The 120,163-nt window shown below is 51.1% G+C and overlaps 2 protein-coding genes and 1 non-coding gene across 7 annotated transcripts; all 3 read left to right on the forward strand.

The window, feature by feature from the left end:
- The first annotated feature begins 21,595 nt into the window (after nt 1-21,595).
- On the forward strand, nt 21,596-21,668 carry TRNAM-CAU (transfer RNA methionine (anticodon CAU)). The gene has a single exon. It is a non-coding gene; the product is annotated as a tRNA-Met (tRNA).
- Nucleotides 21,669-21,945: 277 nt separating this feature from the next.
- On the forward strand, nt 21,946-53,487 carry FBXO31 (F-box protein 31). 2 transcript variants are annotated; one of them, XM_073659727.1, is made up of 10 exons: nt 21,946-22,341; nt 35,850-35,921; nt 36,278-36,364; nt 44,406-44,482; nt 45,008-45,175; nt 45,795-45,869; nt 45,950-46,059; nt 49,156-49,309; nt 49,485-49,837; nt 52,686-53,487. In XM_073659727.1, the coding sequence occupies exons 1-10, from the start codon at nt 22,026-22,028 to the stop codon at nt 52,906-52,908; spliced, it is 1,635 nt and encodes a 544-aa protein (XP_073515828.1). In that variant the 5' UTR covers nt 21,946-22,025; the 3' UTR covers nt 52,909-53,487. The 2 variants fall into 2 exon arrangements, with proteins under 2 accessions (XP_073515828.1, XP_073515829.1); XM_073659728.1 differs by lacking the exon at nt 36,278-36,364 and having other exon boundaries at nt 21,948-22,341.
- Nucleotides 53,488-69,625: 16,138 nt separating this feature from the next.
- Nucleotides 69,626-94,426, forward strand: KIAA0513 (KIAA0513 ortholog). 4 transcript variants are annotated; one of them, XM_073659731.1, is made up of 13 exons: nt 69,626-69,780; nt 83,966-84,449; nt 85,970-86,069; nt 86,297-86,370; nt 86,449-86,519; nt 86,629-86,842; nt 87,279-87,319; nt 87,441-87,516; nt 87,856-87,933; nt 88,497-88,526; nt 91,460-91,540; nt 92,038-92,096; nt 92,512-94,423. In XM_073659731.1, the coding sequence occupies exons 2-13, from the start codon at nt 84,109-84,111 to the stop codon at nt 92,559-92,561; spliced, it is 1,215 nt and encodes a 404-aa protein (XP_073515832.1). In that variant the 5' UTR covers nt 69,626-69,780; nt 83,966-84,108; the 3' UTR covers nt 92,562-94,423. The 4 variants fall into 4 exon arrangements, with proteins under 4 accessions (XP_073515832.1, XP_073515834.1, XP_073515831.1 ...); XM_073659729.1 differs by having other exon boundaries at nt 69,627-69,780; nt 92,002-92,096; nt 92,512-94,419; XM_073659733.1 differs by lacking the exon at nt 88,497-88,526 and having other exon boundaries at nt 92,512-94,426.
- The last annotated feature ends 25,737 nt before the right edge of the window (nt 94,427-120,163 follow it).

Below are 120,163 nucleotides of genomic sequence, written 5' to 3' on the forward strand. Positions count from 1 at the left end.
ACACGGCTCAGCAGACAGTATCACACAGGATAGGATTAGATACAAGGCTCAGCAGACAGTATCATACACGAGAGGATTAGATACACGGCTCAGCAGACAGTATCACACAGGATAGGATTAGATACATGGCTCAGCAGACAGTATCACACAGGATAGGATTAGATACACGGCTCAGCAGACAGTATCACACAGGATAGGATTAGATACACGGCTCAGCAGACAGTATCACACAGGATAGGATTAGATACACGGCTCAGCAGACAGTATCACACAGAAGAGGATTAGATACACGGCTCAGCAGACAGTATCACACGGGATAGGATTAGATACACGGCTCAGCAGACAGTATCATACACGAGAGGATTAGATACACGGCTCAGCAGACAGTATCACACAGGATAGGATTAGATACACGGCTCAGCAGACAGTATCACACAGGATAAGATTAGATACACGGCTCAGCAGACAGTATCACACAGGATAAGATTAGATACATGGCTCAGCAGACAGTATCACACAGGAGAGGATTAGATACACGGCTCAGTAGACAGTATCACACAGGATAGGATTAGATACACGGCTCAGCAGACAGTATCACACAGGAGAGGATTAGATACACGGCTCAGCAGACAGTATCATACACGAGAGGATTAGATACATGGCTCAGCAGACAGTATCACACAGGATAAGATTAGATACTCGGCTCAGCAGACAGTATCACACAGGATAAGATTAGATACATGGCTCAGCAGACAGTATCACACAGGAGAGGATTAGATACACGGGTCAGCAGACAGTATCACACAGGAAAGGATTAGATACACAGCTCAGCAGATAGTATCGCACAGGATAGGATTAGATACACATCTCAGCAGACAGTATCTCACAGGATAGGATTAGATACACGGCTCAGCAGACAGTATCACACAGGAGAGGATTAGATACACGGCTCAGCAGACAGTATCACACAGGATAAGATTAGATACATGGCTCAGCAGACAGTATCACACAGGATAAGATTAGATACACGGCTCAGCAGACAGTATCATACAGGATAGGATTAGATACACGGCTCAGCAGACAGTATCACACAGGATAGGATTAGATACACGGCTCAGCAGACAGTATCACACAGGATAGGATTAGATACACGGCTCAGCAGACAGTATCACACAGGATAGGATTAGATACACGGCTCAGCAGACAGTATCATACACGAGAGGATTAGATACACGGCTCAGCAGACAGTATCACACAGGATAGGATTAGATACACGGCTCAGCAGACAGTATCACACAGGATAGGATTAGATACACGGCTCAGCAGACAGTATCACACAGGATAGGATTAGATACACGGCTCAGCAGACAGTATCACACAGGAGAGGATTAGATACACGGCTCAGTAGACAGTATCACACAGGATAGGATTAGATACACGGCTCAGCAGACAGTATCACACAGGAGAGGATTAGATACACGGCTCAGCAGACAGTATCACACAGGAGAGGATTAGATACACGGCTCAGTAGACAGTATCACACAGGATAGGATTAGATACACGGCTCAGCAGACAGTATCACACAGGAGAGGATTAGATACACGGCTCAGCAGACAGTATCACACAGGAGAGGATTAGATACACGGCTCAGCAGACTGTATCACACAGGATAGGATTAGATACACGGCTCAGCAGACAGTATCACACAGGATAGGATTAGATACACGGCTCAGCAGACAGTATCACACAGGATAGGATTAGATACACGGCTCAGCAGACAGTATCACACAGGATAGGATTAGATACACGGCTCAGCAGACAGTATCACACAGGAGAGGATTAGATACACGGCTCAGTAGACAGTATCACACAGGATAGGATTAGATACACGGCTCAGCAGACAGTATCACACAGGAGAGGATTAGATACACGGCTCAGCAGACAGTATCACACAGGAGAGGATTAGATACACGGCTCAGTAGACAGTATCACACAGGATAGGATTAGATACACGGCTCAGCAGACAGTATCACACAGGAGAGGATTAGATACACGGCTCAGCAGACAGTATCACACAGGAGAGGATTAGATACACGGCTCAGCAGACAGTATCACACAGGATAGGATTAGATACTGTCTGCTGAGCCGTGTATCTAATCTTATCCTGTGTGATACTGTCTGCTGAGCCGTGTATCTAATCCTCTCGTGTATGATACTGTCTGCTGAGCCGTGTATCTAATCCTATCCTGTGTGATACTGTCTGCTGAGCCGTGTATCTAATCCTCTTCTGTGTGATACTGTCTGCTGAGCCGTGTATCACACAGAAGAGGATTAGATACACGGCTCAGCAGACAGTATCACACAGGATAGGATTAGATACACGGCTCAGCAGACAGTATCATACACGAGAGGATTAGATACACGGCTCAGCAGACAGTATCACACAGGATAAGATTAGATACACGGCTCAGCAGACAGTATCACACAGGATAAGATTAGATACATGGCTCAGCAGACAGTATCACACAGGAGAGGATTAGATACACGGCTCAGCAGACAGTATCACACAGGATAGGATTAGATACACGGCTCAGTAGACAGTATCACACAGGATAGGATTAGATACACGGCTCAGCAGACAGTATCACACAGGATAAGATTAGATACACGGCTCAGCAGACAGTATCACACAGGATAAGATTAGATACACGGCTCAGCAGACAGTATCATACACGAGAGGATTAGATACACGGCTCAGCAGACAGTATCACACAGGATAGGATTAGATACACGGCTCAGCAGACAGTATCACACAGGAGAGGATTAGATACACGGCTCAGCAGACAGTATCACACTGGATAGGATTAGATACACGGCTCAGTAGACAGTATCACACAGGATAGGATTAGATACACGGCTCAGCAGACAGTATCACACAGGATAGGATTAGATACACGGCTCAGCAGACAGTATCACACAGGATAGGATTAGATACACGGCTCAGCAGACAGTATCACACAGGATAAGATTAGATACACGGCTCAGCAGACAGTATCACACAGGAAAGGATTAGATACACAGCTCAGCAGATAGTATCGCACAGGATAGGATTAGATACACATCTCAGCAGACAGTACCACACAGGATAGGATTAGATACACGGCTCAGCAGACAGTATCACACAGGATAGGATTAGATACACGGCTCAGCAGACAGTATCACACAGGATAGGATTAGATACACGGCTCAGCAGACAGTATCACACAGAAGAGGATTAGATACACGGCTCAGCAGACAGTATCACACAGGATAGGATTAGATACACGGCTCAGTAGACAGTATCACACAGGATAGGATTAGATACACGGCTCAGCAGACAGTATCACACAGGAGAGGATTAGACACACGGCTCAGCAGACAGTATCACACAGGAGAGGATTAGATACACGGCTCAGTAGACAGTATCACACAGGAGAGGATTAGATACACGGCTCAGCAGACAGTATCACACAGGATAAGATTAGATACACGGCTCAGCAGACAGTATCACACAGGATAGGATTAGATACACGGCTCAGCAGACAGTATCACACAGGAGAGGATTAGATACACGGCTCAGCAGACAGTATCACACAGCATAGGATTAGATACACGGCTCAGCAGACAGTATCACACGGGATAAGATTAGATACACGGCTCAGAAGAGTATCACACAGGAGAGGATTAGATACACGGCTCAGCAGACAGTATCACACAGGAGAGGATTAGATACACGGCTCAGCAGACAGTATCACACAGGAGAGGATTAGATACACGGCTCAGCAGACAGTATCACACAGGATAAGATTAGATACACGGCTCAGCGGTCAGTATCACACAGGAGAGGATTAGATACACGGCTCAGCAGACAGTATCACACAGCATAGGATTAGATACACGGCTCAGCAGACAGTATCACACAGGATAGGATTAGATACACGGCTCAGCAGACAGTATCACACAGGATAGGATTAGATATACGGCTCAGAAGAGTATCACACAGGAGAGGATTAGATACACATCTCAGCAGACAGTATCACACAGGAGAGGATTAGATACACAGCTCAGCAGACGGTATCACACAGGATAGGATTAGATACACGGCTCAGCAAACAGTATCACACAGGATAGGATTAGATACACAGCTCAGCAGACAGTATCACACAGGAAAGGATTAGATACACGGCTCAGCAGACAGTATCACACAGGAAAGGATTAGATACACAGCTCAGCAGACAGTATCGCACCGGATAGGATTAGATACACATCTCAGCAGACAGTATCTCACAGGATAGGATTAGATACACGGCTCAGCAGACAGTATCACACAGGAGAGGATTAGATACACGGCTCAGCAGACAGTATCACACAGGATAAGATTAGATACACGGCTCAGCAGACAGTATCACACAGGATAAGATTAGATACACGGCTCAGCAGACAGTATCACACAGGATAGGATTAGATACACGGCTCAGCAGACAGTATCACACAGGATAGGATTAGATACACGGCTCAGCAGACAGTATCACACAGGATAGGATTAGATACACGGCTCAGCAGACAGTATCACACAGGATAGGATTAGATACACGGCTCAGCAGACAGTATCACACAGGAGAGGATTAGATACACGGCTCAGCAGACAGTATCACACAGGAGAGGATTAGATACACGGCTCAGCAGACAGTATCACACAGGATAGGATTAGATACACGGCTCAGCAGACAGTATCACACAGGAGAGGATTAGATACACGGCTCAGCAGACAGTATCACACAGGATAGGATTAGATACACGGCTCAGCAGACAGTATCACACAGGAGAGGATTAGATACACGGCTCAGCAGACAGTATCACACAGGAGAGGATTAGATACACGGCTCAGCAGACAGTATCACACAGGATAGGATTAGATACACGGCTCAGCAGACAGTATCACACAGGATAGGATTAGATACACGGCTCAGCAGACAGTATCACACAGGATAGGATTAGATACACGGCTCAGCAGACAGTATCACACAGGAGAGGATTAGATACATGGCTCAGCAGACAGTATCACACAGGATAAGATTAGATACACGGCTCAGCAGACAGTATCACACAGGATAAGATTAGATACACAGCTCAGCAGACAGTATCACACAGGAGAGGATTAGATACACGGCTCAGCAGACAGTATCACACAGGAGAGGATTAGATACACAGCTCAGCAGATAGTATCGCACAGGATAGGATTAGATACATGGCTCAGCAGACAGTATCACACAGGAGAGGATTAGATACACGTCTCAGCAGACAGTATCACACAGGATAAGATTAGATACACGGCTCAGCAGACAGTATCATACAGGATAGGATTAGATACACGGCTCAGCAGACAGTATCACACAGGATAGGATTAGATACACGGCTCAGCAGACAGTATCACACAGGATAGGATTAGATACACGGCTCAGCAGACAGTATCACACAGGATAGGATTAGATACACGGCTCAGCAGACAGTATCATACACGAGAGGATTAGATACACGGCTCAGCAGACAGTATCACACAGGATAGGATTAGATACACGGCTCAGCAGACAGTATCACACAGGATAGGATTAGATACACGGCTCAGCAGACAGTATCACACAGGATAGGATTAGATACACGGCTCAGCAGACAGTATCACACAGGATAGGATTAGATACACGGCTCAGCAGACAGTATCACACAGAAGAGGATTAGATACACGGCTCAGCAGACAGTATCACACAGGATAGGATTAGATACACGGCTCAGCAGTCAGTATCACACAGGAGAGGATTAGATACACGGCTCAGCAGACAGTATCATACACGAGAGGATTAGATACACGGCTCAGCAGACAGTATCACACAGGATAGGATTAGATACACAGCTCAGCAGACAGTATCACACAGGATAAGATTAGATACACGGCTCAGCAGACAGTATCACACAGGATAAGATTAGATACACGGCTCAGCAGACAGTATCACACAGGAGAGGATTAGATACACGGCTCAGCAGACAGTATCACACAGGAGAGGATTAGATACACGGCTCAGCAGACAGTATCACACAGGAGAGGATTAGATACACGGCTCAGCAGACAGTATCACACAGGATAAGATTAGATACACGGCTCAGCAGACAGTATCATACACGAGAGGATTAGATACACGGCTCAGCAGACAGTATCACACAGGATAAGATTAGATACACGGCTCAGCAGACAGTATCACACAGGATAAGATTAGATACACGGCTCAGCAGACAGTATCACACAGGATAAGATTAGATACACGGCTCAGCAGACAGTATCACACAGGAGAGGATTAGATACACGGCTCAGCAGACAGTATCACACAGGATAGGATTAGATACACGGCTCAGCAGACAGTATCACACAGGATAGGATTAGATACACGGCTCAGCAGACAGTATCACACAGGATAGGATTAGATACACGGCTCAGCAGACAGTATCACACAGGATAAGATTAGATACACGGCTCAGCAGACAGTATCACACAGGAGAGGATTAGACACACGGCTCAGCAGACAGTATCACACAGGAGAGGATTAGATACACGGCTCAGTAGACAGTATCACACAGGAGAGGATTAGATACACGGCTCAGCAGACAGTATCACACAGGATAAGATTAGATACACGGCTCAGCAGTCAGTATCACACAAGAGAGGATTAGATACACGGCTCAGCAGACAGTATCACACAGCATAGGATTAGATACACGGCTCAGCAGACAGTATCACACAGGATAAGATTAGATACACGGCTCAGAAGAGTATCACACAGGAGAGGATTAGATACACGGCTCAGCAGACAGTATCACACAGGAGAGGATTAGATACACGGCTCAGCAGACAGTATCACACAGGATAAGATTAGATACACGGCTCAGCAGACAGTATCACACAGGATAAGATTAGATACACGGCTCAGCAGTCAGTATCACACAGGAGAGGATTAGATACACGGCTCAGCAGACAGTATCACACAGCATAGGATTAGATACACGGCTCAGCAGACAGTATCACACAGGATAAGATTAGATACACGGCTCAGAAGAGTATCACACAGGAGAGGATTAGATACACGGCTCAGCAGACAGTATCACACAGGAGAGGATTAGATACACGGCTCAGCAGACAGTATCACACAGGATAAGATTAGATACACGGCTCAGCAGACAGTATCACACAGGATAAGATTAGATACACGGCTCAGCAGTCAGTATCACACAGGAGAGGATTAGATACACGGCTCAGCAGACAGTATCACACAGGATAGGATTAGATACACGGCTCAGAAGAGTATCACACAGGAGAGGATTAGATACACATCTCAGCAGACAGTATCACACAGGAGAGGATTAGATACACAGCTCAGCAGACGGTATCACACAGGATAGGATTAGATACACGGCTCAGCAGACAGTATCACACAGGAAAGGATTAGATACACGGCTCAGCAGACAGTATCACACAGGAAAGGATTAGATACACAGCTCAGCAGATAGTATCGCACAGGATAGGATTAGATACACATCTCAGCAGACAGTATCTCACAGGATAGGATTAGATACACGGCTCAGCAGACAGTATCACACAGGATAGGATTAGATACACGGCTCAGCAGACAGTATCACACAGGATAAGATTAGATACACGGCTCAGCAGACAGTATCACACAGGATAGGATTAGATACACGGCTCAGCAGACAGTATCACACAGGATAGGATTAGATACACGGCTCAGCAGACAGTATCACACAGGAGAGGATTAGATACACGGCTCAGCAGACAGTATCACACAGGATAGGATTAGATACACGGCTCAGCAGACAGTATCACACAGGAGAGGATTAGATACACGGCTCAGCAGACAGTATCACACAGGAGAGGATTAGATACACGGCTCAGCAGACAGTATCACACAGGAGAGGATTAGATACACGGCTCAGCAGACAGTATCACACAGGAGAGGATTAGATACACGGCTCAGCAGACAGTATCACACAGGAGAGGATTAGATACATGGCTCAGCAGACAGTATCACACAGGATAAGATTAGATACACGGCTCAGCAGACAGTATCACACAGGATAAGATTAGATACATGGCTCAGCAGACAGTATCACACAGGAGAGGATTAGATACACGGCTCAGCAGACAGTATCACACAGGAAAGGATTAGATACACAGCTCAGCAGACAGTATCACACAGGATAAGATTAGATACACGGCTCAGCAGACAGTATCACACAGGATAAGATTAGATACATGGCTCAGCAGACAGTATCACACAGGAGAGGATTAGATACACGGCTCAGCAGACAGTATCACACAGGATAAGATTAGATACATGGCTCAGCAGACAGTATCACACAGAAGAGGATTAGATACACGGCTCAGCAGACAGTATCACACAGGATAAGATTAGATACACGGCTCAGCAGACAGTATCACACAGGATAAGATTAGATACATGGCTCAGCAGACAGTATCACACAGAAGAGGATTAGATACACAGCTCAGCAGACAGTATCACACAGGATAGGATTAGATACACGGCTCAGCAGACAGTATCACACAGGATAGGATTAGATACACGGCTCAGCAGACAGTATCACACAGGATAGGATTAGATACACGGCTCAGCAGACAGTATCACACAGGATAGGATTAGATACACGGCTCAGCAGACAGTATCATACACGAGAGGATTAGATACACGGCTCAGCAGACAGTATCACACAGGATAGGATTAGATACATGGGTCAGCAGACAGTATCACACAGGATAGGATTAGATACACGGCTCAGCAGACAGTATCACACAGGATAGGATTAGATACACGGCTCAGCAGACAGTATCACACAGGATAGGATTAGATACACGGCTCAGCAGACAGTATCACACAGAAGAGGATTAGATACACGGCTCAGCAGACAGTATCACACGGGATAGGATTAGATACACGGCTCAGCAGACAGTATCATACACGAGAGGATTAGATACACGGCTCAGCAGACAGTATCACACAGGATAGGATTAGATACACGGCTCAGCAGACAGTATCACACAGGATAAGATTAGATACACGGCTCAGCAGACAGTATCACACAGGATAAGATTAGATACATGGCTCAGCAGACAGTATCACACAGGAGAGGATTAGATACACGGCTCAGCAGACAGTATCACACAGGATAGGATTAGATACACGGCTCAGTAGACAGTATCACACAGGATAGGATTAGATACACGGCTCAGCAGACAGTATCACACAGGATAGGATTAGATACACGGCTCAGCAGACAGTATCATACACGAGAGGATTAGATACACGGCTCAGCAGTCAGTATCACACAGGATAGGATTAGATACACGGCTCAGCAGACAGTATCACACAGGATAAGATTAGATACACGGCTCAGCAGACAGTATCACACAGGATAAGATTAGATACACGGCTCAGCAGACAGTATCACACAGGAGAGGATTAGATACACGGCTCAGCAGACAGTATCACACAGGATAGGATTAGATACACGGCTCAGCAGACAGTATCACACAGGATAGGATTAGATACACGGCTCAGCAGATAGTATCACACAGGAGAGGATTAGATACACGGCTCAGCAGACAGTATCACACAGGAGAGGATTAGATACACGGCTCAGCAGACAGTATCACACAGGATAGGATTAGATACACGGCTCAGCAGACAGTATCACACAGGATAGGATTAGATACACGGCTCAGCAGACAGTATCACACAGGATAGGATTAGATACACGGCTCAGCAGACAGTATCACACAGGATAAGATTAGATACACGGCTCAGCAGACAGTATCACACAGGATAAGATTAGATACACGGCTCAGCAGACAGTATCACACAGGATAGGATTAGATACACGGCTCAGCAGACAGTATCACACAGGATAAGATTAGATACACGGCTCAGCAGACAGTATCACACAGGATAGGATTAGATACACGGCTCAGCAGACAGTATCACACAGGATAGGATTAGATACACGGCTCAGCAGACAGTATCACACAGGATAGGATTAGATACACGGCTCAGCAGACAGTATCACACAGGATAGGATTAGATACACGGCTCAGCAGACAGTATCACACAGGAGAGGATTAGATACACGGCTCAGCAGACAGTATCACACAGGATAGGATTAGATACACGGCTCAGCAGACAGTATCACACAGGATAGGATTAGATACACGGCTCAGCAGACAGTATCACACAGAAGAGGATTAGATACACGGCTCAGCAGACAGTATCACACAGGATAGGATTAGATACACGGCTCAGCAGACAGTATCACACAGGATAGGATTAGATACACGGTTCAGCAGACAGTATCACACAGGATAGGATTAGATACACGGCTGAGCAGACAGTATCACACAGGATAGGATTAGATACACGGCTCAGTAGACAGTATCACACAGGATAGGATTAGATACACGGTTCAGCAGACAGTATCACACAGGATAGGATTAGATACACGGCTGAGCAGACAGTATCACACAGGATAGGATTAGATACACGGCTGAGCAGACAGTATCACACAGGATAGGATTAGATACACGGCTCAGTAGACAGTATCACACAGGATAGGATTAGATACACGGCTCAGCAGACAGTATCACACAGGATAGGATTAGATACACGGCTCAGTAGACCGTATCACACAGGATAGGATTAGATACACGGCTCAGCAGACAGTATCACACAGGAGAGGATTAGATACACGGCTCAGCAGACAGTATCACACAGGATAAGATTAGATACACGGCTCAGCAGACAGTATCACACAGGATAAGATTAGATACACGGCTCAGCAGACAGTGTCACACAGGATAGGATTAGATACACGGCTCAGCAGACAGTATCACACAGGAGAGGATTAGATACACGGCTCAGCAGACAGTATCACACAGGAGAGGATTAGATACACGGCTCAGCAGACAGTATCACACAGGAGAGGATTAGATACACGGCTCAGCAGACAGTATCACACAGGATAGGATTAGATACACGGCTCAGCAGACAGTATCACACAGGAGAGGATTAGATACACGGCTCAGTAGACAGTATCACACAGGAGAGGATTAGATACACGGCTCAGTAGACAGTATCACACAGGATAGGATTAGATACACGGCTCAGCAGACAGTATCACACAGGATAGGATTAGATACACGGCTCAGCAGACAGTATCACACAGGATAAGATTAGATACACAGCCCAGCAGACAGTATCACACAGGATAGGATTAGATACACGGCTCAGTAGACAGTATCACACAGGATAGGATTAGATACACGGCTCAGCAGACAGTATCACACAGGATAGGATTAGATACACGGCTCAGCAGACAGTATCACACAGGATAGGATTAGATACACGGCTCAGCAGACAGTATCACACAGGATAAGATTAGATACACGGCTCAGCAGACAGTATCACACAGGATAAGATTAGATACACGGCTCAGCAGACAGTATCACACAGGATAGGATTAGATACACGGCTCAGCAGACAGTATCACACAGGATAAGATTAGATACACGGCTCAGCAGACAGTATCACACAGGAAAGGATTAGATACACAGCTCAGCAGACAGTACCACACAGGATAGGATTAGATACACGGCTCAGCAGACAGTATCACACAGGATAGGATTAGATACACGGCTCAGCAGACAGTATCACACAGGATAGGATTAGATACACGGCTCAGCAGCCAGTATCACACAGGAGAGGATTAGATACACGGCTCAGCAGACAGTATCACACAGGATAGGATTAGATACACGGCTCAGCAGACAGTATCACACAGGATAGGATTAGATACACGGCTCAGCAGACCGTATCACACAGAAGAGGATTAGATACACGGCTCAGCAGACAGTATCACACAGGATAGGATTAGATACATGGCTGAGCAGACAGTATCACACAGGATAGGATTAGATACACGGCTCAGTAGACAGTATCACACAGGATAGGATTAGATACACGGTTCAGCAGACAGTATCACACAGGATAGGATTAGATACACGGCTGAGCAGACAGTATCAGACAGGATAGGATTAGATACACGGCTGAGCAGACAGTATCACACAGGATAGGATTAGATACACGGCTCAGTAGACAGTATCACACAGGATAGGATTAGATACACGGCTCAGTAGACAGTATCACACAGGATAGGATTAGATACACGGCTCAGCAGACAGTATCACACAGGAGAGGATTAGATACACGGCTCAGCAGACAGTATCACACAGGATAAGATTAGATACACGGCTCAGCAGACAGTATCACACAGGATAAGATTAGATACACGGCTCAGCAGACAGTATCACACAGGAGAGGATTAGATACACGGCTCAGTAGACAGTATCACACAGGAGAGGATTAGATACACGGCTCAGCAGACAGTATCACACAGGATAAGATTAGATACACAGCCCAGCAGACAGTATCACACAGGATAGGATTAGATACACGGCTCAGTAGACAGTATCACACAGGATAGGATTAGATACACGGCTCAGTAGACAGTATCACACAGGATAGGATTAGATACACGGCTCAGCAGACAGTATCACACAGGAGAGGATTAGATACACGGCTCAGCAGACAGTATCACACAGGATAAGATTAGATACACAGCCCAGCAGACAGTATCACACAGGATAGGATTAGATACACGGCTCAGTAGACAGTATCACACAGGATAGGATTAGATACACGGCTCAGCAGACAGTATCACACAGGATAGGATTAGATACACGGCTCAGTAGACAGTATCACACAGGATAGGATTAGATACACGGCTCAGTAGACAGTATCACACAGGAGAGGATTAGATACACGGCTCAGCAGACAGTATCACACAGGATAAGATTAGATACACAGCCCAGCAGACAGTATCACACAGGATAGGATTAGATACACGGCTCAGTAGACAGTATCACACAGGATAGGATTAGATACACGGCTCAGCAGACAGTATCACACAGAAGAGGATTAGATACACGGCTCAGCAGACAGTATCACACAGGATAGGATTAGATACACGGCTCAGTAGACAGTATCACACAGGATAGGATTAGATACACGGCTCAGCAGACAGTATCACACAGGAGAGGATTAGACACACGGCTCAGCAGACAGTATCACACAGGAGAGGATTAGATACACGGCTCAGTAGACAGTATCACACAGGAGAGGATTAGATACACGGCTCAGCAGACATTATCACACAGGAGAGGATTAGATACACGGCTCAGCAGACAGTATCACACAGGAGAGGATTAGATACACAGCTCAGCAGACAGTATCACACAGGAGAGGATTAGATACACGGCTCAGCAGACATTATCACACAGGAGAGGATTAGATACACGGCTCAGCAGACATTATCACACAGGAGAGGATTAGATACACGGCTCAGCAGACAGTATCACACAGGATAGGATTACATACACGGCTCAGCAGACATTATCACACAGGAGAGGATTAGATACACGGCTCAGCAGACAGTATCACACAGGAGAGGATTAGACACACGGCTCAGCAGACAGTATCACACAGGAGAGGATTAGATACACGGCTCAGCAGACAGTATCACACAGGAGAGGATTAGATACACGGCTCAGCAGACAGTATCACACAGAAGAGGATTAGATACACGGCTCAGCAGACAGTATCACACAGGATAGGATTAGATACACGGCTCAGCAGACAGTATCACACAGGATAAGATTAGATACACGGCTCAGCAGACAGTATCACACAGGATAGGATTAGATACACGGCTCAGCAGACAGTGTCACACAGTTTAGGATTAGATACACGGCTCAGCAGACAGTATCACACAGGAGAGGATTAGATACACGGCTCAGCAGACAGTATCACACAGGATAAGATTAGATACACGGCTCAGCAGACAGTATCACACAGGATAGGATTAGATACACGGCTCAGCAGACAGTATCACACAGGATAGGATTAGATACACGGCTCAGCAGACAGTGTCACACAGGATAAGATTAGATACACGGCTCAGCAGACAGTATCACACAGGATAAGATTAGATACACGGCTCAGTAGACAGTATCACACAGGAGAGGATTAGATACACGGCTCAGCAGACAGTATCACACAGGAGAGGATTAGATACACGGCTCAGCAGACAGTATCACACAGGATAAGATTAGATACACGGCTCAGCAGACAGTATCACACAGGATAAGATTAGATACACGGCTCAGCAGACAGTATCACACAGGAGAGGATTAGATACACGGCTCAGCAGACAGTGTCACACAGGATAGGATTAGATACACGGCTCAGCAGACAGTGTCACACAGGATAGGATTAGATACACGGCTCAGCAGACAGTATCACACAGGAGAGGATTAGATACACGGCTCAGCAGACAGTATCACACAGGAGAGGAATAGATACACGGCTCAGCAGACAGTATCACACAGGATAGGATTAGATACACGGCTCAGCAGACAGTATCACACAGGAGAGGATTAGATACACGGCTCAGCAGACAGTATCACACAGGATAGGATTAGATACATGGCTCAGCAGAGAGTATCACACAGGATAAGATTAGATACACGGCTCAGCACTGCCCCCATAATACAGTGACAGCCACATGCGGGGTCTCACATCCCGTCTCCACCTCTGATGCTTATGGTTGCGCTACACATCACATAGACACCGCCATACAGGTGGAGATGCTGATATTGGCAGGATGAGACACCGAACGCCTCAGTGACAGACACTACTAGGTGGATGACAGCTGCCACACACAAGATGGAGGTCTGAGCGCTCTCCACACAGAGATTACAGTGTGATCGTCCCCATGAGGCGGAGCGCTGCAGCCAATCAGCATTGTCCTTCCTGAATCCATAATGAGGACATCACAACACAGACCCACAGCGCGACCACGGACCCCTCCTCGAGGCCGGACCCCTCCGAAAACACTTCCAAGAAAATGGGGAATTGTTCTCGGAATCAAGAAAAAAATAAAAATAATTACAAAGTAACACAACAACACAATGAATATCACAATGTAACATACAGTAACACACTGCTCCATGTTATCATACAACAAGAGAATGTAACAATGTGACACAACGTGACAGCAGGACAGACTACAATCCATCATGACACAGCAGGAGAGAAAGGAAACACTGGCATGTGACATAACAATAACACAGGACACAATGTAACAATGTGACGACATCCTGCAGAACATAGAAGTTATATAACACAAAACAACGGTGAACACGAGAACAACACAGCAAACATAACACAGCGCGACAACATAACGGCACAATGTAACAATGTGATAACACAATACCAGATGATAGGTAACACACGACAGCATCATTCACCACAGACGGTGAGGATCGAGTGCTCTCACCTACATTACACCACTCTCCAAATTATGACATAAAAGTCATTTTCCTCTGATTTTCCTGGATGCAGAGGAGTCGTATAATGTCCAATCATCGCTCGTTACAGGATAAATCACATTACATCTCCTAATGAGAACAAAACTAAAAAAAAACTCAAAATGCAGCAAATTCTTCTGCAGAACAAGAGTCCGAACATCTTAATTGGTGATTTGTGGGATCTGCGGCATTAAGACGTCACATTCACTGAGATCAGAAGCTTTTCCATCAGAAGCCTCCTCACAGGCCGAGGTCCAGGTAACATCGGAGCTTCTGGGATTTCTCCTCCATTGATCTTGGGAGTTTTTGGAAAGTTTCTGCTTGAATTTCTTTGCCGGATGTCAGAATCGCCCCCAGAGCTGCTGATCTGATGTGATCGGCCTCCACCCTCATAGATCGTCTGCTGAGGACACTCCGAAGGGTCTCAGTAGGGCTGAGGTCAGGGGAGGGTGGTGGCCGCACCAGGAGTTTCTCTCCTTTAGGCTGGGTGCCCACGTAGCATTTTTCAAGCGTATATGCTGCGGAATTTCCGCAGCGTAAACGCTTGAAAAACGCATGTATATCCGCACCCCATGGTCCCCAATGGGATACCGCAAGTTCTATGCACATGCTGCGGATTTTTCCGCAGCGTTTATGCCGCGTTCAAAAATCCGCAGCATGTCATTTAATTTTGCGTTTCCGCAAGCGGAATTGCCTTTGTCCAATGCATAAAAAACGCAAGGTAATTCCGCATGTGGAAAACGCGTGATAAACGCACGAAAAATGCGCGATAAACGCGTGCGGAATTCCGCATGCGTTTTTCCAGGAGAGGACTTGCATTTATGCAGCAGAAATTTTCTGCTTCATAAATGCAACGTGGGCACATAGCCTTATGCCTATAGAAGCCAATGACTCGGAGGTTTCTTTGCAGCAGGAGATGGGACATTGTCAGCAGGAAGAGGATTTTGCTACGGACGGCGCAGTTCTACTTTTTGTACCATGGAAGAAAGTGAGAAACTCTATATATTCTGTCTAGGTCTTTTTTACACCTTCAGGGACCCTACAGGGGCGACCAGCTCTCCCCATAATTCCCACCCAAAACCTGACTCCACCACCTCCTTGCAAACGTTGCAGCCTTGTTGGGACACTGCGACCGTCCACACTTAAGGTTTTGTGAAATTTGTAATGTTTTTATAGCTTGTCCGAGGCATTGCACTGTGTGACGCTTTTCGGCAGCAGAGATCCTTTTTCGTTCCCATATTGCTTGAATCCTGTGACTGCTTAATAATAGGCCACGGCCCCACTATCAGTATTTGGTCAGTATTTTTTCTCACGAGTGGGAGCCAAAACCAGGAGTGGGTGATAAATGCAGAATTGGTGACTTGTTTCTATTATACCTTCTCTCTGATTGTTCCTCACGCCTGAGAAAAAATACTGACCGAATACTGACCAAATACTGAGAGTGGAGCCGTGGCCTTAAGGCGTTTCCCTTTAATTGAGAACCTGGGAAACTAATTATCACGAGGTCTGAGATTGATGTCAGTGATCCAAAGACCCCGAGACACAAGGGAGATTATTGGAAAAACACAAACTTACATCTTTATGGCACTTACATCCAATTTACAGAATAATTTGGAATGTGGGGTATAATGGTTTACAATACAATACAATGGTGTACAATATGCAACACTCCACATTTGGAAACTTCCGCGCCCGGCGAACTCATCATTGTGTTATTTGTGGCTGTGACAGAATATAACCAGGAAATTAAATGCAAATATAATCATTTTACATTTTAATTTCTTAGATTTGTCACAATATTTGCACGACTGTCAGATCCACAATGTCACAGTCACTCATCTCATCCTTGCGCAGAACGACCGCATCTCCATTGTGACAATGATGGTCCTGACATCAGCGCGTCACACAGTGATCACCGGGGGGCACTTGTTGTGGGGTCTGTGATGCGAGGATTAGTCCCCATCGCTCCCCTGTGACACGATGGCTGGGCACTGATGGTCTATCTGCTGAAGCCCCCCATGGCTGACGTGTTGCTCCTTCGATGTAGTCCGGCCGGCAGCTGAGCATTCTATGACATCGGCTCTGTAGCCAAATATTGTAACAATGCAGAATATAGTACCAGCGCTCGTAGGTGAAAGTTCCCTAAAGGGACTAAAAACTAAAACAGTAAAAAAGTTTTAAAAAAACATAAGAAAAACTTTACATCAAGCCCCTCTCCTCCTCCTCCTCCACCCCCGATTTAAAAATAAAACCTATAAACCTGTCTGGTGTCGCCGCTTCCAAACTAAAAAATATAAAACGCTGAACAGAAGAAAAACAAAACTCCAGAATTGCAGCTTGTTGGAAACTTTTCACCCCGTCAGCTCGACCTCGCCGGGCTCCAGGGGCAGAAAGGTAAAAACGTGACGGGTCTCACAAACTGGCGACACAAGATACATTTTTTTCAAGATTCTGAATTTTTCTGACCACTAAAATCTAAAAAAACAACAAAAAAAACAAGTTTATTATCACCGTAATCACCGACCCCCAGAATCACGTCACCGCGGCATTTTAGCTATTGTGGAATTGCAGGATTTTATCAATGTTCCAGAGCGCAAAGAATCTCAGAAAAGGAGGAGAAAACGCAAAAAATAGAAATACGGTCATCAAATAGTTAAGAGAGTGCAGGCTCCAAGCGTCTCCTCCGGAAACTGCCACCTCCTGTGCTCTGCAGCCTCATTTGCTCTGCAGCCTTCCCTGAACCCTGCAGCCTCCTCTTCCTTCTCTGCTCCACAGCCTCCTCTGCCCCCTGCACTCTGCAGTCTTCCCTGAACCTTGCAGCCTCCTCTTCCTCCTCTGCTCCACAGCCTCCTCTTCCTCCTCTGCTCCACAGCCTTCTCTGCCCCCTGCACTCCGCAGCCTTCCCTGAACCCTGCAGCCTCCTCTACCCACTGCGCTCCACAGCCTCCTTTGCTCTGCAACCTCCTCTGATCCCTGTGTTCTGCAGCCTCCTCTTCCTCCTTTGCTCCGCAGCCTCCTCTGCCCTCTACGATCCGCACCCTCCTGTAATCTGCAGCCTCCTCTGCCCCCATGCAGCCTCCTGTGCTCTGCACCTTTCCCTGAACCCTACACCCTCCTGTGCTCTGCAGCCTCCTTTGCTCTGCAACCTCCTCTGATCCCTGTGTTCTGCAGCCTCCTCTTCCTCCTTTGCTCCGCAGCCTCCTCTGCCCTCTACGATCCACACCCTCCTGTAATCTGCAGCTTCCTCTGCCCCCTGCAGCCTCCTGTGCTCTGCACCTTTCCCTGAACCCTACACCCTCCTGTGCTCTGCAGCCTCCTTTTACCTCCTCTGCTCCGCAGCCTCCTGTGTTCCATAGCCTTCACCGAACCCTGCAGCATCCTCTTCCTCCTGCACTCCATAGACTCCTCTGCAGCCTCCTCTGCCCCCTGCGCTCAGCAGCCTTCTCTGGACCCTGCAGCCTCCTTTGCCCCCTGCGCTCAGCAGCCTTCTCTGAACCCTGCAGCCTCCTCTTCCTCCTCTGCACTGCAGCCTTCACTGAACCCTGCAGCCTCCTCTACCCACTGCGCTCCGCAGCCTCCTTTGCTCTGCAACCTCCTCTTCCTCCTTTGCTCCACAGCCTCCTGTACTCTGCAGCCTCCTCTGCCACCTGCACTCCGCAGCCTCCTGTGCTCTGCACCTTTCCCTGAACCCTACACCCTTCTGTGCTCTGCAACCTCCTTCTTCCTCCTGTGCTCCGCAGCCTCCTGCGCTCCACAGCCTTCACCGAACCCTGCAGCCTCCTCTTCCTCCTGCACTCCATAGACTCCTCTGCAGCCTCCTCTGCTCCCGGGCTCCGCAGTCTCCTGCGCTCCATAGCCTTCTCTGAACTCTGCAGACTCCTCTGCTCCACAGCGTTCTGTGCTCTGCAGCCTCTTCACTCTGCAGCCTCCTCTTCCTCCTCAGCTCTGCAGCCTCCTCAGCTCTGCAGCCTCCTCTTCCTACTGTGCTCTGCAGCCTCCTCTTCCTTCTGTGCTCTGCAGCCTCCTCAGCTCTGCAGCCTCCTCTTCCTCCTGTGCTCCACAGTCTTCTCTGAACTCTGCAGCCTCCTCTTCCTCCTGTGCTCCACAGCCTTCTCTGAACTCTGCAGCCTCCTCTTCCTCCTGCGCTCCACAGCCTTCACTGTACTCTGCAGCCTCCTCTTCCTCCTCTGCTCCACAGCCTCCTCTACCCCCTGCGTTCTGCAGACTCCTCTGCTCCACAGCGTTCTGTGCTCTGCAGCCTCCTCTTCCTCCTGTGCTCTGCAGCCTCCTCTTCCTCCTGTGCTCTGCAGCCTCCTCTTCCTCCTCAGCTCTGCAGCCTCCTCTTCCTCCTGTGCTCTGCAGCCTCCTCTTCCTTCTGTGCTCTGTAGCCTACTCAGTTCTACAGCCTCCTCTTCACTCTGCAGCCTCCTCAGCTCTGCAGCCTCCTCTTCCTCCTGTGCTCTGCAGCCTCCTCAGCTCTGCAGCCTCCTCTTCACTCTGCAGCCTCCTCTTCCTCCTGTGCTCTGCAGCCTCCTCAGCTCTGCAGCCTCCTCTTCCTCCTGTGCTCTGCAGCCTCCTCTTCACTCTGCAGCCTCCTCTTCCTCCTGTGCTCTGCAGCCTCCTCAGCTCTGCAGCCTCCTCTTCCTTCTGTGCTCTGCAGCCTCCTCAGCTCTACAGCCTCCTCTTCCTCCTGTGCTCTGCAGCCTCCTCAGCTCTGCAGCCTCCTCTTCCTCCTCAGCTCTGCAGCCTCCTCTTCCTCCTGTGCTCTGCAGCCTCCTCTTCCTCCTGTGCTCTGTAGCCTACTCAGTTCTACAGCCTCCTCTTCCTCCTGTGCTCTGCAGCCTCCTCAGCTCTGCAGCCTCCTCTTCCTTCTGTGCTCTGCAGCCTCCTCAGCTCTGCAGCCTCCTCTTCACTCTGCAGCCTCCTCTTCCTCCTGTGCTCTGCAGCCTCCTCTTCCTCCTGTGCTCTACAGCCTCCTCAGCTCTGCAGCCTCCTCTTCCTCCTGTGCTCTGCAGCCTCCTCTTCACTCTGCAGCCTCCTCTTCCTCCTGTGCTCTGCAGCCTCCTCAGCTCTGCAGCCTCCTCTTCCTTCTGTGCTCTGCAGCCTCCTCAGCTCTACAGCCTCCTCTTCCTCCTGTGCTCTGCAGCCTCCTGAGCTCTGCAGCCTCCTCTTCCTCCTCAGCTCTGCAGCCTCCTCTTCCTCCTGTGCTCTGCAGCCTCCTCTTCCTTCTGTGCTCTGTAGCCTACTCAGTTCTACAGCCTCCTCTTCCTCCTGTGCTCTGCAGCCTCCTCAGCTCTGCAGCCTCCTCTTCCTTCTGTGCTCTGCAGCCTCCTCAGCTCTGCAGCCTCCTCAGCTCTGCAGCCTCCTCTTCCTCCTGTGCTCTGCAGCCTCCTCTTCACTCTGCAGCCTCCTCTTCCTCCTGTGCTCTGCAGCCTCCTCAGCTCTGCAGCCTCCTCTTCCTTCTGTGCTCTGCAGCCTCCTCAGCTCTGCAGCCTCCTCTTCACTCTGCAGCCTCCTCTTCCTCCTGTGCTCTGCAGCCTCCTCTTCACTCTGCAGCCTCCTCTCCCTCCTGTGCTCTGCAGCCTCCTCAGCTCTGCAGCCTCCTCTTCCTCCTGTGCTCTGCAGCCTCCTCAGCTCTGCAGCCTCCTCTTCCTCCTGTGCTCTGCAGCCTCCTCAGCTCTGCAGCCTCCTCTTCACTCTGCAGCCTCCTCAGCTCTGCAGCCTCCTCTTCCTCCTGTGCTCTGCAGCCTCCTCTTCACTCTGCAGCCTCCTCTTCCTCCTGTGCTCTGCAGCCTCCTCAGCTCTGCAGCCTCCTCTGCTCTGTAGCCTCCTCTTCCTTCTGTGCTCTGCAGCCTCCTCTTCTCTGCAGCCTCCTCTTCCTCCTGTGCTCTGCAGCCTCCTCAGCTCTGCAGCCTCCTCTTCCTCCTGTGCTCTGCAGCCTCCTCAGCTCTGCAGCCTCCTCTTCCTCCTGTGGTCGGCAGACTCCTGTCCACACTCAGCGCCTCGTTAGCGCAGTAGGTAGCGCGTCAGTCTCATAATCTGAAGGTCGTGAGTTCGATCCTCACACGGGGCACGAATATTTTATTGTATTTTTCCATCTTTTGCTTTGTTCCCGCTTCTCCTCTCCGGTCTCTGCGGCCGCCGCTCCGGTTGTTACTAACTGTTCTCGGGCAAGAGGGATGGAAGCGGCCGCAATGACAGTGGGTGTGTCCTGTTTTATGTGTAGGCGTGTCTCTACAAAATGTGGGTGTGCCCCGACATGGAGGGGGCGTGTTACTGCATAGAGAGGGCGAATCCCCCTTGTGAAGTGGGCGTGTCTAGACCTGGAGTAGGCGTTCCCCTGCGGGAGGGGGCGTGTGTCGGTCTGTAGTGGGCGTGTCTTGGCCTGGAGGGGGCGGTCCCGGCTGTCTGTGCCGCTGTGCTCCCAGGGATGGCGGTGTGTGCCCGCTTCTGCGGGGTCGTACACTCCGGGGGATGCCGGCAGAGGCAGCAGCCGGGAGGAGGAGGAGGCGGCAGCAGCGAGACGGAAACGGAGCCGGAGGACGGGGAGGCGGCGGAGGTGCTGCGGGTGGAGGTGCAGCCGGCGCCCCGGGGACCCCGCACTCTGCTGCAGCTGCCGCCGGAGATCCTGGTGGAGATCTTCTCCTGCCTGCCCGGCACCGAGCTGCCGCCGCTCGCCCTCGTCTGCCGCAAGTTCCGCCAGATCCTCAGCACCGACACCATCTGGAGGAGACGCTGCAAGCAGGGTGAGGCCCGGACACCGGGAGGGGCGGGGCAACCGGGAGAGGGCGGGGCCACGGGAGGGGCGGCACTACGAGGAAGGGGGAGGGACTACAGGAGGTTATTACCCCGGGTATCAGTGCGCGGGGGAGAAAATTATCCGTTTACCTTTTTAAGCCATGAAATGTTTCCTTAAATCGTCCTGTTTGTGATCTATAGATCGTCAGATCCAAATCCCTAAATCCAGTGATCCAGTCTCTGAGGTTGAGGCATTTGGGACCTCACATCTCTGTTTAATCTGCACTTAAAGGGGCAGTGTCAGCACAGAATGACTGTTCAGACTAAGTCCTGCCGCTCTTTGCTTCACGGTGGCCAATCATGTAAGTGCACCTTCTCATCTGCTTGTTTGATTTGATTGACAGCTCTGGCTTCATACAGCCGAAGAGGGCAGAGGTAGGTGGGAAGGTGTATTTAAATGATTGGCGGCACCTTTGTGCACCAAGCGCCTATACTTGATTTGTAGTCATTCTGTGCTGACACTGTCCCTTTAACATGTGTAAATTCAGCTGATAACGCTGCAGGAGAGAGAGGGGCCCCTGCACTTGTACCTGGCTGAACCATGTGACAGAGCACAGGTTATAATCCATAACCATCACTGTGTACATATATTACTGATCCTGAGTTACATCCTGTATTATACTCCAGAGCTGCACTCACTATTCTGCTGGTGCAGTCACTGTGTACATACATTACATTACTGATCCTGAGTTACATCCTGTATTATACTCCAGAGCTGCACTCACTATTCTGCTGGTGCAGTCACTGTGTACATACATTACATTACTGATCCTGAGTTACCTCCTGTATTATACTCCAGAGCTGCACTCACTATTCTGCTGGTGCAGTCACTGTGTACATACATTACATTACTGATCCTGAGTTACCTCCTGTATTATACTCCAGAGCTGCACTCACTGTTCTGCTGGTGCAGTCACTGTGTACATACATTACATTACTGATCCTGAGTTACATCCTGTATTATACTCCAGAGCTGCACTCACTATTCTGCTGGTGCAGTCACTGTGTACATACATTACATCCTGTATTATACTCCAGAGCTGCACTCACTATTCTGCTGGTGCAGTCACTGTGTACATACATTACATTACTGATCCTGAGTTACCTCCTGTATTATACTCCAGAGCTGCACTCACTATTCTGTTGGTGCAGTCACTGTGTACATACATTACATTACTGATCCTGAGTTACCTCCTGTATTATACCCCAGAGCTGCACTCACTATTCTGCGGGTGCAGTCACTATGTACAAACATTACATTACTGATCCTGAGTTACATCCTGTATTATACTCTAGAGCTGCACTCACTATTCTGCTGGTGCAGTCACTGTGTACATACATTACATTACTGATCCTGAGTTACATCCTGTATTATACTCCAGAGCTGCACTCACTATTCTGCTGGAGCAGTCACTGTGTACATACATTACATTACTGATCCTGAGTTACATCCTGTATTATACTCCAGAGCTGCACTCACTATTCTGCTGGTGCAGTCACTGTGTACATACATTACATTACTGATCCTGAGTTACATCGTGTATTATACCCCAGAGCTGCACTCACTATTCTGCTGGTGCAGTCACTGTGTACATACATTACATTACTGATCCTGAGTTACATCCTGTATTATACTCCAGAGCTGCACTCACTATTCTGCTGGTGCAGTCACTGTGTACATACATTACATTACTGATCCTGAGTTACATCGTGTATTATACCCCAGAGCTGCACTCACTATTCTGCTGGTGCAGTCACTGTGTACATACATTACATTACTGATCCTGAGTTACATCCTGTATTATACTGCAGAGCTGCACTCACTGTTCTGCTGGTGCAGTCACTGTGTACATACATTACATTACTGATCCTGAGTTACATCGTGTATTATACCCCAGAGCTGCACTCACTATTCTGCTGGTGCAGTCACTGTGTACATACATTACATTACTGATCCTGAGTTACATCCTGTATTATACTCCAGAGCTGCACTCACTATTCTGCTGGTGCAGTCACTGTGTACATATTACATTACTTATCCTGAGTTACATCCTGTATTATACTCCAGAGCTGCACTCACTATTCTGCTGGTGCAGTCACTGTGTACATACATTACTGATCCTGAGTTACATCCTGTATTATACTCCAGAGCTGCGCTCACTATTCTGCTGGTGCAGTCACTGTGTACATACATTACATTACTGATCCTGAGTTACATCCTGTATTATACTCCAGAGCTGCACTCGCTATTCTGCTGGAGAAGTCACTGTGTACATACATTACATTACTGATCCTGAGTTACCTCCTGTATTATACTGCAGAGCTGCACTCACTATTCTGCTGGTGCAGTCACTGTGTACATACATTACATTACTGATCCTGAGTTACCTCCTGTATTATACTCCAGAGCTGCACTCACTATTCTGCTGGTGCAGTTACTGTGTACATACATTACATTACTGATCCTGAGTTACATCCTGTATTATACTCCAGAGCTGCACTCACTATTCTGCTGGTGCAGTCACTGTGTACATACATTACATTACTGATCCTGAGTTACCTCCTGTATTATACTCCAGAGCTGCACTCACTATTCTGCTGGTGCAGTCACTGTGTACATACATTACATTACTGATCCTGAGTTACATCCTGTATTATACTCCAGAGCTGCACTCACTATTCTGCTGGTGCAGTCACTGTGTACATACATTACATTACTGATCCTGAGTTACATCCTGTATTATACTCCAGAGCTGCACTCACTATTCTGCTGGTGCAGTCACAGTGTACATACATTACATTACTGATCCTGACTTACATCCTGTATTATACTCCAGAGCTGCACTCACTATTCTGCTGGTGCAGTCACTGTGTACATACATTACATTACTGATCCTGAGTTACATCCTGTATTATACTCCAGAGCTGCACTCACTATTCTGCTGGTGCAGTCACTGTGTACATACATTACATTACTGATCCTGAGTTACATCCTGTATTATACTCCAGAGCTGCACTCACTATTCTGCTGGTGGAGTCACTGTGTACATACATTACATTACTGATCCTGAGTTACCTCCTGTTTTATACCCCAGAGCTGCACTCACTATTCTGCTGGTGCAGTCACTGTGTACATACATTACATTACTGATCCTGAGTTACATCGTGTATTATACCCCAGAGCTGCACTCACTATTCTGCTGGTGCAGTCACTGTGTACATACATTACATTACTGATCCTGAGTTACATCCTGTATTATACTCCAGAGCTGCACTCACTATTCTGCTGGTGCAGTCACTGTGTACATACATTACATTACTGATCCTGAGTTACATCATGTATTATACCCCAGAGCTGCACTCACTATTCTGCTGGTGCAGTCACTGTGTACATACATTACATTACTGATCCTGAGTTACATCCTGTATTATACTCCAGAGCTGCACTCACTATTCTGCTGGTGCAGTCACTGTGTACATATTACATTACTTATCCTGAGTTACATCCTGTATTATACTCCAGAGCTGCACTCACTATTCTGCTGGTGCAGTCACTGTGTACATACATTACTGATCCTGAGTTACATCCTGTATTATACTCCAGAGCTGCGCTCACTATTCTGCTGGTGCAGTCACTGTGTACATACATTACATTACTGATCCTGAGTTACATCCTGTATTATACTCCAGAGCTGCACTCGCTATTCTGCTGGAGAAGTCACTGTGTACATACATTACATTACTGATCCTGAGTTACCTCCTGTATTATACTGCAGAGCTGCACTCACTATTCTGCTGGTGCAGTCACTGTGTACATACATTACATTACTGATCCTGAGTTACCTCCTGTATTATACTCCAGAGCTGCACTCACTATTCTGCTGGTGCAGTTACTGTGTACATACATTACATTACTGATCCTGAGTTACATCCTGTATTATACTCCAGAGCTGCACTCACTATTCTGCTGGTGCAGTCACTGTGTACATACATTACATTACTGATCCTGAGTTACATCCTGTATTATACTCCAGAGCTGCACTTACTATTCTGCTGGTGCAGTCACAGTGTACATACATTACATTACTGATCCTGAGTTACATCCTGTATTATACTCCAGAGCTGCACTCACTATTCTGCTGGTGCAGTCACTGTGTACATACATTACATTACTGATCCTGAGTTACATCCTGTATTATACTCCAGAGCTGCACTCACTATTCTGCTGGTGCAGTCACTGTGTACATACATTACATTACTGATCCTGAGTTACATCCTGTATTATACTCCAGAGCTGCACTCACTATTCTGCTGGTGGAGTCACTGTGTACATACATTACATTACTGATCCTGAGTTACCTCCTGTTTTATACCCCAGAGCTGCACTCACTATTCTGCTGGTGCAGTCACTGTGTACATACATTACATTACTGATCCTGAGTTACATCCTGTATTATACTCCAGAGCTGCACTCACTATTCTGCTGGTGCAGTCACTGTGTACATACATTACATTACTGATCCTGAGTTACATCGTGTATTATACCCCAGAGCTGCACTCACTATTCTGCTGGTGCAGTCACTGTGTACATACATTACATTACTGATCCTGAGTTACATCCTGTATTATACTCCAGAGCTGCACTCACTATTCTGCTGGTGCAGTCACTGTGTACATATTACATTACTTATCCTGAGTTACATCCTGTATTATACTCCAGAGCTGCACTCACTATTCTGCTGGTGCAGTCACTGTGTACATACATTACTGATCCTGAGTTACATCCTGTATTATACTCCAGAGCTGCGCTCACTATTCTGCTGGTGCAGTCACTGTGTACATACATTACATTACTGATCCTGAGTTACATCCTGTATTATACTCCAGAGCTGCACTCGCTATTCTGCTGGAGAAGTCACTGTGTACATACATTACATTACTGATCCTGAGTTACCTCCTGTATTATACTGCAGAGCTGCACTCACTATTCTGCTGGTGCAGTCACTGTGTACATACATTACATTACTGATCCTGAGTTACCTCCTGTATTATACTCCAGAGCTGCACTCACTATTCTGCTGGTGCAGTTACTGTGTACATACATTACATTACTGATCCTGAGTTACCTCCTGTATTATACTCCAGAGCTGCACTCACTATTCTGCTGGTGCAGTCACTGTGTACATACATTACATTACTGATCCTGAGTTACATCCTGTATTATACTCCAGAGCTGCACTCACTATTCTGCTGGTGCAGTCACTGTGTACATACATTACATTACTGATCCTGAGTTACATCCTGTATTATACTCCAGAGCTGCACTCACTATTCTGCTGGTGCAGTCACAGTGTACATACATTACATTACTGATCCTGAGTTACATCCTGTATTATACTCCAGAGCTGCACTCACTATTCTGCTGGTGCAGTCACTGTGTACATACATTACATTACTGATCCTGAGTTACATCCTGTATTATACTCCAGAGCTGCACTCACTATTCTGCTGGTGCAGTCACTGTGTACATACATTACATTACTGATCCTGAGTTACATCCTGTATTATACTCCAGAGCTGCACTCACTATTCTGCTGGTGGAGTCACTGTGTACATACATTACATTACTGATCCTGAGTTACCTCCTGTTTTATACCCCAGAGCTGCACTCACTATTCTGCTGGTGCAGTCACTGTGTGCATACATAACATTACTGATCCTGAGTTACATCCTGTATTATACTCCAGAGCTGCACTCACTATTCTGCTGGTGCAGTCACTGTGTACATACATTACATTACTGATCCTGAGTTACCTCCTGTATTATACTCCAGAGCGGAGCTGCACTCACTATTCTGCTGGTGCAGTCACTGTGTACATACATTACATTACTGATCCGGAGTTACATCCTGTATTATACTCCAGAGCTGCACTCACTATTCTGATGGTGGAGTCACTGTGTACATACATTACTGATCCTGAGTTACATCCTGTATTATACTCCAGAGCTGCGCTCACTATTCTGCTGGTGCAGTCACTGTGTACATACATTACATTACTGATCCTGAGTTACATCCTGTATTATACTCCAGAGCTGCACTCGCTATTCTGCTGGAGAAGTCACTGTGTACATACATTACATTACTGATCCTGAGTTACCTCCTGTATTATACTGCAGAGCTGCACTCACTATTCTGCTGGTGCAGTCACTGTGTACATACATTACATTACTGATCCTGAGTTACCTCCTGTATTATACTCCAGAGCTGCACTCACTATTCTGCTGGTGCAGTTACTGTGTACATACATTACATTACTGATCCTGAGTTACCTCCTGTATTATACTCCAGAGCTGCACTCACTATTCTGCTGGTGCAGTCACTGTGTACATACATTACATTACTGATCCTGAGTTACATCCTGTATTATACTCCAGAGCTGCACTCACTATTCTGCTGGTGCAGTCACTGTGTACATACATTACATTACTGATCCTGAGTTACATCCTGTATTATACTCCAGAGCTGCACTCACTATTCTGCTGGTGCAGTCACAGTGTACATACATTACATTACTGATCCTGAGTTACATCCTGTATTATACTCCAGAGCTGCACTCACTATTCTGCTGGTGCAGTCACTGTGTACATACATTACTGATCCTGAGTTACATCCTGTATTATACTCCAGAGCTGCACTCACTATTCTGCTGGTGCAGTCACTGTGTACATACATTACATTACTGATCCTGAGTTACATCCTGTATTATACTCCAGAGCTGCACTCACTATTCTGCTGGTGGAGTCACTGTGTACATACATTACATTACTGATCCTGAGTTACCTCCTGTTTTATACCCCAGAGCTGCACTCACTATTCTGCTGGTGCAGTCACTGTGTGCATACATAACATTACTGATCCTGAGTTACATCCTGTATTATACTCCAGAGCTGCACTCACTATTCTGCTGGTGCAGTCACTGTGTACATACATTACATTACTGATCCTGAGTTACCTCCTGTATTATACTCCAGAGCGGAGCTGCACTCACTATTCTGCTGGTGCAGTCACTGTGTACATACATTACATTACTGATCCGGAGTTACATCCTGTATTATACTCCAGAGCTGCACTCACTATTCTGATGGTGGAGTCACTGTGTACATACATTACATCCTGTATTATACTCCAGAGCTGCACTCACTATTCTGCTGGTGCAGTCACTGTGTACATACATTACATTACTGATCCTGAGTTACCTCCTGTATTATACTCCAGAGCTGCACTCACTATTCTGTTGGTGCAGTCACTGTGTACATACATTACATTACTGATCCTGAGTTACCTCCTGTATTATACCCCAGAGCTGCATTCACTATTCTGCGGGTGCAGTCACTATGTACAAACATTACATTACTGATCCTGAGTTACATCCTGTATTATACTCTAGAGCTGCACTCACTATTCTGCTGGTGCAGTCACTGTGTACATACATTACATTACTGATCCTGAGTTACATCCTGTATTATACTCCAGAGCTGCACTCACTATTCTGCTGGAGCAGTCACTGTGTACATACATTACATTACTGATCCTGAGTTACATCCTGTATTATACTCCAGAGCTGCACTCACTATTCTGCTGGTGCAGTCACTGTGTACATACATTACATTACTGATCCTGAGTTACATCGTGTATTATACCCCAGAGCTGCACTCACTATTCTGCTGGTGCAGTCACTGTGTACATACATTACATTACTGATCCTGAGTTACATCCTGTATTATACTCCAGAGCTGCACTCACTATTCTGCTGGTGCAGTCACTGTGTACATACATTACATTACTGATCCTGAGTTACATCGTGTATTATACCCCAGAGCTGCACTCACTATTCTGCTGGTGCAGTCACTGTGTACATACATTACATTACTGATCCTGAGTTACATCCTGTATTATACTCCAGAGCTGCACTCACTGTTCTGCTGGTGCAGTCACTGTGTACATACATTACATTACTGATCCTGAGTTACATCGTGTATTATACCCCAGAGCTGCACTCACTATTCTGCTGGTGCAGTCACTGTGTACATACATTACATTACTGATCCTGAGTTACATCCTGTATTATACTCCAGAGCTGCACTCACTATTCTGCTGGTGCAGTCACTGTGTACATATTACATTACTTATCCTGAGTTACATCCTGTATTATACTCCAGAGCTGCACTCACTATTCTGCTGGTGCAGTCACTGTGTACATACATTACTGATCCTGAGTTACATCCTGTATTATACTCCAGAGCTGCGCTCACTATTCTGCTGGTGCAGTCACTGTGTACATACATTACATTACTGATCCTGAGTTACATCCTGTATTATACTCCAGAGCTGCACTCGCTATTCTGCTGGAGAAGTCACTGTGTACATACATTACATTACTGATCCTGAGTTACCTCCTGTATTATACTGCAGAGCTGCACTCACTATTCTGCTGGTGCAGTCACTGTGTACATACATTACATTACTGATCCTGAGTTACCTCCTGTATTATACTCCAGAGCTGCACTCACTATTCTGCTGGTGCAGTTACTGTGTACATACATTACATTACTGATCCTGAGTTACCTCCTGTATTATACTCCAGAGCTGCACTCACTATTCTGCTGGTGCAGTCACTGTGTACATACATTACATTACTGATCCTGAGTTACATCCTGTATTATACTCCAGAGCTGCACTCACTATTCTGCTGGTGCAGTCACTGTGTACATACATTACATTACTGATCCTGAGTTACATCCTGTATTATACTCCAGAGCTGCACTCACTATTCTGCTGGTGCAGTCACAGTGTACATACATTACATTACTGATCCTGAGTTACATCCTGTATTATACTCCAGAGCTGCACTCACTATTCTGCTGGTGCAGTCACTGTGTACATACATTACATTACTGATCCTGAGTTACATCCTGTATTATACTCCAGAGCTGCACTCACTATTCTGCTGGTGCAGTCACTGTGTACATACATTACATTACTGATCCTGAGTTACATCCTGTATTATACTCCAGAGCTGCACTCACTATTCTGCTGGTGGAGTCACTGTGTACATACATTACATTACTGATCCTGAGTTACCTCCTGTTTTATACCCCAGAGCTGCACTCACTATTCTGCTGGTGCAGTCACTGTGTACATACATTACATTACTGATCCTGAGTTACATCGTGTATTATACCCCAGAGCTGCACTCACTATTCTGCTGGTGCAGTCACTGTGTACATACATTACATTACTGATCCTGAGTTACATCCTGTATTATACTCCAGAGCTGCACTCACTATTCTGCTGGTGCAGTCACTGTGTACATACATTACATTACTGATCCTGAGTTACATCATGTATTATACCCCAGAGCTGCACTCACTATTCTGCTGGTGCAGTCACTGTGTACATACATTACATTACTGATCCTGAGTTACATCCTGTATTATACTCCAGAGCTGCACTCACTATTCTGCTGGTGCAGTCACTGTGTACATATTACATTACTTATCCTGAGTTACATCCTGTATTATACTCCAGAGCTGCACTCACTATTCTGCTGGTGCAGTCACTGTGTACATACATTACTGATCCTGAGTTACATCCTGTATTATACTCCAGAGCTGCGCTCACTATTCTGCTGGTGCAGTCACTGTGTACATACATTACATTACTGATCCTGAGTTACATCCTGTATTATACTCCAGAGCTGCACTCGCTATTCTGCTGGAGAAGTCACTGTGTACATACATTACATTACTGATCCTGAGTTACCTCCTGTATTATACTGCAGAGCTGCACTCACTATTCTGCTGGTGCAGTCACTGTGTACATACATTACATTACTGATCCTGAGTTACCTCCTGTATTATACTCCAGAGCTGCACTCACTATTCTGCTGGTGCAGTTACTGTGTACATACATTACATTACTGATCCTGAGTTACATCCTGTATTATACTCCAGAGCTGCACTCACTATTCTGCTGGTGCAGTCACTGTGTACATACATTACATTACTGATCCTGAGTTACATCCTGTATTATACTCCAGAGCTGCACTTACTATTCTGCTGGTGCAGTCACAGTGTACATACATTACATTACTGATCCTGAGTTACATCCTGTATTATACTCCAGAGCTGCACTCACTATTCTGCTGGTGCAGTCACTGTGTACATACATTACATTACTGATCCTGAGTTACATCCTGTATTATACTCCAGAGCTGCACTCACTATTCTGCTGGTGCAGTCACTGTGTACATACATTACATTACTGATCCTGAGTTACATCCTGTATTATACTCCAGAGCTGCACTCACTATTCTGCTGGTGGAGTCACTGTGTACATACATTACATTACTGATCCTGAGTTACCTCCTGTTTTATACCCCAGAGCTGCACTCACTATTCTGCTGGTGCAGTCACTGTGTACATACATTACATTACTGATCCTGAGTTACATCGTGTATTATACCCCAGAGCTGCACTCACTATTCTGCTGGTGCAGTCACTGTGTACATACATTACATTACTGATCCTGAGTTACATCCTGTATTATACTCCAGAGCTGCACTCACTATTCTGCTGGTGCAGTCACTGTGTACATACATTACATTACTGATCCTGAGTTACATCGTGTATTATACCCCAGAGCTGCACTCACTATTCTGCTGGTGCAGTCACTGTGTACATACATTACATTACTGATCCTGAGTTACATCCTGTATTATACTCCAGAGCTGCACTCACTATTCTGCTGGTGCAGTCACTGTGTACATATTACATTACTTATCCTGAGTTACGTCCTGTATTATACTCCAGAGCTGCACTCACTATTCTGCTGGTGCAGTCACTGTGTACATACATTACATTACTGATCCTGAGTTACCTCCTGTATTATACTCCAGAGCTGCACTCACTATTCTGCTGGTGCAGTCACTGTGTACATACATTACATTACTGATCCTGAGTTACATCCTGTATTATACTCCAGAGCTGCACTCGCTATTCTGCTGGAGAAGTCACTGTGTACATACATTACATTACTGATCCTGAGTTACCTCCTGTATTATACTGCAGAGCTGCACTCACTATTCTGCTGGTGCAGTCACTGTGTACATACATTACATTACTGATCCTGAGTTACCTCCTGTATTATACTCCAGAGCTGCACTCACTATTCTGCTGGTGCAGTTACTGTGTACATACATTACATTACTGATCCTGAGTTACCTCCTGTACTATACTCCAGAGCTGCACTCACTATTCTGCTGGTGCAGTCACTGTGTACATACATTACATTACTGATCCTGAGTTACATCCTGTATTATACTCCAGAGCTGCACTCACTATTCTGCTGGTGCAGTCACTGTGTACATACATTACATTACTGATCCTGAGTTACATCCTGTATTATACTCCAGAGCTGCACTCACTATTCTGCTGGTGCAGTCACAGTGTACATACATTACATTACTGATCCTGAGTTACATCCTGTATTATACTCCAGAGCTGCACTCACTATTCTGCTGGTGCAGTCACTGTGTACATACATTACATTACTGATCCTGAGTTACATCCTGTATTATACTCCAGAGCTGCACTCACTATTCTGCTGGTGCAGTCACTGTGTACATACATTACATTACTGATCCTGAGTTACATCCTGTATTATACTCCAGAGCTGCACTCACTATTCTGCTGGTGGAGTCACTGTGTACATACATTACATTACTGATCCTGAGTTACCTCCTGTTTTATACCCCAGAGCTGCACTCACTATTCTGCTGGTGCAGTCACTGTGTGCATACATAACATTACTGATCCTGAGTTACATCCTGTATTATACTCCAGAGCTGCACTCACTATTCTGCTGGTGCAGTCACTGTGTACATACATTACATTACTGATCCTGAGTTACCTCCTGTATTATACTCCAGAGCGGAGCTGCACTCACTATTCTGCTGGTGCAGTCACTGTGTACATACATTACATTACTGATCCGGAGTTACATCCTGTATTATACTCCAGAGCTGCACTCACTATTCTGATGGTGGAGTCACTGTGTACATACATTACATCCTGTATTATACTCCAGAGCTGCACTCACTATTCTGCTGGTGCAGTCACTGTGTACATACATTACATTACTGATCCTGAGTTACCTCCTGTATTATACTCCAGAGCTGCACTCACTATTCTGTTGGTGCAGTCACTGTGTACATACATTACATTACTGATCCTGAGTTACATCGTGTATTATACTCCAGAGCTGCACTCACTATTCTGTTGGTGCAGTCACTGTGTACATACATTACATTACTGATCCTGAGTTACCTCCTGTATTATACTCCAGAGCTGCACTCACTATTCTGCTGGTGCAGTCACTCTGTACATACATTACATTACTGATCCTGAGTTACATCGTGTATTATACCCCAGAGCTGCACTCACTATTCTGCTGGTGCAGTCACTGTGTACATACATTACATTACTGATCCTGAGTTACCTCCTGTATTATACCCCAGAGCTGCACTCACTATTCTGCTGGTGCAGTCACTGTGTACATACATTACATTACTGATCCTGAGTTACCTCCTGTATTATACCCCAGAGCTGCACTCACTATTCTGCTGGTGCAGTCACTCTGTACATACATTACATTACTGATCCTGAGTTACATCCTGTATTATACTCCAGAGCTGCACTCACTATTCTGCTGGTGCAGTCACTGTGTACATACATTACTGATCCGGAGCAGCGCTCTCTCTGCACACAAGATTACCTTTCCCCCGGCTCCTGGTGTGAGGGTCAGAGTCACTTTCTGGCTGATGCCAGCTGCGGCGCCTCTGTGAAGTCCTTGGTGCACGTGTCTCTTTCATAACTGCCGTTCTCCTAAGTCCCCGTGAATAATTACTGGGGATTAGTGCTGGATCTCGGGGGACGGCGCGTTTCGCTGCCAGCTCTGTGGCAGTTTTGACTGATCCTTCTATGGATATTACATCTGTATAATCCGCAGGCTAGAAATACTCTGTGCTGCGGCTGCTGGTGTTGATGTCCCCATTTTGATCATCGCCCCATATAACTGCGCCCAGATACATTGGGGGTCGTCATTGTGTATCTCTTACACCGTCTCACGTTCGGGCTTCATTCACTTGCAGCCAGCAGAGATCTTTATGGTAGAAGACATTTCCGATCTCTCGGTTGGCTGCTGGTCCTCGCGTTGTCTTGTGCCCTTCGTCTGCCGTACGTTGAGTCTTTTCCTCCAGTCACCTCCAGAGCTGCATTCATACTTCTACCTCCCGGAGAGCTGTGCAGAGGACTTGGTGATGGTGACTGCCGCTTTGGATGTGAATAGAGACGCCTCTCCATCGCTTGTTACTGATCTTCTGTTTTCTCTCCGCAGAATACGGCGTCCATGAGAATTTACGGAAACTGGAAGTCACCGGCGTCTCCTGCCAAGAAGTTTACGTGAAACGTGAGTGACCGCCCGCTGTGCAAACACGTAGGAAGGGCGACATCCTGCACACACCCGCTGAGCCCTCCGGTGACCCCGCAGGCAACAATCATTGATCTCTTCCTACCCCAGAGTTTTATAAGACTGGGGAGGGCTGGGAATAAAGAATGGGGACTGTGGGATTTCTTTTCGGATGGACTGCCCCTTTAAAGCCTTAGTGATACATTGTAGCAAGTTTCACAGTTTTTCAGTATTTGTGTCAGCGACTTCATGCAGTCCTCCTCCTCTTTCCTCCTGTAGTGAGGGACGCGCTCCGTGCCCGGGGTGTGTAGACTTTGACCTCTCGCCCCCTAACCTGCTGTGTCTTACTGTGTCAGGTATTAATCCGAGGGTGAAATCCGGGCGTTTTATGAGAATCCTCCCCGACTATGAGCACATGAACTACCAGGATGTGTATACCCGCCGTAGGTATCTGCATGGAGGTGCGATGTCTGTGTGACCCCTTCTCTGCCCCCACCAGCCGCTTCACGTCTGCAGTGTGGTGTGACCCCCAGCGACTAAGGCTGCCCCACCGCACATGGGCTGCATGCCGGGGGCTTCTCGGAGGGTCCTGCCATGATGCATGACAACCTGACCTCTAGGGGTCCTCCACCGCTCCCACCATCAGAATCTGGGACTTCCACAGTGCAGAGTAGAGTCCATGGCAGGCGACATCGAGGTGGAGGGCCCCTTTAGCTTATCTCGGGGACAGTCTGCTGTTTGCTTTTTTGCCTTTATATATCACGGTAACTTCTGAAACTTTATAATAGATTTTGATTCTTCACAACCTCTGCTTGCTGTCAGCTGTATTGTCCAGACCGGATATAATTGTAACAGACCTTCAGCTGTGAGCAGGACGAGGGCCAGAGGGATATTGCATGGTGGGAACACAATTTAAATTTTCTTTTTATTACTGACAGAAAGCAGAGATCTTTAGTGTTCACATCTGGTTTCTGGATCCCCACCAGACCCTTGTGCAGCCCCCTCACTCTCAGGCCCGGTGGAGGTATCTGTGTTAGGACCCCGCGACTCGTGAAGCGATCTGCTGTCACTCTATATGTAGGACTGCCCCTTTAATAAAGTTTCCTTCGTATTTCCTGGATTCTAGAGATAAATTGTAACAATCGCATTGTTCGCTGTCAGAGCCGACAATCAGTCTGCGATAGATGGGGGCCGGATATCGTCACCCCCCGTCACCTCTCTGCCTGTCTGTATATACCACCGTCCACACACTGTATCCAGCCGGTGATTGGCCCACGCGAGGCGCTGAATGCCTCCTTATATTAGGGATCAGCTCTGACAGGAGCAGATTATTATATCTCCGCTCTTATTATCCATCGGACGTCGCACTGGAGCTTTAAGTTTCTGCATTGCGGTAATTTGTGTCACTCGGCGGAAAAGCTTTATAGCATCATCCATTTTTTATTATTTGGAGACGATGACATCAGAGACCTGGACGTGATAATGTACGGACGGCGGCTCGAGATAAAGGGACAGCAACAAAAGTCTCTGGTATAAGCCGCGTATAACCTCCAGACATTACACCATATGTGACTGATATCAGCCTCTCTTATAACGCTCCAGTACTGATATAACCTCCAGACATTACACCATATGTGACTGATATCAGCCTCTTATAACGCTCCAGTACTGATATAACCTCCGAACATTACACCATATGTGACTGATATCAGCCTCTCTTATAATGCTCCAATACTGATATAACCTCCAGACATTACATCATATGTGACTGATATCAGCCTCTTATAACGCTCCAGTACTGATATAACCTCCGAACATTACACCATATGTGACTGATATCAGCCTCTTACAACGCTCCAGTACTGACATAACCTCCAGACATTACACCATATGTGACTGATATCAGCCTCTTATAACGCTCCAGTACTGATATAACCTCCTGACATTACACCATATGTGACTGATATCAGCCCCTCTTATAATGCTCCAGTACTGATATAACCTCCAGACATTACACCATATGTGACTGATATCAACCCCTCTTATAATGCTCCAGTACTGATATAACCTCCAGACATTACACCATATGTGACTGATATCAACCCCTCTTATAATGCTCCAGTACTGATATAACCTCCAGACATTACACCATATGTGTCTGATATCAGCCCCTCTTATAACGCTCCAGTACTGATATAATCTCCAGACATTACACCATATGTGACTGATATCAGCTCCTCTTATAACGCTCCAGTACTGATATAACCTCCTGACATTACACCATATGTGACTGATATCAGCCCCTTATAATGCTCCAGTACTGATATAACCTCCAGACATTACACCATATGTGACTGATATCAACCCCTCTTATAATGCTCCAGTACTGATATAACCTCCAGACATTACACCATATGTGACTGATATCAGCCTCTTACAACGCTCCAGTACTGACATAACCTCCAGACATTACACCATATGTGACTGATATCAGCCTCTTATAACGCTCCAGTACTGATATAACCTCCAGACATTACACCATATGTGACTGATATCAGCCCCTCTTATAATGCTCCAGTACTGATATAACCTCCAGACATTACACCATATGTGACTGATATCAGCCTCTTATAACGCTCCAGTACTGATATAACCTCCAGACATTACACCATATGTGATTGATATCAGCTCCTCTTATAACGCTCCAGTAGTGATATAACCTCCAGACATTACACCATATGTGATTGATAATAGCTCCTCTTATAACGCTCCAGTAGTGATATAACCTCCAGACATTATATCATATGTGACTGATATCAGCCCCTCTTATAACTCTCCAGTACTGATATAACCTCCAGACATTACGTCATATGTGACTGATATCAGCCTCTTATAACGCTCCAGTACTGATATAACCTCCAGACATTACACCATATGTGACTGATATCAGCCCCTCTTATAACGCTCCAGTACTGATATAACCTCCAGACATTACACCATATGTGACTGATATCAGCCTCTTATAACGCTCCAGTACTGATATAACCTCCAGACATTACACCATATGTGACTGATATCAGCCCCTCTTATAACGCTCCAATACTGATATAACCTCCAGACATTACACCATATGTGACTGATATCAGCCCCTCTTATAACGCTCCTGTACTGATATAACCTCCAGACATTACACCATATGTGACTGATATCAGCCCCTCTTATAACGCTCCAGTACTGATATAACCTCCAGATAGTACACCATATGTGACTGATATCAGCCTCTTATAACGCTCCAGTACTGATATAACCTCCAGACATTACATCATATGTGACTGATATCAGCCCCTCTTATAGTTCTCCAGTACTGATATAACCTCCAGATATTACACCATATGTGACTGATATCAGCCTCTTATAACGCTCCAGTACTGATATAACCTCCAGACATTACATCATATGTGACTGATATCAGCCCCTCTTATAACGCTCCAGTACTGATATAACCTCCAGACATTACACCATATGTGACTGATATCAGCTCCTCTTATAACGCTCCAGTACTGATATAACCTCCAGACATTACACCATATGTGACTGATATCAGCCTCTTATAACGCTCCAGTACTGATATAACCTCCAGACATTACATCATATGTGACTGATATCAGCCTCTTATAACGCTCCAGTACTGATATAACCTCCAGACATTACATCATATGTGACTGATATCAGCCCCTCTTATAGTTCTCCAGTACTGATATAACCTCCAGATATTACACCATATGTGACTGATATCAGCCTCTTATAACGCTCCAGTACTGATATAACCTCCAGACATTACATCATATGTGACTGATATCAGCCCCTCTTATAACGCTCCAGTACTGATATAACCTCCAGACATTACATCATATGTGACTGATATCAGCCCCTCTTATAACGCTCCAATACTGATATAACCTCCAGACATTACACCATATGTGACTGATATCAGCCCCTCTTATAACGCTCCAGTACTGATATAACCTCCAGATATTACACCATATGTGACTGATATCAGCCTCTTATAACGCTCCAGTACTGATATAACCTCCAGACATTACATCATATGTGACTGATATCAGCCCCTCTTATAGTTCTCCAGTACTGATATAACCTCCAGATATTACACCATATGTGACTGATATCAGCCTCTTATAACGCTCCAGTACTGATATAACCTCCAGACATTACATCATATGTGACTGATATCAGCCCCTCTTATAACGCTCCAGTACTGATATAACCTCCAGACATTACACCATATGTGACTGATATCAGCTCCTCTTATAACGCTCCAGTACTGATATAACCTCCAGACATTACACCATATGTGACTGATATCAGCTCCTCTTATAACGCTCCAGTACTGATATAACCTCCAGACATTACACCATATGTGACTGATATCAGCCTCTTATAACGCTCCAGTACTGATATAACCTCCAGACATTACATCATATGTGACTGATATCAGCCTCTTATAACGCTCCAGTACTGATATAACCTCCAGACATTACATCATATGTGACTGATATCAGCCTCTTATAACGCTCCAGTACTGATATAACCTCCAGACATTACATCATATGTGACTGATATCAGCCTCTCTTATAACGCTCCAGTACTGACATAACCTCCAGACATTACACCATATGTGACTGATATCAGCCTCTTATAACGCTCCAGTACTGATATAACCCCCAGACATTACACCATATGTGACTGATATCAGCCTCTTATAACGCTCCAGTACTGATATAACCTCCAGACATTACATCATATGTGACTGATATCAGCCTCTTATAACGCTCCAGTACTGATATAACCTCCAGACATTACACCATATGTGACTGATATCAGCCTCTTATAACGCTCCAGTACTGATATAACCTCCAGACATTACACCATATGTGACTGATATCAGCCTCTTATAACGCTCCAGTACTGATATAACCTCCAGACATTACACCATATGTGACTGATATCAGCTCCTCTTATAACGCTCCAGTACTGATATAACCCCCAGACATTACACCATGTGACTGATATCAGCCCCTCTTATAACGCTCCAGTACTGATATAACCTCCAGACATTACATCATATGTGACTGATATCAGCCTCTTATAACGCTCCAGTACTGATATAACCTCCAGACATTACATCATATGTGACTGATATCAGCCCCTCTTATAACGCTCCAGTACTGACATAACCTCTAGACATTACACCATATGTGACTGATATCAGCCTCTTATAACGCTCCAGTACTGATATAACCTCCAGACATTACACCATATGTGACTGATATCAGCCCCTCTTATAACGCTCCAGTACTGACATAACCTCCAGACATTACACCATATGTGACTGATATCAGCCTCTTATAACGCTCCAGTACTGATATAACCTCCAGACATTACACCATATGTGACTGATATCAGCCCCTCTTATAATGCTCCAGTACTGATATAACCTCCAGACATTACACCATATGTGACTGATATCAGCCTCTTATAACGCTCCAGTACTGATATAACCTCCAGATATTACATCATATGTGACTGATATCAGCTCCTCTTATAACGCTCCAGTACTGATATAACCTCCAGACATTACATCATATGTGACTGATATCAGCCCCTCTTATAACGCTCCAGTACTGACATAACCTTCAGACATTACACCATATGTGACTGATATCAGCCTCTTATAACGCTCCAGTACTGATATAACCTCCAGACATTACACCATATGTGACTGATATCAGCCTCTTATAACGCTCCAGTACTGATATAACCTCCAGACATTACACCATATGTGACTGATATCAGCTCCTCTTATAACGCTCCAGTACTGATATAACCCCCAGACATTACACCATGTGACTGATATCAGCCCCTCTTATAACGCTCCAGTACTGATATAACCTCCAGACATTACATCATATGTGACTGATATCAGCCTCTTATAACGCTCCAGTACTGATATAACCTCCAGACATTACACCATATGTGACTGATATCAGCCCCTCTTATAACGCTCCAGTACTGATATAACCTCCAGACATTACACCATATGTGACTGATATCAGCCTCTTATAACGCTCCAGTACTGATATAACCTCCAGACATTACACCATATGTGACTGATATCAGCCCCTCTTATAACGCTCCAATACTGATATAACCTCCAGACATTACACCATATGTGACTGATATCAGCCCCTCTTATAACGCTCCTGTACTGATATAACCTCCAGACATTACACCATATGTGACTGATATCAGCCTCTTATAACGCTCCAGTACTGATATAACCTCCAGACATTACACCATATGTGACTGATATCAGCCCCTCTTATAACGCTCCAGTACTGATATAACCTCCAGATATTACACCATATGTGACTGATATCAGCCTCTTATAACGCTCCAGTACTGATATAACCTCCAGACATTACATCATATGTGACTGATATCAGCCCCTCTTATAGTTCTCCAGTACTGATATAACCTCCAGATATTACACCATATGTGACTGATATCAGCCTCTTATAACGCTCCAGTACTGATATAACCTCCAGACATTACATCATATGTGACTGATATCAGCCCCTCTTATAACGCTCCAGTACTGATATAACCTCCAGACATTACACCATATGTGACTGATATCAGCTCCTCTTATAACGCTCCAGTACTGATATAACCTCCAGACATTACACCATATGTGACTGATATCAGCCTCTTATAACGCTCCAGTACTGATATAACCTCCAGACATTACACCATATGTGACTGATATCAGCCTCTTATAACGCTCCAGTACTGATATAACCTCCAGACATTACATCATATGTGACTGATATCAGCCTCTTATAACGCTCCAGTACTGATATAACCTCCAGACATTACACCATATGTGACTGATATCAGCCTCTTATAACGCTCCAGTACTGATATAACCTCCAGACATTACACCATATGTGACTGATATCAGCCTCTTATAACGCTCCAGTACTGATATAACCTCCAGACATTACACCATATGTGACTGATATCAGCTCCTCTTATAACGCTCCAGTACTGATATAACCCCCAGACATTACACCATGTGACTGATATCAGCCCCTCTTATAACGCTCCAGTACTGATATAACCTCCAGACATTACATCATATGTGACTGATATCAGCCTCTTATAACGCTCCAGTACTGATATAACCTCCAGACATTACATCATATGTGACTGATATCAGCCCCTCTTATAACGCTCCAGTACTGACATAACCTCTAGACATTACACCATATGTGACTGATATCAGCCTCTTATAACGCTCCAGTACTGATATAACCTCCAGACATTACACCATATGTGACTGATATCAGCCCCTCTTATAACGCTCCAGTACTGACATAACCTCCAGACATTACACCATATGTGACTGATATCAGCCTCTTATAACGCTCCAGTACTGATATACCCTCCAGACATTACATCATATGTGACTGATATCAGCCCCTCTTATAACGCTCCAGTACTGATATAACCTCCAGACATTACACCATATGTGACTGATACCAGCCCCTCTTATAATGCTCCAGTACTGATATAACCTCCAGACATTACACCATATGTGACTGATATCAGCCTCTTATAACGCTCCAGTACTGATATAACCTCCAGACATTACACCATATGTGACTGATATCAGTCTCTTATAACGCTCCAGTACTGATATAACCTGCAGACATTACAGCATATGTGACTGATATCAGCTCCTCTTATAACGCTCCAGTACTGATATAACCTCCAGACATTACACCATATGTAACTGGTATCAACCTCTTATAACGCTCCAGTACTGATATAACCTCCAGACATTACACCATATGTGACTGATATCAGTCTCTTATAACGCTCCAGTACTGATATAACCTGCAGACATTACAGCATATGTGACTGATATCAGCCCCTCTTATAATGCTTCAATACTGATATAACCCCCAGACATTACACCATATGTGACTGATATCAGCCTCTTATAACGCTCCAGTACTGATATAACCTCCAGACATTACATCAGGTGATTGGAGCGTAATATCTTTGCTGAAGTAATTTAACCCCTTGATTGTTGGAGAACACTTCTCGTACTTTCTGTCCTTTTCAGGATTTTCGTTATTACAATTGTTAAGGCGGCTTTATTGTTTTTTTTCCTCTAGGGGGCGCTGCTGTTCAGCAGAGCTGTTATTGTAGTGTCATGTTTTGTGCAGCGATTTGTTATCGCCATCAGGGGGCAGCACTTGCTTCACTAAACCGTGAGCTTCGGCCTCCCCTGATCTTTAATAGTTTTTCACATTATTTCTGTTTTTTCTCGTTATTTTGTGGCCTGGGGTCGATGTCCTCACTAATTCTTCCTCTGCTTCCTGTCTCCCCTTTTAGTGCTGCACCAGTACCGGGACATCCTGGGTCTCTGGCAGCCCGACCTCGGCCCGTACGGAGGACTACTTAATGTGGTGGTGAGTCCTGGTCTCTGCTCATCTTCACGTCTTCTCCTCTAGTCACATCCAGAGCTGCATTCACACTTCTGCTGCCTTCTAGTTACCAGAGAGCTGAGATAACGTTAACCCCTTCATTGGTGGGTTGGAATGAACAGCTTTACCCGTTCTGGATCCAGAAGCATTTTGAATGCAGCTCTGGATGTGAGTGGAGAAATAATATAAGAACTCCGATTACTGGCTATATGTACCCCCCATAGCGCGGATCGGCTACTCATGAGGCATCACTTCCTGCCGCTAGATGTTTGTATTATCCTCCAGTCACATCCAGAGCTGCAGTCAGAACTCCAGCTCTAGAAGTGTTTCAGCTTCGGGGACATGTGGTCCGCGGCCTCGGACTGCAGGAAAACGGGACGCTGAGGGTTCACAGGGATCCATGAATGGGTGCTGCTCTGGTTGTGACTGGAGGAGGATTTGATGGCTGCCTGTGGCCCCCCCAGAGAGCGGCCCCCCGAGTCCCGTCCACATGTGGCGTCTCTTCTGCAGGTAGACGGCTTCTTCATCATCGGCTGGATGTATCTCCCCCCTCACGATCCGCACGTCGACGAGGCCATGAGGCTGAAGCCCGTGTTCCGGATCCACCTGATGGAGAAGAAGGCGGCCACAGTGGAGTGCATGTACGGGCCCAAGGGGCCCCACAGCGGGCAGATCCAGGTGAGGCGGCCATGACGCTGCAGACACACACCTCCCCTTTATTTGTGGGGACGTCGGACCCCCCAGGTCGTACAGAGCTCCCACTTCTCACAGCTGAGGGTGTGTGACAATTACGTCCAGCAGACACATCAGACTCTCCTCCATGGTGATGTTACAATGTGTCAGTCTGCTTATATCACAAGACCGGATACAACTGTAACAAACCCTCAGCTGCGCTAAGCATTAGGTCAGGACGGGATTTCCGCCTTTGTTTCCATTCGCTGACGGCAAGCGGAGATTGTGACCGCGGTGAGGAAATGAATCACAAGATCTGAGACGCTTCAAGGATTTCAGTCCCTGGATATAGGAATGAAGAAAGCTTCTATTGACTGACAGCCGCCGAGAGAAAAGGCCGGCAATAGATACAATGTGTGAGAAAGATACGGAACTTCTCATGAGTCCAGAAGAGCAAGGGGCTGCAACGCCGAGTCATCCCGCGGCCCCCCACACATCAGTTCATGCTCAGGATGGATGGGGGGTCCCAGAGTTTGGATTCCCCCTGATCATACAGCGATGCCATACCCCTTTAAGGCTTACAGACATCACTTTAACGTTGCGCTGATTTGTGTCGTCCTCACAGCTGGACAAGAAAGACGAATTCTGCACCAAATGTCTGCAGACGGACTACCACCGAATGTCCGGAGGGCGGCAGGAGGTAGGAGCCGTGTCCGGTGGTCTGCGGTGCCCCCGTCACTGCCCTGGTTTGTAACGAAGGACCCTCTGTTCTGAGTGCAGGAATTCCGGACGTGGCTGCGAGACGACCTGGGCCGGACGCTGGACGACATCTTTCACGAGCACATGCAGGAGCTGATCCTCATGAAGTTCATCTACATCTGCCAGTATGAGTAAGTGCGGGACGGGGAGCAGCCGGGGGGCACGACCTCCTACAGACCCGGGATGGGGGGGTTGACAGCCACGCAGACCCCTGGGAGGACACGACACCTACAGACCTGGGGGAGGGTGGGGTGGGAGACGGCCACGCAGACCTCTGGGAGGGCAGGACCCCTACAGACCTGGGGGTGGGTGGGGTGGGAGACGGCCACGCAGACCCCGGGGAGGGCACGACCCCTACAGACCCGGGGGAGGGTGGAAGTCAGCCACGCAGACCCCACGCAGACATCCGATGCAGACGCGGGGGGAGACAGCCACACAGCCCCTACAGACCCGGGGGAGGGAGGGGTGGGAGACGGCCACGCAGGCCCCGGGGAGGGCACGACCCCTACAGACCTGGGGAGGGTGGGGTGGGAGACGGCCACGCAGACCCCGGGGAGGGCACGACCTCTACAGACCCGGGGGAGGGTGGAAGTCAGCCACGCAGACCCCACGCAGACATCCGATGCAGACGCGGGGGGAGACAGCCACACAGCCCCTACAGACCCGGGGGAGGGAGGGGTGGGAGACGGCCACGCAGGCCCCGGGGAGGGCACGACCCCTACAGACCTGGGGAGGGTGGGGTGGGAGACTGCCACGCAGACCCCGGGGAGGGCACGGCCAACGCAGACTCCAGGGAGGGCACGACCTCTACAGACCCGGGGGAGGGTGGAAGTCGGCCACGCAGACCCCGGGGAGGGCACAGCCCCTACAGATCCCGCATTGTGCATCCAATGCAGACGCTGGGGGGAGACAGCCACACAGACCCGGGGGAGGGAGGGGTGGGAGACAGCCACACAGCCCCTACAGACACAGGGGGAGGGTGGGGTGGGAGACGGCCACGCAGACCCCGGGGAGGGCACGGCCAACGCAGACCCCAGGGAGGGCACGACCCCTACAGACCTGGGGGAGGGTTGGGTGGAAGACGGCCACGCAGACCCCAGGGAGGGCTTGGCCCCTACAGACCTGGTTGACGGCCACTCAGACCCCAGGGAGGGCACGACCCCTACAGACCCGGGGGAGGGTGGAAGTCGGCCACGCAGACCTTGGGAGATGCAGACCCCGGGGAGGGCACAGCCCCTATAGATCCCGCATTGTGCATCCAATGCAGACGCTGGGGGGGGACAGCCACACAGCCCCTACAGACCCGGGGGAGGGTGGGGTGGGAGACTGCCACACAGACCCCGGGGAGGGCATGGCCAACGCCGACCCCGGGGAGGGCACGACCCCTACAGACCTGGGGGAGGGTGGGGTGGGAGACGGCCACGCAGACCCCGGGGAGGGCACGGCCAACGCAGATCCCAGGGAGGGCACAACTCCTACAGACCCGGGGGAGGGTGGAAGTCGGCCACGCAGACCCTGGGAGACGCAAACCCCCGGGGAGGGCACGACCCCTAGAGACCCGTGGGAGGTGGGGTGGGAGACGGCCACGCAGACCCCAGGGAGGGCACGACCCCTACAGACCCGGGGGAGGGTGGAAGTCGGCCACGCAGACCCTGGGAGACGCAAACCCCCGGGGAGGGCACGACCCCTAGAGACCCGTGGGAGGTGGGGTGGGAGACGGCCACGCAGACCCCAGGGAGGGCACGACCCCTACAGACCCGGGGGAGGGTGGAAGTCGGCCACGCAGACCCTGGGAGACGCAAACCCCCGGGGAGGGCACAGCCCCTATAGATCCCGCATTGTGCATCCAATGCAGACGCTGCGGGGGGACAGCCACACAGCCCCTACAGACCCGGGGGAGGGTGGGGTGGGAGACTGCCACACAGACCCCGGGGAGGGCATGGCCAACGCCGACCCCGGGGAGGGCACGACCCCTACAGACCTGGGGGAGGGTGGGGTGGGAGACGGCCACGCAGACCCCGGGGAGGGCACGGCCAACGCAGATCCCAGGGAGGGCACAACTCCTACAGACCCGGGGGAGGGTGGAAGTCGGCCACGCAGACCCTGGGAGACGCAAACCCCCGGGGAGGGCACGACCCTTAGAGACCCGTGGGAGGTGGGGTGGGAGACGGCCACGCAGACCCCAGGGAGGGCACGACCCCTACAGACCCGGGGGAGGGTGGAAGTCGGCCACGCAGACCCTGGGAGACGCAAACCCCCGGGGAGGGCACGACCGATAGAGACCCGTGGGAGGTGGGGTGGGAGACGGCCACGCAGACCCCAGGGAGGGCACGACCCCTACAGACCCGGGGGAGGGTGGAAGTCGGCCACGCAGACCCTGGGAGACGCAAACCCCCGGGGAGGGCACAGCCCCTATAGATCCCGCATTGTGCATCCAATGCAGACGCTGCGGGGGGACAGCCACACAGCCCCTACAGACCCGGGGGAGGGTGGGGTGGGAGACTGCCACACAGACCCCGGGGAGGGCATGGCCAACGCCGACCCCGGGGAGGGCACGACCCCTACAGACCTGGGGGAGGGTGGGGTGGGAGACGGCCACGCAGACCCCGGGGAGGGCACGGCCAACGCAGATCCCAGGGAGGGCACAACTCCTACAGACCCGGGGGAGGGTGGAAGTCGGCCACGCAGACCCTGGGAGACGCAAACCCCCGGGGAGGGCACGACCCCTAGAGACCCGTGGGAGGTGGGGTGGGAGACGGCCACGCAGACCCCAGGGAGGGCACGACCCCTACAGACCCGGGGGAGGGTGGAAGTCGGCCACGCAGACCCTGGGAGACGCTGACCCCGGGGAGGGCACAGCCCCTACAGATCCCGCATTGTGCATTCGATGCAGATGCTGGGGGGAGACAGCCACACAGCCCCTACAGACCCGGGGGAGGGCACGGCCACTGCAGACCCTGAGAGGAGACGGCCACACAGCCCCTGCAGACCCCGGGGAGGGCACAGCCCCTACAGATCCCGCATTGTGCATTCGATGCAGATGCTGGGGGGAGACAGCCACACAGCCCATGCAGACCCCGGGGAGGGCACGGCCACTGCAGACCCTGAGAGGAGACGGCCACACAGCCCCTGCAGACCCCGGGGAGGGCACGTCCGCCGCATTTACCCCGGGGATCAGATACCACCACACGTATGTACATCATGTAAGAGCTATATCTTGTCTGCAGCAACTGCCTTACCTACCGGCGCATCTACCACCCCCCGAGCCGCCCCGACGACCTGCTGAGGCCCGGCTTCTTTAAGGGCACGTATGGGAGCCACGGCCTGGAGATCGTCATGCTCAGCTTCCACGGGACCCTCGCCAAAGCCACAAAAATCACAGTGAGTGTTTACGGGGAGTTGTGAATACAGCTTTGGATGTGACTAGAGTAGAAGGGGATATCATTGGGTGTCTTTCTGGGCTCCGTGATAGGGTCGTCTCTTTAGGGGGCTCCCTGGAGTATTATGGGGGAGGAGGGGGCCGGACTTTGTGTCATTTCTCGCCTCTTGGTTGTAGGGAGACCCCAATGTCCCCGCCGGACAGCCCACGCTTGAAGTCGACCTGACGCGGCCGGTGCGGCTCCCGGTCCTGGAGCATTTACGGAATATTGAGGAATTGTCGCGGCTCATCATGGACATCCACGAGCAAATCAACAGAGCGCAGCGTCTGGCGGGCAGCGAAGAGGAGGCAGCGGCAGCGGGGGGCGTCCGGGGAGAGGAGCCGATGCAAGAACAGTCACCTCCCCTGAAACCGAAGGACAGACACGTGGACATGCAAGGTGACGTGCAGCCCCCCGAGCAGCAGGCCTTCGCTCTGCCAGAGGAGGTGTTAGCGAGGAATGAAGATTACCCCCGAAGCTGCAAGATGTGGTAAGGAGGGTGCGGGGGCGTCAGGGGTCCAAGCAGGGTCCACCGGTGGGACGCCATGTGCATGGTGCTATATATGAGCGATTTCCTACAGTGGCTTGTGAAAGTATTCACCCCCCTTGGTATTTTTCATGTTTTGCTGTCTCACAACTTGTAATTCCAGTTTTTTGAGGGTTTGCATCAGTCCATGTAGAAAACCTGCCGACAACTGTGAATATTTGTTTGTTTTTTTTATTGTGAAGGAAACAACAAATAGGACAAAATAACTTTAAAGTTTACTGTGCATAACTATTCACCCCCCTAAAGTCAGTACGTTGTGGAGCCTCCTTTTGCGGCAATTACAGCTGCAGTCGCTTTGGATAAGTCTTTGATCTTTCCACATCTTGTCACTGGGATTTTTGCCCGATCCTCAAGGCAAAACTGCTCCAGCTCCTTCATGTTAGATGTTTCCTCTGGTGGACAGCGATCTTCACGTCTGACCACAGATTCTCCATTGGATTAAGGTCTGGGCTGTGACTCGGCTGCTCCAGAACATTTACACGTTTCCCCTTGAACCACTCCAGTGTTGCTTTAACAGTATGCTTTGGGTCAGTGTCTTGTAGGAAGGTGAATCTCCGTCTCAGTCTCAAATCACTGACAGAATGAAACAGGTTTTGCTAAAGAATATCTCAGTATTTCGCACCATCCATCTTCCCCAAGATTTGGACCATTTTCCTTGTACCTTCTGCCGAAAAACATCCTCACAGCTTTATGCTGCCACCAACATGTTTCACTGTGGGGATGGTGTTCTTGGGGTGATGAGCTTTGCTGGTTTGGCGCCAGACATAATGTTTACCTTGGTGGCCAAAAAGTTAAATTTTGGTCTCCTCTGACCACAGCACCTTCCTCCAAACATTTGGGGAATCTCCCACATGTCTTTTGGCAAACTCAAAATGAGCCTTACAATTGTGTGTCAGTAAAGGTTTTTTTCTGAACACTCTTCCATAAAGGCCACCTCTATGGAGTGTACGGCTTATTGTGGTCATATGGACAGATACTCCAGTCTCTGCTTGGGAACTCTGCAGCTCCTTCAGGGTAACCTTTGGTCTATGTGCTGCCTCTCTGATTAATTCCCTCCTTCCCGAGCTGAGAGTTTTGATGGGCGCTCTCTCTTGGTAGGTTTGTTGTGGTACCATGTTCTTTCCATTTGATGATAATGGATTTGATGGTGCTCCGGGGATCATCAGAGATTGGGAGATTTTTTTTTTTTTTTATAACCCAACCCAGACTTGTACTTCTCTAACTTTGTCCTTGACTTGTTTGGAGATGTCCTTGGCCTTCGTGGCGTTGTTTGGAGATCTCCTTGGCCTTCGTGGCGTTGTTTGGAGATCTCCTTGGCCTTCGTGGCGTTGTTTGGAGATCTCCTTGGCCTTCGTGGTGGTGTTTGGAGATCTCCTTGGCCTTCGTGGTGGTGTTTGGAGATCTCCTTGGCCTTCGTGGTGGTGTTTGGAGATCTCCTTGGCCTTCGTGGTGGTGTTTGGAGATCTCCTTGGCCTTCGTGGTGGTGTTTGGAGATCTCCTTGGCCTTCGTGGTGGTGTTTGGAGATCTCCTTGGCCTTCGTGGTGGTGTTTGGAGATCTCCTTGGCCTTCGTGGTGGTGTTTGGAGATCTCCTTGGCCTTCGTGGTGGTGTTTGGAGATCTCCTTGGCGGTGTTTGGACATCTGCTTGGCCTTCGTGGTGGTGTTTGGACATCTGCTTGGCCTTCGTGGTGGTGTTTGGACATCTGCTTGGCCTTCGTGGTGGTGTTTGGACATCTGCTTGGCCTTCGTGGTGGTGTTTGGACATCTGCTTGGCCTTCGTGGTGGTGTTTGGACATCTCCTTGGCCTTCGTGTTGGTGTTCGGACATCTCCTTGGTGGTGTTTAGTTAGTGGTGCCTCGTGTTAATGGTGTTGCAGCCTCTGTGGCCTTTTAAAAAAGGCAAAGTGTATATAGTGACAGACATGTGACACTTAGATGCACACAGGGGGACGTCCTGTCACTAAGCATGGGACTTATGAAGGGAATTGCTTGCACCAGAAATTTTTGGGGTCTTCATAGCAAAAGGGGTGAATACATTTGCACATGCCAATTTTTAGTTATTTGATTTATGCCTATATTTCACCACCAAGTAGACTATTTAGTGCTGATGCATCACACACAAATCGGATTGCAGAAATATTTACACACTGGTTGTAATGTAACAAAATAGGTAAAAAGCCAAAGGGGGGTGAATACTTTCGTTAGACACGGTATGGCACCATGCTCAGCGTCTCTGCTTGCTGTCATGGAATTGAAAGATGCAGAGGCTGAAATCCTCTACAGACCTAATCATTAAAGCAGCAGCGCATGGAACTCCGGACTGATACATTGTAACAAACTAGCATAAAGAGTTCTGTCCAGTGGGTGGACTGTACAGACCTGATACAATTGTAACAATCCCTCAGACAAGTTTATTAGAAAGTTGCAGCCCTTTATCTATACAGTGATGTGTTGTCACTTGTGTGCGCACCCCCGGAGCTGCAGCATCCTGCCCGTGCCGTCGAGCGGTCAAGCGCTCTGCCCGTGCCGTCGAGCGGTCAAGCGCTCTGCCCGTGCCGTCGAGTGGTCAAGCGCTCTGCCCGCACACGGTCTGGGAACGGCGCATACTATCTCTTCCTCTCCGGAGGAGGTATCGGTGGACGAGGGGATATAAGTATACATGACCCTGCGGGTGAGACCTGCCCGTGAGGTCAGGTGTTATACTCTACAGCTGCTGCTGCGTCACAGTGTATCAGATCTTGAAAGAAGATGTTTAGGAATTATCTTAAAATATATATATTTTTTTTTTTCAGTTTCTTTGGGACCGGCCTGATCGCCGGCCATGGGTTCAGCAGCCCAGAGCGGACCCCTGGCCTCTTCATCCTCTTTGACGACGATCGCTTTGGGTTTATCTGGCTGGAGCTGCGCTCGTTCAGTTTGTACAGTCGAATGAAGGACAGATTTCAGAACTCGCAGCCGCCATCACTAGAAGCCTTCGACGAAATGCTGAAAGCTATGCAACTATGGACAACCTAGAGGGGCCGCGGCCGCCCTCCCGGATCACCACCCCGGGGACCAGGCCCGGCCCGCGCATGTACGCAGTAACCCCTCGTGTGTCGGGGGCTCTGCAGCACATTGCAAAGTTACGATAAGACACCTGTGAATTAGGAAGTGAAGCTTTTAAGAAGGAAACTAGAAGCAAACCTTGTGTAATGTATATAATCCGCCTAACCTATGTAATAATATATAAATATGGGGGGACCGGGCCGTATCTGGGGGACTGTCAGGGCAGAGTAACCAGCCCTTATTTTTCTACACCTGTCTATAGCAGGAAAATGCAAATCTGCTTCCAAAACCTGGAGGAAAATCCATGTGGACCGGACTGGAGAACATCCGTGTATTCGTGTCCCGTACACCCTGCGTTAGGGCTGCTGCTTGTCATAACACTTTTCGACACAAGATGGCACTGCAGCTATAACCACAATCTGCAGCTTCCTGCGCTCCCGTCACATTTCTGCCGCCGCCGCCGCGAATGACGCCAGCGAAAACCGCGGGGCTGAAAATAGAGATTAATGTGTTCACCATGACGGAGCGAAAATAAAACACTTAAAATCTGCTGCTCTGCCGAAGCTTTATATTCAGGGGAGCGGCCTCGTCCACGCAGCTTTCCTGCATATATGTGGCAGATTATCAGGATTTCTGGATTACTAGATGCCAGAACAAAGGAATTTCACCGTATAGGGCCGTGACCGAAGGAGCTTGCAATCTAATGGGTGGTATCAGCACCACGGCGCTGAGGAGCGGGGATTTTGCTCGGCTGACGCTTCCATGTGTCTTAGTTCACTTTTTTTTTCCTCGTTATGTTTTTAGTGTCGTTACAACTGATTAAACGAGATCTGCGGAGACACGAGAGCGCGAATGTAGGAGGCGTCAGATCGGAGCAGATGTCGCCCCGCGATCGTATCTTATTTATTTCATTTTTTCTGTTTACAGGGTTAATAGCTCTGCTGTCTCCTGACACACTGTACCAGATCCCCCACCATGTACAGGTTTTGATTTGATTGTAATTAAACTTGAGTGTTTGAAAATCTTCAGAAATGAATGGTTAATGAATCACAACCGAATATATCAGTAGTGAGATCAGCGGTGACATCACTGAGAATGCCTCCTATCCATCACCAGAGATCAGCAGTGACATCACTGAGAATGCCGCCTATCCATCACTAGAGATCAGCGGTGACATCACTGAGAATGCCGCCTATCCATCACCAGAGATCAGCAGTGACATCACTGAGAATACCGCCTATCCATCACTAGAGATCAGCGGTGACATCACTGAGAATGCCGCCTATCCATCACTAGAGATCAGCGGTGACATCACTGAGAATGCCGCCTATCCATCACCAGAGATCAGCAGTGACATCACTGAGAATACCGCCTATCCATCACTAGAGATCAGCGGTGACATCACTGAGAATGCCTCCTATCCATCACTAGAGATCAGCGGTGACATCACTGAGAATGCTGCCTATCCATCACTAGAGATCAGCGGTGACATCACTGAGAATGCCGCCTATCCATCACCAGAGATCAGCAGTGACATCACTGAGAATGCCGCCTATCCATCACCAGAGATCAGCAGTGACATCACTGAGAATGCCGCCTATCCATCACCAGAGATCAGAGGTGACATCATTGAGAATGCCGCCTATCCATCACCAGAGATCAGCGGTGACATCACTGAGAATGCCTCCTATCCATCACCAGAGATCAGCGGTGACATCACTGAGAATGCCTCCTATCCATCACCAGAGATCAGCGGTGACATCACTGAGAATGCCGCCTATCCATCACTAGAGATCAGCGGTGACATCACTGAGAATGCCGCCTATCCATCACCAGAGATCAGCGGTGACATCATTGAGAATGCCGCCTATCCATCACCAGAGATCAGCGGTGACATCACTGAGAATGCCGCCTATCCATCACTAGAGATCAGCGGTGACATCACTGAGAATGCCGCCTATCCATCACCAGAGATCAGCGGTGACATCACTGAGAATGCCGCCTATCCATCACCAGAGATCAGAGGTGACAGCACTGAGAATGCCACCTATCCATCACCAGAGATCAGCGGTGACATCACTGAGAATGCCGCCTATCCATCACTAGAGATCAGCGATGACATCACTGAGAATGCCGCCTATCCATCACCAGAGATCAGCGGTGATATCACTGAGAATGCCTCCTATCCATCACTAGAGATCAGCGGTGGCATCACTGAGAATGCCGCCTATCCATCACCAGAGAAAGGCGGTGACATCACTGAGAATGCCGCCTATCCATCACCAGAGATCAGCGGTGACATCACTGAGAATGCCGCCTATCAATCACCAGAGATCAGCGGTGATATCACTGAGAATGCCACCTATCCATCACCAGAGATCAGCGGTGACATCACTGAGAATGCCGCCTATCCATCACTAGAGATCAGCGGTGACATCACTGAGAATGCCGCCTATCCATCACCAGAGATCAGAGGTGACATCACTGAGAATGCCGCCTATCCATCACTAGAGATCAGCGGTGACATCACTGAGAATGCCTCCTATCCATCACCAGAGATCAGCGGTGACATCACTGAGAATGCCGCCTATCCATCACTAGAGATCAGCGGTGACATCACTGAGAATGCCGCCTATCCATCACCAGAGATCAGCGGTGACATCACTGAGAATGCCTCCTATCCATCACTAGAGATCAGAGGTGACATCACTGAGAATGCCTCCTATCCATCACCAGAGATCAGCGGTGACATCACTGAGAATGCCGCCTATCCATCACCAGAGATCAGCGGTGACCTCACTGAGAATGCCGCCTATCCATCACCAGAGATCAGCGGTGATATCACTGAGAATGCCACCTATCCATCACCAGAGATCAGCGGTGACATCACTGAGAATGCCGCCTATCCATCACCAGAGATCAGCGGTGACATCACTGAGAATGCCGCCTATCCATCACCAGAGATCAGCGGTGACATCACTGAGAATGCCGCCTATCCATCACCAGAGATAAGCGGTGACATCACTGAGAATGCCGCCTATCAATCACCAGGGATCAGCAGTGACATCACTGAGAATGCCACCTATCCATCACCAGAGATCAGCGGTGACATCACTGAGAATGCCGCCTATCAATCACCAGAGATCAGCAGTGACATCACTGAGAATGCCACCTATCCATCACCAGAGATCAGCGGTGACATCACTGAGAATGCCGCCTATCCATCACCAGAGATCAGCGGTGACATCACTGAGAATGCCGCCTATCCATCACCAGAGATCAGCGGTGACATCACTGAGAATGCCGCCTATCCATCACCAGAGATAAGCGGTGACATCACTGAAAATGCCGCCTATCCATCACCAGAGATCAGATGTGACATCACTGAGAATGCCGCCTATCCATCACCAGAGATAAGCGGTGACATCACTGAGAATGCCGCCTATCCATCACCAGAGATAAGCGGTGACATCACTGAGAATGCCGCCTATCCATCACTAGAGATCAGCGGTGACATCACTGAGAATGCCTCCTATCCATCACCAGAGATCAGCGGTGACATCACTGAGAATGCCGCCTATCCATCACCAGAGATCAGCGGTGACATCACTGAGAATGCCGCCTATCCATCACCAGAGATAAGCGGTGACATCACTGAGAATGCCGCCTATCCATCACCAGAGATCAGCGGTGACATCACTGAGAATGCCGCCTATCCATCACCAGAGATCAGCGGTGACATCACTGAGAATGCCGCCTATCCATCACCGGTGACATCACTGAGAATGCCGCCTATCCATCACCAGTGACATCACTGAGAATGCCGCCTATCCATCACCAGAGATCAGCGGTGACATCACTGACAATGCCGCCTATCCATCACCAGAGATCAGCGGTGACATCACTGAGAATGCCGCCTATCCATCACCAGAGATCAGCGGTGACATCGCTGAGAATGCCGCCTATCCATCACTAGGGATCAGCGGTGACATCACTGAGAATGCTGCCTATCCATCACCAGAGATCAGCGGTGACATCACTGAGAATGCCGCCTATCCATCACCAGGGATCAGCGGTGACATCACTGAGAATGCCGCCTATCCATCACCAGAGATCAGCTGTGACATCACTGAGAATGCCGCCTATCCATCACCAGAGATCAGCGGTGACATCACTGAGAATGCTGCCTATCCATCACCAGAGATCAGCGGTGACATCACTGAGAATGCCGCCTATCCATCACTAGGGATCAGCGGTGACATCACTGAGAATGCCTCCTATCCATCACCAGAGATCAGCGGTGACATCACTGAGAATGCCGCCTATCAATCACCAGAGATCAGCAGTGACATCACTGAGAATGCCACCTATCCATCACCAGAGATCAGCGGTGACATCACTGAGAATGCCGCCTATTCATCACCAGAGATCAGCGGTGACATCACTGAGAATGCCGCCTATTCATCACCAGAGATCAGCGGTGACATCACTGAGAATGCCGCCTATCCATCACCAGAGATAAGCGGTGACATCACTGAGAATGCCGCCTATCCATCACCAGAGATCAGATGTGACATCACTGAGAATGCCGCCTATCCATCACCAGAGATCAGCGGTGACATCATTGAGAATGCCGCCTATCCATCACCAGAGATCAGCGGTGACATCACTGAGAATGCCTCCTATCCATCACCAGAGATCAGCGGTGACATCACTGAGAATGCCTCCTATCCATCACCAGAGATCAGCGGTGACATCACTGAGAATGCCGCCTATCCATCACTAGAGATCAGCGGTGACATCACTGAGAATGCCGCCTATCCATCACCAGAGATCAGCGGTGACATCATTGAGAATGCCGCCTATCCATCACCAGAGATCAGCGGTGACATCACTGAGAATGCCGCCTATCCATCACTAGAGATCAGCGGTGACATCACTGAGAATGCCGCCTATCCATCACCAGAGATCAGCGGTGACATCACTGAGAATGCCGCCTATCCATCACCAGAGATCAGAGGTGACAGCACTGAGAATGCCACCTATCCATCACCAGAGATCAGCGGTGACATCACTGAGAATGCCGCCTATCCATCACTAGAGATCAGCGATGACATCACTGAGAATGCCGCCTATCCATCACCAGAGATCAGCGGTGATATCACTGAGAATGCCTCCTATCCATCACTAGAGATCAGCGGTGGCATCACTGAGAATGCCGCCTATCCATCACCAGAGAAAGGCGGTGACATCACTGAGAATGCCGCCTATCCATCACCAGAGATCAGCGGTGACATCACTGAGAATGCCGCCTATCAATCACCAGAGATCAGCGGTGATATCACTGAGAATGCCACCTATCCATCACCAGAGATCAGCGGTGACATCACTGAGAATGCCGCCTATCCATCACTAGAGATCAGCGGTGACATCACTGAGAATGCCTCCTATCCATCACCAGAGATCAGCGGTGACATCACTGAGAATGCCGCCTATCCATCACCAGAGATCAGCGGTGACATCACTGAGAATGCCGCCTATCAATCACCAGAGATCAGCGGTGATATCACTGAGAATGCCACCTATCCATCACCAGAGATCAGCGGTGACATCACTGAGAATGCCGCCTATCCATCACTAGAGATCAGCGGTGACATCACTGAGAATGCCGCCTATCCATCACCAGAGATCAGAGGTGACATCACTGAGAATGCCGCCTATCCATCACTAGAGATCAGCGGTGACATCACTGAGAATGCCTCCTATCCATCACCAGAGATCAGCGGTGACATCACTGAGAATGCCGCCTATCCATCACTAGAGATCAGCGGTGACATCACAGAATTCCGCCTATCCATCACCAGAGATCAGCGGTGACATCACTGAGAATGCCTCCTATCCATCACTAGAGATCAGAGGTGACATCACTGAGAATGCCTCCTATCCATCACCAGAGATCAGCGGTGACATCACTGAGAATGCCGCCTATCCATCACCAGAGATCAGCGGTGACCTCACTGAGAATGCCGCCTATCCATCACCAGAGATCAGCGGTGATATCACTGAGAATGCCACCTATCCATCACCAGAGATCAGCGGTGACATCACTGAGAATGCCGCCTATCCATCACCAGAGATCAGCGGTGACATCACTGAGAATGCCGCCTATCCATCACCAGAGATCAGCGGTGACATCACTGAGAATGCCGCCTATCCATCACCAGAGATAAGCGGTGACATCACTGAGAATGCCGCCTATCAATCACCAGGGATCAGCAGTGACATCACTGAGAATGCCACCTATCCATCACCAGAGATCAGCGGTGACATCACTGAGAATGCCGCCTATCAATCACCAGAGATCAGCAGTGACATCACTGAGAATGCCACCTATCCATCACCAGAGATCAGCGGTGACATCACTGAGAATGCCGCCTATCCATCACCAGAGATCAGCGGTGACATCACTGAGAATGCCGCCTATCCATCACCAGAGATCAGCGGTGACATCACTGAGAATGCCGCCTATCCATCACCAGAGATAAGCGGTGACATCACTGAAAATGCCGCCTATCCATCACCAGAGATCAGATGTGACATCACTGAGAATGCCGCCTATCCATCACCAGAGATAAGCGGTGACATCACTGAGAATGCCGCCTATCCATCACCAGAGATAAGCGGTGACATCACTGAGAATGCCGCCTATCCATCACTAGAGATCAGCGGTGACATCACTGAGAATGCCTCCTATCCATCACCAGAGATCAGCGGTGACATCACTGAGAATGCCGCCTATCCATCACCAGAGATCAGCGGTGACATCACTGAGAATGCCGCCTATCCATCACCAGAGATAAGCGGTGACATCACTGAGAATGCCGCCTATCCATCACCAGAGATCAGCGGTGACATCACTGAGAATGCCGCCTATCCATCACCAGAGATCAGCGGTGACATCACTGAGAATGCCGCCTATCCATCACCGGTGACATCACTGAGAATGCCGCCTATCCATCACCAGTGACATCACTGAGAATGCCGCCTATCCATCACCAGAGATCAGCGGTGACATCACTGACAATGCCGCCTATCCATCACCAGAGATCAGCGGTGACATCACTGAGAATGCCGCCTATCCATCACCAGAGATCAGCGGTGACATCGCTGAGAATGCCGCCTATCCATCACTAGGGATCAGCGGTGACATCACTGAGAATGCTGCCTATCCATCACCAGAGATCAGCGGTGACATCACTGAGAATGCCGCCTATCCATCACCAGGGATCAGCGGTGACATCACTGAGAATGCCGCCTATCCATCACCAGAGATCAGCTGTGACATCACTGAGAATGCCGCCTATCCATCACCAGAGATCAGCGGTGACATCACTGAGAATGCTGCCTATCCATCACCAGAGATCAGCGGTGACATCACTGAGAATGCCGCCTATCCATCACTAGGGATCAGCGGTGACATCACTGAGAATGCCTCCTATCCATCACCAGAGATCAGCGGTGACATCACTGAGAATGCCGCCTATCAATCACCAGAGATCAGCAGTGACATCACTGAGAATGCCACCTATCCATCACCAGAGATCAGCGGTGACATCACTGAGAATGCCGCCTATTCATCACCAGAGATCAGCGGTGACATCACTGAGAATGCCGCCTATTCATCACCAGAGATCAGCGGTGACATCACTGAGAATGCCGCCTATCCATCACCAGAGATAAGCGGTGACATCACTGAGAATGCCGCCTATCCATCACCAGAGATCAGATGTGACATCACTGAGAATGCCGCCTATCCAATCACCAGAGATCAGCGGTGACATCATTGAGAATGCCGCCTATCCATCACCAGAGATCAGCGGTGACATCACTGAGAATGCCGCCTATCCATCACCACAGATCAGCGGTGACATCACTGAGAATGCCGCCTATCCATCACCAGAGATCAGCGGTGACATCACTGAGAATGCCGCCTATCCATCACCAGAGATCAGCGGTGACATCACTGAGAATGCCGCCTATCCATCACCAGAGATCAGCGGTGACATCACTGAGAATGCCGCCTATCCATCACTAGAGATCAGCGGTGACATCACTGAGAATGCCGCCTATCCATCACCAGTGACATCACTGAGAATGCCGCCTATCCATCACCAGAGATCAGCGGTGACATCACTGACAATGCCGCCTATCCATCACCAGAGATCAGCGGTGACATCGCTGAGAATGCCGCCTATCCATCACTAGGGATCAGCGGTGACATCACTGAGAATGCTGCCTATCCATCACTAGGGATCAGCGGTGACATCACTGAGAATGCCTCCTATCCATCACTAGGGATCAGCGGTGACATCACTGAGAATGCCGCCTATCCATCACCAGAGATCAGCGGTGACATCACTGAGAATGCCGCCTATCCATCACCAGAGATCAGCGGTGACATCACTGAGAATGCCGCCTATCCATCACCAGAGATCAGCGGTGACATCACTGAGAATGCCGCCTATCCATCACTAGGGATCAGCGGTGACATCACTGAGAATGCCGCCTATCCATCACCAGAGATCAGCGGTGACATCACTGAGAATGCCGCCTATCCATCACCAGAGATCAGCGGTGACATCGCTGAGAATGCCGCCTATCCATCACCAGAGATCAGCGGTGACATCACTGAAAATGCCGCCTATCCATCACCAGAGATCAGATGTGACATCACTGAGAATGCCGCCTATCCATCACCAGAGATAAGCTCGGGTTCTCTCTCTCTCTGGGAGTTGTCGGAGCTCGGGTTCTCTCTCTCTCTGGGAGTTGTCGGAGCTCGGGTTCTCTCTCTCTCTGGGAGTTGTCGGAGCTCGGGTTCTCTCTCTCTCTGGGAGTTGTCGGAGCTCGGGTTCTCTCTCTCTGGGAGTTGTCGGAGCTCGGGTTCTCTCTCTCTGGGAGTTGTCGGAGCTCGGGTTCTCTCTGGGAGTTGTCGGAGCTCGGGTTCTCTCTCTCTGGGAGTTGTCGGAGCTCAGGTTCTCTCTCTCTGGGAGTTGTCGGAGCTCAGGTTCTCTCTCTCTGGGAGTTGTCGGAGCTCAGGTTCTCTCTCTCTGGGAGTTGTCGGAGCTCAGGTTCTCTCTCTCTGGGAGTTGTCGGAGCTCAGGTTCTCTCTCTCTGGGAGTTGTCGGAGCTCAGGTTCTCTCTCTCTGGGAGTTGTCGGAGCTCGGGTTCTCTCTCTCTGGGAGTTGTCGGAGCTCGGGTTCTCTCTCTCTGGGGGTTGTCGGAGCTCGGGTTCTCTCTCTGGGAGTTGTCGGAGCTCGGGTTCTCTCTCTCTGGGAGTTGGCGGAGCTCGGGTTCTCTCTCTGGGAGCTGTCGGAGCTCGGGTTCTCTCTCTCTCTGGGAGTTGGCGGAGCTCGGGTTCTCTCTCTCTCTGGGAGTTGTCGGAGCTCGGGTTCTCTCTCTCTCTGGGAGTTGTCGGAGCTCGGGTTCTCTCTCTCTCTGGGAGTTGTCGGAGCTCGGGTTCTCTCTCTCTCTGGGAGTTGTCGGAGCTCGGGTTCTCTCTCTCTCTGGGAGTTGGCGGAGCTCGGGTTCTCTCTCTGGGAGTTGGCGGAGCTCGGGTTCTCTCTCTCTCTGGAAGTTGGCGGAGCTCGGGTTCTCTCTCTCTCTGGGAGTTGGCGGAGCTCAGGTTCTCTCTCTCTCTGGGGGTTGTCGGAGCTCAGGTTCTCTCTGGGAGTTGCCGGAGCTCGGGTTCTCTCTCTCTCTCTCTGGGAGTTGTCGGAGCTCGGGTTCTCTCTCTCTCTCTGGGAGTTGTCGGAGCTCGGGTTCTCTCTCTCTCTCTCTGGGAGTTGTCGGAGCTCGGGTTCTCTCTCTCTCTGGGAGTTGTCGGAGCTCAGGTTCTCTCTCTCTGGGACTTGGCGGAGCTCGGGTTCTCTCTCTGGGAGTTGGCGGAGCTCGGGTTCTCTCTGTGGGAGTTGGCGGAGCTCGGGTTCTCTCTCTCTGGGAGTTGTCGGAGCTCGGGTTCTCTCTCTCTCTCTGGGAGTTGGCGGAGCTCGGGTTCTCTCTCTCTCTGGGAGTTGGCGGAGCTCGGGTTCTCTCTCTCTCTGGGAGTTGGCGGAGCTCGGGTTCTCTCTCTCTCTGGGAGTTGTCGGAGCTCGGGTTCTCTCTCTCTGGGAGTTGTCGGAGCTCGGGTTCTCTCTCTCTGGGAGTTGTCGGAGCTCGGGTTCTCTCTCTCTCTGAGTTGTCGGAGCTCGGGTTCTCTCTCTCTGGGAGTTGTCGGAGCTCGGGTTCTCTCTCTCTGGGAGTTGTCGGAGCTCGGGTTCTCTCTCTCTCTGGGAGTTGTCGGAGCTCGGGTTCTCTCTCACTGGGAGTTGTCGGAGCTCGGGTTCTCTCTCTCTGGGAGTTGTCGGAGCTCGGGTTCTCTCTCTCTCTGGGAGTTGTCGGAGCTCGGGTTCTCTCTCTCTGGGAGTTGTCGGAGCTCGGGTTCTCGCTCTCTGGGAGTTGTCGGAGCTCGGGTTCTCTCTCTCTGGGAGTTGTCGGAGCTCGGGTTCTCTCTCTCTCTGGGAGTTTCGGAGCTCGGGTTCTCGCTCTCTGGGAGTTGTCGGAGCTCGGGTTCTCGCTCTCTGGGAGTTGTCGGAGCTCGGGTTCTCTCTCTCTCTGAGCTGTCGGAGCTCGGGTTCTCTCTCTCTGGGAGTTGTCGGAGCTCGGGTTCTCTCTCTCTCTGGGAGTTGGCGGAGCTCGGGTTCTCACTCTCTCTGGGAGTTGGCGGAGCTCGGGTTCTCACTCTCTCTCTCTGGGAGTTGTCGGAGCTCGGGTTCTCTCTCTGGGAGTTAGCGGAGCTCGGGTTCTCTCTCACTCTGGGAGTTGGCGGAGCTTGGGTTCTCTCTCTCTCTGGGAGTTGGCGGAGCTCGGGTTCTCTCTCTCTCTCTGGGAGTTGTCGGAGCTCGGGTTCTCACTCTGGGAGTTGGCGAAGCTCGGGCTCTCTCTCTGGGAGTTGAGCTCGGGTTCTCTCACTCTGGGAGTTGGCGGAGCTCGGGTTCTCACTCTCTCTGGGAGTTGTCGGAGCTCGGGTTCTCTCTCTCTCTGGGAGTTGTCGGAGCTCGGGTTCTCTCTGGGAGTTGTCGGAGCTCGGGTTCTCTCTGGGAGTTGTCGGAGCTCGGGTTCTCTCTCTCTGGGAGTTGTCGGAGCTCGGGTTCTCTCTCTCTGGGAGTTGTCGGAGCTCGGGTTCTCTCTCTCTGGGAGTTGTCGGAGCTCGGGTTCTCTCTCTCTGGGAGTTGTCGGAGCTCGGGTTCTCTCTCTCTCTGGGAGTTGTCGGAGCTCAGGTTCTCTCTCTGGGAGTTGTCGGAGCTCAGGTTCTCTCTCTCTGGGAGTTGTCGGAGCTCAGGTTCTCTCTGGGAGTTGTCGGAGCTCAGGTTCTCTCTGGGAGTTGTCGGAGCTCAGGTTCTCTCTGGGAGTTGTCGGAGCTCAGGTTCTCTCTCTCTGGGAGTTGTCGGAGCTCGGGTTCTCTCTCTCTGGGGGTTGTCGGAGCTCGGGTTCTCTCTCTCTGGGAGTTGGCGGAGCTCGGGTTCTCTCTCTCTGGGAGTTGGCGGAGCTCGGGTTCTCTCTCTCTCTGGGAGTTGGCGGAGCTCGGGTTCTCTCTCTCTCTGGGAGTTGGCGGAGCTCGGGTTCTCTCTCTCTCTGGGAGTTGGCGGAGCTCGGGTTCTCTCTCTCTCTGGGAGTTGGCGGAGCTCGGGTTCTCTCTCTCTCTGGGAGTTGGCGGAGCTCGGGTTCTCTCTCTCTCTGGGAGTTGGCGGAGCTCGGGTTCTCTCTCTCTCTGGGAGTTGGCGGAGCTCGGGTTCTCTCTCTCTCTGGGAGTTGGCGGAGCTCGGGTTCTCTCTGGGAGTTGCCGGAGCTCGGGTTCTCTCTCTCTCTCTCTGGGAGTTGTCGGAGCTCGGGTTCTCTCTCTCTCTCTGGGAGTTGTCGGAGCTCGGGTTCTCTCTCTCTCTGGGAGTTGTCGGAGCTCAGGTTCTCTCTGGGAGTTGGCGGAGCTCGGGTTCTCTCTCTCTGGGACTTGGCGGAGCTCGGGTTCTCTCTCTCTGGGACTTGGCGGAGCTCGGGTTCTCTCTCTCTGGGACTTGGCGGAGCTCGGGTTCTCTCTCTCTGGGACTTGGCGGAGCTCGGGTTCTCTCTCTCTGGGACTTGGCGGAGCTCGGGTTCTCTCTCTCTGGGACTTGGCGGAGCTCGGGTTCTCTCTCTCTGGGACTTGGCGGAGCTCGGGTTCTCTCTCTCTGGGACTTGGCGGAGCTCGGGTTCTCTCTCTCTGGGACTTGGCGGAGCTCGGGTTCTCTCTCTCTCTCTGGGAGTTGTCGGAGCTCGGGTTCTCTCTCTCTCTCTGGGAGTTGTCGGAGCTCGGGTTCTCTCTCTCTGGGAGTTGTCGGAGCTCGGGTTCTCTCTCTCTCTGGGAGTTGTCGGAGCTCGGGTTCTCTCTCTCTCTGGGAGTTGTCGGAGCTCGGGTTCTCTCTCTCTCTGGGAGTTGTCGGAGCTCGGGTTCTCTCTGGGAGTTGGCGGAGCTCGGGTTCTCTCTCTCTCTGGGAGTTGGCGGAGCTCGGGTTCTCTCTCTCTGGGAGTTGGCGGAGCTCGGGTTCTCTCTCTCTGGGAGTTGGCGGAGCTCGGGTTCTCTCTCTCTGGGAGTTGGCGGAGCTCGGGTTCTCTCTCTCTGGGAGTTGGCGGAGCTCGGGTTCTCTCTCTCTGGGAGTTGGCGGAGCTCGGGTTCTCTCTCTGGGAGTTGGCGGAGCTCGGGTTCTCACTCTCTCTCTGGGAGTTGTCGGAGCTCGGGTTCTCTCTCTGGGAGTTGGCGGAGCTCGGGTTCTCTCTCTCTGGGAGTTGTCGGAGCTCGGGTTCTCTCTCTCTGGGAGTTGTCGGAGCTCGGGTTCTCTCTCGCTCTGTGAGTTGTCGGAAATCGGGTTCTCTCTCGCTGTGAGTTGTCGGAGCTCGGGTTCTCTCTCTCTCTGGGAGTTGTCGGAGCTCGGGTTCTCTCTCTCTCTGGGAGTTGTCGGAGCTCGGGTTCTCTCTCTCTGGGAGTTGTCGGAGCTCGGGTTCTCACTCTGGGAGTTGGCGGAGCTCGGGCTCTCTCTCTGGGAGTTGGCGGAGCTCGGGTTCTCTCACTCTGGGAGTTGGCGGAGCTCGGGTTCTCACTCTCTCTGGGAGTTGTCGGAGCTCGGGTTCTCTCTCTCTCTGGGAGTTGTCGGAGCTCGGGTTCTCTCTGGGAGTTGTCGGAGCTCGGGTTCTCTCTCTCTGGGAGTTGTCGGAGCTCGGGTTCTCTCTCTCTGGGAGTTGTCGGAGCTCGGGTTCTCTCTCTCTGGGAGTTGTCGGAGCTCGGGTTCTCTCTCTCTGGGAGTTGTCGGAGCTCGGGTTCTCTCTCTCTGGGAGTTGTCGGAGCTCGGGTTCTCTCTCTCTGGGAGTTGTCGGAGCTCGGGTTCTCTCTCTCTCTGGGAGTTGTCGGAGCTCAGGTTCTCTCTCTGGGAGTTGTCGGAGCTCAGGTTCTCTCTCTCTGGGAGTTGGCGGAGCTCGGGTTCTCTCTCTCTGGGAGTTGGCGGAGCTCGGGTTCTCTCTCTCTCTGGGAGTTGGCGGAGCTCGGGTTCTCTCTCTCTCTGGGAGTTGGCGGAGCTCGGGTTCTCTCTCTCTCTGGGAGTTGGCGGAGCTCGGGTTCTCTCTCTCTGGGAGTTGGCGGAGCTCGGGTTCTCTCTCTCTGGGAGTTGGCGGAGCTCGGGTTCTCTCTCTCTGGGAGTTGGCGGAGCTCGGGTTCTCTCTCTCTGGGAGTTGGCGGAGCTCGGGTTCTCTCTTTGGGAGTTGGCGGAGCTCGGGTTCTCACTCTCTCTGGGAGTTGGCGGAACTCGGGTTCTCTCTCTGGGAGTTGGCGGAGCTCGGGTTCTCTCTCTCTGGGAGTTGTCGGAGCTCGGGTTCTCTCACTCTGGGAGTTGGCGGAGCTCGGGTTCTCTCACTCTGGGAGTTGGCGGAGCTCGGGTTCTCTCACTCTGGGAGTTGGCGGAGCTCGGGTTCTCTCACTCTGGGAGTTGGCGGAGCTCGGGTTCTCTCACTCTGGGAGTTGGCGGAGCTCGGGTTCTCTCACTCTGGGAGTTGGCGGAGCTCGGGTTCTCTCACTCTGGGAGTTGGCGGAGCTCGGGTTCTCTCACTCTGGGAGTTGGCGGAGCTCGGGTTCTCTCACTCTGGGAGTTGGCGGAGCTCGGGTTCTCTCTCTCTCTGGGAGTTGGCGGAGCTCGGGTTCTCTCTCTCTCTGGGAGTTGGCGGAGCTCGGGTTCTCTCTCACTCTGGGAGTTGGCGGAGCTCGGGTTCTCTCTCACTCTGGGAGTTGGCGGAGCTCGGGTTCTCTCTCTGGGAGTTGGCGGAGCTCGGGTTCTCTCTCTGGGAGTTGGCGGAGCTCGGGTTCTCACTCTCTCTGGGAGTTGGCGGAGCTCGGGTTCTCACTCTCTCTCTGGGAGTTGGCGGAGCTCGGGTTCTCACTCTCTCTCTGGGAGTTGGCGGAGCTCGGGTTCTCACTCTCTCTGGGAGTTGGCGGAGCTCGGGTTCTCACTCTCTCTCTGGGAGTTGGCGGAGCTCGGGTTCTCACTCTCTCTCTGGGAGTTGGCGGAGCTCGGGTTCTCTCTCTCTCTCTGGGAGTTGGCGGAGCTCGGGTTCTCACTCTCTCTCTGGGAGTTGGCGGAGCTTGGGTTCTCTCTCTCTCTCTGGGAGTTGGCGGAGCTCGGGTTCTCTCTCTGGGAGTTGGCGGAGCTCGGGTTCTCACTCTCTCTCTGGGAGTTGGCGGAGCTCGGGTTCTCACTCTCTCTCTGGGAGTTGGCGGAGATCGGGTTCTCTCTCTCTGGGAGTTGTCGGAGATCGGGTTCTCTCTCGCTCTCTGGGAGTTGGCGGAGCTCAGGTTCTCTCTCTCTGGGAGTTGGCGGAGCTCGGGTTCTCTGTCTCTCTGGGAGTTGGCGGAGCTCGGGTTCTCTCTCTCTCTGGGAGTTGGCGGAGCTCGGGTTCTCTCTCTCTCTGGGAGTTGGCGGTGCTCGGGTTCTCTCTCTGGGAGTTGGCGGAGCTCGGGTTCTCTCTCTCTCTGGGAGTTGGCGGAGCTCGGGTTCTCTCTCTCTCTGGGAGTTGGCGGAGCTCGGGTTCTCTCTCTCTCTGGGAGTTGGCGGAGCTCGGGTTCTCTCTCTCTCTGGGAGTTGGCGGAGCTCGGGTTCTCTCTCTCTGGGAGTTGTCGGAGCTCAGGTTCTCTCTCTCTCTGGGAATTGGCGGAGCTCGGGTTCTCTCTCTCTCTCTGGGAGTTGGCGGAGCTCGGGTTGTCTCTCTCTCTCTGGGAGTTGGCGGAGCTCAGGTTCTCTCTCTCTGGGAGTTGTCGGAGCTCGGGTTCTCTCTCTCTCTGGGAGTTGTCGGAGCTCGGGTTCTCTCTCTCTGGGAGTTGTCGGAGCTCAGGTTCTCTCTCTCTCTGGGAGTTGGCGGAGCTCGGGTTGTCTCTCTCTGGGAGTTGGCGGAGCTCGGGTTCTCTCTCTCTGGGAGTTGGCGGAGCTCGGGTTCTCTCTCTCTGGGAGTTGGCGGAGCTCGGGTTCTCTCTCTCTGGGAGTTGGCGGAGCTCGGGTTCTCTCTCTCTGGGAGTTGGCGGAGCTCGGGTTCTCTCTCTCTGGGAGTTGGCGGAGCTCGGGTTCTCTCTCTCTCTGGGAGTTGGCGGAGCTCGGGTTCTCTCTCTCTCTGGGAGTTGGCGGAGCTCGGGTTCTCTCTCTCTGGGAGTTGGCGGAGCTCGGGTTCTCTCTCTCTCTGGGAGTTGGCGGAGCTCGGGTTCTCTCTCTCTCTCTGGGAGTTGGCGGAGCTCGGGTTCTCTCACTCTGGGAGTTGGCGGAGCTCGGGTCCTCTCTCTCTCTGGGAGTTGGCGGAGCTCGGGTTCTCTCTCTCTGGGAGTTGGCGGAGCTCGGGTTCTCTCTCTCTGGGAGTTGGCGGAGCTCGGGTTCTCTCTCTCTGGGAGTTGGCGGAGCTCGGGTTCTCTCTCTCTGGGAGTTGGCGGAGCTCGGGTCCTCTCTCTCTCTGGGAGTTGGCGGAGCTCGGGTTCTCTCTCTCTGGGAGTTGGCGGAGCTCGGGTTCTCTCTCTCTGGGAGTTGGCGGAGCTCGGGTTCTCTCTCTCTGGGAGTTGGCGGAGCTCGGGTTCTCTCTCTCTGGGAGTTGGCGGAGCTCGGGTTCTCTCTCTCTCTCTGGGAGTTGGCGGAGCTCGGGTTCTCTCTCTCTGGGAGTTGGCGGAGCTCGGGTTCTCTCTCTCTGGGAGTTGTCGGAGCTCGGGTTCTCTCTCTCTGGGAGTTGGCGGAGCTCGGGTCCTCTCTCTCTCTGGGAGTTGGCGGAGCTCGGGTTCTCTCTCTCTGGGAGTTGGCGGAGCTCGGGTTCTCTCTCTCTGGGAGTTGGCGGAGCTCGGGTTCTCACTCTCTCTCTGGGAGTTGGCGGAGCTCGGGTTCTCTCTCTCTGGGAGTTGGCGGAGCTCGGGTTCTCACTCTCTCTCTGGGAGTTGGCGGAGCTCGGGTTCTCTCTCTCTCTCTGGGAGTTGGCGGAGCTCGGGTTCTCTCTCTCTCTCTGGGAGTTGTCAGACCTCACCTTGTTGGATTTGTGCCGCTCGGTGACTTAGCTCTGCGGTCTGCACGTTCCTCTACATTAGTGGCGATTGTGCCGCGTGCGGACCAGTCCCGGAGACTACGCTTCCCAGAAGCCTCTGCGCGGCCCGGTGGGTGGAGTAAGATGGCAGAGCGGAGTCCCTTGAGCGCGCATGCGCGGAAATCTGCCAGCTGCTGCCAGTGTGTGAGTGGGAACCGAGCAGAGAGCAGGGACCGCGGAGCGGAGGTAAGAGGGGCCCCCGGGAGGAGGGTGGAGGGGCCACCGAGCGCCGACTGCTCTGACTGAGCGGAGGGGACGGCGGAAAGTGTCTACATCACATAGTAATATATACAATGTGTGTCCATATGGAGGAGAGCGAGCGGTACAATGTGCACAGATGGCAGCGGGGAAAGATATGGGGGGTGTAGGTACAGTGGGGGGTGTATATGTGTAGGTACAGTGGGGGGTGTATATGTATACTACGCCTGTAGCAGTCCATATATTAGTACAGGGTTTATGGCAGTGTATATATAGGGGGTGTATACATGTGATTACAGAGGATACAATGTGTATAGAGAGTCATGTGTCCTTGTGGCAGCATTTATGAGGATATATATACACACACACACTATGGCTGCAGGTGTATATTAGTACAGTGTGTATAGATACAGGAGGGGATATATATTAGTATAATAATCAGCCATGGGAGTCTATGTATATACAGTACAGACCAAAAGTTTGGACACACCTTCTCATTTAATGATTTTTCTGTATTTTCATGACTATGAAAATTGTACATTCACACTGAAGGCATCAAAACTATGAATTACCACATGTGGAATTATATTCTTAACAAAAAAGTGTGAAACAACTGAAAATATGTCTTATATTCTAGGTTCTTCAAAGTAGCCACCTTTTGCTTTGATGACTGCTTTGCACACTCTTGGCATTCTCTTGATGAGCTTCAAGAGGTAGTCACCGGAAATGGTCTTCACTTCACAGGCGTGCCCTGTCAGGTTTAATAAGTGGGATTTCTTGCCTTATAAATGGCGTTGGGACCATCAGTTGTGTTCTGCAGAAGTCTGGTGGATACACAGCTGATAGTCCTACTGAATAGACTGTTAGCTGCTTTTTTCTTGCCATAATACAAATTCTAAGTAAAGAAAAACGAGCGGCCATCATTACTTTAAGAAATGAAGGTCAGTCACTCCGAAAAATTGGGCAAACTTTAAAAGTGTCCCCAAGTGCAGTTGCAAAAACCATCAAGCGCTACAAAGAAACTGGCTCACATGAGGACCGCCCCAGGAAAGGAAGACCAAGAGTCACCTCTGCTTCTGAGGATAAGTTTATCCGAGTCACCAGCCTCAGAAATCGCAGGTTAACAGCAGCTCAGATTAGAGACCAGGTCAATGCCACACAGAGTTCTAGCAGCAGACACATCTCTACAACAACTGTTAAGAGGAGACTTTGTGCAGCAGACCTTCATGGTAAAATAGCTGCTAGGAAACCACTGCTAAGGACGGGCAACAAGCAGAAGAGACTTGTTTGGGCTAAAGAACACAAGGAATGGACATTAGACCAGTGGAAATCTGTGCTTTGGTCTGATGAGTCCAAATTTGAGATCTTTGGTTCCAACCACCGTGTCTTTGTGCGACGCAGAAAAGGTGAACGGATGGACTCTACATGCCTGGTTCCCACCGTGAAGCATGGAGGAGGAGGTGTGATGGTGTGGGGGGCTTTGCTGGTGACACTGTTGGGGATTTATTCAAAATTGAAGGCATACTGAACCAGCATGGCTACCACAGCATCTTGCAGCGGCATGCTATTCCATCCGGTTTGCGTTTAGTTGGACCATCATTTATTTTTCAACAGGACAATGACCCCAAACACCTCCAGGCTGTGTAAGGGCTATTTGACCAAGAAGGAGAGTGATGGGGGGCTACGCCAGATGACCTGGCCTCCACAGTCACCAGACCTGAACCATATAGAGATGGTTTGGGGTGAGCTGGACCGCAGAGTGAAGGCAAAAGGGCCAACAAGTGCTAAGCATCTCTGGGAACTCCTTCAAGATAGTTGGAAGACCATTTCCGGTGACTACCTCTTGAAGCTCATCAAGAGAATGCCAAGAGTGTGCAAAGCAGTCATCAAAGCAAAAGGTGGCTACTGTGAAGAACCTAGAATATAAGACATATTTTCAGTTGTTTCACACTTTTTTGTTAAGTATATAATTCCACATGTGGTAATTCATAGTTTTGATGCCTTCAGTGTGAATGTACAATCTTCATAGTCATGAAAATACAGAAAAATCTTTAAATGAGAAGATGTGTCCAAACTTTTGGTCTGTACTGTACATGTGATGAAAGGGATACAATGTATAAAGTTTATGATGTGCTCTTATGGGGTAGTATATAGATATATATACCTATGTATGTTTATCCTATGACTATAGGTGTGTATGTGTGATATGTCAGCACTGAACAGTGTATATGGGGGTGTTGATGTCTGTACATGTTTTACCATAGATGTGACTATAGGAGGTTCTGTGTATAATGTACAGTATAGCAGGTATATATATATTCACTGTGTGTCTGTATTGTGGGAGTCTGCGCTTTGTGTATTGCGCCATTTCTCGCCGCTGTGTCACATCAGTAACATTGCGCCACGTGCATCCTACCTGCTGCCTCATCAGAGCTGAACTTTTGTTACATTGTTTCATCTGAGATCCCTGGGATTAAGTGGTTACCTTGTGAGAAGTTTCTCCCCATTAACTCCTTCCTTCCCTGTCTGGCTGTGTCACTGTGACATGTCATGCACCAGACAGGTGACACCGGCTAACTATACGTGTGCCACCGCCCCCAGCACTGTGTTCTGTGCGCAGCATATTGCGTTGCCCGGGGCCATGATACCCACAATTGTTTGTTACATTCTATGTGTAATGTCGCTTTTGCTCCTCGGCGAGGATTGTGGTCTCCGGGCACAGACATTACTAAGTATCCATGATCCAGAATCAATAATCCGTTGTGGTGGATCAGATTTTCACCCCAGAATCCGCAAGAGCCAGCGGGTACAGGAGCCTGTGTGATGGTGGCTGCGAAATATGCTGCCACCATGTAAAGGATGGAATTGTATTCTGTCCCTTTAAATTGGATCCTGATTCCGGCAGCGCTGATCTCATTAAATCACGTCCTGTGTCTCGTGCGTCGCTGATCAGCAGTTTGGGTCACAACGTTATTAATATGGGGGTGTAGAAGTTGCAGCCCCCCCACCCCTCCCTAAAGGCTCGGCTGCTCTATTAGAGGTCAGAATATTTTTTTTAAAGGGGCAGCTCACATTTTGTGCTGATTTTAGGATCGGGGGGCAGATTTTTCATTTAGACAGTCTGCATTAACCCTCGCTCTGCCACCTTCCCCCGAGTGCGATGCCCGCCTGGCCCCCCACAGACTTGACCCAATTCAGCGACGTTCCTTTTTCTTACAAACCAGATAACATTTTGTGGAGGCTGATGGGGGGATTGCTGAGATTACAACCAATCGGCAGCGGCCGGAGGTTTTATCTGCTAATGTCCTTTTGAGAATGCAGAATAGTAATCCTCATTTTAATGTCTTTTAATCCGAATTGTCTGAGTGTTTTCTGGAGCTTTTCCTGCTGCATCCGAGGGACAGGAGTTTAGTGTTCGCCACCGAGCGGAGGAGGGAATAACGCTCATAATCTGTCAGCCACCAGCTGGCGTGACACTACCACTCCCAGCATGCCCTGACCACTGCACCTCCTGAATGTAACATTATTATACTCTTTTATTTGTTTCTTTTTTTGCGTTATGTATCAAGATCTCTGCTTGTTCTCAGTAAACAGACTCAAGTTTTGCATTCAGTGGCTGAAAACTCATGATCCGGTCCTGCCCGCACAGTCACGGAGATCGTCAGTGTAGCTACACCGGTACGGGCCAGGTAAGATTGGGACCGCGCTGCTGCCTCTGGATACCAACAAGAAAGATGCTGTTCATTGACAGCAAGCAGATAGTTTAAAAATGAGGAGATTGAAACACAAGTTCTGTTAGAACGTTGCAGAATTTAAAGGGGTTTTCCAGTTTCAGAAAACCTAAACAAACCTGTGCTTTACTCACCCTCCCCAGGTACAGCATTGAATCTCCGCCACTGCTCCCAGTGTCATTGTCTCTAGCATTGATGTCACATCCACGGCGCTATATAGTGATGTCACCTTACCGGGGTACGATGCACACAGTGATGTCACGGTATGGGGGACGATGCACACGGCGATGTCCCCATATTTTCCCTTTATACAGTTGGTTTTCTGCACTCATTCTGCCCCTATAAGAGGGAAGTTCTCTGCACTTTGGGATTGGGCTCCACTTATGTTGGATAAGACGCTATTGAGTCTAATGACTTTTCTGAAGAATCTCTGAATGTTTGGGGGTCACGATCTGTGACCTCTGCCCTCTCGTATCTGTGATGTCTTCCCCTATAAGTTGGAGTGACGGATCGTGGCTCATCTGATCTCCGCACACAGAAATGTGGGTTTTATTGAGTCTCCCAGGACACGAATGTTATCAGATGACGGAGAGAGGAGAAAGTTTCTGCTTCACCCGTTCGGGAATGAGAAAGTGAAGACAACGAGCCTGTGAGGAGCTATAATACTGCGTGGGAGATGATGAGGGTCCTCCATACTGTGCCGTCATATCCAGAGCGCATCAAATATCTCACACGGGGGACCTCGTCACTGCGGCTCATTCTCCTCCGCTATAGTCACCGCACCAATAACAGGGCATACTATATATCCACCATATTATGTACATGAATAGAATGCCAGAACCACAGTAAAGACTGACACTAAAGACATTCCAGGACTTAGGATCAGTAATGGCGGCCCATGTTTCTGTGGCCGGGAGACTTGGCTGTGAAGTCTCTGACTTTGTTATTTTGTGTATTTCTGCGCAGCGCCGGTGGCGTCTTTGTCTCGTGTTTTTCGCTTCTCTCCTGGTGATCTGTTTTACCTCCCACCGTCCTCAGTCGTACGGGGAGGATAATTGGCTTCTGATGAAATTATCCAGTCGTGTGTTTCTCCTGCCAGCGAGAGGGGGAGGGGAGGACGATAAATGTCGCCTCTTGTGCCGAGTTGTTGAATATTCCGGCGACATCGGGGTCCTGAGTGATGACCCCGGACACTGTCCCATCAGTAGCTCAGTGATCTGAGCGTCGACCGCGGATTCTCCCAGCAATACACCTCAGGCTTGTCGTAGGTGACGCCATGACGTGTGAACAGCCCCCTATGTATATAGCCCGGGACCTCGCCGTCCGTCCATGTTTTGAGTTGTAGTTTCATGATACCTGAAGTCCGCATAGTGACGAGCAGGTTTTCTGCACTGTTGGAATTCCATTGTGACTTATAATTGCCCCTGTGTATGGTTTGTTACAATGTGTCAGTCTCTGCTACAGGGTCTGAGAATTGCTGCCTGTCACACGGATTATCAACCTGATGGTCCAGTCAGACCGGCCTCCCACCCCCATCCTTGGAGCTGCCGCTGCCTTACTCTGTGCACTGCCCTCACCTTACTTGGCACTGCCCGCGCTCCTTTTCTAGAATGGTCCTCATCCCCTCCTGTGCCCCCATCGCCTCTCTTGGTTCTGCCTTTAGTCCCTCCTCTAGCGTTCCCTTGCGCTGCCCTCGCCCTTCCCTGGCACTGCCTTTACACCCTCCTTTATTGCTGCCTTTGCTTCTCTGGCACAGCCGGTCTTCCCTGGCTTCCCTTACCCCTTTGTTGGCAGTGCTGTGCCCTCCTGGCGCTGCCCTTTTACTTCCCTGCCACTGCCCTTGCCGCCTCCTTTAGTGCTGCCATCCCCTTCCTCGGGCACTGCCCCTGTCTGCTGAGCTCTTGGTACATAAGACCTTGGGGAAGGTGCAGATTGCGTCGTGTTGATGCGGAATACACTGACAGGAGTGACACCCACTGTGGCAGCCAGTACTGCCCGCATGCTGGTTGTCACCATGACCCATCATCTGCCCAATGACAGTGATAAGGGGGCTGTGGGCTTGAGTTTCCCTGTAGGAGTATTGGAAGAGTTTTGGAAAGTTTTGTGACGATTGACGGGGCCACTGTGACTGCGTTCGCTGGTCGTCGTCCAACTTTTCTAATCTCTTGATAGCGACTCTCCATTGTCTCCCAGTATTAATCTATTACTGTATAGGTTGTGCCGCCGTTCAGGACCCACAGAAAGTGGTTGGCATCATCGGAGGGAGCAATGGCCACCATGTTGGTTGTCACTCAGCTTTTCCAGACTCTTAGTTGGTCGATTGGACTAGTTATTACTTGTGCCGTTCAGGACTCTGGGAAAGGTGGGTGACAGGGTCGGAGCTTGTCCCTCAGGAAATGTGACAGGTAATTGTGTAATGACTGCAGATTGCAGGACGTCCTCTCAGGAATCGGGGGGTGTTAGTTACGGAACCGGAAAAACTGTAAATGAGGAAGCGAGATGGAGAGAACAGAGCTGCTCCACCTGCGCTGCGGCGCCTCCGTGTCTTACATTAGAGTAACAGCTCCTGCGAGACTTAAGCCCCTGATACTCAGCTATTGGGGGGGGCTTTCAACTGGGAATTGCAATGCCATAAAAATGCTTCACTCTAGAGCTGCACTCACAATTCTGCTGGTGAGGTTGCCTTGTCCGCCCCCTCCCCTCTTGGCGCCGGGGCGTGCCCCCCTCCCGTCTTGGCGCCGGGGCGTGCCCCCCTCCCGTCTTGGCGCCGGGCCCCGCCCCCCTCCCGTCTTGGCGCCGTGGCGTGCCCCCGCCCCCCTCTAGGCGCTGGGGCGTGCCCCCTTGTTCACCTCTTTATGAATTTGGGGCATCTTTCAGCTGCTGGGCGCCATTGCAGGAAACAGATGAAGTCTCGGACTGGAGTTCAGGTCTGTCGTAATTTCTTCCACTTCAGTGGTGAACATTATGATGATTTTCCGGCCATGTTTGGCCACATCCAATCACCATGAAGTTCCGGACACTTTGCATTCCTGACTGTGATGATAGAATTCTGCAAAAGTCGTAAAATTGGTTGTGCAAAAAACTGTTACAAATTTCCAAACCCGTACTCCGCAACAACTCTGACGACAAATCGATGAATGGAGGCCTGAATACCCTCAGAGCAACAGAGAACTACATAGATATTAGGGGGTTTAGCTCCTGGGAGCTTCCAAGTTCCAACCAGCAGCTCTGTATATGACATTACTGTTTAGGGCTGGGATGCCAGGGTCCCACCCGCTTCTACCCCACCAGCCTCCCTTTTGCAGGCGCTGTGTTGGCAGCAGGCGCTGTGTATGCGCCAGGCGTCCTGTGTTGTTATCTCACCGTCTGTTCGCTTCCTCCTCGCCGTACACAGCGCTCTGCCATCCTGCTGCTTCCCTCAATTTATCCTCTTGTCATTTCCGGCCACAGCAGCTTTTATCCACAATGACTCATTTCTGCCATCTAATAAAGTCTGATGCATGCTGGGAGATGGCAACAACCACGATCCATGATCAGCCTGGCAGAGGCTGACAACTGCTGGACAATAGAGTGCAAAAAGCTGCTCGGTGTCACTTCATATTTACTTACAGGGTGTAATTCTCAATATCTGTACTCCGCTCCTCCTGTCCTATATATATACACTGCACAGTACCACTCCTCCTATGCTGTATATATATACTGCACAGTACCACTCCTCCTGTCCTGTATATATACACTGCACAGTACCACTCCTCCTATCCTGTATATATACACTGCACAGTACCACTCCTCCTGTCCTGTATATATACACTGCACAGTACCACTCCTCCTATCCTGTATATATACACTGCACAGCACCACTCCTCCTGTCCTGTATATATACACTGCACAGTACCACTCCTCCTGTCCTGTATATATACACGGCACAGTACCACTCCTCCTGTCCTGTATATATACACTGCACGGTACCCCTCCTCCTGTCCTGTATATATACACTGCACAGTACCACTCCTCCTATCCTGTATATATACACGGCACAGTACCACTCCTCCTGTCCTGTATATATACACTGCACGGTACCACTCCTCCTGTCCTGTATATATACACTGCACGGTACCCCTCCTCCTGTCCTGTATATATACACTGCACGGTACCACTCCTCCTGTCCTGTATATATACACTGCACGGTACCACTCCTCCTGTCCTGTATATATACACTGCACGGTACCACTCCTCCTGTCCTGTATATATACACTGCACAGTACCACTCCTCCTATCCTGTATATATACACGGCACAGTACCACTCCTCCTGTCCTGTATATATACACTGCACGGTACCCCTCCTCCTGTCCTGTATATATACACTGCACGGTACCACTCCTCCTGTCCTGTATATATACACTGCACGGTACCACTCCTCCTGTCCTGTATATATACACTGCACGGTACCACTCCTCCTGTCCTGTATATATACACTGCACGGTACCACTCCTCCTGTCCTGTATATATACACTGCACAGTACCACTCCTCCTGTCCTGTATATATACACTGCACAGTACCACTCCTCCTGTCCTGTATATATACACTGCACAGTACCACTCCTCCTGTCCTGTATATATACACTGCACAGTACCACTCCTCCTGTCCTGTATATATACACTGCACAGTACCACTCCTCCTGTCCTGTATATATACACTGCACAGTACCACTCCTCCTGTCCTGTATATATACACTGCACAGTACCACTCCTCCTGTCCTGTATATATACACTGCACAGTACCACTCCTCCTGTCCTGTATATATACACTGCACAGTACCACTCCTCCTGTCCTGTACATATACACTGCACAGTACCACTCCTCCTGTCCTGTATATATACACTGCACATTACCACTCCTCCTGTCCTGTATATATACACTGTACAGCACCACTCCTCCTGTCCTGTATATATACACTGCACAGTACCACTCCTCCTGTCCTGTATATATACACTGCACAGTACCACTCCTCCTGTCCTGTATATATACACTGCACAGTACCACTCCTCCTGTCCTGTATATATACACTGCACAGTACCACTCCTCCTGTCCTGTATATATACACTGCACGGTACCACTCCTCCTGTCCTGTATATATACACTGCACGGTACCACTCCTCCTGTCCTGTATATATACACTGCACGGTACCCCTCCTCCTGTCCTGTATATATACACTGCACGGTACCACTCCTCCTGTCCTGTATATATACACTGCACGGTACCACTCCTCCTGTCCTGTATATATACACTGCACGGTACCACTCCTCCTGTCCTGTATATATACACTGCACGGTACCACTCCTCCTGTCCTGTATATATACACTGCACGGTACCACTCCTCCTGTCCTGTATATATACACTGCACAGTACCACTCCTCCTGTCCTGTATATATACACTGCACAGTACCACTCCTCCTGTCCTGTATATATACACTGCACAGTACCACTCCTCCTGTCCTGTATATATACACTGCACAGTACCACTCCTCCTGTCCTGTATATATACACTGCACAGTACCACTCCTCCTGTCCTGTATATATACACTGCACAGTACCACTCCTCCTGTCCTGTACATATACACTGCACAGTACCACTCCTCCTGTCCTGTATATATACACTGCACAGTACCACTCCTCCTGTCCTGTATATATACACTGTACAGCACCACTCCTCCTGTCCTGTATATATACACTGCACAGTACCACTCCTCCTGTCCTGTATATATACACTGCACAGTACCACTCCTCCTGTCCTGTATATATACACTGCACAGTACCACTCCTCCTGTCCTGTACATATACACTACACAGTACCACTCCTCCTGTCCTGTATATATACACTACACAGTACCACTCCTCCTGTCCTGTATATATACACTGCACGGTACCACTCCTCCTGTCCTGTATATATACACTGCACGGTACCACTCCTCCTGTCCTGTATATATACACTGCACGGTACCACTCCTCCTGTCCTGTATATATACACTGCACGGTACCACTCCTCCTGTCCTGTATATATACACTGCACGGTACCACTCCTCCTGTCCTGTATATATACACTGCACGGTACCACTCCTCCTGTCCTGTATATATACACTGCACGGTACCACTCCTCCTGTCCTGTATATATACACTGCACAGTACCACTCCTCCTGTCCTGTATATATACACTGCACAGTACCACTCCTCCTGTCCTGTATATATACACTGCACAGTACCACTCCTCCTGTCCTGTACATATACACTGCACAGTACCACTCCTCCTGTCCTGTATATATACACTGCACAGTACCACTCCTCCTGTCCTGTATATATACACTGTACAGCACCACTCCTCCTGTCCTGTATATATACACTGCACAGTACCACTCCTCCTGTCCTGTATATATACACTGCACAGTACCACTCCTCCTGTCCTGTACATATACACTGCACAGTACCACTCCTCCTGTCCTGTATATATACACTGCACAGTACCACTCCTCCTGTCCTGTATATATACACTGTACAGCACCACTCCTCCTGTCCTGTATATATACACTGCACATTACCACTCCTCCTGTCCTGTATATATACACTGCACAGTACCACTCCTCCTGTCCTGTATATATACACTGCACAGTACCACTCCTCCTGTCCTGTACATATACACTGCACAGTACCACTCCTCCTGTCCTGTATATATACACTGCACAGCACCACTCCTCCTGTCCTGTATATATACACTGTACAGCACCACTCCTCCTGTCCTGTATATATACACTGCACAGCACCACTCCTCCTGTCCTGTATATATACACTGCACAGTACCACTCCTCCTGTCCTGTATATATACACTGCACGGTACCACTCCTCCTGTCCTGTATATATACACTGCACGGTACCACTCCTCCTGTCCTGTATATATACACTGCACGGTACCACTCCTCCTGTCCTGTATATATACACTGCACGGTACCACTCCTCCTGTCCTGTATATATACACTGCACGGTACCACTCCTCCTGTCCTGTATATATACACTGCACGGTACCCCTCCTCCTGTCCTGTATATATACACTGCACAGTACCACTCCTCCTGTATATATACACTGCACAGTACCACTCCTCCTGTCCTGTATATACACACTGCACAGTACCACTCCTCCTGTCCTGTATATATACACTGCACAGTACCACTCCTCCTGTATATATACACTGCACAGTACCACTCCTCCTGTCCTGTATATACACACTGCACAGTACCACTCCTCCTGTCCTGTATATATACACTGCACAGTACCCCTCCTCCTGTCCTGTATATATACACTGCACAGTACCACTCCTCCTGTCCTGTATATATACACTGCACAGTACCACTCCTCCTGTCCTGTATATATACACTGCACAGTACCACTCCTCCTGTCCTGTATATATACACTGCACGGTACCACTCCTCCTGTCCTGTATATATACACTGTACGGTACCACTCCTCCTGTATATATACACTGCACGGTACCACTCCTCCTGTCCTGTATATATACACTGCACAGCACCACTCCTCCTGTATATATACACTGCACAGTACCACTCCTCCTGTCCTGTATATATACACTGCACAGTACAGCTCCTCCTGTATATATACCCTGCACAGTACCACTCCTCCTGTATATATACACTGCACAGTACCACTCCTCCTGTATATATACACTGCACAGTACCACTCCTCCTGTCCTGTATATATACACTGCACAGTACCACTCCTCCTGCCCTGTATACTGGGTGTAATTCTCAGTATCTGTATTATTCTGTATGTATGTGTCCATATATATGGGAGTAATGAATGCCTTGTGCACATAATAGCCTATACGCCACCGTGGAGCTTCTGCAGTACCAGTACCAGGGACAGCTCCGCTGTATACAGAGCCCCCATCATCCTGTATCCTGGGTATGGAGCCTCCGGCCAAGCCAGGGACGTCCTCAGACCAGGAGACTGAGTGCAGTGCCAGGATAGTCACCCTACTACCTGCCGCACAGGTGAACGTCTTCTGGGCCTCAGCGCCAACCTCTTCCAGCTCTTCACTGCTCACCTCTAGGATATCACTGGGGTCTTATGCGTCCCAGGCCCCCGGAGATCCCAAGGCAGAGGGTTACTTTTACTTTTATCTTCACTTTCAGAGCCGGTGCCAGCACTAGGTGAATCCGGCCTCCCTCTGCCCCAGGGGCCGCTCTCTGCCCCAGGGGCCGCGCTCGTCATACATGTACACTTGGCTGTGCTCTCTGCATGTATGGAGCCGGCACCAGAGAGTAACTGCCGCCAATGCAGCCAGCGGCGATTGCAGAAAGTTAACCTCTTAGATGCTGCAGTGAATGATGACTGCGGCATGTAAGTGGCAATGGGGGGATGGTGTCCCCTCTGACACGACCCCTTTCTACAAGACTGTGGGGGGCTTACTGAAGACCCCTGGGTCTGCCTTGTTTACACACCTATGAAGCCCAGCCAAGTGAATGCAGAAATGGCAGAATGGATTTTATGAAATGAAGAGATCAGGATGGATCCCAGACCGGTAACGACAAAAGCTGAAGCTCGTGCCTCAGAAATTCAGCCCTGGTCCAGTGGTATAGAAAGTGCGGAGGTAAGCTGAGAGGACGATCGCCCGTTGGCCCTCGCACACCTGCGGCCGGCCCTATCCCTGCTCAACATGTCGCCTTCTGTGTACTCAGCGCTTGTGGACAGTGATGTGGAAGCAGTCGGGGGCAGGCGGCCGCCCCATCCGCTCACGTCTCGCTCCGAGATAGATACCGAGATACTGGAGCCAGTGTTAGACTAATGAAGCGCACCGCGCCGCTCGTCTCCACAGCCGCTGATCCAGCCCCATCCTCTCCCAAATATCTTCAGACGGCCGTGCCCTCCTGGGATGATGATAGACTGGCAGCCGTGGTGGAGGAGAGGAGCGCGGCGCCCCCTCGCTGCTTCCACGCTGGACGTTAATTCGAAGAGACGGCTCTGAACTTGAGAAGCGCCGACATTTCATTGTGCCGGTTACATAACTCCAGAGGCGCTGGGTGTTGTGAGCCGGCAGGATGGGGGTCTATTCCGGGGTCCAGCAAGGGTCAACATCCCCAGTGTATAACTCTTCTCTAGTCACATCCCAGAGAAAGCAAAATCATGCTCCGGCCACATCCGGAGCTGCATTCAGATTTCTGCTAGTTAGCACTGGACACAACGATCACTTCTGACTTAACCAATATATTCTAATGCTTAGTAGTCATCTGCACCCCTATAATGCACCTCTGTAGCTGCAGCTCTAGATGTGACTACAGACCTGAGGTCATAGCTGCTGGACTCTTGTGAAGATTTCTGCTCTTGGTGGTTTCTTGGCGAGGTTCTTGTTTTATGCATTTTCTGGCGCCTCTTATTTTTGGAGGCAAAAGAACCTGAACCGCTCACAGAGATCCGCCATGGCTGCGTCTGTATTTTCCCCTTGAGATCCTCTGTGATACATGTTTTCTGCACTGATACATTGTAACAAACTATCCAGACAGGGGAGCTTTGTGCAGCTGATGGGTTTAACTTGCACAGGATTGTCTAGATTGGATTGTAACAAACCCTCAGCTGTGAGAAGTATTAGGTCAGGAAGGGCTTTAAATGGAAGCACAAGTGTTTTTATTCTCCGACAACCAGCAGAAATCTGGAACGCAGCGAATAGAAAAGATGAAAATGTTGCTACATTTTACTTTAAAAATGCTGATAATGGGGTGAGATAATAGGGGAGGAAAGGCTGTGACTTGTAGTTCCTGTTCTGCCAGGTCTGGTTGGCACTGCCCGCTCTCAGATAATTGTCCGTATAATGAGATCTGTCCGGAGCGCTGAGCCTCATCAGCTCTGATAACGGGGATCGGGGCAGACAGCGAGGCCGCTGACATCCACCCACCATGGCAGCGATCTAATCCGTCTGCGTGGGCGAAGCTGCAGGGAAGGATGTGCGCTGCCTTGAGAATAAAGGGAATGTGGAGGGTCCGGTGCTGACATGGGGGCCCCCAGAATTACCTCCTAGGTACCCAAAGCATAGATGTAGTCAACTGTGTAGTTCCATCTGCTTCTGGGTTACAGCCCCCGCAGGGGATGGCACCCAGCTTTCCCAGACTCCTGAATGCCCGGAGTTTACACCCTGGACCCCATAGATTTGCACTTATTTGCCGGCATTAATGGTGGCTGTCGGCTTCTTGCAGAATGGTGAGCGGCTACCAATATGAAATGGTTGGCACCCATCTTTTCTGCAGTCAGGACTGGCACCCAGTATTGCAGGGATATGGGGGGGTGGTGTCTTAAATCTTGTGTCTGGGTTGGTAGTGTGCACTAGTCACTAATAAAGCTGCAAGAAGCGACTTTCTCATGACTTTCTCTCTGTTCCCAGTCTTCCTGCGATGTCCGCACATTGGGGGCTGCGCTGTGATTGATGCTGTGCGGAGGCGGCTGCTGTCCCGGAGGTCATCGTCTTAGTCTTCATTCTGGAACTTCTCCTCTTCATCGGGTGCTGAAATCCAGGGAGCACGAGCCATGGAGACCCCCGACGTCCCTGTGGGGAACCTGATTGACTTAGATACTGAGCCCCTCGTAGTGTCCCCGGAGTGCCCACCGCAGCTGGACACTGACGAGCTGCTAATGCTGGAAGAGACCACCCCTGAGAATGGAGAGAGGGGGCAGGAGAGCGACGCCACCGAATCCGCCGACAGCGACAATGAGATGGCGTCACCCAACCGCCACTGCTGGAACCACTCGCAGCGCTCGTCCTCCGAGTCCTTCTCCTCCAATCAGAGCACGGAATCCGCCCGGGACGAGCAAATGGCCGAACAGAAGGAATTCATCCGGCAGTACGTGGACAAGATCTTCACCGGGGGGTGAGTCCGAAGGTGTCAGCTGGGACTTGTAGTGCAGCACTTCTCACCAGCCACACTGCATAGTAATTGTGTTCATTCAGAAACCTACTTTGTATTTCCATTCCTCATCGTTTATAAGATCTCTGCTTGCTGCCAATGAGTAGAAACTTGTAGTGTTCACATTCTGCAAAGTCCTGGTCCTGTGTAAGCAGCGGTGCACCTCTGCAGGTAATGAATGCTCAGTGACAGCAAGCAGGTGGCTTGAAATTTGGGAAGAATTGAATCAAATTGGAGGAGATGCGGCAGAATTGTTAAAATTGCATCCAATGTGGAGCATCCCCTGTGAGCTGCAGTCTGTCCTCCAGACTGATACATTGTAACAATCCATCCTGAGTAGAGAATTGCTGCTGCTGTTTAGCTGGCAGGGGGACTCTGCACTGGATACATTGTACCAAACCCTCAGCTGTGAGATGTATTATCATAGAGATGGCGGTGATCGGGTGACTGAAGAATACAGAAGCTCGGCTCCCCCTCCCCCGGACGCCAGTGTTTGCAGCTGCCAGTCCGCATCACGTTAGAAGCTGCTCTGTCAGCGCTGAAAATGTGCCGATCTGACAGTCCTGCCGCCGGCGTCCCCCCGCTGGTCTCTAGCAGCGCCATGAACCTCCGCTGTGGGCCAGTGACTGATACGGCCCCTGCACAGCCGGCAAACTACCACACATGCGTGCTTCTCGCTGTTATCAGCCGTTTCAAGATTGCCAGACTAAATAAGATCTATTGCTCCCTGTTATCAGCCTTTTCGAGGTTGCACTATTGCTAATATTGCTATTCCTCCTTGCATACGTGTATCTTTAGCTGCACCATATTTCTAACCACTGTAGCAGGATTAAAAAAAAAAAAACAACCTCCCGACCGTCCTCGGCTCAGCGCTCGGCGCGTCCTTGCAGCCATTTTATTTCTAATCTCAGCACTGAGTGCAGTCATCCAAAACTAACAACTGCAAACCAAGCAGAATCCGGCTCCGGGGGAGAGACGCGAGGATCTGCAGGACAGGAGGGGCCGCTGTGCTCCTGGATTAGAGGTGGGAATCTGGGATAAAGACGACGCAAAAACTGCCGCGCAGCCCGGAAATCTATGGGGGAGGGGAGTCCGAGAGGAAAGGGTTACTGGTGATGGGTAGACATGCAGACTTGGCTCCAGACGCGGATTATTACCGGTGCTCGGATTCGTTGCGTCCAGTAGACGAGATCACGTGTCAGGGATAAGAGCGGCGAGGAAGACTATGATCACCGGATTTATTTCATGTGTAATAAAGTGGGGAACCATTAGTGAGGGGCCGGGGAGAGTCCGCCCTGGAGACCACCTCCTGCCTCTCATCATGGAGGTTATGGGAGGCTGTGATTGTCACCCCTGTGCTGGACGCATGGCGTCCCTGGTGGGGTATTTTGGTGATTCCACGCCCTGTCCCTTGGGTTAGTTTTGGACATGGCGTCCCCGCACTCTCTCCATCCCTGAGTCTCACGTGTCTTATTTTCCCCCAGGGAGGACGTTGACCAGGAGGAGAAGGCTCGGTTCGGGGAGCTCTGCAGTACTGAAAACGGGAAGGGACGAGAATGGTTTGCGCGGTTCGTCAGCGCTCAGGTAATCCCCCCCGGATTAGATCTTCAGACCGCGCTTCTGTCTTGTGCCGCTTTTGTGTGCAAAGAAGCAGAGTTGGAGTCTATGGAGGTGTCCACTGGGGGTTATGATCCACTCGGTCAGTGCTCCCAGCCTGTGGCGCTCCAATTGTTACTGAAGCACAACTCCCATCGTCCGGTGATGTCACACGTATACAGGCTCCTACGTGATTAACTCTTTTGTCTCCTCAGCGCTGCAATTCCAAGTGTGTGTCGGAGCAGACGTTCTACCGGCTGGTGCAGTCCTTTGCCGTCGTCCTCTTTGAGTACGTATTCACACCGCGGCCTCTCGGTGCCATTGTTGCCTTTAGTGCCCCCTCCTCTGATTCTCCTGCTTTCTCTAGATGCTACCAGATGGACGACTTCGGTCCGGCCAAGAACCTGATGACCATGTGCTTCACCTACTATTACGTCGGTGAGTGATGAGCTGCGGCCGTGGCCAGGGTGTCCGCCCGGTACCGGGGCGCTGCGGGGAGGGAGAGGGAGCAATGGCTACAGAATAACGGAAGTGTCGCCGTCTCCAGGCAAACCGCACGTATCCCCGACGGACTCCCGGGAGAAGCCTGTGAGCACCGGCAGCATCGACGGTTATCTGAAATCCGCCAACAGCTGGCTCGCCGAGAAGAAGGACAACGTGGAGCGGCTGCTGAGGACAACGTCCGTCACCACCGAGAACATGAAGGGCTTTTTCGGGGGTCTGGAGAGCAAACTAAAGGCCCCCCTCTCCAAGAAGAACGAGTGAGTAACATACGGGGCTGTCAGTACAGATTATAGACAGAAGCACTACAGGTCTCAGCATGCCTGGAAATGTTTGTAGTGAAGATATAATATAATATAATTATAATATATTATAATATAATCTTCACTGTTTACATTGGCATCCCTGCTTGCTGTCAGTGAATGTGGACGTTCTTGTTTACATCCTGATTGAATTCTTCTGACAGCGGAGCGTTTGTTACAATTGCATCCGTCCTAGGAAGTGACGTAATTGTCCTGTGCTCCAGAGTGATACATTGTAACAAAACAGAAGGATGGAGCGAGGGCTGCGCGCTGGGCGTGTCCGCCCATCAAATTGTCTGTGATTGGTCAGGACAGAGGTCCAGCGATGCTGTACATGGTGGCAAAGCTTCTGCAGGGATGGAGAGTAACTCATCTGTTACTTGTTGTCTACCAGGCAAGGTGATGAGCCGTCGAGGGAGAAGCCGCCCGATGACAGTGAGTGTCCCTGAGCCGTGGTCCCTCTGAGCCGTGGCCCCCTGAGCTGTGGCCTGATGTTATAATGTGCCCCTTCCCCCGTACTTTATATCGATAGATCACGTTTGTGCTTTATTCTCAGTTCCTCTGCAAAGTCCAGATGAGAAGAAAGGAGAGAAGAATTACCTGTACTCGCACCTGAAGCAGCAGCCGATATGGTAAGACGCGGCAGCGAGATTTGAGCAAGTGCAAAGCTGGGAGGGAAGGGGTTATTATTCCCGGAGGCGGCTCTCTGACTGCTGGTTGAGGTTTCTGGCTGCTCTCTGACTGCTGGTTGAGGTTTCTGGCTGCTCTCTGACTGCTGGTTGAGGTTTCTGGCCCTTTATATGGGTGCCATCGTCTGTAGATTGCCATTCCGCCGCAGGACGGTTCTTCACGCTTTTTTTTACGTATTTTTATTTTGAGCTTCAGCCGCAATTTTCAGATGATTTAATAATAAATAAAAAAAGCTTTTGTATAATCTGAGGCATTGCTGGCACTTGTTGTTCCCGTCACAGGCACTCGCTGCGGTTTTGGAACGCTGCATTTTTCGACGCTGTACATTGCGAGAGGAGGAAGCGATCGCCCACGACCAGGTAAGAGGCTTTCTGTATGTAGAGGGTTAAATTGACCTCCCCAAATATTTCCCTCCACCGACCCAGACTTGTACTATCAGCGTTAGAGCTGCGGCCCCCATGACTGCGCCCCCCGGCCGCCTCCTGAACACCTTTCCTCACACATCCGATAACGAGGTGCAATCAGCTGATGCCGCTTCTATAAACATGGTGACTTTCTTCTGTAATTGGCCTCTGCCGTCCCCGGAGATCGCTGCAGCTTTGATGAGCGGCGGCAGGTGTTGTACGAGCCGAGCTGACATCTGCGATGGCCTTAATGGCGCAAGAGAAGTGTCGCTGACGGCGGTTATGTCACCCGCCGGTGTCAGCGGAGAAGCGGGGAGTAGATCGCAGGTTACATCAGGGTCAGACACAATCTATTCACCAGTCTTATACCCCCCCCCCCCCCCTGTTCATTATCCCCGGGGTGATTGATGATGTCATAGTCTCCCTCCTGCTTGTAGTGATGTCATTCTCTAATTCTTCTCTGTGCTGTGACCTTTAACCTCTAATCTTTGCTGACCTTATTTCTGCTGCCGCTCCAGAGGGAACGGAGGGGAAGAAGAGGAAGAGAGGTTTGTCCTATGTTTTATGGCTTGCAATACTTTGTCTGGGTTTATTTATATGGTTTATATCTGGGGAAGGGAGAATAGAGATCAGCGGTGACATCACTGAGAATGCCACCTATCCATCACCAGAGATCAGCAGTGACATCACTGAGAATGCCGCCTATCCATCACCAGATCAGCAGTGACACCACTGAGAATGCCGCCTATCCATCACTAGAGATCAGCGGTGACATCACTGAGAATGCCGCCTATCCATCACCAGAGATCAGCGGTGACATCACTGAGAATGCCTCCTATCCATCACTAGAGATCAGCGGTGACATCACTGAGAATGCCGCCTATCCATCACCAGAGATCAGCGGTGACATCACTGAGAATGCCGCCTATCCATCACCAGAGATCAGCGGTGACATCACTGAGAATGCCGCCTATCCATCACCAGAGATCAGCGGTGACATCACTGAGAATGCCTCCTATCCATCACCAGAGATCAGAGGTGACATCACTGAGAATGCCTCCTATCCATCACTAGAGATCAGCGGTGACATCACTGAGAATGCCGCCTATCCATCACCAGAGATCAGCGGTGACACCACTGAGAATGCCACCTATCCATCACCAGAGATCAGCAGTGACATCACTGAGAATGCCGCCTATCCATCACCAGAGATCAGCGGTGACATCACTGAGAATGCCGCCTATCCATCACCAGAGATCAGCAGTGACATCACTGAGAATGCCACCTATCCATCACTAGAGATCAGCGGTGACATCACTGAGAATGCCACCTATCCATCACCAGAGATCAGAGGTGACATCACTGAGAATGCCGCCTATCCATCACTAGAGATCAGCTGTGACACCACTGAGAATGCCGACTATCCATCACCAGAGATCAGCTGTGACACCACTGAGAACGCCGCCTATCCATCACTAGAGATCAGCAGTGACATCACTGAGAATGCCGACTATCCATCACCAGAGATCAGCTGTGACACCACTGAGAATGCTGCCTATCCATCACCAGAGATCAGCAGTGACATCACTGAGAATGCCTCCTATCCATCACCAGAGATCAGCGGTGACATCACTGAGAATGCCGCCTATCCATCACTAGAGATCAGCAGTGACATCACTGAGAATGCCGCCTATCCATCACCAGAGATCAGCGGTGACATCACGGAGAATGCCGCCTATCCATCACCAGAGATCAGCGGTGACATCACTGAGAATGCCGCCTATCCATCACCAGAGATCAGCGGTGACATCACTGAGAATGCCGCCTATCCATCACTAGAGATCAGCGGTGACATCACTGAGAATGCCGCCTATCCATCACCAGAGATCAGCGGTGACATCACTGAGAATGCCGCCTATCCATCACTAGAGATCAGCGGTATCCTGTCATACATTGATGTGGATACAATGTATCAGTCTTGCTGTGGAAGGTTTCAGCTCACAGGATTCTGTAGATTGGATTAAATTGTTACAAACCCTCAGCTGTGAGAAATATCTGGCTTCCTATAGAACGCGGTGCCCCATGTTAGAAGACCTCTACTTGTACAGATCATTTTGTTGATTTTCAGCCTCACAGTTGAAGGGTTAACTCCGACCCACCTGGTAGAACATAGGACTGTGGCACTATGATGGGATAAATGCCACTTTCAGAGCTGTCAGCTCCTCTCCTCTTCCCCACAGGCTGCCAGTGACAGCTCCTCTGTTCTGCAGCTGCACGCGGGGGACGCCCGCAGTACAAGATGGCGGCTAATGACGGCTCTCGCCATCAGCTGCCTGCTGTAATTACAGCCCCCACAGTGCAGCGCGGCATCATCTTCCGCGGCTTCAGGACCCTCTTGTAGTTTTTGACATTTTCTTAAGAGATAATATATTGGGAGAAGTACAGGAGGCCGCGTCATCGCCTGCCCTCATTATACTGCTGCCAGGCTGACAAATTGCTGCCCGATATAGAACGTGGCACCCAGAGTCCTGGAGAAGCTCATTAGCGAAGTGCCGCGCTTCACCTTCTCCGCGATTAGACCGAAACTGTCTGCATTGACATGTGGTGCCCAGTGATGGCGGCTCCCAGTATTAACGGTGCCCAGTGATGGCAGCGCCCTGTGTTAGCTGTGCCCAGTGATGGCGGCTCCCTGTGTTAGCTGTGCCCAGTGATGACGGCTCCCTGTGTTAGCTGTGCCCAGTGATGGCGGCTCCCTGTGTTAGCTGTGCCCAGTGATGGCGGCTCCCTGTGTTAGCTGTGCCCAGTGATGGCGGCTCCCTGTGTTAGCTGTGCCCAGTGATGGCGGCGCCCTGTGTTAGCTGTGCCCGGTGATGGCGGCTCCCTGTGTTAGCTGTGCCCAGTGATGGCGGCTCCCTGTGTTAGCTGTGCCCAGTGATGGCGGCTCCCTGTGTTAGCTGTGCCCAGTGATGGCAGTGCCCTGTGTTAGCGGTGCCCAGTGATGGCGGCTCCCAGTATTAGCGGTGCCCAGTGATGGCGGCTCCCTGTGTTAGCGGTGCCCAGTGATGGCGGCTCCCTGTGTTAGCGGTGCCCAGTGATGGCGGCTCCCTGTGTTAGCGGTGCCCAGTGATGGCGGCTCCCTGTGTTAGCGGTGCCCAGTGATGGCGGCTCCCTGTGTTAGCGGTGCCCAGTGATGGCGGCTCCCTGTGTTAGCGGTGCCCAGTGATGGCGGCTCCCTGTGTTAGCGGTGCCCAGTGATGGCGGCGCCCTGTGTTAGCGGTGACCAGTGATGGCGGCTCCCTGTGTTAGCGGTGCCCAGTGATGGCGGCACCCTGTATCACTGGTGCCATGCAGCACCCCCTCCTGGTCGGATGCTGTACACTCTTCTTTCTGCAGCAGAGATCTTCCTGTGTGAGTTGTGACTTCTCGGAGCTGCAGTTTTGCTCCTGATGTTTACTCTGGTCTTTCTGATTTGTCGCCTCAGAGATAAGTGGTATCACATGACGCAGGAGGAGCGAGACGACAGCCTGCAGTTCAACGAGAACATCACATTTGGACAGCTGGGGTAGGTCTGCCGATGTCTCCTCCACTGTCTGTCTCTGTCTCCCACCTTTCTTTTTTTTTTCTCCATATTTTTCTCTACCTGTCTCTTATTCTTTGTTTCTCTTTCTGTCTCATTCTCTTGGCTGTCTCTGCCCCTCTCCCACTGTTTTTTTTCTCTCCCTCTGGCTCTCCCTGTATGGCTCTACTCTGGCTCTCCCTGTATGGCTCTACTCTGGCTCTCCCTGTATGGCTCTACTCTGGCTCTCCCTGTATGGCTCTACTCTGGCTCTCCCTGTATGGCTCTACTCTGGCTCTCCCTGTATGGCTCTACTCTGGCTCTCCCTGTATGGCTCTACTCTGGCTCTCCCTGTATGGCTCTACTCTGGCTCTCCCTGTATGGCTCTACTCTGGCTCTCCCTGTATGGCTCTACTCTGGCTCTCCCTGCATGGCTCTACTCTGGCTCTCCCTGCATGTCTCTCCAGGACGTTCACACATAACATGTTGGCTTTCGGGCTCAGTAAGAAGTTGTGCAGCGATTTTCTGAAGAAACAATCAGTGATCGGGAATCTGGATGAGGGTGAGTTGCTGGCCGCCTCTCACTGACTGTCTATAGCAGAGGCTGGCAGGGGGCGGGTGCCGCGCGGGCGGCTCTCTGACGGGGGGTGGGTGCCGTGCTGGAGGCGGGCGGGCGGATGGCTGGTGCCGCTTTGGCAGGGGGCGGGTGGCGCTCTGGTGGGGGGCGGGTGGCTTTCTGGCGGAGGGTGGGTGCTGTGCTGGAGGCGGGCAGGGGGCGGGTGCCGCTCTGGAGGCGGCTATAGTATAAGACATGATTAACTTAAATGGACATTGCAGAACCCTTTTAAAATCGAAGCAGAAAGAGTGAAGCAAAGCTTACGATTGTGTTGCTGTCAGGACATGCTGGGAGTTGTAGTATCACGAGTCGCGGAGTGATATATTAACCCCATGATTGCTTCTTCTCCTTTATCTTTCAGAGAAGTTCAAGCAGCTGATGGAGTACATTGATCGGACGGCGGTGGAGTAGCGGCTGCCGGGGTGGAGCGCAGTCCGTGTGAGCCAGTATTGAAGCTGAGATGAGGGCGCCTTGCATGCTTCTCCTTCCACTGCCCTATGGCAAGCCCTCTCCGTCCTGCGTCCCTGGGCGGGGGGCTGGGGCAGTCACAAACTGTAGAGTCTATATTTTACAGCAGTCTTTTGTCTACTCCGAGTATTTGATAGAAGTGTGTGCTGTGCGTGTAGCGGGAGGAAGGCGAGAACCGCGCCAATCACGGAGGAGGCGGCAAAATGTCTTTATTTTTTTACAAGCAGGAAAGGATTTTCATGGTTTTCCTCGTCCTCTCCCCTGCTGGGTGTTGTAGTGCGGTTTGTGGCCGGGGAACGTTGTGTATTGGTCCATTTCCTGGTGTGTAGATATTTCTAGTCTTATAGAAGAGTATATATAATATATACCGTACATAGGACGTCTGCAGATATATATTTATTACCTGGGAGTACTTGTCGCCCGGCCTCCACGTGCAGTTATCGGGGTGTATAGAGAATATATATATTTATTTTTTAAAGGTGACGGCGCCGGCGGCTGGAATAAACCACGATCTGTAATTTATTTGTCTGGGGACCCCCACGCAGTGTATTACAGACCACCCTTCCCCCACAATAACGCATATGGTCACAACATTAGCATTTTGGGGGTTATTTTTTCAACGACACTATTTTCCCAGGCCTGGAAATAGTTGTCAGACTCCAATCCCGCAGACAGAGCCCCTCCTATGGCTGGAAGTGATGCATCTTGGGAGATGACACAATGTACGGCTGGCGATACTTGGTCACTGTCACATACAGGCTGTAACCGTTTTTTATTTCCCATTTTCCGTTCCCCAGTGCTGTGACCCTTCTGCGTGCGGGTGGCGATCCTTAGTGACGCGGTTGATTTACACCTGTATTTTGCTTTGTCAGTTGCTCCTTCTATGTTGCTTAGCAACAGACTACAAACTGATACTTTGTCGCATTCCGTAGTTTTAAAAATGAATCGGCTTGAAGTTTGTTGCTCAGGAGCGAGCGAGGAGCGACTGACCTCATGTAATCTGCCGGAGCATGGCGCAGTTTTATTTCCCCGGTGATAGGGCATAAATGCATCGCTCAGATCTTTGCAGGTTTTGGTGTTTTGCTGTCTCGGTGCACGGAGAGGATTTTTTTTGCTGCAGCGTTTGCAATTTAAAGAGATTATCTGTCGCTGGGGAGATCAGCCGCTTATAGCCAACCGCCCGCTGCTTCTACTGCTGGCACGGAAAGAGTTAACGCGAGATCGGCCAAGAAGCCAGGGAAACCCATACAGTGATGCTGCTAATAGCAGCCAATCAGATCCCTGTTTCTGTGTTTTGTCCTTCATTAGAAATGAGACCTGAAATCTGGTTGTTAAAGACCAGCGCCATCCGCATAGTGGTGCCCCCCCATAACGGAGCCAATCCGCACAGTGGTGCCCCCCCCCATAACGGAGCCAATCCGCACAGTGGTGCCCCCCCATAACTGAGCCAATCCGCACAGTGGTGCCCCCCCCATAACTGAGCCAATCCGCACAGTGGTGCCCCCCCCATAACGGAGCCAATCCGCACAGTGGTGCCCTCCCATAACAGAGCCAAAGCCAATCCGCACAGTGGTGCCCCCCCATAACGGAGCCAATCCGCACAGTGGTGCCCCCCATAACGGAGCCAATCCGCACAGTGGTGCCCCCCATAACGGAGCCAATCCGCACAGTGGTGCCCCCCATAACGGAGCCAATCCGCACAGTGGTGCCCCCCATAACGGAGCCAATCCGCACAGTGGTGCCCCCCATAGCGGAGCCAATCCGCACAGTGGTGCCCCCCATAACGGAGCCAATCCGCACAGTGGTGCCCCCCCCCCCATAACGGAGCCAATCCGCACAGTGGTGCCCCCCCCCCCATAACGGAGCCAATCCGCACAGTGGTGCCCCCCCCCCATAACGGAGCCAATCTGCACAGTGGTGCCCCCCCATAACGGAGCCAATCTGCACAGCGGTGCCCCCCCCATAACGGAGCCAATCTGCACAGCGGTGCCCCCCCATAACGGAGCCAATCCGCACAGCGGTGCCCCCCCATAGCGGAGCCAATTCGCACAGCGTTGCCCCCCCCATAACGGAGCCAATCTCCACAGTGCACCCCCCATAACGGAGCCAGTCCCCACAGTTCACCCCCCCATAACAGAGCCAATCCCCACAGTGCACCCCACCATGTCGGAGCCAGTCCCCACAGTGCACCCCCCCATAAAGGAGCCATCCACATAGTGCCCCTGTTATAATAGCCATCCACTGTTTCTCCCATAACGGAGCCATCCACAAGGTGCCCACCAGTGACTGAGCCATTTGCGGGGGGCTCCTATAATAGTCAAGGGTAGTGAGCCCCAAGTATCGCCAGCCGTGGCGTCTCCGTGTGGACCCAGTATTACAGGAGCGGAGGAGGCCGTCCTGTGCGGTTGATGTGTGGGGTCCGCATTGGTCCGTGCAGTGGCCGCCTCCTGGATGCTTTATGGCAGATGGTTCGGGGCTGATCTGTGCTGTGGCCCCGTTCTGCTTCCTGCTCCTGTAGTTTCTGTATCTTCTTTTAATATTTTTCATATGAGGCCGGGGCCAACATTAACCCCGTGTGAGCTGTGAAGTGTTACCGAGTCGTTTTGTATGTGTTTTAGTCGTGTGCTTACCGTGATGCGTCAGTGGTGTGTGGAGGGTCCGGCAGCTATGTGCCGCCATCATGTTCATGTAGTAGTGAATGTTCTCCGAGGTCTCACTCCATCAGGCTCATTGTTACAACCGATGATGGCCATTTTTAAAGGTGCGGTGTCCTCAGCGTAGTCGGGGGTTACTCTGTGTAATGCCTGTAGGGGGGAGCAGTTCTTTTTGACAGGCTGGGGGACAGTCTACAGTCATTCCACAAAATATCCCCCCACTGAGCCTCCCTTAAAGGGTGACTGCAAAGTTTCACTGATGGGGGCTGGGGTGTGCGTTTCCCGGGACCCCCACTGATCCGTAAACCATCGGAGTATAGGTGATCAGCCTGAAGATGGGCTTAATACAAAGTCTATGGATCCGCCTTCAGTCTTGGAAGAGATCATTACTCGAGTGAGTGTTTCTGCTCCTCCATTTTAACGATCGGCGGGGGTCTCAGCACCCAGACCCCACCAAAGACTTTGTAAAATGGGGTTGCACTTTAAAGTCTTCCCCCAACTTCTGTCTATGGAATAACTCCAACCTGTGGCTCTCTATAGCAGTTAGTATGACTCCCATCATGCTCCAGCAGCTCTCAGCAATGCTGGGACTTATACTTCTGACCCAAGTTAGAGACCATTGGAATAACTGCTATAGAGACCACACAGTTGAGTCCTAGAGGTGCCAGGACCGGTTCTGATCCCCCCCCCCCCCCACTCCTGTCTCTAGATCTGCATTGCTATGGGGGCTTCTCAGTCCTGTTGACCCTGCTGGGTGGGGGGAATTCAGCCCTATATGAAGGAGTTGTGGTGGGATGTAGGTCTGCACAGTGGAGAGGGTCTGTTACATTGTATCTGGGGGTGGGGGGGGGTGAGAGCTTTGTGTTTTTGTATTTATTATTGTTTCTGAATTATAAATAATAAACATTCGTCTGAGACCCCCGGCTCTGATTTCTTATTGGTGACACACCTCTGTGGGGGAGGGAAATTTGGGACGACATGATGAAGAATTCTGCAACTTTCTAATTTGTGCTACAAATAGTCTGAGGCTTAGGTCTCTGCTTGCTTTCAGTGAATGGGAGCGTAGTTACAAAATATGGAACAGTTGTATCCAGTCTGGACAATCCTTTGTCCTGCGCTGATACATTGTAACAAACGAGTCAGCACTGGAGAGAGATTATTGCGTAATGTTACACAATACTCATGTCGCTCTTAAAGGGGCCACACACAGCTCTTCTGCTTGATGTGGCCGGTACATGTGGTTGCTCTTCGGGCTGAGGTCGGGTTATTTTACGTGAGCAGACGTTACCGCCGGCAGACATTATATTCTACGTTCTTGATTTCTAAAGGAAAATGTTTGGGGGAAAATGACTTTTTTGTGTCAGCAGTAACGGGTCGGATGTCGCAGGAGAAGCTGCACTTTTCTTGCAGCCTTTACATCTTCTCGATGTGTCACCGCTTATCTCACCTTTTCCTCTGTCACTAATTGATTAACTTCAGAAGATGAGTGTGCGGCGCGCAGCAGGTTAATGAATATTTCATCCGAACGCGTTAAAGTATTAACTCCTTGGATGATGGGCCTTGTGATTATCGGAGGGGTGCGAACCCGAGGCGTGTGCGGGGGAGGTGAGAAGCGGCGACGTGAATGGTGAAAGTCGTGTCACCCAGAAATAAAAGGTCCATGAAGATTCCTGGAATACGGCGTCCGATATTCTGGAAATTCCACTTATCCAGCAATAAACGGCTTTATAATATCCTGCAAAAAACGGGACAAAGTAGACTGAGCGGAGATCCAACATGAAGCCCCCGTGACGGCGGATCTGTATCCTGCACGGTAAGTTTTATATACTGCGGGTTGTGGAGGTGCTCAGTAACTGCCTCTGGTGGGCACACGTGGCGGCTTGATCTGCGCTTTGTTCCATGTACACATTGTGCTTTTATTTTACCAGATATCAGTATATGGTTGACTTCTTGTGTTAATAATGAATTCGCACCAACATGTAAATCAGTGCGGTTTTCAAATTGATACTGAAACCAGTCTATATATATAATCGTCTTATCCCGTCTGTCTGTCTGTCTGTCCTGGAAATCCCGCGTCACTCATTGGTCCGGCAGCGGCCAATCAACAACGCGGGATTTCAGAAAAAAGATGGCGGCCATTAGCGGCTCATCTGCGGGACGGAGATGCAGCCGGGAGATGACCGGCGCGAGGTGCTCATCTCCCGGCCGGTAGCAGCAGAAAGACCCCGACCGCCGGCGCCGCTGACTTCCATGCGGAAGGGAGGACCGGGGAGCGGCGCTGCGGGTCGGGATACTTCTGCTGCGAGCGGCCGCTCATCTCCCGGCTTCTCGCAGCGGAAGTATCCGCACAGGCAGCGGCGCTCCCCGGTCCTCACCAATACGATTCCGCTCTCCGGTCCTCACCAATACGATTCGCTGATTGGTCGCGGCTGGAGAGCGCGACCAATCAGTGATTTGGGCGCCACATTTAAATAGCGGCCACGACCAATCACCGATCTTGGCGCCACATTTAAACACTGCTGTGCTGATTGGTCGCGGGCAGTGTCCACGACCAATCAGCGATCTTGGAGCCACATTTAAACACTGCTGTGCTGATTGGTCGCGGACGCTGCCCGCGACCAATCTTCGATCTTGCCGACACAATTAAACCCCGCTCTGCTGATTGGTCGCGGTTGCCGGCCGCAACTAATCAGCATTGTTGGCGCCAAATGTAAACACAGCTCTGCTGATTGCGCCCGGTCGGCCGCATACATATTCTAGAATACCCGATGCGTTAGAATCGGGCCACCATCTAGTTCTATTATAAATAGTTGTGCGATTTCATTATAGTGCAGTCAATAACAATCAGATCGGTTGTAGCTGCAAGTCTGCTTCAGTGTGTGACTCAAAGACCATCCAGGAAGTGCAGACCGTTAAGGGTTAAGTATAAGACTGTGTGCCCACTATGCGCTTTTTCGCAGCGGCAATTCCGCTGCAGAAACGCTTAAACGCTTGGTAGAAGGTCTGCCATGGTCCCCAATGATAATCCGCATGTGCTGTGCACTTGCTGCGGAAATTTCCGCTGCGGATTATCATTGCGGAAAAAAACGCAGCACTACCAATTATTTTGCGTAATCGCAGCGTTTTCGCCGCCATTGACTTGCATTGAATCGCTTAATATCCTATCACTACATGTGCACATGCGGATATTAAGTGATTCAATGTGCGGAGGATACCCGGGTCTGGAGAAGAGGAGACTCTCCTCAAGACCCGGGTACCATAGAAACTGTAAAAAAAAGAATAAAATAAAAAATATACATTATACTCCCCTTCTGATGGCCCCCGGTGTCCTCAGCGATGCGTCCTGGCTCCCCGGCAGCTCGCGATGGTCTAAAAGGACCTTCCATGATGTCATTTAGTCATGTGACGGGTCACGCGACCGCTGACTTCGGCGGTCGCGTGACCTGTCACATGACTAAATGACGTCATGGAAGGTCCTTTTACACAACCGCGAGCTGCCGGGGAGCCAGGACGCATCGCTGAGGACACCGGGAAGACCGGGGGCCATCGGAAGGTAAGTATATGTTTTGTTTTTTTTTCTTTTTTACCATTTTTATTCTTTTTTTTTTTTTTAACTAAGTTGGTCATACTATATATGCCGGTTGCATGGATTTATATAGTGTGACCAAGTTGTCAAGCACTTTCCAAGTGATGCTAAAATCACAACCCGCATGCAAAATAGCATGATCAAAATGCTTCACTTACCCTGGCAGGAAAAACGCATGTAAAATCCGCATGCCAGGGAGATGCAGAAACGCTCAGGAAAAAAACTGAGCATTTCTGCACCGTGGGCACATAGCCTAAGATGCCCCCACCACAACCTGCAGTGGCTGCAGGTAGGGGGTCTGTTTATTTGGGTTTTCAGACCCCTCCATGCTGCACATGTTATCTTATATCACCACCTGGTGGTCAGCTTTGGAATTACAGACCTGGCTCTGCCTTACTGTTATATAATCTGACATCAGAGTGATCCTGTATACTGTGACCCAGATTACTGCAGATTACACACCGAGCTCAGTATATAACGCACAGATCAGAATATACAGTCATGGCCAAAAATGTTAGCACCCTTGAAATTGTTCCAAAAAATGAAGTATTAATCCCAGAAAATTATTGCAGTTACACACGTTTATTTCCTTTTCGTGTGTGCTGGAACAACTAAAAAAAAAAAAAACACAGAGAAAAAAAAAGGCAAATTGAACTTAATTTCTCTCAAAACCCCAAAAATGTCCAGCACAAAATTGATGGAACCTTTCAAAAATTGTTTCCAGCATGTGATGCTTGTTCACACTCACCTGTGGCAAGTAACAGGTGTAGACAATATGAAAAAAAACTCCTGAAACCAGATTAAAAGGGGAGAAGTTGCCTCAGTCTTTGCATTGTGTGTCTGTGTGTGCCACACTAAGCACGGAGAACAGAAAGAGGAGAAGAGAACTGTCTGAGGACTTGTAACCTTGAGGTTATTGATATTGTTCAACAATTTTGGTTCTCAAGTCCATCTCCAGAGATCTTGATGTTCATTTGTCCACGATGCGCAACATAATGAAGAAGTTTACACCCCATGGGACTGTAGCTAATCTCCCTGGACGTGGACAGCAGAGAAAAATTGATGAAAGGTTGTAACGCAGGATAGTCCGGATGGTGGATAAGCCCCAATCAAGGTCCAAAGAAATTCAAGCTGTCCTGCAGGCTCAGGGAGCATCCGTGTCAGCACGAACTATCCGTCCACATGAGAATGAAATCAAACGCTATGGTAGGAGACCCAGGAGGATCCCACTGCTGACACAGAGACATAAAATAGCTAGACTTCAGTTTGCCAAAATGTATGTGAGTAAGCCAAAATCCTTCTGGGAAAGCGTCTTGTGGACAGATGAGATTGTGGTAAAGCACATCATTCTACTGTTTACGGAAAACAGAATGAGGTCTACAAAGAAGAGAACACAGTACCCACAGTCAGATATGGTGGAGGGTCACAGATGTTTTGGGGTTGTTTTGCTGCCTCTGGCACTGGGGGCCATGACTGTGTACAAGGCATCATGAAATCTGAAGATTACGAAAGGACTTTGGGTGGCAATGTAGTGCCCAGTGTCAGAAAGCTGGGTGTGTCTTCTAGGTCATGGGTCTTCCAGAACAATGACCCCAAAGATACTTCAAGAAGCCCATAGAAATGGATGGAAACAAAGCACTGGAGAGATCTGAAGTGGCAGCAATGAGTCCGGATCTAAATCCCATTGATCACCTGTGGAGAGATCTTAAAATTACTGTTGGGAGAAGACATCTTCACATATGAGACCTGGAGCAGATTGTAAGAAGAGTCCAAGATCCCAGCTGAGGAGTAAGAAGCTGATGGTTATAGGAAGCGACTGATTGCAGGTATTTATTACAAAGGGTGCAACCAAATATTAAGGAGAGGAAACAATTGTGTCCGGCCCATTTCTGGGGTTTTATGTGAAATTATGTCCAATTTGCCTTCTTTTTTCCCTCTGTATTTTTTTGTGGTGTTCCAATACCCAAAGGAACTAAACCTGTGTACAACAAAACATGTGGAATTGTGAGAATTGTCTGGGAGAAATACTTCATTTTCTGGAACAATTACAAGGTGCCAACACTTTTGGCCAGGACTGTAATGTGCCCTGTGTGTATACACTGCTCAAAAAAATAAAGGGAACACTTATATTCTGTTGTTTAACTCCAAGTAAATCAAACTTCTGTGAAATCAAACTGTCCACTTAGGAAGCAACACTGATTGACAATCAATTTCACATGCTGTTATGCAAATGGAATAGACAATAGATGGAAATTATTGGCAATTCTCAAGACCCCCTCAATAAAGGAGTGGTCCTGCAGGTGGGGAGCACAGACCACATCTCAATACCAATGCTTTCTGGCTGATGTTTTGGTCACTTTTGAATGTTGGTTGTGCTTTCACACTCGTGGTAGCATGAGGCGGACTCTACAACCCACAGAAGTTGTTGAGGTAGTGCAGCTCATCCAGGATGGCACATCAATGCGAGCTGTGGCAAGAAGGTTTGCTGTGTCTGTCAGCGTAGTGTCCAGAGCATGGAGTAGATACCAGGAGACGTGGAGGGGGCCGTAGGAGGGCAACAACCCAGCAGCAGGACCGCTACCTCCTCCTTTGTGCAAGGAGGAACAGGAGGAGCACTGCCGGAGCCCTGAAAAATGACCTGCAGCAGGCCACAAATGTGCATGTGTCTGCACAAACGGTAAGAAACCGACTCCGTGAGGGTGGTATGAGGGCCCAACGTCCACAGATGGGGGTTGTGCTCACAGCCCAACACCGTGCAGGACGCTTGGCATTTGCCACAGAACACCAGGATTGGCAAAGTCGCCACTGGCGCCCTGTGCTCTTAACAGATGAAAGCAGGTTCACACTGAGCACATGTGACAGACGTGACAGAGTCTGGAGATGCCGTGGAGAGCGATCTGCAGCCTGCAACATCCTTCAGCATGACCGGCTTGGCAGTGGGTCAGGAATGGTGTGGGGTGGCATTTCTTTGGAGGGCCGCACAGCCCTCCATGTGCTCGCCAGAGGTAGCCTGACTGGCATTAGGTACGGAGATGAGATCCTCCGACCCCTTGTGAGACCATATGCTGGTGCGGTTGGCCCTGGGTTCCTCCTAATGCAGGACAATGCCAGACCTCATGTGGCTGGAGTGTGGCAGCAGTTCCTGCAAGATGAAGGCATTGAAGCTATGGACTGGCCGCCCGTTCCCCAGACATGAATCCGATAGAGCACATCTGTGACATCATGTCTCGCTCCATCCACCAACGTCACGTTGCACCACAGACTGTCCAGGAGTTGGCGGATGCTTTAGTCCAGGTCTGGGAGGAGATCCCACAGGAGACCATCCGCAACCTCATCAGGAGCATGCCCAGGCGTTGTAGGGAGGTCATACAGGCACGTGGAGGCCACATACCATACTCAGCCTCATCAGGGGCATGCCCAGGCGTTGTAGGGAGGTCATACAGGTAGGTGGAGGCCACACACAATACTCAGCCTCATCAGGGGCATGCCCAGGCGTTGTAGGGAGGTCATACAGGTACGTGGAGGCCACACACAATACTCAGCCTCATCAGGAGCATGCCCAGGCGTTGTAGGGAGGTCATACAGGCACGTGGAGGCCACACACAATACTCAGCCTCATCAGGAGCATGCCCAGGCATTGTATGGGGGTCATACAGGCACGTGGAGGCCACACACAATACTCAGCCTCAGCAGGAGCATGCCCAGGTGTTGTAGGGAGGTCATACAGGCACGTGGAGGCCACACACCATACTCAGCCTCATCAGGGGCATGCCCAGGCGTTGTAGGGAGGTCATACAGGTACGTGGAGGCCACACACAATACTCAGCCTCATCAGGGGCATGCCCAGGCGTTGTAGGGAGGTCATACAGGCACGTGGAGGCCACACACAATACTCAGCCTCATCAGGAGCATGCCCAGGCGTTGTAGGGAGGTCATACAGGTACGTGGAGGCCACACACAATACTCAGCCTCATCAGGAGCATGCCCAGGCGTTGTAGGGAGGTCATACAGGCACGTGGAGGCCACACAATACTCAGCCTCATCAGGAGCATGCCCAGGCGTTGTAGGGAGGTCATACAGGCACGTGGAGGCCACACACAATACTCAGCCTCATCAGGAGCATGCCCAGGCGTTGTAGGGGGGTCATACAGGCACGTGGAGGCCATACACCATACTCAGCCTCATCAGGGGCATGCCCAGGCGTTATAGGGGGGTCATACAGGCACGTGGAGGCCAAACACAATACTCAGCCTCATCAGGGGCATGCCCAGGCGTTATAGGGAGGTCATACAGGCACGTGGAGGCCACACCCAATACTCAGCCTCAGCAGGAGCATGCCCAGGCGTTGTAGGGGGGTCATACAGGCACGTGGAGGCCACACACCATACTCAGCCTCATCAGGGGCATGCCCAGGCGTTATAGGGGGGTCATACAGGCACGTGGAGGCCACACACAATACTCAGCCTCATCAGGAGCATGCCCAGGCGTTGTAGGGAGGTCATACAGGCACGTGGAGGCCACACAAAATACTCAGCCTCAGCAGGAGCGTGCCCAAGCATTGTAGGGAGGTCATACAGGCACGTGGAGGCCACACAAAATACTCAGCCTCAGCAGGAGCGTGCCCAGGCGTTGTAGGGAGGTCATACAGGCACGTGGAGGCCACACACAATACTGAGCCTCATCATGAGCACGCCCAGGCGTTGTAGGGAGGTCATACAGGCACGTGGAGGCCACACACAATACTCAGCCTCATCAGGAGCATGCCCAGGCGTTGTAGGGAGGTCATACAGGCACGTGGAGGCCACACACAATACTCAGCCTCATCAGGAGCATGCCCAGGCGTTGTAGGGAGGTCATACAGGCACGTGGAGGCCACACACAATACTCAGCCTCATCAGGAGCATGCCCAGGCGTTGTAGGGAGGTCATACAGGCACGTGGAGGCCACACACAATACTCAGCCTCATCAGGAGCATGCCCAGGCGATGTAGGGAGGTCATACAGGCACGTGGAGGCCACACACAATACTCGGCCTCATCAGGAGCATGCCCAGGCGTTGTAGGGAGGTCATACAGACACGTGGAGGCCACACACAATACTCGGCCTCATCAGGGGCATGCCCAGGCGTTGTAGGGAGGTCATACAGACACGTGGAGGCCACACACAATACTCGGCCTCATCAGGGGCATGCCCAGGCGTTGTAGGGAGGTCATACAGGCACGTGGAGGTCACACACAATACTCGGCCTCATCAGGAGCATGCCCAGGCGTTGTAGGGAGGTCATACAAGCACGTAGAGGCCACACACAATACTCAGCCTCATCAGGAGCATGCCCAGGCGTTGTACGGGGGTCATACAGGCACGTGGAGGCCACACACAATACTCAGCCTCATCAGGAGCATGCCCAGGCGTTGTAGGGAGGTCATACAGGCACGTGGAGGTCACACACAATACTCAGCCTCATCAGGAGCATGCCCAGGCGTTGTACGGGGGTCATACAGGCACGTGGAGGCCAGACACAATACTCGGCCTCATCAGGGGCATGCCCAGGCGTTGTTGGGGGGTCATACAGGCACGTGGAGGCCACACACAATACTCAGCCTCATCAGGAGCATGCCCAGGCGTTGTAGGGAGGTCATACAGGCACGTGGAGGCCACACACAATACTCAGCCTCATCAGGAGCATGCCCAGGCGTTGTAGGGAGGTCATACAGGCACGTGGAGGCCACACACAATACTCAGCCTCATCAGGAGCATGCCCAGGCATTAGAGGGAGGTCATACAGGCACGTGGAGGCCACAAACAATACTCAGCCTCATCAGGAGCATGCCCAGGCGTTGTAGGGAGGTCATACAGACACGTGGAGTCCACACACAATACTCGGCCTCATCAGGGGCATGCCCAGGCGTTGTAGGGAGGTCATACAGGCACGTGGAGGTCACACACAATACTCAGCCTCATCAGCAGCATTCCCAGGCGTTGTAGGGGGGTCATACAGGCACGTGGAGGCCACACACAATACTCGGCCTCATCAGGAGCATGCCCAGGCGTTGTAGGGAGGTCATACAGGCACGTGGAGGCCACACACAATACTCGGCCTCATCAGGAGCAAGCCCAGGCGTTGTAGGGGGGTCATACAGGCACGTGGAGGCCACACACAATACTCAGCCTCATCAGGAGCAAGCCCAGGCGTTGTAGGGGGGTCATACAGGCTCGTGGAGGCCACACACAATACTCAGCCTCATCAGGAGCATGCCCAGGCGTTGTAGGGAGGTCATACAGGCACGTGGAGGCCACACACAATACTCAGCCTCATCAGGAGCATGCCCAGGCGTTGTAGGGAGGTCATACAGGCACGTGGAGGCCACACACAATACTCAGCCTCATCAGGAGCATGCCCAGGCATTGTAGGGAGGTCATACAGGCACGTGGAGGCCACACACAATACTCAGCCTCATCAGGAGCATGCCCAGGCGTTGTAGGGAGGTCATACAGGCACGTGGAGGCCACACACCATACTCAGCCTCATCAGGGGCATGCCCAGGCGTTATAGGGGGGTCATACAGGCACGTGGAGGCCACACACAATACTCAGCCTCATCAGGAGCATGCCCAGGCGTTGTAGGGAGGTCATACAGGCACGTGGAGGCCACACACAATACTCAGCCTCATCAGGAGCATGCCCAGGCGTTGTAGGGAGGTCATACAGGCACGTGGAGGCCACACACAATACTCAGCCTCATCAGGAGCATGCCCAGGCGTTATAGGGAGGTCAAACAGGCACGTGGAGGCCACACACAATACTCAGCCTCATCAGGAGCATGCCCAGGCGTTGTAGGGAGGTCATACAGGCACGTGGAGGCCACACACAATACTCAGCCTCATCAGGAGCATGCCCAGGCGTTGTAGGGAGGTCATACAGGCACGTGGAGGCCACACACCATACTCAGCCTCATCAGGGGCATGCCCAGGCGTTGTAGGGGGGTCATACAGGCACGTGGAGGCCACACACAATACTCAGCCTCATCAGGAGCATGCCCAGGCGTTGTAGGGAGGTCATACAGGCACGTGGAGGCCACACACAATACTTAGCCTCATCAGGAGCATGCCCAGGCGTTGTAGGGAGGTCATACAGGCACGTGGAGGCCACACACAATACTCAGCCTCATCAGGAGCATGCCCAGGCGTTGTAGGGAGGTCATACAGGCACGTGGAGGCCACACACAATACTCAGCCTCATCAGGAGCATGCCCAGGCGTTATAGGGAGGTCATACAGGCACGTGGAGGCCACACACAATACTCAGCCTCATCAGGAGCATGCCCAGGCGTTGTAGGGAGGTCATACAGGCACTTGGAGGCCACACACAATACTCAGCCTCATCAGGAGCATGCCCAGGCGTTGTAGGGAGGTCATACAGGCACGTGGAGGCCACACACCATACTCAGCCTCATCAGGAGCATGCCCAGGCGTTGTAGGGAGGTCATACAGACACGTGGAGACCACACACAATACTGAGCCTCATCAGGAGCATGTCCAGGCGTTGTAGGGAGGTCATACAGGCACGTGGAGGCCACACACAATACTGAGCCTCATCAGGAGCATGCCAAGGCGTTGTAGGGAGGTCATACAGGCACGTGGAGGCCACACACAATACTCAGCCTCATCAGGAGCATGCCCAGGCGTTGTAGGGAGGTCATACAGGCACGTGGAGGCCACACACACTACTCAGCCTCATCAGGAGCATGCCCAGGCGTTGTAGGGAGGTCATACAGGCACGTGGAGGCCACACACAATACTCAGCCTCATCAGGAGCATGCCCAGGCGTTGTAGGGAGGTCATACAGGCACGTGGAGGCCACACACAATACTCAGCCTCATCAGGAGCATGCCGAGGCGTTGTAGGGAGGTCATACAGGCACGTGGAGGCCACACACAATACTCAGCCTCATCAGGAGCATGCCGAGGCGTTGTAGGGAGGTCATACAGACACGTGGAGGCCACATACAATACTGAGCCTCATCAGGAGCATGCCCAGGCGTTGTAGGGAGGTCATACAGGCACGTGGAGGCCACACACAATACTCAGCCTCAGCAGGAGCATGCCCAGGCGTTGTAGGGAGGTCATACAGGCACGTGGAGGCCACACACAATACTCAGCCTCATCAGGAGCATGCCCAGGCGTTATAGGGGGGTCATACAGGCACGTGGAGGCCACACACAATACTCAGCCTCATCAGGAGCATGCCCAGGCGTTGTAGGGAGGTCATACAGGCACGTGGAGGCCACACACAATACTCAGCCTCATCAGGAGCATGCCCAGGCGTTATAGGGAGGTCATACAGGCACGTGGAGGCCACACATAATACTCAGCCTCATCAGGAGCATGCCCAGGCGTTGTAGGGAGGTCATACAGGCACGTGGAGGCCACACACAATACTCAGCCTCATCAGGAGCATGTCCAGGCGTTGTAGGGAGGTCATACAGGCACGTGGAGGCCACACACAATACTGAGCCTCATCAGGAGCATGCCAAGGCGTTGTAGGGAGGTCATACAGGCACGTGGAGGCCACACACAATACTCAGCCTCATCAGGGGCATGCCCAGGCGTTGTAGGGAGGTCATACAGGCACGTGGAGGCCACACACAAAACTCAGCCTCATCAGGAGCATGCCCAGGCGTTGTAGGGAGGTCATACAGGCACGTGGAGGCCACACACAATACTCAGGGTCATCAGGAGCATGCCCAGGCGTTGTAGGGAGGTCATACAGGCACGTGGAGGCCACACACAATACTCAGCCTCATCAGGAGCATGCCCAGGCGTTGTAAGGAGGTCATACAGGCACGTGGAGGCCACACACAATACTCAGCCTCATCAGGAGCATGCCCAGGCGTTGTAGGGAGGTCATACAGGCACGTGGAGGCCAAATACAATACTCAGCCTCATCAGGAGCATGCCCAGGCGTTGTAGGGAGGTCATACAGGCACGTGGAGGCCACACACAATACTCAGCCTCATCAGGAGCATGCCCAGGCGTTGTAGGGAGGTCATACAGACACGTGGAGGCCACACACAATACTCAGCCTCAGCAGGAGCATGCCCAGGAGTTGTAGGGAGGTCATACAGGCACGTGGAGGCCACACACAATACTCAGCCTCATCAGGAGCATGTCCAGGCGTTGTAGGGAGGTCATACAGGCACGTGGAGGCCACACACAATACTCAGCCTCATCAGGAGCATGCCCAGGCGTTGTAGGGAGGTCATACAGGCACGTGGAGGCCACACACAATACTCGGCCTCATCAGGAGCATGTCCGGGCGTTGTAGGGAGGTCATACAGGCACGTGGAGGCCTCACACAATACTCGGCCTCATCAAGGGCATGCCCAGGCGTTGTAGGGAGGTCATACAGGCACGTGGAGGCCACACACAATACTCAGCCTCATCAGGAGCATGCCCAGGCGTTGTATGGAGGTCATACAGGCACGTGGAGGCCACACACAAAACTCAGCCTCATCAGGAGCATGCCCAGGCGTTGTAGGGAGGTCATACAGGCACGTGGAGGCCACACACCATACTCAGCCTCATCAGGGGCATGCCCAGGCGTTATAGGGGGGTCATACAGGCACGTGGAGGCCACACACAATACTCAGCCTCATCAGGAGCATGCCCAGGCGTTGTAGGGAGGTCATACAGGCACGTGGAGGCCACACACAATACTCAGCCTCATCAGGAGCATGCCCAGGAATTATAGAAAGGTCATACAGGCACGTGGAGGCCACACACAATACTCAGCCTCATCAGGAGCATGCCCAGGCATTGTAGGGAGGTCATACAGGCACGTGGAGGCCACACACAATACTCAGCCTCATCAGGAGCATGCCCAGGCGTTATAGAAAGGTCATACAGGCATGTGGAGGCCACACACAATACTCAGCCTCATCAGGAGCATGCCCAGGCGTTGTAGGGAGGTCATACAGGCACGTGGAGGCCACACACAATACTCAGCCTCATCAGGAGCATGCCCAGGCGTTGTAGGGAGGTCATACAGGCACGTGGAGGCCACACACCATACTCAGCCTCATCAGGGGCATGCCCAGGCGTTGTAGGGGGGTCAAACAGGCACGTGGAGGCCACACACAATACTCAGCCTCATCAGGAGCATGCCCAGGCGTTGTAGGGAGGTCATACAGGCACGTGGAGGCCACACACAATACTTAGCCTCATCAGGAGCATGCCCAGGCGTTGTAGGGAGGTCATACAGGCACGTGGAGGCCACACACAATACTCAGCCTCATCAGGAGCATGCCCAGGCGTTGTAGGGAGGTCATACAGGCACGTGGAGGCCACACACAATACTCAGCCTCATCAGGAGCATGCCCAGGCGTTATAGGGAGGTCATACAGGCACGTGGAGGCCACACACAATACTCAGCCTCATCAGGAGCATGCCCAGGCGTTGTAGGGAGGTCATACAGGCACGTGGAGGCCACACACCATACTCAGCCTCATCAGGAGCATGCCCAGGCATTGTAGGGAGGTCATACAGACACGTGGAGGCCACACACAATACTCAGCCTCATCAGGAGCATGCCCAGGCGTTGTAGGGAGGTCATACAGGCACGTGGAGGCCACACACCATACTCAGCCTCATCAGGAGCATGCCCAGGCATTGTAGGGAGGTCATACAGACACGTGGAGGCCACACACAATACTGAGCCTCATCAGGAGCATGTCCAGGCGTTGTAGGGAGGTCATACAGGCACGTGGAGGCCACACACAATACTGAGCCTCATCAGGAGCATGACAAGGCGTTGTAGGGAGGTCATACAGGCACGTGGAGGCCACACACAATACTCAGCCTCATCAGGGGCATGCCCAGGCGTTGTAGGGAGGTCATACAGGCACGTGGAGGCCACACACAATACTCAGCCTCATCAGGAGCATGCCCAGGCGTTGTAGGGAGGTCATACAGGCACGTGGAGGCCACACACACTACTCAGCCTCATCAGGAGCATGCCCAGGCGTTGTAGGGAGGTCATAAAGGCACGTGGAGGCCACACACAATACTCAGCCTCATCAGGAGCATGCCGAGGCGTTGTAGGGAGGTCATACAGGCACGTGGAGGCCACATACAATACTCAGCCTCAGCAGGAGCATGCCCAGGCATTGTAGGGAGGTCATACAGGCACGTGGAGGCCACACACAATACTCAGCCTCATCAGGAGCATGCCCAGGCGTTGTAGGGAGGTCATACAGGCACGTGGAGGCCACACACAATACTCAGCCTCATCAGGAGCATGCCCAGGCGTTGTAGGGAGGTCATACAGGCACGTGGAGGCCACACACAATACTCTGCCTCATCAGGAGCATGCCCAGGCGTTGTAGGGAGGTCATACAGGCACGTGGAGGCCACACACCATACTCAGCCTCATCAGGGGCATGCCCAGGCGTTGTAGGGAGGTCATACAGGCACGTGGAGGCCACACACAATACTCAGCCTCATCAGGAGCATGCCCAGGCGTTATAGGGGGGTCATACAGGCACGTGGAGGCCACACACAATACTCAGCCTCATCAGGAGCATGCCCAGGCGTTGTAGGGAGGTCATACAGGCACGTGGAGGCCACACACAATACTCAGCCTCATCAGGAGCATGCCCAGGCGTTGTAGGGAGGTCATACAGGCACGTGGAGGCCACACACCATACTCAGCCTCATCAGGGGCATGCCCAGGCGTTATAGGGGGGTCATACAGGCACGTGGAGGCCACACACAATACTCAGCCTCATCAGGAGCATGCCCAGGCGTTGTAGGGAGGTCATACAGGCACGTGGAGGCCACACACAATACTCAGCCTCATCAGGAGCATGCCCAGGCGTTATAGGGAGGTCATACAGGCACGTGGAGGCCACACATAATACTCAGCCTCATCAGGAGCATGCCCAGGCGTTGTAGGGAGGTCATACAGGCACGTGGAGGCCACACACAATACTCAGCCTCATCAGGAGCATGCCCAGGCGTTGTAGGGAGGTCAAACAGGCACGTGGAGGCCACAAACAATACTCAGCCTCATCAGGAGCATGTCCAGGCGTTGTAGGGAGGTCATACAGGCACGTGGAGGCCACACACAATACTGAGCCTCATCAGGAGCATGCCAAGGCGTTGTAGGGAGGTCATACAGGCACGTGGAGGCCACACACAATACTCAGCCTCATCAGGAGCATGCCCAGGCGTTGTAGGGAGGTCATACAGGCACGTGGAGGCCACACACAATACTCAGCCTCATCAGGAGCATGCCCAGGAGTTGTAGGGAGGTCATAAAGGCACGTGGAGGCCACACACAATACTCAGCCTCATCAGGAGCATGCCCAGGCGTTGTAGGGAGGTCATACAGGCACGTGGAGGCCACACACAATACTCAGCCTCATCAGGAGCATGCCCAGGCGTTGTAGGGAGGTCATACAGGCACGTGGAGGCCACATACAATACTCAGCCTCATCAGGAGCATGCCCAGGCGTTGTAGGGAGGTCATACAGGCACGTGGAGGCCACACACAATACTCAGCCTCAGCAGGAGCATGCCCAGGCGTTGTAGGGAGGTCATACAGGCACGTGGAGGCCACACACAATAATCAGCCTCATCAGGAGCATGTCCAGGCGTTGTAGGGAGGTCATACAGGCACGTGGAGGCCACACACAATACTCAGCCTCATCAGGAGCATGCCCAGGCGTTGTAGGGAGGTCATACAGGCACGTGGAGGCCACACACAATACTCAGCCTCATCAGGAGCATGCCCAGGTGTTTTAGGGAGGTCATACATGCACGTGGAGGCCACACACAATACTGAGCCTCATCAGGAGCATGCCCAGGCGTTGTAGGGAGGTCATACAGGCAAGTGGAGGCCACACACAATACTGAGCCTCATCAGGAGCATGCCCAGGCGTTGTAGGGAGGTCATACAGGCACGTGGAGGCCACACACAATACTCAGCCTCATCAGGAGCATGCCCAGGCGTTGTAGGGAGGTCATACAGGCACGTGGAGGCCACACACAATACTCAGCCTCATCAGGAGCATGCCCAGGCGTTGTAGGGAGGTCATACAGGCACGTGGAGGCCACACACAATACTCAGCCTCAGCAGGAGCATGCCCAGGCATTGTAGGGAGGTCATACAGGCACGTGGTGGCCACACACAATACTCAGCCTCATCAGGAGCATGTCCAGGCGTTGTAGGGAGGTCATACAGACACGTGGAGGCCACACACAATACTGAGCCTCATCAGGAGCATGTCCAGGCGTTGTAGGGAGGTCATACAGGCACGTGGAGGCCACACACAATACTCAGCCTCATCAGGAGCATGTCCAGGCGTTGTAGGGAGGTCATACAGGCACGTGGAGGCCACACACAATACTCAGCCTCATCAGGAGCATGCCCAGGCGTTGTAGGGAGGTCATACAGACACGTGGAGGCCACACACAATACTCAGCCTCAGCAGGAGCATGCCCAGGCGTTGTAGGGAGGTCATACAGGCACGTGGAGGCCACACACAATACTCAGCCTCATCAGGAGCATGTCCAGGCGTTGTAGGGAGGTCATACAGGCACGTGGAGGCCACACACAATACTCGGCCTCATCAGGAGCATGCCCAGGCGTTGTAGGGAGGTCATACAGGCACGTGGAGGCCACACACAATACTCGGCCTCATCAGGAGCATGTCCGGGCGTTGTAGGGAGGTCATACAGGCACGTGGAGTCCTCACACAATACTCGGCCTCATCAAGGGCATGCCCAGGCATTGTAGGGAGGTCATACAGGCACGTGGAGGCCACACACAATACTCAGCCTCATCAGGAGCATGCCCAGGCGTTGTAGGGAGGTCATACAGGCACGTGGAGGCCACACACAATACTCAGCCTCATCAGGAGCATGCCCAGGCGTTGTAGGGAGGTCATACAGGCACGTGGAGGCCACACACAATACTCAGCCTCATCAGGAGCATGCCCAGGCGTTGTAGGGAGGTCATACAGGCACGTGGAGGCCACACACAATACTCAGCCTCATCAGGAGCATGCCCAGGCGTTGTAGGGAGGTCATACAGGCACGTGGAGGCCACACACAATACTCAGCCTCATCAGGAGCATGCCCAGGCGTTGTAGGGAGGTCATACAGGCACGTGGAGGCCACACACAATACTCAGCCTCATCAGGAGCATGCCCAGGCGTTGTAGTGAGGACATACAGGCACGTGGAGGCCACACACAATACTCAGCCTCATCAGGAGCATGCCCAGGCATTATAGAAAGGTCATACAGGCACGTGGAGGCCACACACAATACTCAGCCTCATCAGGAGCATGCCCAGGCATTGTAGGGAGGTCATACAGGCACGTGGAGGCCACACACAATACTCAGCCTCATCAGGAGCATGCCCAGGCGTTATAGAAAGGTCATACAGGCACGTGGAGGCCACACACAATACTCAGCCTCATCAGGAGCATGCCCAGGTGTTGTAGGGAGGTCATACAGGCACGTGGAGGCCACACACAATACTCAGCCTCATCAGGAGCATGCCCAGGCGTTGTAGGGAGGTCATACAGGCACGTGGAGGCCACACACCATACTCAGCCTCATCAGGGGCATGCCCAGGCGTTGTAGGGGGGTCAAACAGGCACGTGGAGGCCACACACAATACTCAGCCTCATCAGGAGCATGCCCAGGCGTTGTAGGGAGGTCATACAGGCACGTGGAGGCCACACACAATACTCAGCCTCATCAGGAGCATGCCCAGGCGTTGTAGGGAGGTCATACAGGCACGTGGAGGCCACACACAATACTCAGCCTCATCAGGAGCATGCCCAGGCGTTGTAGGGAGGTCATACAGGCACGTGGAGGCCACACACAATACTCAGCCTCATCAGGAGCATGCCCAGGCGTTGTAGGGAGGTCATACAGGCACGTGGAGGCCACACACCATACTCAGCCTCATCAGGAGCATGCCCAGGCATTGTAGGGAGGTCATACAGACACGTGGAGGCCACACACAATACTGAGCCTCATCAGGAGCATGTCCAGGCGTTGTAGGGAGGTCATACAGGCACGTGGAGGCCACACACAATACTGAGCCTCATCAGGAGCATGACAAGGCGTTGTAGGGAGGTCATACAGGCACGTGGAGGCCACACACAATACTCAGCCTCATCAGGGGCATGCCCAGGCGTTGTAGGGAGGTCATACAGGCACGTGGAGGCCACACACACTACTCAGCCTCATCAGGAGCATGCCCAGGCGTTGTAGGGAGGTCATAAAGGCACGTGGAGGCCACACACAATACTCAGCCTCATCAGGAGCATGCCGAGGCGTTGTAGGGAGGTCATACAGGCACGTGGAGGCCACATACAATACTCAGCCTCAGCAGGAGCATGCTCAGGCATTGTAGGGAGGTCATACAGGCACGTGGAGGCCACACACAATACTCAGCCTCATCAGGAGCATGCCCAGGCGTTGTAGGGAGGTCATACAGGCACGTGGAGGCCACACACAATACTCAGCCTCATCAGGAGCATGCCCAGGCGTTGTAGGGAGGTCATACAGGCACGTGGAGGCCACACACACTACTCAGCCTCATCAGGAGCATGCCCAGGCGTTGTAGGGAGGTCATAAAGGCACGTGGAGGCCACACACAATACTCAGCCTCATCAGGAGCATGCCGAGGCGTTGTAGGGAGGTCATACAGGCACGTGGAGGCCACATACAATACTCAGCCTCAGCAGGAGCATGCTCAGGCATTGTAGGGAGGTCATACAGGCACGTGGAGGCCACACACAATACTCAGCCTCATCAGGGGCATGCCCAGGCGTTGTAGGGAGGTCATACAGGCACGTGGAGGCCACACACAATACTCAGCCTCATCAGGAGCATGCCCAGGCGTTGTAGGGAGGTCATACAGGCACGTGGAGGCCACACACAATACTCTGCCTCATCAGGAGCATGCCCAGGCGTTGTAGGGAGGTCATACAGGCACGTGGAGGCCACACACCATACTCAGCCTCATCAGGGGCATGCCCAGGCGTTGTAGGGAGGTCATACAGGCACGTGGAGGCCACACACAATACTCAGCCTCATCAGGAGCATGCCCAGGCGTTATAGGGGGGTCATACAGGCACGTGGAGGCCACACACAATACTCAGCCTCATCAGGAGCATGCCCAGGCGTTGTAGGGAGGTCATACAGGCACGTGGAGGCCACACACAATACTCAGCCTCATCAGGAGCATGCCCAGGCGTTGTAGGGAGGTCATACAGGCACGTGGAGGCCACACACCATACTCAGCCTCATCAGGGGCATGCCCAGGCGTTATAGGGGGGTCATACAGGCACGTGGAGGCCACACACAATACTCAGCCTCATCAGGAGCATGCCCAGGCGTTGTAGGGAGGTCATACAGGCACGTGGAGGCCACACACAATACTCAGCCTCATCAGGAGCATGCCCAGGCGTTATAGGGAGGTCATACAGGCACGTGGAGGCCACACACAATACTCAGCCTCATCAGGAGCATGCCCAGGCGTTGTAGGGAGGTCAAACAGGCACGTGGAGGCCACAAACAATACTCAGCCTCATCAGGAGCATGTCCAGGCGTTGTAGGGAGGTCATACAGGCACGTGGAGGCCACACACAATACTGAGCCTCATCAGGAGCATGCCAAGGCGTTGTAGGGAGGTCATACAGGCACGTGGAGGCCACACACAATACTCAGCCTCATCAGGGGCATGCCCAGGCGTTGTAGGGAGGTCATACAGGCACGTGGAGGCCACACACAATACTCAGCCTCATCAGGAGCATGCCCAGGCGTTGTAGGGAGGTCATACAGGCACGTGGAGGCCACACACAATACTCAGCCTCATCAGGAGCATGCCCAGGAGTTGTAGGGAGGTCATAAAGGCACGTGGAGGCCACACACAATACTCAGCCTCATCAGGAGCATGCCCAGGCGTTGTAGGGAGGTCATACAGGCACGTGGAGGCCACACACAATACTCAGCCTCATCAGGAGCATGCCCAGGCGTTGTAGGGAGGTCATACAGGCACGTGGAGGCCACATACAATACTCAGCCTCATCAGGAGCATGCCCAGGCGTTGTAGGGAGGTCATACAGGCACGTGGAGGCCACACACAATACTCAGCCTCAGCAGGAGCATGCCCAGGCGTTGTAGGGAGGTCATACAGGCACGTGGAGGCCACACACAATACTCAGCCTCATCAGGAGCATGTCCAGGCGTTGTAGGGAGGTCATACAGGCACGTGGAGGCCACACACAATACTCAGCCTCATCAGGAGCATGCCCAGGCGTTGTAGGGAGGTCATACAGGCACGTGGAGGCCACACACAATACTCAGCCTCATCAGGAGCATGCCCAGGTGTTTTAGGGAGGTCATACATGCACGTGGAGGCCACACACAATACTGAGCCTCATCAGGAGCATGCCCAGGCGTTGTAGGGAGGTCATACAGGCAAGTGGAGGCCACACACAATACTGAGCCTCATCAGGAGCATGCCCAGGCGTTGTAGGGAGGTCATACAGGCACGTGGAGGCCACACACAATACTCAGCCTCATCAGGAGCATGCCCAGGCGTTGTAGGGAGGTCATACAGGCACGTGGAGGCCACACACAATACTCAGCCTCATCAGGAGCATGCCCAGGCGTTGTAGGGAGGTCATACAGGCACGTGGAGGCCACACACAATACTCAGCCTCAGCAGGAGCATGCCCAGGCATTGTAGGGAGGTCATACAGGCACGTGGTGGCCACACACAATACTCAGCCTCATCAGGAGCATGTCCAGGCGTTGTAGGGAGGTCATACAGACACGTGGAGGCCACACACAATACTGAGCCTCATCAGGAGCATGTCCAGGCGTTGTAGGGAGGTCATACAGGCACGTGGAGGCCACACACAATACTCAGCCTCATCAGGAGCATGTCCAGGCGTTGTAGGGAGGTCATACAGGCACGTGGAGGCCACACACAATACTCAGCCTCATCAGGAGCATGCCCAGGCGTTGTAGGGAGGTCATACAGACACGTGGAGGCCACACACAATACTCAGCCTCAGCAGGAGCATGCCCAGGCGTTGTAGGGAGGTCATACAGGCACGTGGAGGCCACACACAATACTCAGCCTCATCAGGAGCATGTCCAGGCGTTGTAGGGAGGTCATACAGGCACGTGGAGGCCACACACAATACTCGGCCTCATCAGGAGCATGCCCAGGCGTTGTAGGGAGGTCATACAGGCACGTGGAGGCCACACACAATACTCGGCCTCATCAGGAGCATGTCCGGGCGTTGTAGGGAGGTCATACAGGCACGTGGAGGCCTCACACAATACTCGGCCTCATCAAGGGCATGCCCAGGCGTTGTAGGGAGGTCATACAGGCACGTGGAGGCCACACACAATACTCAGCCTCATCAGGAGCATGCCCAGGCGTTGTAGGGAGGTCATACAGGCACGTGGAGGCCACACACAATACTCAGCCTCATCAGGAGCATGCCCAGGCGTTGTAGGGAGGTCATACAGGCACGTGGAGGCCACACACAATACTCAGCCTCATCAGGAGCATGCCCAGGCGTTGTAGGGAGGTCATACAGGCACGTGGAGGCCACACACAATACTCAGCCTCATCAGGAGCATGCCCAGGCGTTGTAGGGAGGTCATACAGGCACGTGGAGGCCACACACAATACTCAGCCTCATCAGGAGCATGCCCAGGCGTTGTAGGGAGGTCATACAGGCACGTGGAGGCCACACACAATACTCAGCCTCATCAGGAGCATGCCCAGGCGTTGTAGTGAGGACAAACAGGCACGTGGAGGCCACACACAATACTCAGCCTCATCAGGAGCATGCCCAGGCGTTGTAGGGAGGTCATACAGGCACGTGGAGGCCACACACAATACTCAGCCTCATCAGGAGCATGCCCAGGCGTTGTAGGGAGGTCATACAGGCACGTGGAGGCCACACACAATACTCAGCCTCATCAGGAGCATGCCCGGGCGTTGTAGGGAGGTAATACAGGCACGTGGAGGCCACACACAATACTCAGCCTCATCAGGAGCATGCCCGGGCATTGTAGGGAGGTCATGCAGGCACGTGGAGGCAACACACAATACTCAGCCTCATCAGGAGCATGCCCGGGCGTTGTAGGGAGGTCATGCAGGCACGTGGAGGCCACACACAATACTCAGCCTCATCAGGAGCATGCCCAGGTGTTGTAGGGAGGTCATACAGGCACGTGGAGGCCACACACAATACTCAGCCTCATCAGGGGCATGCCCAGGCGTTGTAGGGAGGTCATACATGCACGTGGAGGCCACACACAATACTCAGCCTCATCAGGAGCATGCCCAGGCGTTGTAGGGAGGTCATACAGGCACGTGGAGGCCACACACAATACTCAGCCTCATCAGGAGCATGCCCAGGCGTTGTAGGGAGGTCATACAGGCACGTGGAGATCACACACAATACTCAGCCTCATCAGGAGCATGTCCAGGCGTTGTAGGGAAGTCATACAGGTACGTGGAGGCCACACACAATACTCAGCCTCATCAGGAGCATGTCCAGGCGTTGTAGGGAAGTCATACAGGCACGTGGAGGCCACACACAATACTCGGCCTCATCAGGAGCATGCCCAGGCGTTGTAGGGAGGTCATACAGGCACGTGGAGGCCACACACAATACTCGGCCTCATCAGGAGCATGTCCGGGCGTTGTAGGGAGGTCATACAGGCACGTGGAGGCCTCACACAATACTCGGCCTCATCAAGGGCATGCCCAGGCGTTGTAGGGAGGTCATACAGGCACGTGGAGGCCACACACAATACTCAGCCTCATCAGGAGCATGCCCAGGCGTTGTAGGGAGGTCATACAGGCACGTGGAGGCCACACACAATACTCAGCCTCATCAGGAGCATGCCCAGGCGTTGTAGGGAGGTCATACAGGCACGTGGAGGCCACACACAATACTCAGCCTCATCAGGAGCATGCCCAGGCGTTGTAGGGAGGTCATACAGGCACGTGGAGGCCACACACAATACTCAGCCTCATCAGGAGCATGCCCAGGCGTTGTAGGGAGGTCATACAGGCACGTGGAGGCCACACACAATACTCAGCCTCATCAGGAGCATGCCCAGGCGTTGTAGGGAGGTCATACAGGCACGTGGAGGCCACACACAATACTCAGCCTCATCAGGAGCATGCCCAGGCGTTGTAGGGAGGTCATACAGGCACATGGAGGCCACACACAATACTCAGCCTCATCAGGAGCATGCCCGGGCGTTGTAGGGAGGTAATACAGGCACGTGGAGGCCACACACAATACTCAGCCTCATCAGGAGCATGCCCGGGCATTGTAGGGAGGTCATGCAGGCACGTGGAGGCAACACACAATACTCAGCCTCATCAGGAGCATGCCCGGGCGTTGTAGGGAGGTCATGCAGGCACGTGGAGGCCACACACAATACTCAGCCTCATCAGGAGCATGCCCAGGTGTTGTAGGGAGGTCATACAGGCACGTGGAGGCCACACACAATACTCAGCCTCATCAGGAGCATGCCCAGGCGTTGTAGGGGGGTCATACAGGCACGTGGAGGCCACACACAATACTCAGCCTCATCAGGAGCATGCCCAGGCGTTGTAGGGGGGTCATACAGGCACGTGGAGGCCACACACAATACTCAGCCTCATCAGGAGCATGCCCAGGCGTTGTAGGGAGGTCATACAGGCACGTGGAGGCCACACACAATACTCAGCCTCATCAGGAGCATGCCCAGGCGTTGTAGGGAGGTCATACAGGCACGTGGAGGCCACACACCATACTCAGCCTCATCAGGGGCATGCCCAGGCGTTGTAGGGAGGTCATACATGCACGTGGAGGCCACACACAATACTCAGCCTCATCAGGAGCATGCCCAGGCGTTGTAGGGAGGTCATACAGGCACGTGGAGGCCACACACAATACTCAGCCTCATCAGGAGCATGTCCAGGCGTTGTAGGGAGGTCATACAGGCACGTGGAGGCCACACACAATACTCAGCCTCATCAGGAGCATGCCCAGGCGTTGTAGGGAGGTCATACAGGCACGTGGAGGCCACACACAATACTCAGCCTCATTTTGACTCGTTTTAAGGACATTACATCACAGTTGGATCGGCCTGTAGTGGGTTTTTCCACTTTAATTTTGGGGGTGACTCCACATCCAGGCCTCCATTAGTTAATAAATGTGATTTCCGTTGATGATTTTTGTGTGATTTTGTTGTCAGCA

The sequence above is a fragment of the Phyllobates terribilis genome, unplaced genomic scaffold (assembly GCF_046119375.1).
Source record: "Phyllobates terribilis strain yellow unplaced genomic scaffold, ASM4611937v1 Scaffold_14__1_contigs__length_39327217, whole genome shotgun sequence".
NCBI lineage: Eukaryota > Metazoa > Chordata > Amphibia > Anura > Dendrobatidae > Phyllobates > Phyllobates terribilis.

Coding starts and splice junctions, on each gene's coding strand:
- KIAA0513 (XM_073659729.1), top strand. CDS start 84,109: ATGGAGACCCCCGACGTCCCTGTGGGGAACCTGATTGACTTAGATACT. Junction 86,070..86,296: donor CGCGGTTCGTCAGCGCTCAG/GTAATCCCCCCC, acceptor TTGTCTCCTCAG/CGCTGCAATTCCAAGTGTGT. Junction 87,320..87,440: donor GGAGAAGCCGCCCGATGACA/GTGAGTGTCCCT, acceptor CTTTATTCTCAG/TTCCTCTGCAAAGTCCAGAT.
- FBXO31 (XM_073659727.1), top strand. CDS start 22,026: ATGGCGGTGTGTGCCCGCTTCTGCGGGGTCGTACACTCCGGGGGATGC. Junction 45,176..45,794: donor CCCACAGCGGGCAGATCCAG/GTGAGGCGGCCA, acceptor TCGTCCTCACAG/CTGGACAAGAAAGACGAATT. Junction 45,870..45,949: donor TGTCCGGAGGGCGGCAGGAG/GTAGGAGCCGTG, acceptor TTCTGAGTGCAG/GAATTCCGGACGTGGCTGCG.